The sequence below is a fragment of the Solanum lycopersicum genome, chromosome 11, assembly GCF_036512215.1.
Source record: "Solanum lycopersicum chromosome 11, SLM_r2.1".
Classification (NCBI taxonomy): domain Eukaryota; kingdom Viridiplantae; phylum Streptophyta; class Magnoliopsida; order Solanales; family Solanaceae; genus Solanum; species Solanum lycopersicum.
The window spans coordinates 37,766,322-37,910,500 of NC_090810.1; the positions used below are offsets into that span (position 1 = coordinate 37,766,322).

Genomic DNA, 144,179 nt, shown 5'->3' on the forward strand with positions numbered 1-144,179 from the left:
AGTGAATTGATTGAGGTTGTTTCTCTCTGTATTTTATATTCTCATATTTATAGTGGATTGTTCATCTCCTTTGTGGATGTAGGTCGATTGACCGAACCATGTTAAATTGTGTCTTTTGATATATTTCTCATTTGTCTTCTTACATGTGATTTTTCGAGGTTTGCTTTGCTAGCTTCCGCGTTTACACCTGCTTATTTTTGATACTAACAATTAGTACGCCATGTTATTTAATTATTAATAATATAGTACAATTATAAGTATAAATTTACATACTAAAACAACATAGAGGTACATTGTATATGTGCTTGCCTGTGTGTATGTATTGTACTGCATTTGGAAATTTAGCTGAGTCTTCGCTCTTCCAAAGTTAGTCTATTCTATTCTTCTATTTATGTGTGTTGTAAGCTCACTCTTTTAATTAGAGTTATTTTGGTTATCTTTCAATATTGAATTTCAAATATGACTTGGAGATGTTGAAATTGTTTAATATACTTTGAAAATAAAAGAACTATATGTGGAGCAATGATAAATTTAAAGAAACTATAAAAAATGAACAAATATATATTTTGATTTTTAAAGATGTTTTTTTCTTCTAAAAAAATAAAATAAATAAATCATTTGAACAATCAAAGGGATTAAGAAAGGATTTAGACATCTATTATCTGCTCTCATATTTAGGCAACAAGAAAATCAAAGGGATTAAGTAGATGAATTTTGAACATGCAGAAAATAGTAGAAAAACATTTATTTATACATATATTATTAATATCTAGCCATTAAGACCATAGTTCTTACTTTAGAAAGTGTCTTCAATTACTCCTTTTATTTAATAAAGAATGATCAACTATAATAAAAATATCTTTTAGCGGCATTAAATATTGACATTATTAATAAAGAACGCTAAAATTTTTATCGGCATTAGTTAAATGTTATTAGAACCAATATCGCTAAACGCTTTAGGGACATATACAAAGAGTGCTAACTGACGCTAAAAATATACATTTTGACGGAAATTAAGAATTAGTTGCCGCTAATGATATTTTTTTATATAGTGACGTAATTTGATTTGGAGTGGAGTTTAAGAAAAGAATACAGACTTTTTAATCTTGTGGTTGTAAATTAAAGTTATGTCAAATGTACAAAAATATCTTTTAATCTTGTCGACTGAAATATGTCACGTGGAAATTAAGTTAGAGTTACAATGTTGCAAAAAAAAGAAAGAGATCATTTTTTTGAAACAAACTAAAAAGAAAACTAAACCATTCTTTTTAAAACTATTTGGTTTAGGCGCCCTTTAGAGGAATATCTCATCCCAAGGCTATAATTTTTTCTATTGTTTGAAAACAAAATTACTCCCTCCGTTTAAAAAAAATGACTATATTTTCTTTTTGGTGTGTTTTAAAGAGAATAAGTCCTTTCTTTTTTGGCAACACTTTAACTTTAACTTTCCACGTGGCATGTTTAAGACCACAAGATTAAAGGGCATTTTGGTATATTTGACATAACTTTAAAGTAGAACCACGAGATTAAAAAATCTTATTTATTTTCTTAAATTCCGTTCCTAATCAAACTAGGCTATTTTTTTTTGAAACAGAGGGAGTATTATTTCTTCAGTTGTGTTCCTTGATGAATATAACTTGATGGCATGCAATTATTTTAAGAAACTGCCACTATAATAAAAATAACTTTCAGCGGTAATATATATTGATATTAATAAAGAGTGTTAAAGTTTTTATCGGCGTTAGTTGAGTGCCATTAGAATCAACGCTGCTAAAGATTTTAGGGATATATACAAAAAATATTAATTGTCGCTAAAAATACATATTCAACGGCAATTAAAAATTAATTATCACTGATAATTATTTTTAATGTAGTGCAAGGACTTATAGAGATGTAATGTTAGGCCATAACAAGAAGAGCTTTTGGATTACTACTTTTATTAGTGTTTGGTTATAGTATTGGTCCCACTTGAAAAATTAAAAAGTTTTGGTATGCTTAATATATTTTAAGCTAACTGTTTTACTAAGAAGAAGCATTGCAAATAGAGAAACTGTTATTATTAATATAGAAGAGTGTTGTGGTAGCATGATCAAGGTAAAAATGTAATTTCAGTCTAATAAAATCTATTAAGATAGTTAGCAAGGAAAACAAATAATATTAGAAGCATCTTTCTATATATGAAGTAAATGATAATCAAAGATAAAAATGTAATTTCATGCTTACAAAAAATTACCAAAGAATAATAACAACAAAACTAAATAGTTCTAAAAATATCTTCATTTATTGTTATTAATAGGTAAATTATCCGTGCTTCACACGTGATTGAACTACTTTATTAAGTTTATATATGATCACTTAATAATATTCGTATTTTCAATATATAATTGGCAAAAAATGTTTTATCTTTAGAAAAAATGCTTCTCCGAAATCTTTCAGTGCTATATCTTTTAGAATTTTATTTTTGTTATACAAAAATTATGAGTCATAGATAGATTTGAAGTATGAGATAGAAGTTTAAGAAAATCTCCCAGGAAATAGTTGGTAAGATGTAATGAAAAAATTTAAATTGTAATAAATTATAAAGAATAATATTAAACGTTAAAAAAGAGACCAAAAACCGTTGAACAACAACACTCCCAAGTAAAGTGGAAAATCAGGCCCATACAAGATCATTAGTAACTAAATTCAATGGAGGATTTTGGACTCCTTTCTTATGAACCTCAATCAATCTCTTTTTTACTATTGTATGTCATATCAAGTATATGCTTAAAATGACCCTAAAGTTGTTATTATCATCAATGTTTTTTGTCATTGTTCAAAATAGTCATTGCTATTTTTAAGGTTTTATATCACCGCCCCCAACTTATTTGGATTAAAGCATATTTATTGTTATGGTTATAGTATATAGTTACAAAAAATTGATGCAATTTTCAACCAAGTAGTTGGTGACATCTGAATGTTCACAAGGGATATAGCAAATCAAAATTTTGATATATAACATATTAAAATGTAACAACATAATTTTGTGAGCACTTGAACACACAAATATCGAAAATTATTATAAAAGAGCTTATTTTTCTAACAATCTAGAAGAAAAAGGCATGTTTCTAATATATCTTTCAAAAATATAATCTTTTGGGGTTGTATCAAAGATAACGGTTCACAAATTTAATTGAATTGAAAGAATAAAAAAGAAAGAGTTATTTTTTTTTATCAAAGTTTAAAAACATTATCAATAGAATGAGTTATCACTACAGCAAAAATGATCTGTCATGATAATTAATAGCTTAATTATCATTAAATATGTATTTTTAGAGGAAATTGATACTCTGTATAAATGTCCCTAGAGTCTATAGAAACATTGAATGAAATGATAATTAATTAATGTCGATAAATATTGTAGCACTCTTTGTGAATATGCATATTTATTTTCGATATTTTTTTTTGTTATAGTGTATTTTAGACATTTGTTAATTTCACCAAAACTTAATATCTTATTACGTTCAAAAATAAGAAGAGAAAAAATATTAAAATATTTTTAACTTGCAATAAAAAATGTGGCTATACAAATATTCTAGAAATAGTGCAATTACATACAAAATGTTTGTACCTTAAAAAATAATCAATTAATATACTAACTGTGGTAAGGAAGAAAGCAACAATTTTGGTTCTTTTTAACAAACTTCATCATTTATTCCATATTAGTTATCAAATATTTGTTGTGTGCTATCAAATATAACACAACCTACAAGCAATTTTATCAAGAAGTATATGAAGAGAACTTGTAAAAGCAACAAAAGAGAAGATAAATTTCGATCTTCCTCACTTTAATTTTGAACATAATTAAAAAAAAAGTCATCAAAATAGCAAAAAGAATTTGCAATAGATACATGCATAACTATGGTTTAAAGTAAAAAATTAAACTTCATGAAATAGGAGGAAGGAAACTTTGAGAAATAAAATAGACTTTAAAAGAAGCTTAATTAATGTATTTGAATTCGAAAAAAACATAGAAATAATTACAAAAGAAATAAAAGATTTGTTTACTAAAGAACCAAATATAATGAATTCAATCATCAACAATTTAGCAGTGTATGAGTTGTGCACTAAGAGGTCAAAGAGTAATAATGTAGCATTCCAATTGAAAATCAATTTCCTTTGTTTATATTAAGAACTATGTAGAAAGGGACAAAAGAGAAGATTAATTTTCAATTATCCTTGTTGAAATTTTAAAATAGTTAAAAAAAAGGTCACCGAACAAATATTTATTGTATCTTATTGGAAAGATCACAACTCTTTGAAAAAGTTACAACCCATTAGAATGGTCACAACCTTTTATAAAAGTAAGAGTTCTTTACAAAAATCACAACTCTTCATAAAAGTCATAAATTTTCAAAAAAGTCACTATTTTTCATAATTGTCACAACTTTTCAAAAAAGTCACAACTTTTCATAAAGTCACAATTTTTCATGAAAATGGAAGGGTAGTTTTGAAAATAAATAAATTTAAAAGCGAATTCTGATTTCTGGTGGCGCCACGTAGGCGGGCTTAGGGTTCACTTTTATATAAATATATGATTATCAACTCATTTATTATTACTTCACTTTCTTTTCTTTTATGAGTTTTTGTGATCTATTAGTTACTCTATTGTATTATTACTTTAATTTTATGTTTTAATAATCTTGTTGTTTATCATATTTACTAAAAATGCCCACTTTATTATAGAAGTTTATTAGTTTAATATAAGTAAGTGTGATCAAAGTAATAATATATTAAAATGAAACTAAAGTACAAATAAAATTAATTCAAATAGTTCGTTAGAAAATATACTTTAAAAGATGTAAAAAAGAATCTTTACTGTAACAACCAGTCAGATTATTTTGAGTACTAAACCTATTTCTTTCATAAAATGATTTCCTGCAAATTTTAAATGGGAATCTTAAACTATTTGTGTAACTATGGTTATTTAGTTGACGAATATTTATTAATAATTAATCTTTATTTGTTCATTCTTAGGGGTCAAGTTCATAATTTATTTAATATCTTATTTGATTTGGCCCATACGTGAAACTAAATTAAAGAAATGAAGTATTATTATTATTATTATTATTATTATTAGGGAAAATGCACAAGTACCCCTTCAACATATGCCCGAAATTCCAGAGACACACTTATACTATACTAAGGTCCTATTACCTCCCTAAACTTATTTTATATGTAATTTTCTACCCTTTTTCGGCTTACGTGGCACTAGCTTGAAAAAAAATCAAACAGCATTGGTACATGGTCCTGGTGAACATGATTGGTGCAATGGGTCGTGTCCAAACATCTTGCATCATCTTGAAGTTATAATTAGTAGTATTCAAAGTTATGTGAATGTTTGTTATGGCCTCCTATATATAGATAGATATAGCCAGAAGAAAACACAAAGGATACATTGTGTCATTATTATTATTATTTTTGATAGACTAAAAAGAAAAGTATGTCACATAAACTGGACATGGACCTCTCGACCTGATTCAAGGGGACAAAGTCAGGCTTCGAGTTGAGAGTTGAGGTCTGATCATCTCCCAAGTCAGGTCTCAGGATCGAATTCGAGTCAAAAATTGGGTCTCGGTTCGAGTGTTGGTGTTAGATCCCGATTCAAGAGTTAATGTTGGGTCTCAATTTGGAAGTTGGGTCCTGGGTCAGGTCTCGAGTCAGATGTTAGGGCCAGATCCCAATTCAAATGTCATGTCTCGAGTCGAGGTCAAAACCTAGATCAGGTCTCGGCGTTGGATCTTGAATCCGTTATCGAGCGTGTACAATGCCTATAAGACAAGATAATAAGACATTTTTTCATTCTTCTTTCGACAGACTAAAGAGAAAATTACTTCACATAAATTGAAACAACGTTTCTATTGCCAATGTTGAAATGTTGTTCTTGTCCTGATTAGTAGACTTTTAATTCATATATAATCAGGTCCCTTGAGAACTAGGAAGTGTAAATTAACATTAAGATCTAGTAATGCATATAAACATGTCTTTTTTCAAGAGGACCATATAAAGGAACTAGGAAAAAGGAAATTACATGTTTATCATTTTGGTCGTCCGAAGAAACTCACACTTATTAAGAATGAAATGATGTCATTGTACTTACGTATGGATGAACAAATTATGACCTATGTATATCATCTCAAAATAAAATATTTTAGATTATTTGGTATTTCGTATACAATTTACACATCAAGAGGAACAATAAAATATACTAATTGGGAGGAAATCTGTAACGTCCTGTTTAGTCGTTTTGAGCAGCAGAGTTTATTTCTGGAAAAACAGGCTGAGACGACGGAACCCACGACGGAACGTCATGGGCACGACGGACCGTCGAGGGTGTCTCGTCCCAAAACACTTAGAAATTCTGAAATTTGGGTGCTGAAATCGACTCTCTGAACTTTGTAACGAAATGGCAGGACGGACCGTCACAGGTGTGACGGACCGTCACAGGCCCTTGGTGGAAATTTGGGTCTCTGAACTTTGCGACGACCTGCAGGACGGACCGTCGTAGGCACGACGGCCCGTCACAGGTTGCGCAATCCCAGTCCGGGTCGGATTTCTTGATACGTTTTAAGGGACGTTTTTGACTATTCTTGCCTTAATTATAAAGTTAGTGGGTTAATGTTAATAAGTCTAATTACTTGGGGGTTAAAAGAGGTAACCTTAAGTTAATTAGTGGATTATTATTGCCATCTTTTATTCTTAATTATATACTAATTAGGGTAAAAGAAAGAGGGTTTGAATAAAGAAAATAGAAAGAACAAGAGAAAGAGAGAGAAAGTTGAACGAGAGAGAGGATCGAACGAGAGGAAAAACACAAAGCTTGGGAAATTGCTTGCTTGATCACGAATCTTCGGTGGAGGTAGGTTATGGTTTTCATGCTTTCATAGTAAACTCTTAATAGAGAATGATATGTATTGGTAGTATTATAAACCCTGCTATGTGCTTAATTGTATGCATGCATGAACGTGATTATATAATTGTGATTATATTAAGCATGATGAAGTTATTGAATCCCAAATTTGATAAAAACCTAATCTCTTTTTAATGATGATGCCTTGGTAAGGGAGAAGGCTTGATGAACTAAAGTAATGAGATTGATGATGCCTTGGTAAGGGAGAAGGCTTGATGAATTGATGGAAGGAGATTAGGGGATCGGGTGTCACGAACCGACACGTAGAATTAGGGGATCGGGTGTCACGAACCGACACGTAGAATTAGGAGATCGGGTGTCACGAACCGACACGTAGAATTAAGGGATCGGGTGTCACAAACCGACACGTAGAATTAGGGGATCGGGTGTCACGAACCGACATGTAGAATTAGGGGATCGGGTGTCACGAACCGACACGTAGAATTAGGGGATCGGGTGTCACGAACCGACACGTAGATTTAGGGGATCGGGTGTCACGAACCGACACGTAGATTTAGGGGATCGGAGTCTCACGTACCGACACAAGAGGATTAATGGATATGAGGGATCGGAGTGTCACGTACCGACACAAGAGGATTAATGAATATGAGAGAGCGGAGTGTCACGTACCGACACAAGAGAAATAAAGATAATGAATCTTGAAAGATGTTAATATACTCAATCTAATGAACATAATTCCCAAATGAGTATGGTATTGAGGCTTGAGTCCTCATGTGTGATCTCGACGGTAATTGTTAATGATATATTACTTGTTGTTGCTACATGTTGAGTATCATGGTTGATTTTATGATATTATTGGTATATATTGATTTCTATTTTGAGTTGGCCGATGATATCTACTCAGTATCCGTGTTTTGTACTGACCCCTACTTTTATGTTCTCTTCTTGTTTATTTGTGGAGTGCAGCAAACGTGCCATCGTCTTCAACTCAACAGTAATTCAAGCCAGTCTTACTACATCGGAAATTCAGGGTGAGCTAATGCTTCTAGCTTGGACTGGATCTTCTTCTTCAAGTCTTGATGCCTTGGACTTCCGGCATGGACTAGCTTCTTATGTATTTTTAGCTTTTAGAATACTCTTAGTCTAGTCGTTTGATCGTAGATGTTCTTGTGATGATGACTTCCAGATTTTGGGGAATAATAGATGTTGAATTTTAGAAGTTAATGAATTGGTCTTCATTTAATTAGTTTAAGTCTTCCACATTACTTTCTGTTGATATTATATTGAAATGTTAAGGTTAGATTGGTTGGTTCGCTCACATAGAAGGGTAAGTGTGGGTGCCAGTCGCAACCCGGTTTGGGTCGTGACAAACTTGGTATCAGAGCCTTATGTTCGTTGGTCTCATCACACAAGAACGAGTCTAGTAGAGTCTTAAGGAACGGTAGGGGGACGCCTTTACTTTTCTTTGAGAGGCTATAAGACTTTAGGAAAATTCCATTCTTTCTTTTTTTCTTTCGTGCTACTACTTGAATCCAATTGGTATCTAGGTGATACAAATTGGTATCTAACCATCTTCACTCTCTTTCGCAGATGGTTAGAACTAGAGCAACGACTACGCCAACACCAACACCAGCATCGGCGGGACAGGGTGCGTCTGAGCAAGCCACTGGGCTGTTGCTCGAGGAAGAGCAGCGGCAAGAGGCCGTGGTAGAGGTCGTGGGAGGACGTCTTCTAGGGGAAGAGGACGAGCACTTAGCCCATCTTATACTAGGGCAGTGACTCCTCCAACGACTGAGGAAGTAATAAGAGAAGGGGAGGATGGGGAAACTGAACAAGTGCAGAGTGAGTGATTGCCACCCCAACCTACCCCAGAGATGATCAATCAGGTTCTCGCCTATCTCAGTGGGTTGTATGATCAAGGTATGGCACCTCCAGTGTTTTCTGCGCCAACACCTCCGGTTTCAGAAGTGCAACATGCAGCCACTATGGCTCCTCGTATGGATGCCTCATTGGACATAGGCACGTTTCCACGTCTGACTACTGGGCCTATAATGACAAATGATCAGCATGAACTTTTCAGTAAGTTCTTGAAATTGAAACCTCCAGTCTTCAAGGGTGCGGAATCTGAGGATGCTTACGATTTTCTGGTTGACTGTCATGAGCTACTGCACAAGATGGGTATAGTAGAACGGTTTGGTGTTGAGTTCGTGAGTTATCAGTTTCAAGGGAACGCCAAAATGTGGTGGCGGTCACATATTGAGTGTCAACCAACAGAGGCACCACCTATGACTTGGGCCTCATTCTCTAGCTTGTTTATGGAGAAGTATATCCCCCGAACTTTGAGGGATAGGAAAAGGGATGAGTTCTTGAGCCTAGAGCAAGGTAGGATGTCGGTCAATGCATATGAGGCTAAGTTTCGTGCATTATCCCGGTATGCCACCCAACTATGTTTCAGTCCACAAGAGCGGATTCGCCGTTTTGTGAAGGGGTTGAGGTCAGAGTTGCGGATTTCAGCCTTACAGGTAGCGGCTACGGCAAAATCCTTCCAAGAGGTGGTAGACTTCGTGATAGAGGTGGAAGGAGTGAAGTCAGATGACTTCACCACGACATCAACATCAAAAAGGTTTCGAAAGGGAGGCGAGTTTAATGGTTCTTACTCTAGAGGACAAGGTTCCGGAGGTTACTCAGTTCGACCCATTCAGTCTTCACTACAGACTGTAGTTGGGGGTCCACCTCAGACCGGTCAACACTTCTCTGAGAGACCTATGCTTGACTCCAGAGAGTGTTATGGGTGTGGGGAGACTGGACATATTAGGAGAAATTGTCCAAAACGGAGTTATAGACCCCCAATGGCTAGAGGTAGAGGTGGTCATGGTAGAGGCCGTCATTCTGGAGGACGTGGTGGTCGAGGTAATGGTGGTCACCAAAATGGCCGAGGTGATGGGCAAACTGGAGCCACTACATCACAACATGGTAGGGGCAACGGACAGACGAATGATAGGGCCCATTGTTACGCTTTCCCTGGGCGGTCTGAAGCGGAGGCATCTGATGCTGTCATCACAGGTAATCTTTTGGTTTGTGATTGCATGGCTTCTGTATTATTTGATCCTGGATCCATATTTTCTTATGTATCTTCCTCATTTGCTAATGGTCTAAATTTACATTGTGAAATACTTGATATGCCTATTCGTGTTTCTACTCCGGTGGGTGAGTCTGTGGTAGTTGAAAAGGTGTATAGGTCTTGTTTGGTGAACTTTGTGGGGAGCAACACTTATGTAGATTTGGTTATCTTAGAAATGGACGATTTTGATGTAATTCTGGGTATGACTTGGCTTTCTCCGCAATTTGCGATTTTGGATTGTAATGCTAAAACGGTGACGTTAGCCAAGCCTGGGACAGATCCGTTAGTTTGGGAGGGTGACTACACTTCCAATCCGGTGCGTATCATCTCCTTTCTTCGTGCTAAGAAAATGGTTAGTAAAGGGTGTTTAGCTTTCCTGGCACATCTCAAGGATGACACTACCCAAGTACCCTCAATTGAGTCGGTTTTGGTGGTCCGTGAGTTTCTGGATGTGTTCCCTGCAGATCTTCCTGGTATGCCACCAGATAGGGATATTGATTTTGTATTGACCTTGAACCGGGTACTCGCCCCATTTCGATACCCCCTTATAGAATGGCTCCCGCGGAGTTAAGAGAGTTAAAAGCCCAACTTCAAGAGTTGTTAAACAAAGGCTTTATTAGACCAAGTGCATCTCCTTGGGGTGCTCCGGTTTTGTTTGTGAAGAAGAAGGATGGGAGTTTTCGAATGTGTATATACTTTAGACAACTAAACAAGGTAACCATAAAGAACAAGTATCCTCTTCCCCGCATTGATGACTTGTTCGATCAGTTACAAGGTGCTTGTGTCTTCTCTAAGATTGACTTGAGATCCGGTTATCATCAATTGAAAATACGGGCAGCGGATGTGCCAAAGACTGCTTTTCGGACGAGGTATGGGCATTACGAATTTGTAGTAATGTCCTTTGGTCTTACGAATGCCCCTGCTGCGTTCATGAGCTTGATGAACGGGATTTTTAAGCCATATTTGGACCTCTTCGTGATCGTATTTATTGATGATATATTGGTATACTCAAAGAGCAAGAAGGAACATGAAGAGCATTTGAGAATGGTATTGGAAATGTTGAGGGAGAAAAAGCTTTATGCCAAGTTCTCTAAGTGTGAGTTTTGGCTAGATGCAGTGTCCTTCTTGGGGCACGTGGTTTCTAAGGATGGAGTGATGGTGGATCCTTCTAAGATTGAGACAGTGAAGAATTGGGTAAGACCTACTAATGTGTCAGAAATAAGGAGCTTTGTTGGGTTAGCTAGATACTACCGCCGATTTGTCAAGGGATTCTCTTCTATTGCTTCCCAACTGACGAACTTGACTAAGCAAAATGTTCCATTTGTATGGTTGGATGAGTGTGAGGAAAGCTTTCAGAAGCTCAAGACTTTATTGACTACTGCACCCATTCTCACCTTGCCAGTGGAAGGTAAGAATTTCACTGTCTATTGTGATGCATCTTATTCGGGTTTGGGTGCAGTGCTAATTCAAGAGAAGAATGTGATTGCTTATGCTTCAAGACAATTAAAACTGCATGAACGTAACTATCCAACTCATGATTTGGAATTGGCCGCGGTAGTGTTTGCATTAAAGCAATGGAGACACTATTTATATGGGGTTAAGTGTGAGGTCTATACGGATCATCGTAGCCTACACTATGTCTTTACTCAGAAAGATTTGAACTTGAGACAGAGGAGATGGATGGAACTACTGAAGGACTACGACATCACTATTTTGTATCATCTGGGGAAGGCGAATGTTGTAGCGGATGCTTTAAGTAGAAAAGTGGGAAGCATGGAAAGTCTAGCTCACTTGCAAGCTTCTAGACGCCCATTGGCTAGAGAGGTTCAGACTCTAGCTAATGACTTGATGAGATTAGAAGTAAATGAGAAGGGAGGATTGTTGGCTAGCGTGGAGTCAAGATCTTCTTTTCTTGACAAAATTAAGGGAAAACAGTTTGATGATGAGAAACTAAGGCGAATCCAAGATAAAGTATTGCGAGGGGAGGCTAAGGAAGCACAAATCGATGAGGAAGGTGTTTTGAGAATCAAGGGAAGGGTATGTGTACCCCGCGTCGATGATTTGATCAACACTATTCTGACAGAAGCTCATAGTTCAAGGTATTCTATACATCCGGGTGCAACCAAGATGTATCGTGACCTAAAACAACACTTTTGGTGGAGTAGAATGAAGCGTGATATTGTTGACTTTATTGCCAAGTGTCCAAACTGTCAACAAGTAAAGTATGAACACCAAAGGCCCGGAGGAACACTTCAGAGAATGCCCATTCCGGAATGGAAGTGGGAAAGAATTGCAATGGACTTTGTGGTTGGTCTTCCAAGGACAATGGGTAAGTATGACTCCATTTGGGTGATTGTTGATAGGTTAACTAAATCTGCTCATTTCATTCCGGTAAAGGTGACTTACAATGCAGAGAAGTTAGCCAAGATCTATATCTCAGAAATCGTTCGATTGCATGGGGTTCCACTATCCATCATATCAGATAGAGGTACGCAGTTTACTTCTAAGTTTTGGAAAACATTGCATGCGGAATTGGGTACTAGGTTGGACCTTAGTACTGCATTCCATCCTCAGACCGATGGTCAGTCTGAAAGGACGATTCAAGTGTTGGAGGATATGCTTCGTGCATGTGTGATAGAGTTTGGTGGCCATTGGGATAGCTTCCTACCCTTAGCGGAGTTTTCATACAATAATAGCTATCACTCAAGTATTAATATGGCCCCATTTGAAGCATTGTATGGGAGGAGATGTAGGTCTCCCATTGGTTGGTTTGATGCATTCGAGGTTAGACCTTGGGGTACTGACCTTTTGAAGGATTCAATAGAGAAAGTGAAGTCTATTCAAGAAAAGCTTCTAGCGGCGCAAAGTAGACAAAAAGAATATGCAGATCGAAAGGTTAGAGACTTAGAGTTCAGGGAAGGTGAACAAGTCTTGTTGAAGGTTTCGCCAATGAAAGGGGTGATGCGATTTGGTAAGCGAGGTAAACTTAGCCCAAGGTATATTGGTCCATTTGAAGTACTTAAGCGAGTAGGGGAGGTGGCTTTTGAGTTAGCCTTGCCTCCAAGGCTGTCCGGAGTGCATCCGGTATTCCATGTGTCTATGTTGAAAAGATATCATGGGGATGGAAATTACATTATCCGTTGGGATTCAGTTTTGCTTGATGAGAATTTGTCTTATGAGGAAGAGCCTGTTGCTATTTTAGATAGAGAAATTCGCAAGTTGAGGTCAAAAGAGATTGCATCCATCAAGGTTCAATGGAAGAATCGACCGGTTGAAGAAGCCACTTGGGAGAAGGAGGCGGATATGCGAGAAAAATACCCATATCTGTTTACGGATTCAGGTACTCCTTTTCGCCCTTATTTTCCTTCTTGTGATCATTCGGGGACGAACGATGGGTAAATTGATATCTAATGTAACAACCTGTTTAGTCGTTTTGAGCAGCAGAGTTTATTTCTGGAAAAACAGGCTGAGACGACAGAACCCACGACACTTAGAAATTCTGAAATTTGGGTGCTGAAATCGACTCTCTGAACTTTGTAACGAAATGGCAGGACGGACCGTCACAGGTGTGACGGACCGTCACAGGCCCTTGGTGGAAATTTGGGTCTCTGAACTTTGCGACGACCTGCAGGACGGACCGTCGTAGGCACGACGGCCCGTCACAGGTTGCGCAATCCCAGTCCGGGTCGGATTTCTTGATACGTTTTAAGGGACGTTTTTGACTATTCTTGCCTTAATTATAAAGTTAGCGGGTTAATGTTAATAAGTCTAATTACTTGGGGGTTAAAAGAGGTAACCTTAAGTTAATTAGTGGGTTATTATTGCCATCTTTATTCTTAATTATATACTAATTAGGGTAAAAGAAAGAGGGTTTGAATAAAGAAAATAGAAAGAACAAGAGAAAGAGAGAGAAAGTTGAACGAGAGAGAGGATCGAACGAGAGGAAAAACACAAAGCTTGGGAAACTGCTTGCTTGATCACGAATCTTCGGTGGAGGTAGGTTATGGTTTTCATGCTTTCATAGTAAACTCTTAATAGAGAATGATATGTATTGGTAGTATTGTAAACCCTGCTATGTGCTTAATTGTATGCATGCATGAACGTGATTATATAATTGTGATTATATTAAGCATGATGAAGTTATTGAATCCCAAATTTGATAAAAACCTAATCTCTTTTTAATGATGATGCCTTGGTAAGGGAGAAGGCTTGATGAACTAAAGTAATGAGATTGATGATGCCTTGGTAAGGGAGAAGGCTTGATGAATTGATGGAAGGAGATTAGGGGATCGGGTGTCACGAACCGACACGTAGAATTAGGGGATCGGGTGTCACGAACCGACACGTAGAATTAGGGGATCGGGTGTCACGAACCGACACGTAGAATTAGGGGATCGGGTGTCACGAACCGACACGTAGAATTAGGGGATCGGGTGTCACGAACCAACATGTAGAATTAGGGGATCAGGTGTCACGAACCGACACGTAGAATTAGGGGATCGGGTGTCACGAACCGACACGTAGATTTAGGGGATCGGGTGTCACGAACCGACACGTAGATTTAGGGGATCGGAGTCTCACGTACCGACACAAGAGGATTAATGGATATGAGGGATCGGAGTGTCACGTACCGACACAAGAGGATTAATGAATATGAGAGAGCGGAGTGTCACGTACCGACACAAGAGAAATAAAGATAATGAATCTTGAAAGATGTTAATATACTCAATCTAATGAACATAATTCCCAAATGAGTTTGGTATTGAGGCTTGAGTCCTCATGTGTGATCTCGACGGTAATTGTTAATGATATATTACTTGTTGTTGCTACATGTTGAGTATCATGGTTGATTTTATGATATTATTGGTATATATTGATTTCTATTTTGAGTTGGCCGATGATATCTACTCAGTATCCGTGTTTTGTACTGACCCCTACTTTTATGTTCTCTTCTTGTTTATTTGTGGAGTGCAGCAAACGTGCCATCGTCTTCAACTCAACAGTAATTCAAGCCAGTCTTACTACATCGGAAATTCAGGGTGAGCTAATGCTTCTAGCTTGGACTGGATCTTCTTCTTCAAGTCTTGATGCCTTGGACTTCCGGCATGGACTAGCTTCTTATGTATTTTTAGCTTTTAGAATACTCTTAGTCTAGTCGTTTGATCGTAGATGTTCTTGTGATGATGACTTCCAGATTTTGGGGAATAATAGATGTTGAATTTTAGAAGTTAATGAATTGGTCTTCATTTAATGAGTTTAAGTCTTCCACATTACTTTCTGTTGATATTATATTGAAATGTTAAGGTTAGATTGGTTGGTTCGCTCACATAGGAGGGTAAGTGTGGGTGCCAGTCGCAACCCGGTTTGGGTCGTGACAAAATCGAACGAAAAAATAACCTTGAACAAATTAAAGTATATTTGTTTGTAAAACCAAGTCTTTCAACAAACTATTTTATTAAGTCAGCCCTTGCTTAAGTAATTGTCTTTGTTTAAATTAATATTATTAGAACCGTCAATATGAGTTAGGCCCATTAGGCCGGCCTGGCTTAACTCGAAATTAATATGTTGGGCTAAGATTTTTGCAGCCCATTTAAGAAAAGGACTTTTAAGTCCGTCCTGAATAAACCTATTGATTTGTAGGGCTTGAGAAGTACCAGTAGGGACGATCCATGGATCAATAAAAATTAATTAAAAAATATAATATAATATTAAAATTTAAAATTGAAGAGAATATAAATTTCAAAACAATTAAATTAATATTTCTATTTAGATATTTATACTTTTACTTGAAAAAAAACTTAATAAATACTATAAATATAATTTTATTTGTTGATTTGATTAACAAGTAGTAACATTAGCATCATGTAATATTATTTTGTCGATATTTATGATAATATTTTTGAATAATAATTTATAATTTGATTTAATAATTAAAAAATATATAATTTTTTAAAAGTGGGCTAGCCCGGCAAGCCAGTAACCCACATACTTGTAGGTTGGGCCGACCGTTTTCTGGACCACACCAAAAATGGGCTAACCCGTAAAAAGTCAAAGTTTGTATGGGTTATGGGTTAGCGCGGATGGGTTGGGCTAGCCCATATTGACAGCTCTAAATATAATAGTAAAAATTAGCAAATGACATAGTATATGAAAGAAATTCCTATCCCTACTCTTTCATTAATTACTAAAAATCCCCTTTTTAGTGTTTTTCGAATACATAAAATTGTAGATAGATACTTTAATTAATAACGGCTGGTACTTAAATAATTAAGTTGTTGTTATCAGTTTAAGCGTTAAATAAGAGATTAAAAATAGAAATTAATTGATTCCCACAAATCACACGTACGTTTCTTCCTTCAATCAATCAGTCATAAACCTCTAACTGAATTATAATTTTTAAATTTCAAATCGTTAAATCTTCTTCTAAATCTTCAAAAAAACATTAAAAGTTTGATTCAAACAAATTTGGAACGCAGTTTTGTGAAGATTCGAAATGAATATTTTTTTTAATCTTGCTAAAGCATTTTGGATCATGTAAAAGTGATGTTAGATACGAGCGATACATAATTGATGTGATAGTGGTTGGAGAAAATATTTCGTTCGTAAATCTTATTTCAACAATTGCAGCTGAATTAGATATTGAGAATTGAAAAAAAACACATCGAGATCAGATACATTGTTGAAGGTAATTTGTCTTCATTGTCTATTAAGAATGATATGGGGTGAAATTCTATATAGAAATAAAGAAACATGAGGTAGAATTCGGTATGTGTTCACTATGCATTGATACATCGGATAAAAGTGATGAACATATACAAAGTTTTGATACAATAACAGGTGAAACTGTGTGTGTTGAAGGAGAAATTGGGACGCAAACATATACTTTCTTCCCGAAAGATTCTTGATGCTTGCTTTTTAGAAGTACTTTTCTGCTTCATGTCTAATAATTCTCAAATTAGATACTTTATGAAGTACTTTTAGTGAAAACTAGTTACATTTTTTTATTCTTAATTTTTTATAAAGTTAGTTTGGTATACATTGTTGTGTGTCTGATACTTAATTTTCAATAGATTTTGTACGGAATAGAATAATAGTATCAATATTGTGATGTGTGCCAAAGTTAAAAGAGACGACATGCAAAAAAGGTATCATTTGAAGCAACGATATATCATATATACATAATATTTTTTTTCTAAATTTCGTATCTACTAATAATAAAGTATCGGATATTTTGCAATTGAAAAAAATGATGTTGATACTTAATATAAATAATAAGCTTTAATATAATACATAAAAATATAAAATTGTACTTGATACATAATTCTAACTACAAATTATAAATCAGTCAAATTGATACATAATAGAAACAAATAAGCTTTAATATGATGCATAATAATGAAAAATTGTACTTGATTGTAACGACCCATTTAGTCGTTTTGAGCAACAGGCTTTAATTCTGGAAAAACTGGCAGAAGCGACGGACCTCACGACGGACCGTCAAAGGCACGACGGACCGTCGCAGGGTCTCGTTTCAAAACACTTAGAAAATCTGAAATTGGGTACTAAAAATCGACTCTCTGAACTTTGTGGCGGAATGGCAGGACGGACCGTCACAGGTGTGACGGACCATCACAGACCCTTGGTGGAAATTTGGGTCTCTGAACTCTGCGACGACCTGCAGGACGGACCGTCGCAGGCACGACGGCCCGTCACAGGTTGCGCAAATCCCAGGCAGAATCGGATTTCCTTACACGTTTTAAGGGACGTTTTTGGACTATTCTTTCCTTGATTATAGATTTCGTGGGTTTATATTAATAACTTAAATTCTTGGGGGTTAAAAGAGGTAACCCTAAGTTAATTAGTGGGGTATTATTGCCATCTTTTATTCTTAATTATATGTTAATTTGGGGTAAAAGAAAGAGGGTTTTGAATAAGAAAAGAGAAAAAAAAAGCGAGAGATAGATTGATCGATTGAGAGAGAGAGAGAGTCGAACGAGGAAGAAGAATATCAAAGCTTGGGAGATTGCTTGTTGATTCCAATTCTTCGGTGGAGGTAGGTTATGGTTGTTTCATGCTTTCATAAGTAAACTCTTAATAGTGATTGATATGTATTGGTAGTATTGTAAACCCTACTATATGCTTAATGGTATGTTTGCATGAATATGATTATGTGATTGTGATAAGATAAGCATGATGAAAATATTGAATCCCAAATCTTGAAAAGAAACTTTAATATACATTATTAATGATGATGCCTTGGTATAGAAGAAGGCTTGATGAATTAAAGTAATGGGATTGATGATGCCTTGGTATAGAGAAGGCTTGATGATTTACAGAATGATATTAGGGGATCGGGTGTCACGAACCGACACGTAGAATTAGGGGATCGGGTGTCATGAACCGACACGTAGAATTAGGGGATCGGGTGTCACGAACCGACACGTAGAATTAGGAGATCGGGTGTCACGAACCGACACGTAGAATTAGGGGATCGGGTGTCACGAACCGACACGTAGAATTAGGGGATCGGGTGTCACGAACCGACACGTAGAATTAGGGGATCGGGTGTCACGAACCGACACGTAGAATTAGGGGATCGGGTGTCACGAACCGACACGTAGAATTAGGGGATCGGGTGTCACGAACCGACACGTAGAATTAGGGGATCGGGTGTCACAAACCGACACATAGATTTAGGTGATCGGAGTGTCACGTACCGACACAAGAGGATTAATGAATATTGAGGGAGCGGAGTGTCACGTACCGACACAAGAGAAATAAAGATAATGAATCTTGAAAGATGTTAATATACTCAATCTAATGAACATGATTCCCAAATGAGTATGGTATCGAGGCTTGAGTCCTCATGTGTGAACTTGACGGTAATTGTTAATGATATAGTATTTGTTGTTGCTACATGTTGAGTATTATAGTTGATTTTATGATATTACTCGGTATATATTGATTTCTATTTTGAGTTGGCCGATGATATCTACTCAGTACCCGTGTTTTGTACTGTCCCCTACTTTTATGTTTTCTTCTTGTTCATTTGTGGAGTGCAGCAAACGTGCCATCGTCCTCAACTCAACAGTAACTCAAGCCAGTCTTCGTCACATCGGATCTTCAGGGTGAGCTAACGCTTCTAGCTTGGACTGGACGTTCTCCTTCATGTCTTGATGCCTTGAACCTCCGGCACGGACTAGCTTCTTATGTATTTTTAGCTTCTTAGAAACTCTTAGAATTAGTAGATGTTCTTGTGATGATGACTTCCAGGTTTTGGGAATAATAGATGTTGAATATTGATAGTTATTGAATTGGTTTTATTAATGAGTTTAAGTCTTCCGCATTATTTTCTGTTGTTATTACATTGAAATGTTAAGGTTTAGATTGGTTGGTTCGCTCACATAGGAGGGTAAGTGTGGGTGCCAGTCGCAACCCGGTTTGGGTCGTGACATTGATATATAAATCTAACTACAGATTATCAATCAGTCAAATTGATATTTAATAGAAATAATAAGCTAACTGATGTTGTTTGCCTTGAAAGGTAAATAAGTAATTTTGAAAGATTCAATGGTTCGATTACCAGATAAGAAATTGTCTTGACATCTCGATACAAAAGAATGTTTGGACGGTCACCAAAAGAAAGAAAAAGAACTCAAGTGATAAGCCAACTACGAGCACAAACCGTTTTGGACGTTATAGACATGAAAGTGTCAATACACGATCTTGTACTCTCTTACCCAAAGAAAAGTGATACATTTCTTTTTAGAAAAATGCATCCAGCTTCCAATATAATGAAGTGTTACTGTTAAATCTTAGTAATAAATAGAAATTTGTTCAACTTTGTGTACATTTCTGCCGAAAAATAATTTAATCACACTGTTAAACTATTAAATTTTATAAATCTGATAAAATATTTATATAATATATATTTTTTTATTTTAATATTAATGTATATGATACATCATGATTGTGAACTATGGTATTTACTGTAAATTTATGTTAAATATTACAAATAAAATGAAAGATAAAATAATATATTTGATACATTAATTTATGTAATTGATACATGTTGAAATATACGTTGTCGTGGTTAGATATAAAGTGTATCTATAACTTAATAAACAACCTCTTGAATGATAAAATTGTGTGATACTTAAATTTATAAAACTTATTTGTATCAGATAATTTTTAAAATTATCCTATTTTGTATTGTATACCACAAGCACTATAATCATAACCAAAAAATAAAGAAAAATATACATATTGAGATCAAAATTAAAATACATTAAATTTACATTCAAAACAACAAAACTTTTGAAGAAACTTTCTAAAACCTTATTTAATGTATCTTTAAAATAGTAAAACATTCAAATGGGTGTGTCAACAAATACATAATGACTATTCTATATTGACGAAGTAGCCATTTATCCAGAAACCAACCTCCTAGGATTGTTAATCCTAGATCATTTTCTTCAAAGATAACACACCACATATCAGATGCAATAATTCTATCCTCTTTGGGGGTTCTTACACATTCGCTTTAAAAGATGAAATTTCATCCTCCTTCGACTTCGTCTTCTAAATATTATCATTTGTCATTGTTAATAGATCCTACAAGCTTTTGAATTTATTTCCAGCCCAATCATCATCGTCGAAATCATAATGAGTTGATTAGATCTATTTTGATGAATCATCAAAATAAAATACAAAAGGTACCTATTAAAAAGAGGGAGCAAAATTCATATGTATAAGAAATTTGTAAATTAAAAATATTATTTTTTTAATAAAAAATGAAATCCGAAGAGCTGAGAATAAAAAATGGATGAAGAAATAATTCTACCTCTTTAGTTACTTGAAATTGATGAACTTGAGAGAGAATAGATTTGCAATTAAAAAATTGAGTGATTGATGTAATTGTTGATATATTGAGTGATTTTAGGCATAAAAAGAGGAACAAAAATGTTGGATTAGAAGGGATGTAAATAATGTATCTCAAAAATGAGAGAAAAAGAGGAAAAGAGGAATTTTTGAAATATTATAAAATGGTAGGAAATTTTAAAAATTATGAAAAGAAAAATTGTGTAGTATAGTAATTTATCCAATAAAATACATGTAAGACGACAATTTGAGTGTAGGTAAAGCAATTAGTAAGTACAGTTTCCTGGAATATGTACTCTCATCAATGTGTTAAGTATCTTAATTTACCATAGTCAAGATGTCAGTTTAAACCTCCTTCATCAAAAATTATATTATGTTCATAGTACATAAATTATTGTGCAAAGTATACAAGCCAATTTTATATATATATATATATATATATAATGGTTGTCACTATTATTAACAGTTTCTTAGAAGTGCTTAAAGTAAAACACTGTCATGATTCATGAAGTAAAAATGTCTTGACTTACTTGATATTTTGGTCTTTCTAAACTATGACATGTGTCATGCATATTATTTCATATTTAATGTAACTTCCATGAAATATTAAAGTAATAAATGGGAAAGGACAAAAACAATTTATTTTATTTTCTTAAAAATATGAAAATATGAAAAGCGAAAAAATTTAAAAAGAAGATAAACTAACAAAAACATAGAAATAATAAAATTATTACTAAATGGTATTTGTAATAAAGGAAAAAATAAAAAAAATAATAAAAGAGAATAAGAATAATAAATAATTAACGAGAGAGAGAAAAATAGGATAAAAAGAAAGGGAAAATACTCAAGTACCCCCTCAACCTATGCCGAAATCCCAGAGACACACTTATACTATACTAAGGTCCTATTATCCCCCTGAACTTATTTTATATGTAATTTTCTACCCCTTTTTATCCTACGTGGCACTAGTTCGAAAAAAAAGTCAATCATCGTTGGATCCACAAGATAGTGCCACGTAAGCTAAAAAGGGGTAAAAAATTATTAATAAAATAAGTTCAGGGGGGTAATAGGACCTTAATATAGTATAAGTGTGTCTCTGAAATTTCGGGCATAGGTTGAGGAGGTAACATTATGAACTCTAGGCATCATCCTCATTTTTTAGAGAATGATATCTCTTGAAATATTTTGAATAAAGATATCAACATCTAATTATTTTTGGACTTATAACTCATTTATGTAGTTTCCTCTTACTATAAGAGTTGGTATAAACTGTATAAACTCAAGGCATCATCCTCTTATTTAACAAATCTCTTAAGAATCAGTTGAATTTATATGACATAATATGTCATTTTTATCCAAAGAACTCATACAGATTTATAGAAATGTCTAAAATATCCTCGAAGTATTAGAAATAGTACAAAATTATCCTCATCCACCCATTGGCTTTAAAATGTCCTTTTCATCCACTTATTGACTTTAAAATACCCTTGTCATTCACCTTTGGATTCAAAATTGATCACTTATTTAACGTTTTTAAAATTAAATTGTATAAATATTTTTTAATATACTTGGCGCTCAACTATTGATTATAATTTAATTTATCAATATAATTTTTAAACCGGCCCACTACCCACTCATTACTAACTAAACCACACCCAATTAATAAACTAATTATAATATCAAAATCACCATAGACACTACTAAAACACGACAAAATTGTACATTCCTAAAAATGACAACTAAAATTATTTGAGTCCGAATGAAGCCTCAATAGTCGCTTATTTAGGTGGACACTTTCAATAGGATTCTCTTTCAAGTTTGAATTCGAAATTTATGATTAAAAGTAAAGAAGTAGTACATCCCAAATTAATTCATGCATTTTTTTAAATATAATTTTATAAATATTTATGATTTGTTTTAAAACCTTTAATATATTATCTTTTAAAAAAAAGTTATCTATGAAGTAACATCACATAATTGAGATGAAAGAATAATTAAGATGAACATAGTCAGACTTTTAAGTTTATCAGTAATTTTTATTTAGACACTTGAATGTATGATAATTTACTTTTATAGATATTTTCACCTCAAATTTTTAAAAACATTCATTGCCAGTAGCTTTCTTGTTATTGCATTAGTAATGTGACGGATTTATTAATTTTGTGGGGTTTAATTAGTAATGAGTGGTAGTGGATTGATTTATAAATTATACTAATAAGTTAAATTATAACAAATAGTTGAGTGCCACAGATTTAAAAAATATATATACATAGTTTAAATTTAAAATCTTTAAATAAGTGGTCAATTTTGAACACAAAGGTGGATAACAAGAGTATTTTGAAACCAATAGGTGGATGGAGGTAATTTTATACCATTTTTAATACTTTAAAGATATTTTATGCCCTTTTCCGAATCATAAATTGTTCAAAACTCTTGAAAAAGATTGTATAATGGTGAGTGCATATCCAAAGACTCAATATTTATAATTGCATGAACTTCAAGAAAAGGACATTCTATTGAGGGGCACAACCGTAATTCCTTAATCATATAATTTAAACTCAAGTACTAATGCAACTTTAGTCTTTAAATAAAAAGAAAAGACAAAAAGTGATACCTGAAGTTGTTCCAAATTTTAAAAAAAACACTTAAAATATACAAGTGTCCTATTACCCCCTAAACAATCCTAAACTGATATTATTACATCATTTTTTGTGCACTTGGCATGGAGCGTGTATACACTCTCTTAAAGAGCCTGAACAAACTAAAGAACAAATATACTTTTATTTTACAAAAAAATTACTATAAAATATATATTTTTATTTTTCTTATTATTTTAACTTTTTCTCCTTATTATTTTTTTCTTTTTTTTTTCTTCCTTCTTCTTCAAAAATTCATTGTCATATTCATTAACTTTATCACTTTAAATGTCACTTTTTACCACAAATTCATCTCTCTTTTATTCTACTATTAGTTTAACTCTCTTCAATTTTATAATTATATCTAGATATTTTAATATATTTCGAACAATGTGATAAATCCATTAGATTTCAAGATGATTAGTAGACATTATTTAGTTTTTTATCCAAATTCTAATTAAACTTTTTCAATTTTCGGAGAATTCTTATGCTTTCAAATTTATCATTTCTAGTTTTGAATTTATATGGAAATGAGATAAATTAAATGATGATACCTTCAAAATTTTGATCTTTCTTAGAAAAATAATTAGTTTTGTTATCAATAACTCAACAAAGTCTTAAAAATAGTATAATTTTGGAAAGTAAGAAATTTGACCAAATAAGAAGAAGAAAAGAGAAAGAAAATGGAGGGGCTCAACTTGATATGGATGTGGTGTGGGGTTAGGTGAGGATAAGAGGTGTTGAAGAAAGAATAAAGAAAGAAAATGGAGGAAGCTTGTAAGTTGGGGTAGAAGATGAATTAAAAATTTAAATAAAAATAATAAAACTAAAATAAGTCAAAAAGTAAGAGAAAGAAATAGAGAAAACTTAAAATGAAAAAAATAATATTTCAAATTGTATTAACATGTGTCGCACAATGATTGGTGTGTGATTACACTTGCCATTTAAAATCTGAAATTGTTCCAAAAATGATATAATAATATATGTTAGTTTAAGGGGGTAAATGAACATCTGCATAGTTAAGGTGTCTTTTTAAAAATTCGAAACAACTTCACGTATCACTTTATGTCTTTTCTCTTAAATAAAAACAAAATCCTTTCCACTTTCACATAATATAAATTAGACTATTCATCAAATATTCGTTAAATTTGTAGTCTTTCTCCCTATTGTCCGCAGGATTCAACTGTTACATTGTTTGAGTTTACTAATTTATGTATGTGAAAAGATTAAAATATACTTTAAACTTTGCTAAAAGAATTATATATATCCCTAAATAATTTTAAAAGAAAATAAAAATTTAAAATTAATTTTTTCACTTTCATTAAATAAAGGGTATATGTAAACACATTTTATAACGATAGGGGTATATATGAACAGTTTGTATAATGATAAGCATATATATAAGCTACTTTCATAACAAGGACATATCAGCTCTAAATGACAAAATTGAGGAGTCTATCGTCTTAAGGTGTCATTTTTGAGCATATCATCATCCTCACAAGCCACAAATGATATATCGAGACTAAGGGTCAAAAGATAGGGGAAAAAAAAAAACAAAAAGAACATGAGTATCATTACATCATTCACCACTAAAACACAAACACTCACACTTTAATATGAAGAGAAAGAAAGTACCTGCAGTTAAAAAACTTGGGGATATTTGTGTCACTACTAACCACCTCTAACAAATATCAAACTGCATAACTAACTACATGACAACTGAGTTAATCAATTACAATTACAACTTATACATCATCTAGCAACTCTTACTACAGACAATTGATATAGACGGTTAAAAAAATTGCAAAAAAAAAAATAAAAAAATACAACGTTAACATGACATTTTGTATTACACATCTGTTCTATACACTACATTTAAAGGTCAAGGAGATCATATAGCAACTCCTGAGAACTTCAGATTTACTAATTTGCATCACTTCCTCTGTTGCTTTGTCTTTTTCTTTGATAGTCCTTGGTTAAGTACATTGTAAAAATGATATAGCATTTGAATAGGGTAGCCGGAAATTTACATACAGTTGAACTAATAAAAGAATATAATAGAATATGGCAAGTTGACGAGAATAAATGAACTCCTGCAGTGAAGAGAAGACAGTAAGAAATATATTTCATAATGTATGTGAAGAGAAGACAGTAAGAAACATTTTTCAGAATGTATGTGTGCACAGAGGTAAAAGTGAAGTGTGATTCATGAGGAGTAGAACCTTTTTTTGCACCATCATTCCATGCAATTGAAGTGCAAAGTCAAGTAAAAGCAAAAATCCTATCTACAATTTTTGTCCGACAAATTGGACACTCAATGCAAGCCAGGGAACAAGACTTGCACACTGCAATATTAAGACCACATCAGAACAGCCTATACATCATGAGAGCACAAATAATGGAAGCAAAGAATTAAAATAGCATCTTACAACAAAAATGTCGGCAAGGAAGGAGCATTGCAGCAGTAGGTGACTCAAAACATACTTTGCATATATGTGAATTTGCATCACCATTGCCCAAGTGTATATCTTTCTCCTTCATTTCTTGCATTCGAGCCTGGAGGTGCAAATGTAAAACATCATGGAAAACTCCCATATTCTTTTTGGAGTCATTATGACACAGAAATAACAATAGTGGGCACCACTTTCTAGTAAGCCGAAACAGTAAGATGTGATACCTGAGTCTAGGGATGGCAAATGGGGTGGGACAGGGTGGGGAGGGACAGGAAAAAACATATATTGTAAGAACTTCTAATGAGGCAGGGCAGGGGGCCAAGGTTGTTTTGGGCATTTGGCCCATTCTTTCATCTGACTATCTCACCTTTGTTGGTAGCTTACTAAATACTACCAATCATACAAGTTCACCAAAGAGATGATCAATTCTATGGGTACTAAGGGGGTGACGAACTTTGTCAATACTTATTTATTTTAGTCGAATCTATCTGTCAAATTAACCCCCCTTAAAATACAAAGAAAAAAATGCAGACAGGGAGAAGATGAACAAATTATTTTCCTTAAAATATAAAGAAAAATGCAGACAGGAAGAGATAACAAACTATTTTCCTTTATACCAAGGTAACCAGAATGGACACTTTTGTTCACTCAACATACAAATATAAATTAGAAAAAACAAAAAATAATTGTATGAAAACAAAGATATTAGTGATAAATACATAATATTTAATGTGCATGTATAGAATGACATATATATTAGATATAAATTTTAAAAGAGGACTGCAGATGCAATCAGGAAAACTGTTATATCGATTATATCACATAATGTTAAAAAGGATGTCAGAGTATTAGTTAGTTGTTCTTCATGTGATGTGTTCTAATTCAATATTAGAATGTTGTTATGTGATCAGTGTAATGTCAGTAGTTTCACTATACTATAATGGGAATCTTTTGGTTCTTGTCCAATACTCCCTCCTTTTCAAATTATGTGTCATGATGTATAAAAATAATTATCTCAAATTATTTGTCATTTTAGAAGTTCAAGACAAAATTATTTATTATTTTCCCTTTTATACTTGGTAATAATTATTCTTGAAGATTACGAACACCTAAATAGAGTAGATATTTTTGATGAAGAGTGATTATATTTTAAGATATAAATGAGGGTAAAATAGTCACACACAAAAGCTCCTAATTAATGTTTTCTTAAGGAGTGTGCAAAAGAGAAACACGACAAAGAATTTAATTTGGCAGATATTCCTAGACCAATTTCCACTGATTCAATAATAAAAGATATTATTGAAAAAATTAATAAAAGACTCAAACACAATAGTCATCCTTTATGCTTAATAATAAGAAAAGCGAACAGTATTTGTTAATACCCAATCCTTTATGATTTAAAAATTAAATAGTTCTTTGTTAGAAAGATTAAAGCACTGAAAAGAGTAGGACTAACATTTAATAGGGAAGGGGGGCAGGCGGTTTAAAATTTTAGCGGGTCAAAGCTTGACCTGCCCTCTCCCGGCCCTGCCCCATTTACATCCCTATCCCCGACTCTTCATCCTATTTACATAAAACATACTTTCATAATGTAAAATCCATTTGATATATTTACAGAAAGTAGCACTCTATATAACTTCATCTGTAAAAAAATAAATGTATTTGATTATTCAGATTTTGTCAACTCTCCAGCAATATTTTCCCCAAAATACTTTCAAATTACCACTTTGATCTTCTTCCACAACTACCATTAGAATAAACAAGTATAAATAAACTACAACCCCGGTTTAAAAAAGAAAGTTCCACACCAGAAAATGAAGAATACAGCTTACAGCTAAAATTGTCTCCAACTTTCAATTTTATGTAACATTTTACAAATGTTCACATAAAAGTTAAACAACAGCAGAAAGTTCAGATGAATGAGAAGGATATGTCAAACACTACATGCCAGACAAAGGTGCAGATAACCGATCAGAAAAGGACAAGCTTAATTACCTTCAAGTGGGCCACCAGAGGTTCTTCCTTCAGAATCTCAGCAGCTGCATTTGTATGAACCCCGTCTTGGCTAACATCAGGGATGAGATCCTTGTTGTCACCAACATTAATTTCTGGATTCACCATATTGCCTTCTCCACTTAATTGACAGTCAGCTGCCAGTTTCAAGTCTTGCCTAGCACTATTCTCTTTCTTTAGTTGAGCGACGAGCACCCACATATTTGCCAAATCATTTTCCAAAGAAGCCTCCCTTTTCTTTCCCTCCTCTACCTTTTTCCTGTACTCATCTTCCACAATCTCCTTGTCAGCCAACGCAGCCTCAAGAACTGCTTCACGTTGTTTTCTTGCTTGCAACTCCATCTTTAGATCTTCAGGATCTAGGTCCCACGTGTCGAAGTCATCATGAATCCCTCCTGAAATTTCACTTACTCGACCAGAAACCCGGCCTCTACGCCCTGGTCTTATGTTTTCACCATGCTTTCTGCTACTGACGTTACCAGTTTGTGCATTGGAACTCCTAGATCTCGACATCTCTCGGGCAGCCAACAATTCTTTCTCCAGTTTTGCATTCTGTAATGAGAGCTTTGTGACTTCAGCAGCTAAATTTTTCAGTTCAACAGCAGCAGCAGATGCTAATTCTTTTGCGTATGAAGCTTCCTCTGACAATTTCTGGTTTTGCACATGCAGCCCACTGTTCTCCTCCGCAAGCTGAATATGTTCCAGCTTTAGCTTGTCATTCTCAACATCCTGCTCAAATTGCAAAACATATTAGAACCATGATATGAATTCAAATAAAGCATGTACAACCATATTAATGTTCCTGTACAATCATGAAGGTCATTAAACAAAGGGTCTCGAGATTTAGTCTGATAATTGGGGATAATCGAAGCCATAGAAGATCAAAAGTTTACCACACAGATTCATGTCAACTTTTATTTTCATTAAATACTGAAAACATAAGGACTTAAATTACCAATTCATTCAAAAATAAACCTTAGATGCCAATTTCGTCAAGAAAACAAAAACTACAGAAATTCAATCACAACAAAAATAATGTGTTTAGGCGACATGCATTGGATTGTTCTAAAGCAAAAATTTTAGTCACAGAACAGCTAACAATGTCAAAGAGAGAAAGGTAAAGCTTGATACATTAACTTAGGATAAAGAGAAGGGAGAGAATAGACCCACTCATCAAATCCATTAATCAAATCATTTAAATTCCTTAGTTGGAGAAATTTTAAACTACTTGTTATTCTGAAACATATTACAACAGGTTCTTTTAAATAGAAAAATCCATCAACTTGGATAACACAGGTTTCTTCTTTCTTCTGGTTTAGTCGAACTTGTATGAAAGAAGATTTCTTAAACCTTCATATAGTCCTTGAATTCCTCTTATGTTTTATTGAAATCCAAAGCATGATGCACTCTGAACCATGTATTTAAACCTCAGGTAATCAGGCTATACTTGCTCCTGAGAAACCCCCACCCCAAGGAAACCCTTATCCATTTTTTCTCCAGAAGATAAAAGATCCTCTTTTTATCAGATCAATAACTACTATCAAAAGTTACTACCCACCTCAAGAACTCAAGATGCAGACCAATAAGTAGAGGACAGAAAGCTCTTAAAATAACCTGGGACTGAATTTTCCTTCTAAGCTCATCAACATATTCATCAGATACACATCTTTCTGATGAGGGATTCGCTTGTTCTGCCTTAAATGCAGCTAGCTGCTGTTCAACACGACAAATCTTTTCTTGTAGTTCCTTGTTCTCTAAGCACTGAAAACACCATAAACGTAACAGCCAAATTATGCCTAGGAAATACAATAAGCTACTCATTATAAAAATGAATAGGGAAAAGTCAATAATATTTGGCTACTAGGTTATTTTATTTGCAACAAGATATAATGCCTTGTTTGACCTTGTTCTGCAGCTGTTCCTGGAGAATCCGATTATCTGCAGATTTTATCTGCATCACAAGATCAAATTGTAACCAACTTAATCCAAAAAAAATAGATGGTTACAAGCTTGTAACAAGAATGAGACTTTTTAGATTTTTTTGTTTAAGTGTACTTGACTGAGCTTTTATAGGGTAACCAACCTCAAGCTCGAAACTCTGCTCACTACATTGTGTCATCAATTTCATCAAAGTCTGTCAAAAATAGTAATATGAGACAAAGTACAGACCCCGTAAGAGGTGGAGAAATGTCCATGACAGTAGAAAAGGTTAACATGACATCACCTGCTGCATTTCGACGAAGGATGCATTTGCAACAGATGCTTTACCACTTTCAACAATATGTTGTTCCAACATCCTCATTTGCTTTCTCTTCTCTTGAATTTCACACTCTAAATTTTGAATCTGTCATAAGAATTCAGAACTACAATAAGTCCAGATACAAAAAAATACATCTACTGAAAGGATTGAATGAAAATTGTCTCTATGTGCTTCAGACAGCTGCAATTGCTCAAGGAAGAAGCAAAATAGTCAGGATGAACAAACTGCTACATCTTGTGGTAGGTCGTCAAGCATTCAAGATCCTATGAACTCTTTTTTTACAACTGTGGTGTATGGGGCAGCTTGCGTGCATCAACTAGTTCCACGTGATACCTTTCACCTCGCACCAGTAACAGGTACGGTAACTCTGCCCACCAAGGCTTGGACAGATGGAAAGAAATCACCTAGTGTTTTTGTCTCTGTAGGGGATTTGAACTTGTAGGATCCTAGGAACTTTAAAGATCAAAGAGACCCCATTGTTACTAGTGACGCTTCTAGAATTGACTATGTTCCACAGCTGAAACACTATTATATACACATGACTTTCTGAAAAGCATCATTGACAAATTCACTGAAGTTTTTTGAAACATTAAAAATTGAAGACCTTACAAGAGATGCAGAATGCAGAACCTGGTGATATATCACAATCTAGAAGGCAAATTGTTACAAAACATTTGAGTCCAGAAAGACAAAAGAGTTACTTGTGTTTGCGAACTCTCGGGGTCATTAACAGATTGCTCAACAAGGCGTTTCAATGTACTGGTGCTGAAGGCAATCTCTCCAGCAAGCATCTTGACTTGCTCAACTAGAAGGTCCATCTGATCAGACATAGAAATTCCTTCCTATAATCAAATAAAAAGACAATCAAATGAAAAAAGAAAACAAAAATCAAAACCTGATAAATGAGTAAAGGGCAATAATGTTGCACCTTTTCCTAGAAGCTTTACTATCTAAACACACTACAGAATTGACTGAAAGCTTTACTATCTAAGCCCCATTCAAACATCAGAGGTACAGGAAACTCAAATCTACATGTGCAATGCTGGACTTGGAAGTAAATGTAGTATAGCTATTGGATTTAAATAACTTCTCATTCCTAATACAAAATGATGAGCTTGCTGAGTATTTCGGCATTCTAACTTCTTAATTCACAAGGAATATAAATGCAGACACATCAAATTCTGCAGAAAGACAAAACCTCAGAAAGCACTCGCAGTAAACTTCACAATATAAAGCTTAAATGACCAACTAACATCTATGTTTATGACAAATCTTTCAAATCCACCAGAGCATTAATGTTAGCAATATTAAGAATCACTATGGTAGTCTTGCCTATTGGAAGTTTTAAATATATTCACCCACCTGAGCTGATTCAGTGATTGCATTCCCCACCTGAGATATACCATCATTCCACTTGCTAGAAGATCTTCTGTGTTTCGGATCAGAAGTATCTGCTGAAGGGTCTTTCTGATTCTCGCCATCTATAAGCATAGAACTATCCATCTTCTGATGGAAGAGTAGGGGGAATAAGGATAGAAGATCAATACACAAAAAAAGATAGTTTATCCTAGATAACATATCATATCATCTGCAAGAAAAGAATAATGTGTAATATAGCTATTCCTTAAATACTTTGAATTTGAGATAAGAATAAAAAGAAGAAAAATGAGAAAGAGTACTTTTACTTCCCTGAAATAGAGGGACAGCATTAAACTGGTTAAACAATGAAAGAAGAAAATTAGTGCATGCTAACTGAAACTATACGTAGTACCAAACCAAGCTACCAGCCAAAAGTCTTTTGAAAATCAGAAAGTATGATGCATCTTCAAGATTTCATCGAGGATAGGATTCAGATACCAACTACCGATGTACTTGAGTGGCAAAGAACAGCATAAAGAAACAGAAGTCATGATGAAAGGAAGAGCAGCTTACATCATCTTCAGGAGGAGAATGGCTCCTCTGATGCCCAGCAACATCACCCAAATACCCAGGGATTGAATTCTTTGAAGAAACAAGGATCAGTTTAGTTAGCCTCTGTATCCGGCTCATTAAAGCTGCCTTGGCTTCCTCCTCCTCTTCCAATCTTGATTGCATTTTCACTTGCCCTTCTTCTAACTGCAGAGGACCATGAATAAGTTATAAGCCCCAGAACCCAATTACAGCCAAAATTCTAATCCCCAAATGCTTATAAAGTAGAGATGTCTTTAAGCATATAGTTAGTGCGCACACATTTCTGATCTTTAGCGGTAGACAGACTTCACTATGTAGCTTGAAAAATTACCTGCTGTTTCAAAGTCATAAGTTCTACAGGATTAACACCGACAAGCATCCCACTTCTTAGTTGATCAAGCTCTTCTTTGAGACATGATATTTCCCTTTGATATTTCTTAATCAGGGATTTCTCATCAATAATCTGAAAGACAGATATATCAAGATTCATTCTTCACAACTCCAATTCCACAACACTTAAATTACAAACAGAGCAAACCTTGTTGCGTGATGCATAAATCTCCACACGTTTAGCCCTGCTTGCAAACTTCAGTGTATTGTGTGTTTCCTCCATATTGCTTGATGCAGGAGTAACAGTACATATGAGCTACAGAAGACATGAAAGAAGAGGTAAATTAGACCTATCTGTAATCTCCTTAGGCCTTATCAAGCAACAGGAGTATCAGGTGAGAACAGATGATACAAATTTAGGAGTAAAAGATGCATATCAAATAAAGCATTACAGCTCAATAAAGAAAAGAAAGGTCAATGAAATGGAAATGTATTGTATATCTTCATCATACTTACAGACACATGTCCATGCCCACTCAGTGAAGTCTGGAGCAGCCGAGTAAGTTTAGAATCCCGGTAAGGAACATGAGATGACTTCCCTTCACTCAACTTTCCAATGACCTATGCATGATTGCAGAATCAAGGTGTCAAACTGAAACTGAATAAACATATAAAAATCTACTTTACTCATCAGCTAGCCCCAATGCAAAATAATGATAGATCATGAGCATAAATAATTTGTTGAAAGCCAAGAGAAATGACTTAGTTATTGTTAGAACATTAGATTCAGGTTAGTCGAATAGAAGATTCTTTCTAGTTCTGTCACAATTAGGAATCTAGATATTTATGTAATTTCCTCGTTTCATTTAGTCTCAATTTGCCTTATTTCTCACAGCCTCAACTCCTCCATGTGGAGCCCTCTTATTGTCTACAACCAATTCAATAGAGTCTTCTCTCTTTTTTTCTTTTTTCTTTTTGGTAATGAAAACCTAGAGGGTAAATAGTCTTCTTTTCTCTCTTTTTTCCCTCTATTTTTCACATAATTGAGATATTACAACAGAGGGTAATATGCAACAGTTATAGCAAAACTACATGGAGACCCTTAACCACTGATGGTTTAGTACTTACAGTTCCAAGAGTCAGAAGACTTTTGTTGATATATGATCCTTCCTTTCTCCGCAATCCCGTTGTTTCAGTTTTAGAACTCTCAGATCCAGCTAAATCAATCAAGTTCTAATGGGAAAAGCAAAAACATTAGATACTATGATGCACGGTTGTTTATTAGAGAACACACAAAGCCAGTAGCCATACAAGCTGTGAGAAGACCACTCCATCATATTCGTCTCCATGAGCACTACTTTCAATCATCTGCACAACGTGTAATAATGTATACAATGAGACGTCATTGCCAAAACCATGTAGCAAATATAACAATTGAAATGTCTACACTAGAAGGAAGATAAAACCAAAGTATTTAGCTATTTGGTTCAATTCAGTAGCAGTTACAGATTGAAGCTTTTTTAAAAACATTTACAGATTGAAGACTGAATATCAACAATCAAGATAAAAACCACGTCACTGCTTTCAAGAAAGAAATGTCACAAGGAATGGACCAAACATAATTGACAGTTTTCGATGAGGCATAACTGACAGTTTTTCCAACTTACTATTCACGTAACCAAAAAAAAAATTAGTTACTGCTCCAACAGTTTCCATCCAATATTCTAATAGCGCTAATTGGATAAATGAACCTGCAACACACAGTTAAGTACCATAATCCCATTTTAGCAGAAGTTTCTTCCCAACACCGTACCGGGATTTGATATTATAGGAAAGTTATTATCATTAGTTCTTTACAGATATTCAAGTTTATATAATGTTAAACAATGAATAAACAAGACAAATAAGAAAATTATATATATTTAGGGTGCTTTTGTAGGTCTTCATTCAACAAGAGTTCCTCATGCAACTTTCTAAGAACTGGCAGATTCTTTTATTATCATGAAACGTGGAAAACAAACACATTTTGAGATTATGCAGAGGAACAAAATTATGTGGGTTGACAGATTAGTCACCCTGCAAAATCAATCAAGTCACAATAAGATATTGTCTAGTTCAAACTTCCGTTGTTTTTTGATAAGAAAAATCTCAACCTTTCACAATTCCATCTCCAATTCTAAACAAAAGAAGGCATTTTCCCATCCCAATTGAATAAAATTTATCACACAAAGTTGACACATAAAAAACAAGAAGAAACATAAAATGGAGCATTCTATTGAAGCACTAAAAGTTTTTATAGTTCTATCATTCAAAGGCTGCGAAATGGAAATTACATATATATGTTTATATATATGTTTAGGCTCGGAAACAGTCTTTCTTCCTTCACAAGGTAGGGGTAAGGTCTGCATACACTCTACCACCCTAGACCCTCTTGTGGGACTACACTGAGTATGTTATTGTTGTATGGTTAACAATTTAGGTATCATATGCACTGGATATCAGCTATTATCCAGTCTATCTTCCCAACAAAAAATGAAAGAAACCCAAGTTTACTAGAAAGAGTGACCCAATAGACCAGCAGGTCAAATTCTCCCATCTTACCGAAAGTTATCCATAATTACACACAGCAGCTTGCATTCCTTCAAAAATTAAGTGCATGACATAGAAGTTTCTAGTTGCAATAAGCAATACATAACAATGAACCATCATACTATACTCACCAAGGTAAATATTGTGTGACTACGGCTGCTAAACAAGTTGAAATTGTTGGAACCAACGTGTCGATGCTCTGGAATAGGCAAATGATAATCAATATCAATATAGGTAACAAGAACCACAGCTGTCAACAAAGACAGACCTGAATAGCTTACACCAATTACCTTCCCCTGCAGCAATGAAAGAAAGTGCATGCCCAGGTGACAAAACAACTTCTTCCTTTATACCTTCAACATAAGTACCCTGCACATACGTTGCATGTACAAAGAATTAAGGACTACAGAGCAACATATAAAGTCAGGACTTTAGAAAGCAACATTAATATCTCTAATATAGATAGAAGAACTTCACCAGAAACATCAGGATTTGGTTCGAGACTATCAGATATAGGACTTGCAGAATTTGAAATAACATGTGAAGAAATCAGATCTCAACCTTTTAAGCACTTCAAACTTAATATGCTAGCTTCTACTTCTTATTTATTACTTTTGAGAAATAAAGAGGTAGTCATATTGAATTGATATTATAGATAAATCTCAAACATATATGGCATGCTGGGAGACTAGTTTCTTGATAATTTTCTATGATTTCTTGGAAACAATCATTTGTAGGAGTACTGTGCTAATTTCTCTTCCTGAATCATTCTCATCTTCAAAAACAAACATCAAAGGAAAGAGATCAAACTACCAAAACTAACTCCTGGAACAGGCCCTTTTTTTAATTAAACAAATAAAACTCTTGCTCAATAACCCTGCAATTTCCTTGAACAACAAAAACTAGTACTATTAGCAACCACTACCTGATTATCTTCCCTGACACGCAGATTCTGGCCAGTTGGATCCAGCAAGTCATTGATAACCTGGCATCATAACCATGACGAGCATGCACACTAACTCAAGTTAATATTTGGTACGAGAAATTAAACAAGTATGCCACATATAAAAGCATACAGAGAGATGATAAATCTACTTCAGAAATCATTTCACAGTATATATCAGCTGTCTTTTATTTTATCCAGAACTCTTAAGATGGATACAGCCTCTGTAACAAAGGATGCTCTTTCAGTACAATTAATCTTTAGTCTTTCTAGTTCATGCCACTTTCGTCATATTTATAAGTACATGGCTAATGTGCACGATACTAACCTCATTATAAATTTCAAGATATGATACGCGAAGTAAGAACTCGCATCCAGGAGTCTGCAAGACAATTTTTAAGATTAGTCACACTTTCTGTTTGGACTAGTAAGAGCAAGTCACACCTTCATAAAGGCATTCTAGAATTTTAAACAAGAATTGCTATCAAGCTTGAATAAAAGTGAAGAAAGGCATGTGCCTTAGAGCCATGCTTCAAGAGAAGCGTGGATCAAAATTTTAGTGAACATGTAATTTAAGCTGACTTACATCTTGAATTATGCTAAAAACATCCTTTATCGCCAACGGAATTATACCTGGAGAAATATGATCTCCCTGTAGGAATCAATATCTTAAATTAATATGGTGATAAAGAGAACTTTCGGTTGGGAAGGGTTGCGGGGTGGGGGGAGGATAAAGGATAAAAATGAATCAATAATTAATTAACCATTAATTTCATCAATGCTACATACATAAAAATAACACTCTATTCTTAAACTACGTTCTTTTATATTATATAAACACACTCAAGGGGGTTGTCTAGTGGCCAATGAAGTGGGTTGAGAACCATGAAGCTCAGGTTCAAACCCCAATAGAAACAAAAAAACTAGGTGATTTCTTTCCATCTATTCTAGCCTTGGGTAGGCAGAGTAACATGTTGTTGGTGGGAGGTGGGAGGTGGAAGGTGCCCCATAAAATATGTCGACATGCACGCAACAGCGCTTGGAAACCACGGTTATCAAAAATAAATTATATATAATTGTGGAATCGGGGCCAGCTCTAGCCGCCTCAACTAATTTTACAAGGTACCTACTACCGCTCATTAGCACAAGTATCGGGTAATTCTATCCACTAAGGATGGGGAAGAAAGCACCTAGTATTTTGCCTTCGCTAGGATTTGAACCTGAAACCTCATGGTTTTCAACCTACTCTATTGAACACTAGTCGGGCCTTTAGGCGCTTTTATATGGATATATCCTTAGTCTAATTTGGGGGGTGGGGGTTGGGGGGTGGGGGTTGGGGGGTGGGGGGTGTTCTTGGCAAATGAAGGATCAAAATGAAGTAAATACTAAGTTTGATCGTCCAATTCAAACAATGCTACTGATATTAAAGTAACACAATGTTCTTAAATTAACTTTTTCTTAATAAAGATTATTTTTTGAAGTGTGGTGACAGGACTAGCTCACGTGCACCTTGACTCATTCTATAGGGCATCTGCTACCTCCAACCAGCACAACTATTGAGTTTCTCTATCCATCAAGGCTTGGACAGATGGGGAAAAATCATTGCTTCCACTAAAATTTGAACCTACGACCTCATGAATCTCAACCCACTTTCATTGACCACTAGCCCAATGAAATTATAAAGCAATATTCTTAAACTAACTTTGTCAGCGTTAGCAGTTAAATAATCCTAAACTGTTTGTATGGGATGCAGCATAAGTCAGCAAAGCTTCTGTGAAATTCAAGAAAAAAGGAGATCTCCCAAAGGAATAACTTACATGCATAGTGTGCGTCTTGCCACTACTTGTAACACCATAGGCGAAAACTGTGCCTGCATAATCAGCAGATCTTGTGTCAATGAAACTGAACTGGAAAATGCAACTCACTACACACTCAAATAAAAAACTTCAGCCCAAGAATGTAGTCCCTTGGAATTGTGAGTCGTCTAGTACTATCAGCACATTTGGTGGATAGCTCGACTACTGCTAATCACTTGGCAGAGATTAGCTTTCTTCAAACAAGGCTTTTGAACAGAATTATGTAAAAAGAAATAACTCATAGACATGTTCTCTCTAGCTCAAAAGCTGACATGCTCACAGATATTACACATCAACAATCAATTATCATACCATTAATGCCTTCCATTGCAGCCTTCACAACGGGTCGGGCTGCTACTTCATAAACATCCTGGGTACTTGTATCAGGTCCAAATACTCTATCTAGAAATCAGAATATGAAAAAGAAAAAAAAAATTAAACTTGGAATAGCCATCATAAAAGGCAATGCCAGTTACTAAGAAATGATCTGGGAAAAATATCTAAACTTCATACTATTCCCAAAATAATACACTCAATCAAAATCATGAAAAGACTAAAAAAAATGGTTAGAATTATACCAAAGGCATAAGCTGTTGCAGGATTATACTCATTCCGCACAATTTTATCACCATCTGCATACCAAGCACTTTCATCGCCTTTCTGATATTCTCTTTCACTGCCACCACACGATAACAGCCGCATTATCAGGACACTCAATTTCAAACGTTAAAACACCTCAAATCCTTCCAATAAACCAATACATAGATCCAAAAATAAAAAAGAGCTAGATCTAGTATTTACCTCATTGGCCGAAACCTAACAGTCACAGAAATACTCTCTCCCGATCTGGACATATCCACCGGCTCATTAACCAACAATTCCTCAGCTAAAGGATAATTAACCGGCGAACGATTCCCGTGAGGTCGTGAATAAGCTAAATCAGTTCGGTTCCGGCTAGGAGTCATGGATCTGGAACCAGAGGCAGAGCCAATAAAAGATGTAGTTGAAGAAGAAACTGATCTCGGCATAAGACGACCACCATTCATAAATGAATTTGAAGATGAAAATGAATTTGATTGTTTACGATAATGAAATGGCGATGGCGAGCTACTTCGTCCTCTAGACGAAGAAGCAGCCATTTGACCGCAAAAAAAAAAGTAAAAAATAATATTCGACCAAATACTTGACTTGGTATCAAAGATAACAGTCAAAGCAACAATATATGCGTGTGCGTATAACCACCGATTCAAAGTTTCAGAAGGTGAAGAAGAATGTGTCAGATGCTCACATTGAATAGGAACAACATATTCGATTTCTTTAGCTTTTTCAGACCAAAATAAAATGACAGTGTGAATGTGAATGGATAATTCATTTTATACTTCATTTTTTCTTTGTTCTTTACAACCAACAACTGCATAGAAGAATCACTTTTTGACATGTGAGAGTGGAAGTAGAGCAGTAGGGGGGTTGAATTTTATTATACGAGTACTAAAAGCACTATTTATTATTAGCTATAATGGTTTTTAATTTTTAATTTAAGCATGAGAGAGATGAGAGTATTAAGCCAAATGTAGTCCATCCCTATATTTGGTCTAATGTGGCTTTGATTGATTGACATGTGTGTATTTATTTAATGGTTAAGATTTATTTTGTTAACTAAATAATATGAACGATAGACTCTAGTTAGCCGTTTTCTCTCTTTAATTTTTAATTGATCAAAAAATTTAAAAATTTAATAATTAAACGGTAGGATAAATACATGTAAATGAGGATAATAAGGTGCAAGACGATGCATCTTTCTATGTGCTTTATAAGGCGTGAGTTGACAATATCTTATAAAATATTCGTTAACTTTATCAAATTTTCGTTTTGTCGAAGAAATTAGAGGCTATTTTCTTTATTGAGGGCATTATAAAACTTAATGCACTAGTAAAACGTCTCTAGACTCGTGAGTGGATTTAAGTATGTGAAGTTTACATCTTAAGTGATTGATTGTATGCCTTAAACATTTACCATACAATTTTATCATCAACACTAATTAGTTATTTCAAGTTATATATATTAATTAACATGATTCTTCTGACCTTATAAATTCTTGACAGCCGCAAAGTTTTATTAATAATATAAATAGGAATAATCCACTAACATTGAAAAAAACTTTTCATTAATAAATTTAATTAACATAATACTAATAAACTCCATAAAATATAATGGAGTGACAAATTAATGGTTAAAACAATCATTCGTATATGTATGTATATATATATATATATATATATATAATCCACTAACATTAAAAAAAACTTTTCATTAATAAATTTAATTCACATAATACTAATAAACTCCATAAAATATAATGGAGTGAAAAATTAATGGTTAAAACAATCTCTCTCTCTCTCACACACACATATATATATATATAAACTCTCCCTTTCATGAAAAGTCATGATTTATATGAAAAGTTATGGTTTTTATTGAAAAGTTGTGACTTTTATCAAAAGTTTTAATTTTTATGAGAAATTGTGATTTTTATGAAAGGTTGTGACATTTTCAAAAAATTGTTACCTCTTCGGTTAGGCACAATAAACATTTGTTCACACTATTTTTTATTGTCTATAAATAGTAGGGTTTTCTCTCATTTTAAAAAATAGGGAAAAATGCACAAGTTCCCCCTCAATCTATGCCCAAAATTCCAGAGACACACTTATACTATACTAAGGTCCTATTACCCTCTGAACTAATTTTATAAGTAATTTTCTACCCCTTTTAGCCTACGTGGCACTAGTTTGAAAAAAAAATCAACCATCATTGGGTCCACAAGATAGTGCCACGTAGGTCGAAAAAGGGTAAAATATTATTAATAAAATAAGTTCAGGGGGGTAATAGGACCTTAGTATAGTATAAATGTGTCTCTGAGATTTCGGGCATATGTTGAGGGGGTACTTGGGCATTATTCCTAAAAAATATAATCTTCTTCTGCATATTAAATATTTGATTATGAACTCCTTCTTCTGCACAATTAAATATTTATTTATTTTTCTCTTGTTAAGTGACTCATTAACAAGGAGACATTGTGCATTCAGTTGGCACAAATTTTCCTTTCTGTTTCATTCTATTGTTGCAAATCTTGGTATGTTTTCTTACTGTTATTAATTTGTGTTTTATGATATTAAATGTTGTATTTGAGTGCATGTTTTTAACTTTGTTGTTTTATCTTTCTGGAAAATTATTGTTATAAGTATTTCTTAGTACAGACTATACGTAAATTCACCTACTGAAGATTCACAGTTTTAAAAATACATTTATTTACAATAGTCTCCAAAGAAATCTTTTCTTCTCCAATAGATCAAGCTTAAAAATTTAGATGATTTTTTATTGTTTTCATAATAATGTTAATATTAATAAAAGTTGAAAAAAAATAGAAATTCAAATGATAGAATTAAAACTAGCAATTAATTATAATTGTATGATACACAATGATGACTATTCTTTCACACCAAAGTACTTTTCTGAACTTCTTCCCATTATCCCTTACTTCTCTTTAATCCTTTCAAGGATTCCTTAATGTTTTGTTTGTGCACAATTTCAATTATAAAACACTATCATAATTAATTACATATGAAATTTGGATTTCGGAAAACACATCATGACTACATATTAGTTATAGGTATATTATATGATTATGGAACCTTTGCTTTTGATGAATACATTAGTTAAATATATATTTTTTAAAAATATTTAATATTTTGAATTTAATTTATAGTGTTATACTAGCGAAATTTGCTAAGAAAATTCAGAAAAATATTCATGTGACTCTCTAATTAAAAACACTATATAACTATGGTAAAATGAAATTATGTAAACTAGGACAAAATAGTGTTATGATTTGTAATTTTCCCTTTTCTTTTAATAAAATAAATTGTAAACTAGAATTGAATAGCCTTTATATTCTTAAAAAAATTATACAAAAATATTATAACATCAAAATACAAGAAAAGTTCTATTCTAATAAATTTTAAGAAGAAAGTTATAACCACGCAAAGCGCAGACCCATTTACTAGTTATTATAAACATAATACAAAACTTATAATAGATAAAAGTATATTATAATTGATTAATCGTAAATTTATTGTATTCTAACAATTCATAATATCTACTAATGAAACAACTAACTTGTCCATATATTTGACTTCTCTATCCCTTTGTGTCTTAACCAAAGAATCTTTCAAAAGATTTTCGTTAGTAACATTAGTGTTATCTCCAAGAACATGATATTACATCATGATGTTGTAGGATTTTCTAACACTCAAGTTTTTCTGCCTGTGAATGTAAGCAAGTAAGCATATATTCTAGATTCTTCGCCTTGTAACAAAAGGCATTCTACTTTCTTCGCCTTATAACAAAAGATATAACATGATTGTTTTCATTCAAATAAATTAAGTAGAATCTTATTTCCAGAAGGTACTTTCCATTATTATTCTTTCTAAAACATTTTGAATAGCATCTAAATACATAAGCAATTTGTTATGTAGATTTCATGTTCAAAAATGATGTGTTAGTAAAAAAGCAAGTAGTGGTAAAACCATTTTATATGAATACATTTGTGAATATATGATAAATCTGCAAGTGAAAGTAGTATACACAGAGAAATCAATAGGTTTTAAGGGCATCTCCAACCTTGTCCTCTATTTCACTTTCCAAATTTATAGTTCTATTTTTTCAGACAACCAACTTCAATCCAATATTCTATTTTACTCTCTAAAAATAAATCTTTTTCTTTCTCCTCAATATTATATTATTATTTCTATTTCATTCTTATTTTCTTATTTCATAATATAAATCCCTTCATTCTTTTCTTCCAAAATAATTACTTTTATAAAATACTCATGTAATATAAATTTTTTCAAATTCTTTTTTAATATAAAATTATATTTTATTCTAAATTTCTAAATAACATAAATTAAAAATAAATATTATATAATATACAAATTAATGGACCGTTCAGATAAAAGTGAAATCATTAATGAAATATAATTATACAAGCATTACATAAATACCAACTTTCTAGCCAACGTAGGTAGAAATGGTCATACTTTTTAGATCATTTCTTATCGCTTTTTAGTATAAACTAGTGGATCCACTTACTAGTAGGTTCTATACCCTAGAAACGGTTAGAGAATTTCCCATAGAGTTACTTTGTATTTTTATACACAAACAGAGTTATTATTTGTATTTTCATACAATTGAGTAATTGTGTTTTCGCATAGAACTGAGTTATTGTCTATTGTTTTAAAGCTTTCCAGATATTGCATCTTTTACTGTTGATGAGTATTTTAAGTTTGAGTTGAGTATCTTGAGTCAAAATTGAGTACCTTATTGTTGAGTTGAGCCCTATTTCTCTAAGTTTGAGTTGAACTATGTTTCACTGAGTTGAGTATCTTACTATTGTGTTGAGCCCTATTTTCTCCGAGTTGAACTATGTTTTATTAAGTTGAGATGAGGTAAGTTTGTTTCTTTTTCATTAGTTCAAGCTTATGTTTATGCTTTAGAATTATCCTTACATGCTCGTACATTCCATGTATCGAGTCATTTGTCCTGCATCGATTCATGATGCAGATACATGTATTCATGATCATCAACAGGCGTTTCTTTGAGGTCATGTGATATTCTAGTTAGCTTTGGTGAGCCATTTTATATTTCGAAGGACTTCACATTCATCTTGCAGTTAGTGGTTTTGAGATGTTGTGGATCTTGTCCTGATATTTTTCTGTAATAGTACATGTTTCATAGATGGACAAATTGAGAAGTTCCTCTATTTTCTTTTATTTTGAGTATTGCACTAACTCTTCAAAAGGTTGAGCATTTGAGTTTATTGAAATTAGTTCAGTTTTAAGCTTTTGTATTGTTATGCCTCGTATTTTTTTATACGTAATGCGCATCATGATCTAGTAGACGTAAGTCCGGGGAATGAGATTTTATTTTAAGTTCCAAGTGATTAAAGAAATATTAGGCAAGGATGTTAATTTCAAATGTGATATTAAGTATGAGTTGGCTAATGTAAGTGTCATTAACTTTAAGTGAGGGATTAATTAGTGACTGATTAGGATTAATTTAATCCAATGGGCCCCACCACTCATAATTGGTGGTTGATTAGGATTAATTTAATCAAGAGGGCCCCACCACTCAAGGCAAATTAAAAAGGGGATCAGATTGTGAGCTGGTCTTAGTGGATAGGTGTAGAGGGGGGCTGCCTCCACTTCATACTATTAAATGAGGTGGAGAAATCCACTCCATGCTAAATAAAGTGGTGAAATGCATTGCTGCATATCATCTTCTTCTTCACCACTTGTCTTAGGCAGCCATGGAAATGGAGAAACCAACCCTGCAACTCTTGGCCAGCAGCTGCAAATAATTTGGTTAGTAATCTCCTTGTTTGGTGTGTTAATTCTTTAGAATACCTTTGTTAATTATCCATTAATTTTAAGAAGGGGGCATGACCAGTAGCTTAGGAAGTTTGTTTTAGTTATTAAATGTACTAAGTATGAATGGAAACCATAATCGGATTATTAGTGGTGTCGTGTTGGTGCTTGGGCTGTTTTGATTAAAGCAAACTGCGGGAAAATTCTGTTTTGGCATTATGTATATGTTAAATGTGATTATAAGTATATACTCCAAAGGATGAATACGATAAGGTAGATGTGTTGCGAATTATAAGATGAGTTATCGCTCGGTGTGTCATTGCTTCGTTGCTATGATTGCCGAGATGGAACTGTTTTGGGGAGGGGGCTGTTTAATATGATTCGTTGGGTTATATGTGTTATTGGATAATTTGGGTTGTTGTCGGATTGGGACGAAGTAAGGAAAATAGGGGAAGTGCTGCCGAATTTTCGTTAGATTATTAGCTAGCTTACAAGAAAGTAAAGCGCGATGTTTATCTAATTGCGGCACGATTGTTGCTTGTTATAGATTAATAGCTTGAGCAGTAAATATTGGACGTGCGGCTCGATGTCCCTTCTTTCTTTGTTTGGCATGACTTATAAAAATAAGCGAATAACGGACAGGTTTGATACTTACCTCTAGAGCGTCTAGGTGACGTATATTCTTGCTTCCACAATTATTCCTCTATATATCGTCTATGTCTAAGGCTATGATGATCTCTCAAATCTATGGTAGTGCTTCTTAGAGTCATTGAGATTTTACGTTTCCATATCGTATTAAAGGTTCATAATCTTGATAAAACATTAATCTTTGGTAATACTCCTTGCTGGTTCACGTTGTTTGTTCTATTGAGTTATAAGAAATGATTTTAATTGCATATGGTTGCTCATAATATTCTGCTCGTGCATAGAGTCATTTATCATTTCACCGAGTCCCGGGTCGGGTAATGTTCGTGCGGAGTTTCTTGCATATGTCACCGAGTTCCTCACTAGAGGGCCGGGTATGTATATTATATATACGATTGGTGATGAGGATGATTATGATGATGATGATGATGATGACGGAGATGACGGAGATGACGTGATGATTATTTTGCCGACCCCTTACTAGGGAAGCTAGGCACCTTATATGTTAAAGATATGCATGATTTCACTTAAAAGGGTACATGTGTAGCGATAATTTGTTTCGACTTGCCATATTGGTATCCTGTCATCTTCACCTTATGCTTTACATACTCAGTACATTGTCCGTACTGACCCCCTTTCCTCGGGGGGCTGCGTTTCATGCCCGCAGGTGTAGACGCGCAGTTCGGTGATCCTCCCGCCTAGGATATCTACTCTACTGATTGGGAGAGCTCCACTGTTCCGGAGCCCAGTCGTTTTGGTACATAACTTTTGTGTTGTCTTTTGCTCGTCTATGGGTATGGCGGGGCCCTGTCCCGTCGAGTTTCACTAATGTACTCTTAGAGGTCTGTGGACATTATGTGAGTTGTAAATATATGTTTTGGGTAATGGTCTGTACATGGTTTGTTTGGGATGTCCGCTTGTACAGGGGCAGCCTTGTCGGCTGCGTACATCATTATGTATTGTGTAGTGGCAGCCTTGTTGGCTTATGTATGTTATTATGCTTTGAATAGTGGCGGCCTTGTCGGCTTGCGTATGTTGTTACGGTTGAATGGTTATGACTCCTTATGAGACAGGTCCTCTTTATATATATATGACGTTGGGGTTGGCTTGATTTGATTAAATTCCATATTGTCTTAGTTTCAGATGGTTATACTTAGCAGGTTTGTATGTGGGTGTCCAAAACGGGCACTAATCACGGCCCATCGGGTTGGGTCGTGACAAAGAGTGGTATCAGAGCGGTTCTTCCTCGGAAGTGTCTACAGACTGTGTCTAGTAGATTCTTGTTTACCGGTGTGTTGTGCACCACATCTATAAATAGGAAGCTACAGGACATTTAGGATATCATCGTTTCTTCTTATTCTAGATCGTGCGATAGAGCTATATTAACAGGATAATCCCTCTCTAACGAATCCGTGTGTTTTCAGCTATGCCTCCAAAGAAAGCGACAGCTGCCCAGAAGGGCAAATCAGTAGCAGAAGGTACTAGTCAGACCCGGAGAGTTACTAGGGCCTGTGCCCAGTCTATGCCTGGTATTATGCTGTAGTCGGAGAGCTCTGCTACACCGCCACCGCCAGAGGAGCTTAAAGCAGCAGCAGCTCCAGTTCGGGGGACACCACCAGTCCCCGAGGCCCCAACACGTGAACCTCCAACTCCTCAGTCAGGGGCGGAGGATAGGGCCATGAGAGATGCGGTTCAATTGCTGACTAGATTAGTGGGAGATCAGGCTCACAGGCATGGACTAGGAGTTGATCATGCGGACAGATCTGATAGCTTAAGGGCTCGTGACTTCTTAAGTTGTAATCCTCCAGAGTTCTTTGGGTCAAGGCCCCAGGATGATCCGCAAGAGTTTATTTGTCAGATGCAGTGTACATTGAGGATAATCAAGGCTTCGGAGACCGAGTCTGTTGAGTTGGCTACGTATCGTTTGCGGGATGTAGCTATTAATTGGTATGAGTCTTGGGAGTTATCTAGGGGTGAGGGTGCTCCTCTAGCGGTATGGGATGAATTTGTGGAGGCTTTCCAGGGCCACAACAGCCTCCAGAGATAAAGCGAGCTAGAGTCGATAGGTTCTTGCGTTTGAAGCAAAATGGCAGGAGCATTCGAGAGTATAGCCTTGAGTTCGATTCATTGGCTAGGCATGCGCCTACTATTGTGGCTGATATGGCAGACAGGGTACATCGTTATGTGATGGGATTGGATCGTTATCTGATTGACGGTTGTATGGTAGTGACTCTTCAGCCAGGTATGGACATTGCTCGGGTGCAGGCATATGCACAGGGGTAGAGGATCGGCACCGGGGACGTCAGCCAGATAGAGATTATAATAGAGGTCAGCATAAGAGGGCTAGATCAGCAGGTTATCCTGACGAGTTTCGAAGCGGGCAGTCTCAGCAGCATGTTAGATTTTCTTCCCAGCCAGCACAGAGTGCACCCCCACGTTTCATGGGTAGGGGGTTCGATCGTATGGGATATTCGGAAGCTGGTCAAAGCTCTAGGGCGTCAGGTCACAGATGGGCAGGGGTTTGAGCCAGTCGAGGCCACCTTTGCCTCGGTGTTCTCGCTGTGGTAAGTCCCATCCTGGGGAATGTCGTTGGGCTACAGGTGCGTGTTTTTCTTGCGGCCGTTAGGGCCATACTATGAGGGAGTGTCACCTTAGAGGTAGTGCAGGTGGTATGTCACAGCCTACAGGGTCCGTTGCTGGTTCATCTTCTTCTGTGGCTATGCGCCCTACGGGGCAGGGTATTCAAGCGCCAGCAGGCCGTGGTAGAGGACGTGGTGGAGCTTCCAGTTCTAGCGGTCCCTCGAACCGTATATATGCTTTGACTAATAGGAAGGATCAGGAGGCGTGACCTAATGTGATCACAGGTATATTATCACTATTCTCCCGAAGTGTGTATGCATTGATAGACCCAGGTTCCACCTTATCATTTATATCTCCCTTTGTTGCTAGTAGGATCGGAATAGAGTCTGAGTTGATAGAACCATTTGAGGTAGCTACACCTGTAGGAGATTTTGTCATAGCTACGCGAGTATATGAGAATTGTTCAGTAGTTATATATAGTCGTCGTACCGTAGCAGATCTAATAGAGTTAAATATGATTGAGTTTGATATTATCATGGGCATGGATTGGTTGGCTGCTTGTTATGCTAATGTTGATTGTAGAGGAAAGATAGTTCGATTTCAATTTCCAGGGGAACCGATTATAGAGTGGAAGGGGAGTACAGTATCGCCGAAAGGTAAGTTCATTTCATACCTCAAGGCCGGGAAGATGATTAGAAAAGGCTATATTTACCATCTGATTCGGGTGCATGACATAAAGGCAGATGCACCGACTCTTCAATCAGTCCCGGTAGTTAATGAATTTCCCGATGTATTCCCCGAGGAACTTCCAGGCCTTCCTCCAGAACGAGAGATAGAGTTTACTATAGATGTACTGCTAGATACCCAGCCTATATCTATAACTCCTTATAGAATGACACCTGCTAAGTTGAAAGAATTGAAAGAGCGATTGATTTGGTAGAAAAGGGCTTCATCAGGCCTAATACGTCACCTTGGGGAGCACCGGTACTGTTTGTGAGGAAGAAGGATGAGTCGCTGCGGATGTGCATTGATTATAGGCAGCTGAACAAAGTAACAATAAAGAACAGGTATCCCCTCCCAAGGATTGACGATCTATTTGACCAGTTGCAGGGTGCAAAGTGTTTTTCAAAGAGAGAAAAGACATAAAGAGACCATCGAAGTTGTCCCATATTTGCATAAAGACACCTAAACTTTTGAAGTGTCCCATCACCTCACTAAACAACTATATGGGCCCGTTTGGATGGGCTTAATAAAAGCAGCTTTAAAAAAAGTACTTTTAAAAGTGCTGAAACTTATTTTTAAAATAAGCAGTTATGCGTTTGGATAAAAGTGCTGAAGTTGTTATGTCAAACGTGAAAAGGGATAAATGGAAGAAAGAAATGTTAGGGTTATATGGGTAATTTGGAGATTGTATAAAAATATTAAGCACAAAAAGATAAAAATGTGGTCAACTTAAAACAACTTATAAGCTAAAAATAAAAAAGCACCCCTACCCCAGCTTTTAACTTTTGGCTTAAAATAAGTTTTTTTTAACTTAAAATAAGCTGTTTTGAGTATTGCCAAACAGCTAAATAAGTCAAAAACCAGCTTTTAAGTCAGTTTGACCAGCTTTTAAGCTGAGCCAAACAGGCTCTATATCATTGTAAATTAGCCATTTTTACCCATTAACTCATCTGGGTTGTTTACACGCACGTTAGGCGCGTCATGGGCCATTTTTTCTTTTTATTTACCAGTTTAAAATAGCCACATGTCATTTTGTTTCTTTAATATTAATTGTTTAATCAATTTTTGTATCTTGCCCAATTTAAACTCAAAAATAGCCTTTGGTAGCCCTAAAATTTTGATTTCCATGGCAAGAACAATATTGGTTCTCTCTTTTTGACGACTTCATCATCTTCCTCAAGAAAATAAGGTAGGAATTCGTCTTTTCTCTTTTAATTTCCAGTATAAACGTTAATTTGAAGTTTTTTATGGTTGAATTTCTTCTTAATTTTGGGGTTAGTTTTTGATTGAAAATGTCAAATGCAATGTTGAATCGTATTTGTAACAATGACAACTGTAGGAGGTTGATTCTAACACTTATACACTATAATAATTCATAAAATCAGAATAATCAAAAAAAGTGAAGATTTAGAACCCTAACATGTTAGACCTTCAATCTCCAAGAATCTTCACAAATACACATCAACAACGATCAACAACGAGATTGTCAACAACAACACTGTGTATTTCGTTTGATTTTTTAGGGAAAAGTTGAGAAATGAAATGAAAAGGAGTTCACGAATTTTCTTCAAAAAAAAAGGTCGGGTCGAGTTACCTAGAGAGTGAGCAACACGCGCATTACATAGACGACGGAATGAGTAAAAATGGTCAAATTACAACGATATATAGTTGTTTAGTGGTGTTATTGGACACTTTAAAAGTTTAGGTGTCTTTATGCAAATATGGGACAACTTCGATGGTGTCTTTATGTCTTTTCTCTTTTCAAAGATAGACTTGCAGTCAGGTTATCATCAGGTGCGGGTAAGGGAGGCAGATATTCCAAAGACGGCATTCCGGACCCAATATGGGCATTATGAGTTTAGAGTGCTGTCTTTTGGGCTGACTAATGCTTCAGCGGTGTTCATGGATTTAATGAATCGAGTATTTAAACCATTCCTTGATATGTTTGTTATTGTATTTATAGACGATATTCTGGTCTATTCATGTTCAGAAGAGGAGCATGCAGACCATTTAAAGACGGTACTTAGGGTGCTTCAGCACCAGAAGTTGTATGCTAAATTTTCTAAGTGCGAGTTCTGGTTGACTTCAGTGGCATTCTTGGGGCATATTATTGGAGCTGATGGTATTCGGGTAGACACACAGAAGATTGAGGCGGTAAAGACTTGGCCCAGACCTACGACACCTACTGAGGTACGCAGCTTTCTGGGGTTAGCAGGATATTACAGGAGATTCGTATAAAAGTTTGCCTCAATTTCAGCGCCTTTGACAAGGCTAACTCAAAAGGCAGCCAAGTTCCAGTGGACTGATGCTTGTGAGTGAAGCTTCCAGCTATTGAAAGACAAATTGACTACAGCTCCAGTCCTAACTCTTCCGGAGGGACCAGACGGCTATGTTATTTATTGTGATGCTTCAGGTGTTGGGCTAGGATGTGTATTGATGCAGCATGGCAAAGTTATAGCCTATGCCTCCTGACAACTTAGGAAGCATGAAAAGAACTATCCTACTCACGATCTGGAGTTAGCGGTCGTGGTTCATGCCTTGAAGATATGGAGACATTATTTATATGGTGTCCATGTGGACATCTATACAGATCATAAGAGTCTCCAATATATCTTTAAACAGAAGGAGCTGTACTTACGACAGAGACGGTGGTTAGAGTTGCTAAAGGATTATGATGTTGATATTTTATACAGGGAAAGCGAATGTTGTAGAAGATGCTCTTAGCCATAAGTCCATGGGTAGCTTGACAGATGTACAACCAGAAAAGAGGGATATAGTTTGGGAGATTCAGCGGCTATCCAGCCTTGGAGTCCGTCTGGCTAATTCAGAAGATAGTGGAGTTTCTATTCGAGAGGTTGTTGGGTCCTCAATCATATATGAGGTAAAGAGACACCAATACAAGGACCCTATTCTGGCACAGTATAGAGATGCAACTCTTCAAAAGGAAAAGACCCCATTTAAGGTTACACCTGACGGAGTGTTACGGTATGAAGGCAGGTTGTGTGTACCCGATACTGCGGGGCTACGACGGCAGGTTATGGGAAAGGCACACTCTGCCGGTTATTCTATTCACCCAGGGTCAACGAAAACGTATCATGAACTCAGATGCTTATATTGGTGGGATGGCATGGAAAAGGACATAGCGGAGTTTGTTGCTCAGTGCCCGAATTGTCAACAAGTCAAGATCGAACATCAAAAGCCCGGTGGATTATTACAGGAGATAGAGATCCCGACTTGGAAATGGGAGATGATTAATATGGACTTCATTACAGGCTTACCTCGCACTCAACGGAAGTAGGGCTCTATATGGGTTATTGTAGATAGGCTGACGAAATCGGCCCATTTTCTTCCAGTCAGGACTACTTATTCGGCTAAAGATTATGCGAGGTTATATGTTAGGGAGATAGTGAGACTTCATGGGGTTCCCACGTCCATTATATCAGACAGAGGAGCTCAATTTACAGCCAACTTTTGGAGATCGTTTCAGAAGGGATTGGGAACACAGGTGAACCTTAGCACAACATTTCACCCTCAGACTGATGGGTAGGCTGAGCGTACTATTCAGACATTAGAAGATATGTTGCGGTCCTGTATTATTAACTTCAAAGGTAGCTGGGATGACCACCTGCCGCTCATTGAGTTTGCCTATAATAATAGCTACCATTCTAGTATCCAGATGGCACCGTACGAGGCCTTATATGGGAGGAAGTGCAGATCACCTATTGGTTGGTTTGATGTTGGCGAGACTAAGTTAGTAGGCCCGGATGTGATTCAGCAAGCTGTTGACAAGGTGAAGCTTATTCAAGAAAGATTATTAGCAGCCCAGAGTCGACAAAAGTCATATGCAGATAATCGGCGTCGAGATTTGGAGTTTTGGATTGGTGACTGGGTATTCCTGAAGGTATCACCCATAAGGGGTGTGATGAGATTCAGCAGGAAGGGGAAGCTCAGTCGGAGATACATTGGGCCTTATCAGATTGTTCGTAGGATAGGCAAGGTTGTCTATGAGTTGGATCTACTATCTGATTTGGAGGCGGTACATCCAGTCTTCCATGTATCGATGCTACGTAAATGTATTGGTGATCCTTCTAGAGTATTCCCTGTAGATGATGTTCAGGCAACAGAGGAGTTGTCATATGAGGAGAAACCCGTCGCTATACTTGATCGTCAGGTTAGAAGGTTACGTACTAAGGATGTGGCTTCCGTCAAAGTGTTGTGGCAAAATAACAATAGGGAGGAGATTACTTCCGTCAAAGTGTTGTGGCAAAATAACAATAGGGAGGAGATTACTTGGGAAGCGGAAGACAAAATGAAGAATAAGTATCCTTACTTGTTCCCCGTACCTGCAGGTAATTCAATTCCTAGCTTGACTATATTGATTGATAAGCGAGATTATGTAGTAAGTTGTGACTCTGTGAGGCATCTGTAAGTTACAAAATGCAGGTTGATAGGTATAACCGTTAGAGAGACCTCGCTGGAATTTGTTTTTGTAAGACGCTAACTTAACATTCGAGGACGAATGTTCCTAAGGGGGGAAGGATGTTATGCCTCGTATTTTTTATACGTAGTGTGCATCATGATCTAGTAGACGTAAGTCCGGGGAATGAGATTTTATTTTAAGTTCCAAGTGATTAAAGAAATATTAGGCAAGGATGTTAATTCCAAATGTGATATTAAGTATGAGTTGGCTAATGTAAGTGTCATTAACTTTAAGTGAGGGATTAATTAGTGACTGATTAGGATTAATTTAATCCAATGGGCCCCACCATTCATAGTTGGTGGCTGATTAGGATTAATTTAATCAAGTGGGCCCCACCACTCAAGGCAAATTAAAAAGGGGATCATATTGTGAGTTGGCCTTAGTGGACAGGTGTAGAGGGGGGCTGCCTCTACTTCATACTATTAAATGAGGTGGAGAAATCCACTCCATGCTAAATAAAGTGGTGAAATGCATTGCTGCATATCATCTTCTTCTTCACCACTTGTCTTAGGCAGCCATGGAAATGGAGAAACCAACCCTGCAACTCTTGGCCAGCAGCTGCAAATTATTTGGTTAGTAATCTCCTTGTTTGGTGTGTTAATTCTTTAGAATACCTTTGTTAAGTATCCATTAATTTTAAGAAGGGGGCGTGACCAGTAGCTTAGGAAGTTTGTTTTAGTTATTGAATGTACTAAGTATGAACGGAAACCATAATCGGATTATTAGTGGTGTCGTGTTGGTGCTTGGGCTGTTTTGATTAAAGCAAACTGCGGGAAAATTCTGTTTTGGCATTATGTATATGTTAAATGTGATTATAAGTATATATTCCAAAGGATGAATATGATAAGGTAGATGTGTTGCGAATTATAAGACGAGTTATCGCTCGGTGTGTCATTGCTTCGTTGCTATGGTTGCCGAGACGAAACTGTTTTGGGGAGGGGGCTGTTTAATATGATTCGTTGGGTTATATGTGTTATTGGTATTGCTGTGGATAATTTGGGTTGTTTTCGGATTGGGACGAAGTAAGGAAAATAGGGGAAGTGCTGCCGAATTTTCGTTAGATTATTAGCTAGCTTACAAGAAAGTAAAGCGCGATGTTTATCTAATTGCGGCACGATTGTTGCTTGTTATAGATTAATAGCTTGAGCAGTAAATATTGGACGTGCGGCTCGATTATACGGTATGTAACGCTGTCCCTTCTTTCTTTGTTTGGCATGACTTATAAAAATAAGCGAATAACGGACAGGTTTGATCATAGCACAAATTTCAACTGACTTAGGATATCTATGAAGTCGTGTCAATAGGATCTTGTTTATGGTTATGTGGGTCCCACTTTTAATATAGATATTTAAGAGAAGTTTTCCTTCTTTCATACTCTAAATTGTGCAATAGATCTATGTTATAGAGACTTATTAAGACCCAGATACAAGAAAGACCAAAGTGCAGATTTTCAGAACTTATAGGTCCCACCGATGGTGGCCAAACCACATCTCGTGGCTTGGACCACAAACCGTTGGTAGGGTCCATGGTTTGGCCACCTAGAATTCCAGAATAATCAAGACCCAATCTGAACCTACGAAACGTAGATGGGTCTACGATCTGTGGTCTAAGTCTGTGGATCATGACCTCAAGACCTAGTCCCACACGTCAAATGACACCCTATCAGGATGGACCGTCGGTTAGTCCACGGTCGATCGATCTGGTCCTTCGATGGCTTCGCCAGCTTTTAAGTATGGGTAATTTTGATCTTATCCCTATGCTTTGAGCATTTAAATTATATCATTTTACACTTAAACTATATCATTTTGCTCAGTTTAAGCCTAATAACCTAGTCAAAACATAACCAAAATCGTTATTTACCAAAATTCATCAAAATTAGAGCCAAAAAGGAGAGAAAAGCTTATAGCCCTCTCAGGAAAATGCACCAGGTTTGCTTCAAGTTCCAGCCCAAAATCAAAGATTTTTACGTAGATTTCGTCACCAGGTATGTGGGATTTCTCTAGTGGGTTCCTTTTATCCACTAGGTCCTTGGGACACAGTCAAACCCTTGATTCTCTATATCCGTTTAGACCAAAGGTTTCTAAAACCTTGGAAAATTGTTGTGACTTAGCTGTTGTAGTATTCGTAATCAAATTATCATGTTTTCTTGAAAAGTTTGCTTAGTTTATTGCATGAAACTCAGAACCCTAGTTGTGTAGATTCTTTTAGTTTATGAATTAAACTTTCTAGGTCAGTTAAACAGAAAAACATGCTCCAATTTTCGAATGTTACATTATCAGTTCTTGAATGTTGCATTCTCATATTTGCATTTCATAATATTGAGCTATCCAGTATTTCAGTTATATTGTGTCGTATACATTTACAATTAGGAGTAGTCTTAGCATCGAGTTGAACTAGGTTTTAGCGTATCCTCATAGTCCCAAAACTACGTGCCCCAGTAGGAATATAAGTCCCCTTTGTTGGGCTTCATATTTAGTGATCATGTCGGCATGCCTTTTATACCCTCGCAAGGTATATTGTTTTTCTCGATGGAATATATACATCGAACTCCGCGTTTAGATCATGTGGTTTTATGTGGGTCAATAGTAGCTCCCACCAGGTTTTCAGTTTATACTTTAGTATTTTGTTTTAGCATATTATGATCATGATTAGTACTTGGTTATTGCATTTAGCGCAGTTTTCAGTTGTATTCAACATTTATCTTCTATTCAAATTATATTAATTCTCAGTTATATTTTGTTCATTTATTATCTATATTCTGCATGCTTTATACATTTCAAGTACTGACGCATACTCTGCGCTACATCCTCTCATGATGTAGGTTTAGGTAATCAGCATGCAAATCATGCTTAGATCGATTCTCGGTACGTATTTAGTAGGTTCAGTGGTGAGTCCTCATATTTCGAGGACAACAAATATACATTTAATTTTTAGTCTTTATATCAATTTTCGATCTTGCTAGAGTTAGCTAGAGGCATGTCCCATCAACTTTAGTCAGTTAGAGGCTTTTCAGACATAGTAATTGAATCAACTTGACTTGTTAAGTTTATCTTTCAGCATTGTTAAATTCTTAGTATGTTTTTGTACTTCAGACTAGTTGGATATTCCTTCTTGCAGTTATCAATTGATTTAGCTTCCACATTAGTTCATGTTTTCATCTAGATATCTCTTAGTATATATGTCAACCTCAGGGTTAGCTTAGGGTCACTCATGATCCTAGGTCCCGTGTTACATCTCGAGAGTATCCTCAGTTTAAATTATTCCCAAAATATGCTTCCTATTTTTAGAGGAGTTCTAGAAGAGAAAACAAGAAAAAAAGAGGGAAGGTTCAAGGCATTCGTCAAGATTCTTGCGATTCTTTGAGGGATTTCACCAAGGATTTTTATCCTAATTAGAGGTATGTAAGCTTCCATAATTTTGGGTTTGTTTACCCACACACCAATCGAGAGTTTATTTTACGAATTTCATCTATGAGATTGATTATATTGGTAATCTTGTTAAGTTCTTAAAGTTTTCAGGTTCTTTTTTTTTTAATAATGAAGTCCTTGTTGGATTCTTGAGGTGAGAGTTGTGAATGAGTGTTGTTTTTAGTAATTTTTTGGTGTAGAATTCGTTGTAATTAGTTTGGGTTAAAGGGTTCAAAAGAGTTTGGAGGAGATCATTAGATTTTAGACGAGGTATAGCTCAAAAAATTGAACAAACGTTCATCAGATTCGTCTGGAACATAGCTGGGGCGGCGCACCCCTGTTGCGCCTGAGGGGTTGGTGCCCTGCCCAGTGGTGTGTCCTAAACTAGACTGTAACATGAGGGTTGGCGGTACACCACTGCTGCACAATGGACGTCAAGTATTTTCCACATTTGTTCTTCCTTCTATATTCGAACTTTCAAAACATATCTTCGCTCTTAGTGATTGTTACTTACCAACCTACATCCAATCATCAAGAAATACTATATATCAAGTCACTATCCTTGAATTCATAATTCAAATTCAAGCAAGAGTTAAGAGTAGAATTCAAAGAAAGTTTTTGAGTTAAATTGTGAATCATTCGAGTTCAGCTATCGATAAGTTATTTTGTGAAAGTCCCTTTCAGTCTTCTACAATAAGTTTTAAATTATTTCAAGACTCGAGTAAGTGAGTAGGAGAAGTAGGAGAATGTATTTACGAGTCTACATTATCATTGAGATCCTTGAAGTCAAGTCGTTCATGCCCATAATTCCGCATGAACTCCATAACTTAATTTTCTTTGAGAAGAGTAGTATGTTTAAGTTCTAAGTCTTGAGTTCCTAATTAATTTGGTATTATATTCCTAATAATGTGACTACTACAGTTTATCCATGAAGGTCCTTGAGTCGAGTAGTTCATGCCCATAATTTCACATGAACCCTTCGAGTCGAGCATTCTTCAAATGAGTAGTATCATTGACTCCTTGTGAGTAGTATCATTGTCTCCTTGAGTTCTAGATTTGTTGAGTTCCAACTATTGACTTGTATGCATGGTTATTGAAAACCTTGAATTGAGTCATTCACGTCCATAACTTGGCATGAACCCTAGTTTAAGAAATCTTTTATTTACAAATTATTTTGAAACTTGTTTTAAAGACTTGAGCATTAAGTTGAGGAAACGTAGACTTGAGTTTATTTTCTATAAAATGATATATGGAAACTAAGTATTTTTTAGAGTAAGTATTTTCACATTTAAGATAAGAGAACACTAAGATTTTTAAAAGAGGTTTGAGCAGTTTGAGTATCATCTCTTATAAGAGAAAGATTTTTGAATAATCAATCTCAAAATAGAGAAAGAGATATGTTTTTAAACATATGAGCTAGTTATATTTTGGGAGTAGTATTGAGCATCGATATTGGAAAAAGTTCAAACAACTTACAACCTGCATAAACCATGTAGCCAATGTGGGTAGAAAGGGTCATACTTCTTAGATGATTCCTTATTGCTTTTTACCATAGACTAGTGGATCCACTTAGTAGTAGGTTTTATATTTTAACAAAGTATAGGATAAACTTGCAGCGCGGATCAGACGTTGTATCATCACATAGCTCATAGTGATGGATGTTGGTTAGAGAATATCTCACGGAATTACTTTGTATTTTTATGCATATAGAGTTATTGTTGTATTTTCATACAATTTATTTATTATTGTATTTTTCCATAGAACTGATTTATTGTCTATTATTTTAAAAGCTTTCCAGATATTGCATCTTTTATTGTTGATGAGTGTCTTGAGTTTTAGTTGAGTATCTTGAGTCAGAATTGAGTACCTTATTGTTGAGTTGAGCCCTATCTTCTGAGTTGAGTTGAATTATGTTTCACAAAGTTGAGTATCTTGTTATTGAGTTAAGCTCTATTTTCTTTGAGTTATGAGTTTAACTATGTTTTATTAAGTTGAATTGAGTTGAGTTGAGTGATTTGAGATGAGGTAAGTATATTTTTTTCATCAGTTCAAGCTTATGTTAATGTTCGTAACTCTCATGTACTGAGATTTTTGGTCTACTTCGTTTCATGATGCAGATACAAGTATTCATTATCATCAACAGGCGTTTCATTGAGGTCATGTGACATTCAAGTCAGCTTTGGTGAGTCATATTATATAGCAGAGGTCTTCACCTTTATCATACAATTAGCAGTTTTTAGATGTCGTGAGTCTTATCCCGATATCCTTCTGTAATAGTAGAGACTTCATCAATAGACAGAATTGATGAGTTTTTGTACTGTTATTTTGAATATTGTACAGACTTTTAAAAAGATTGAGTATTTGAGTTTATTGAAATTAATTTAGTTTTTAGCTTTTGTATGCTTGAGTTAGTCCTTCACTTGTAGCCATCCAGGATGGAGTTTCGCTTGGGGACCAACAATGATTCTCGAGTGTCGTCCACGTTCATGATATAGGCTCGGATGACTAGCTCGATACCACAAAGACCACAAAATTTAATTAAATGTGATCAGGGTATACCATTTTTTACCTATTTACCACATGAATATTTTTTGGCATCTGCAAAAAATTTTGTGAAGATTTCCCCCCTCGCCGTTGTTTGCAAATGTGATGATCTGAAATACAGCTGAAGTTGTACTATAATTCATATTTCTAGTATGTGCTTGATATTTTATTCAATTTTTACTGAATCATTTTTCCACACTGAGAGGCCAAAACACATTTTGTTCAAGTAAAACATTAGTAAGGGTGTCTCGTTCAACAAAAGGATCGACTCTAAATGTCATGCGGATCATAGCAATGATTGGAAGCCCCTTAGATTTTTTCAGCACCCATTATACGACTCAAATACATTGGTTGTCAAAGAACCCCATATATGATCGTTATCAAGGTACGTAGTCCATTTTTTCAAAGAAAGATTATTTAACCACTTATAAGCTTCATCTTCAGTGCTTTAATTTGTTGCATCCTTTGAACAAAGTTTTTTTCTTGATTCTCCGTCGCAACATACCACATTAGATTTTCAAGTTCACTATTTAAACTTTTTCATTAAAATTTGCTTTCAAATGACAAACACAAAATCAGTGGTGGCATTGAAAGTTGCAACCAATCGAATGATTGAATACATTTTAAGATACCCTGATGACGGTCAGAAATAAGGTTAATTCCTCTTCGCGCGACAACAACATGCTTCCACTATAAGGAAATGAACCATAACCAATATTCAAAGCTCTCCCAAGTGACTAAGGCATATGCAAGTGGGAAAACATTTTCATTCACATCAATAGTGATAACAATCAATAATTTGACATCAAACATGCCGTAAAGATGAGTTTCATCTATAGAAATGACAGACCTAGAACTTTTGAAACCATTGATGCATGTTTTAAAACTCCAAAATAAGTCCATGAAAATTTGCTCTCACCTTGTATCGTTGTTGAATGGTGCTCCAACTGAACAATGGTAACTGGATTATAAATTTTTAAAGTCGTCATATATCCAAGTAAAGTCTTTAAGGAATTTTCAAAGTTGAATACACATTAACAAACACATTCCTTTAAACTTTTTGGACTTTTCAATAACTGGGAGTGTAGTGGTGCAATCCTTTGATGATTTGTTAAATCATCTTATTGCAATATTAAGATTTTAGATAATATAAGGAATCAACAAATTAACAATCATTCTGTTATTCAAATTGTAACGATCCTCCTTATATGTATATGAAATATAGTTATGGTCAATCATTTTACCTGTCTTCTACATATCACGGTCAATCTTGTGAAAATGAATCATCCACTCACATCTCGACATATACTTTTTGCAGATGACTTTCCAACTTTTTCTTTTAAATTGATCACACAGAAACTCTGTCTCTTTAGAAATATTGAACATTTTCAATGTCGATTTCATTTGTTTTTTTATTTTATTTTAAAAAAATATATCTATATATAGTGATATAAAAGAATTGATTAATTAAATGAATAAAATATCTATCATTTATTTAAATAATTTTATGTAACATGAATCAAACCTGATGTTTTTAAGATTCTTTTCATTCCATAATGAAGCGTTATCGAAAACGTCAAAAATGGAAGTCGTTTGATAATTCTTTCATATGATCCAAACATGGAATGACTTCGAAAGATGAACTGCCATTAGAGACAACTGTGGGAGAAATATCTACATCGACATTTTCATCACCATCTTCACTTTCATTATCATCCGTCGAATCATCTTGTACATGTTCACGAACATCAACATCGTCTAGTTAATCATTGATATGAACAACTTCTGAGAGTTAAGTGGTAAAATCTCGACATTCACGAGGCCTTCAAAATTCAAATTGTATGAATATATGAAGAAAAAAAGATTTAACAATCATATATATATATATATATATATAAATGAAAACCTTAGGCCCGCCTACGTGACGCCACCACAAATCAGTATTCCCTTTTAAATTTATTTATTTTCAAAACTAGCCTTCCTCTTTCATGAAAAGTTGTGACTTTAATGAAGAGTTGTGACTTTTATATGAGTTGCGACTTTAACGAAGAGTTGCTACTTTTATGAAAAGTTATGACTTTTATAAATAGTTGTAACCTTTCCAAAGGATTGCAACTTTTCCAAATAGTTGTGACATTTCCGATAAGACATAATAAACATTTGTTCACACTACCGTTTGTTGTCTATAAATGGAGGAATTTTCTCTCATTTTAAAAACAACAAAAATTCTAAACCTCTTCTCCTTCTTCTTCTTTTTTTTTCTTCTTCTTCTTAATTAAATATTTGTGTACTTTATTCCTCACTGACAACATTGCTTATGTTACTAATCTTGGTATGTAATTTTACGGTTATTAATTTATGCTTATGTTATTGAGGATAAATGATAAGAAGTAATAAATCATTTTCTTTTACATTATTAATGTGTGTTACTGCGTAATATAATATAATGTTTTAGTTTTAATTATTCTAGGTTTTAAGTATTATTTTATAAATTGTGTGATATTAAAACAACAAAAATTCTAAACCTCTTCTTCTTCACAATTAAATATTTGTGTACTTTATTTCTGTTGAGTGACTTACTGACACCATTGCTAATGTTACATAACAATAATTAATTTATACTTATGTTATTAAGGATAAATGATATGAAGTAATAAATTTCATCATTCGCGAAGCATGAGTAGTTTTACTAATATATATATATATATATATATATATATATATATATATATAAAGAGAATCATAGGTCTGCCTACGTGGCGCCACCACAATCCAAAATTCCTTTTTAAATTTATTTATTTTCAAAACTCGTCTTTTCCTTTCATGAAAGGTTGTGATTTTTATGAAAAGTTGCGACTTTTATGAAGGGTTGCGACTTTAACGAAGAGTCATGACTTTTATGAGAAGTTGTGACTTTTATGAAGAGTTGCGTCTTTTATGAAAAGTTGTGAATTTTATGATAGGGTGTGACTTTTCCGAAGGATTGTAACTTTTCCAAAGAGTCGTGACCTTTTCAATAAAGAACAGTGGGTTCAATTTTTTTCATTTTGTTTCATTCTATTGTTAAGATGATGGTATATTTTTCTAGTCATTATTTTATGTTTATATTATTAATATAACTCTTTAAGATTTCAAAGGAATGCTTTGCTTTAATAAAATGTTATTGACAACGTAGAGTATGTATCGAAAAAACAGATACTACTGAATAATAATATGTAAGCTTATATACAAGTAAATTACTTATTCATGGACACCAATAGTGTAGAAATAGGTTGACTACACAAATGGCTAGAACTGTCAACATAAAAAATATTCACTGCAAAGGTTGAATTTTAATGTGTTTGATTTACAACCTCAATTGCTACAATCACTTCTTGTTCGACTAGACCACTGAAAAAATCACTATTTAAATTTGAACTAAATGAAGTATCATGTAACACCTCGATATTTGAAAGAGTTAAATTTAAAAAAAACTAATTTGGAAAGGAAATAATTTAAAATTTTGCATAACGATGAGTTGGGTGACCCATAAGACATCAAATGAAATGTCTTGGACCTTTTTCCAACGCCATCGAGTTTGATGAATTTTGAGCTCGTATGAGGGAGAATATCCCTTTGAAATTTGTCTGCCCAGTTAAGAAATGTTACCGAAATTATGAGGAGTATTTTGATTTTTTCTTTACCCATCATATTTCAGCGTTTTTAGTATTATTTTTGGGATAATATCTGATGTGGATCAATTTTACGAATCCATAAGTACGCCTAGGGTTTTAGAATTTGAGGAGCTTAGGGTCAGCTGGTCAATTGACTGATTTGCCATTGCACTCCTTATATTCCTTCTATTTCATGTTTAGTATTTCTTTGTTTATTTTCTTTTTTAGTATATTATGTATTTAAATTTACTTATAAAAAGTTTGGCTGACTCTCAAAATTTTATTCATGCCACATAAATTGAGACCGAGAAAATAAAATATCTTATTAAAAATTATGTTAAAAATAATATAAAGTCACAATGATTAGCAGCTTAAATTATTTTAAAAACATGTCAAAATTTTGATCAACTTTCAAAATGTGAATTTGAGGAGCTTATTTAGTATTTCTTCGTTTATAAAAAAAACTCGATTAACACACAAATTCTCACATATGCCACATAAATTGAAACTGAATGAATATCATATGTTATCTAAATATTGTATTAAAAGTACTATAAATAACATTAATTAACAACTTAAAATATTTAAAAAGATGTGAAAATTTTGAGTAACTTTCAAAATTCCACCTAGATTGAGACGGATGAGCTAACTTATATTATTTGAAAACTAAATTAAGGGTACCATAAATAACAATAATTCATAACTTTAAATACTTTTAAAAATGAATTAAGAATTGATTAACTCTCCAATTTCATAACTTAAAATACTTTTAAAAATGAATTAAGAATTGATTAACTCTCCAATCTTTTCATGTGCCACATCAATAACAATTTAACAACTTAAAATATTTAAACAAATATATTAAAAAACAATTAACTATTAAAATATCACATGTGCCACAAATGTTATTTGAAAAGTATGCTAAAATGGCATTGATATGATAAGTTTACAATTATACCCTTGTTTCACATTCTTTTGAAGTCAATCTTTCAATAAATGATAAATAAATCTATTTTTTATTTTTAATTTGTTTCTTGAGATTTCTTTTTCAAAATCAAATTTTGTCGAGTAATGCAATGATGAAATTAATTAATCAATATATGAAGTATCAAGTATCTATTTTCAAGACCAATTAACTATCAAAGGTATAATAGAAAAAACATTATAATTCATGCATTAATTTTATGAAATGACAAGTATTATGAACCAATAATCTATAGTGTAGATGACATATAAAAAAGAACGGGAGAGTAAAAGATGAATAGAACATGTATTAAAATCTTTTCCCATGGTTTAATTGATTTGGTTCAGTTTTCAATTTGGATGAGTTTTAACAAACGATGAACACCCCTAATGAGAGTCATAGTAAAATAAGATACGGATGATATTTGTGTTATAATCCAAATCAAAACCACAAAACCGTTCCAACAGTATTCATACTCTCTTTCAATTGAGACTCTACGAATTCGCTTATCTGCAAGCGATTTTCACAAGAGAGCTTAACAAACATAAACAGCATTGATCGTATTCCTTTTTCGGACCCAAAGTGTTGGGGAGCACTGTGACCTTTGATTTTTGGGTCTTGGTGGTTGTTGAAAGGTAGATTAGATAAATGATCTACCGATGACCTTAGGGGACGGGGAATGAGATTTCACAAAATCTAAGCTTGGACACCAGGGCCTCACAAGTTATAGTTATCTAGTCCTAGATCCCTAAGAGCATCAGTTGCAGCATTCTTACAGCTCTTGTAATTCATCTTAGCCTTTCTTATTAGCTTCTCAATGCCATTACCAAGCAAAATAGTTCTGCAAAAAACATTCACCATGTCAAACTTAGTTCCTAAGAGAATGCTGGCCGAGAAAATGCTTCCTGACAACCGGCATTTGCACCAAACCACATTACTTATCCATGATTTTGTGATACATATTAAGGTGAGAATATATGCTAGCTAACCATCCATGATTATGTGATAAGAGTTTGAGTAGATGTATTGATTATTTGGTTTGGTACAGATGCCAGCAGCAGATAAGTTTTTTGCAATTTACCCTTAAAAACTGGCACATCAAATCTTTAACATATCAGCAGAAAGCAAATAGCAAGTCTAGAGGGCACTTGCCTGTTTTCTGGATTCCTAACCACAAGATTTCGGATCATGAAACAACAGCTTCTTTGCAGTAGCTCTGATTCTGGAAACCTCTGCATAGCTTGGATAACAATATCACCAGCTCCGGCTTCAATAGCACACGCAGCATTATGTGGAGACCTCAAGGACAGTACAGTTATCATAGACATGACCTGAAACATGGAAAGAGTAGCTAAGAGGTCTTTTGGTGCCTAAATTGTATACATGCAGATGGTTTTGTACCTTTTGAGGTGTTCACAAAGATAGATGGAATTAATAGGACTTTCCTATGCAATGACACAAATGAGAATTGGGATACTGTTTGTAAAAGCAAAAGAAAAGGAAGTTTGGGTATAAAAAAATGTAAAGAAACCACAATCTTGTAATGCTTGCAAAATATGATTCCAAAGTAGCTTTCGAGTTTAGTGATCTTTGGACTATGTGATTCGCAGCAAGTATAATCAAAACTAAACTTAGTCGAATTGGCTACCTAAGCAAAATGCTTCCCATTTTTGGAGAAGTCTTATGAAAGCTAAGCCTGTTTTTTGCTTTTTGATAGTGAAAAGCCAAGCATGTTTTGATATTGACTCGGGTAGACATTTCATTACCGCATCTGATGTGATGATGCATGAGAACTGGATCTTTCTTCTACAATTTATTATCTCGACTCATCTGACATAATTATTGGTTTATCCCATTTTATTGCAAATAATGTTGTATTTGCAGATAAAATCAGTTGAAATGGAATAGGTAATGGGACGTTCAGCATACAAGATAGCTAGTGACGATGAAACACCCCCCAAATGACAGAAGATGGACTGATACATGAAAAATTCGGATTCCTGAAAAAATGAAATATTTTATATGGGTTGCAAGACATAATGAACTTATATCAACGGTATTACCTCATGTAGAACAGCCGGATCATTGGAAAATCTCGTTGCAAGTTTCATAAGCTTGTTCATGCCATCCTTATCTACAATAGCACTCTTGTTTATGTCACTTCCTGCCAACTGCTCACTATAATATATTAAAATTTAATTTTAAGAAAGGAAGAGTAGCAGATAATCAATTCATGGGGACCAAAAGAAAGCTGAAGTTATTATTCCACATGCACAACCAGAAAACTTGATAAGTATTACAAACAAAATTAAACATGATTCAGAATATTCAATCTACTTATCATAAAAAAAAACAATATATACATCAAAAACCAAATTTAATGTGTACAAATATGCTATGAACAAAATTTTAGGAATTGCACCTAATAGCCAGTTTTGACCCTTTTATTTAAACTATGTCCATCTCAAATCAGTTAACTTGTAGCTAGTATTGACAAACTTCAGATAAAGTATGTATACTCCTCTGCTTCTCCTTCTTCATAGTTGTTGCTTGAGTAAAGGTGTGGCCCAAGTTGCTTATTGCTACGTTGGCATCAAATTTAATGAAAATTATGTAGCTAGCTTATATAGTAAATACATAAATGAGCCCAAGCATTATTCATTGAAGTACAGTACCAAAGAATACAACATTGAGTTACGAACTCTGCGTTTATGAGGAAGAAACTTGCACTGATATCCTAGAGGTCTTCTCTATTATATAATTTACCTCTTCTAGAGCCCTATGCTATGATGGAGAAGGATGAGTGGTCAACTTTGTTCCAATATCCTAATCACCACTAGAATGACCAGAAAGAAGGTATTGATCGGGGTCTGAAGTTAGGTCCGCCAAACTTCAAACATACAGGTCTGAAGTTTTGGACTGACAGGACAAAGCTTCTAACAAAATGTCTGAAGTTTGTTTACTCCAAAAATGATTAACATTTGGTTGTGTCAAGCCTACTTCAGAGCAATGTGTCTGAAGTTTGTAACTTCAGAGCTCAGACCCAAACTACAAACAAAACGTCTGAAGTTTGCATGCTCCAAATTGATTGACGTTTGGTTGTCAAGCCTAGTTTTAGACCCATATATGTCTGTAGTCTGTAACATCAGAGTTCACACCCAGATTTTGAAAACTTTTTTGGCGAATGAAAGATGATTCAAAAGTGGATAAACTTACAAAACTTTAAAGCTTCGGCTATGCCTTAAATAGGGGTCCAAAAATTGGGCCATCTGTACACCCCTCCCCCTCCCCCCCAAAAAAATAAAAATAAAATAAAATATGAGACAATTGGACCTTCTAAAGTACATCCATACATATGATAAAGGATCAAACACGACGAAAGAAGAAACAGGAAAAGTTTAGTTCAAGTTGTAAATAAATAAACTTTTCACCTTAGATAATAAGGAGCAGCAAGTTATGGCTACAACTTTTTCACCCTGTTCACTGCTGTCATCTATACATCGAAGAATTGCGTCTATACCACCATTTTCAGCAACAGCTCTGCATATCTCATCCTGAATCCAAAAGTGACAGCTAACAATTAGGAATTATGGAGCAACTGAGTCAAAGTTGCAAGTCACTAACTACAGGAAAATTGTTATAAGCATTAGTCTGTTATTAGTGAAACCGAAAGGCAACTACAAAACTTACACTTAAATGTAAATAAAGGTTGTTGTCTGCTTCTATCACTTGCGAAGTTCTAAGGACCAACTTTGAAACACTTCAAATGTGATGGAAGATATCCAACTTCTCACTGCACCTTACAGAAGATATTCTTACCATAAGGGGGAGTTTGGTTTGAAGACAAGTTATACGAGGATTATAATGTAGGGATTAGTAATCCAAAAATTATTTCTTGTTGGATGATTGATTAATTGCACAAAATTGGAGATGCAAGATTTGATTTAAAGTGTATTTATTTTTAAACCAAAAAGTATCGAGTTTACAATTATAAACTCGAATGCATGACGTTCATTGATTTCTAGAAAAAAAGATAATAGTAATTTTGTCCTTTTGCTAGTTTATCCATATATAATTATACATTTGATTTGATCCATGTTATTGGTGGTATAGAATAATACACCAATTGATGTATTAAGTTATACAAGAGTTAAATTATATATGATTCAAATTACAACCAAGCATTGGATAAAGTTATAACAAATTATACACTATGATTATTTTCTAAGTTAATTTCTCGAACGGTCGCTCAACTAACAACTTCCATCTCAAAAAGTCACTCAACTTTGTTTTGTAATGGAAAAGTTACTCAACTTTGCTTTGTAACACATTCACTCAACTAACCTACCCCCAAGAATTGATTAACATCATTTAACCTACCCCCAAGTTTTTCTAATGGATCCGCAATTAAATTAAAGTTCTCCCTAGTAGCCACGGGAAGTTTATGCAGGTCGATAAGATGACCAGTGACAAAAACCATCTCCTGTTTATAAGATTTATAAACCCATCTAATGGGATTACTCAATTGATGACAATGCTGCAGAAAAAACTTGATCAACTACAGCCAGCACATATCTATATTAGTTTCAACAATTAATCACTTTCAGGGTGGGCAAGTGCACAGATATAAAAGAGATTATATTGACTCCAGAAACAAGTGTTGAAAGATAATTACAAGAGCACCACATTCCGAATTTCGTAATGAGCTCAAAAGTCAACTATGATTGGGATGATGAATTTTAAATAGATGCAAGAAGATTTCAGCTTAACTTAAGGGGTTTAAGAATGCTTATATGCAAAGTATATAATTAACATATTCCTTGTGTCTTCGAGTTATTTCATATATTATTCATTACTTACATTAACAGCAATAGCCTTTAAAGCAACACTTGCAGACACCAGACTAGACGCCTTGATCCCATCATGAAGTGAATCAACAAGTGCTTCAACAATTCCTATTTTTGCAAACCTTCTGGCATACCCATAAACCTACAGTAAGAACAATAACATTTACAGAACATCTCACTGTTTAGAGCATGCGTTAGAGCAATGTAAGAGATTCAATCATTGTTGATATAGCCATATACTTTCTTAATTATCCAGGCTTCCTACCTTAACAATTCAACCAACTCCCAGCGCAGTTGATATCTTGATAAACCAGAACATTCACAAATCAATAATAACTGGGTCTAGGATAAGCAGTTAAAGATCAATTATTAATACAGCCTCCTCCATTAGAACGTATAAATGGTCTATCTGGAGTCAAGAATCATGGATCTGTAGTTCAATCATTTGATCAGCAATACTGGATCCTCTAAAAAGTATTTTTCTCCACAATATGAAAGTATAGTTGCTTGAGAATTAATTCGAACAAGCTTGAGAGTAAAACAAAAAGATTCGTTCAAAAAAAAATTTGACATTAGAAATAAGAAGAGAAGTTGCATATCTTCACTTTTAAAGAAAAACCAAATAATGAAGGAAAACTGGTCAAAGCATTAAATCATGAAAGCAATCTGTGCCATTTAGTTTGCCACAAGAGAAGTTAAATCTAACAATTCATTTTGTACTTTAAAGTACCCTCTTGGTTCTATATCTAATAAATTTACATGACCTATCAAAAAAGAACCATAAAAATATTGTCTCAATATGATGGACGACTAGGATAATGCAACTCTTATTTAGGTAATAAAATCAGGGTTGTCCAGAAATATAAAATAGTGAAAACTCTTCAGGTTTTCTATAGTTCTTGTGGTGAATGTTTGAATTGCTTTGGTCATACGTGATTGATCGATACAACCATACAACTTGATCAACTGCTCACCCAGTAAATAAAGTGGTGCTTTTGGGAAATTATTATAGACTAGTCCAGGTCACAGGTCCTATGTTTTCTGTTCAGTAAAAAAATTAGCATGATCTGAAACTTATTATGGAACAAAATACGTTGCGTTACTCTGTCCATGTGAGTTATTCCACCTGTATCAGAATTCTGATTTTGATGAGCAATTAACATCAAATAACAATAACTACTATAAATGTTCACTTACTTCAGAGGCCACAACACGATTATCATCAGAGGTTAGCAGGACATGTACAGCATCATATAAACAAGGAATGCTCCCCCTACTAAATTCTCTTAGACATTGAAGAATCAGCTCATCAATTTTCAAGTTCATAAATGCCTCCTTGAGGACCTCATTCCCAGTTGCAGCGGCAGAAACAACAGCGAATCCACTGTTCAAGATACTTATGTTTTCTTTCCTATTGTTTAGGATATTCATAACCATCTTTGGACCTTTAATCTCCCTAAATATTTCAGTGCTCTGTAGATCTGCACACAATACAATTATGTATATTAGACATTTTCCTTTGATGATATCAACTCTTCCATCTACTGAGAATGCAGAACTATCAGAAATTTCAAAAAAAATAATACGAAAATCAAATGGCATTCTAGGAATATGAGAGCCCATTCGACTTAGCTGATTTGAAGTAGTTGATAAGTATTAAGTGCCAAAAAATACTTAATTGTTGAAACTAATTGAATAAATAAGCAATTACATATTTGGTTAAAAGCGCTAAAATTGATAATACACCATTGAAATGCTTAGTATAAAAGTGTCCATATGCACTTATTTCTATTTAAATGACTTAAACAGCCTTAAAATCATTTACACTAATAAAACATTACAAGATCCAACATTTCAGATTGAAAGAAATATAAAATTATTTATCTAAAAAATCATTTAATGAAAAGCTAAAATATGATATTAATAATTTGAGTAAAATTTGCTGGTAAAAAAACCTACTTAAATAACCCAAAAAATAAGTGCGTAAAAGAAAAAGCACTTGACATCAATGTTGATAGACTCATATTCTTAACTTTCTACTGTCATTTCTTCTTACTTTTTCTTTTTGTTCTCAGCAAGTGTATAACATATATGTTTATCACTTCTTCAATTCAAATATTTTTTTTAAAAAATCCTTTAGCACAAAATCAATCAGATCAGTTTCAACATACAGAGCTTCTAAAGAACCTTGATTGCTATTGATGGTACCCGGGCTATGACAGAAATCGTGGAAAAGGTGAGGGAGTGAAATTATGCACAGGCAGTAAGGATATTTCAGGGATTATGAAATAAAACTATGCATAAAATAGTAAAAAGATCTGATCAAACCAAAAGTGCTTACAACCTTAAAAATCATGAGTTGAGAGTAATGAACTTCTGGATTTGGTTGGTTTAACTTCTAAGCTACTCATAAGTATTAGTGTTACTATCCTCAAAAAAAAAAAAAAAAAAAAACCTACTCATAAGTATTTCTAATTCTATTAAACGCGTAGATAAGCCGATAAGTGCCAACACCCTCTGAGTGATGTATGTCATTTCATAAGGAACTACAAAGTAGGATCTTGACAGATTTCTTTTTTTTAATCATTATGATCTTGACAGATTTCTACATCACAAGTTCCAGAATAGAAAAATCAGCGCACTATGCATAATCTTTTCATTCTATAAACCTGCTAGTGATGCATGAGAAGTGTACATAAATGCTGGAAGATTTGCAACAAAAGAGTCCTAGTGACCCAAATAATGTACTAACATATAATACTTGATATGAGAAGCATGAACCAGGATTTGCTTTCTCTAAAGCAGGATTAGCTTAAAAACCTTCATTTTCTTTTGGTGCTAGATGCATGCCTATAGTAAATTACAACAACTGAACGGGAAGAAATGATACAAAATTGACAAATCTAACCTAATTAACAGCATTCGTAGTATATCATCAAAACTACAGTGTTCCATTAAAAACAAGAACTAGGCATAAATTTCAGCCAATATAAAATACTAAGAAAATAAGTATTTTGTGCTGAAAACCTGACAGCAAGTGACTTGGAGAAAAAAAGGATGTATTTCATCACGCATCACACTATATATTATTTCTTCTTCTTCAAAGTAAACAACAAGTAACATAATCAATTCCCAAACCCACAAAACTCATCAAATTCCAATAGCACTCATTCTCTCAGGAAACATTATTGTATATACGTAATATATGTATCATACCATGAAGTAAAGAAACCAATGTCTTCAGAGCTGAAACAAGGCCCTCGCTCCCAAGTTTACCGCATATCGAACACACCAATTCTATAGCACCGTTCTTAGTTGCTATAGCAGCATTTCCTGATCCATCAACATGACAAGCATCATTCAATTTATCTAACCATTCAATAATTTCCTTCACATCAGTCTCATCCCCGTCTCCCTGCTTACAATCACGATCCAATTCCTTCAGCTTCTCAAGTGATTGAATTACTGGATTTTCTTCCCCAGAACCCAAAATGCTAGTCACAATCCCTGAATGTGGAACAGATTGAAGTCAGAATTAGTGTTTCACAATATTTACAAACTGGAGCATTTATAAAGCCCAATGTCATCTAATCTGGTTACAGTTTTGCATCTCCGTTTCGCAATAGACATGAAATTTAGAGAATCAAACAATATTTCTTTTCTGTAAAATATGAAATTCAGTAATAAAAAGGAATAGAACAGAGGTAGTTGATAGTAATTACTATAAATGCGACGAATTTAAACAGAGAATACCAGAGAGATCAACGCCTTGGAGTGTTAGGGTTTGAATAGCGTCTTCAAGAGCTTCAGTGGAATCCATTCCAAGATCTTCAATATTTTCCTTCACCAATTCATCGAAGGCTTGCTGAGATATTGAACGAACTGATTTTGGTGGAGCCATATTTGCTGCCGACGGAAATCCGTTGTGCGAGAGGTGAGAGGGAGATCGCCGGCGAGAGGTGAGAGTGATATCTGGAAGCTGGGCTGAAAAGATTATAGTAGTACTTAAGTAGATTAGAGTGTGATTAACTAAGCTTCTTTGGTTTATCTGTCTTTCTATACTGTTGATTTACGAATTAGGATTTGTGAGTTTAAGAACTTTATGAGTTATGAATTTGCATTTTACAGATAAAACGTTACTATCATTTGTCTTGAGAAAATTAATGAAAGCTGTTGATTTTGGCGAGAGATGGTTAAATATCTTTAAAATGAAATTAAGTAAATTTGGGATCAAGTTAATATTTTTAAAATTTTTAATCTTTTATAAAATATATAAAAATACTTTATTTTTGAACTTTTATAATTCTATCCAAATTATTTTTTTTTTAAAAGTCTTTTCATCTTCTCTTTTCTCCCAATGTTATTTTTTTCTTCTTTTTCCTTTTTTTCAATTCGAAAATTCGATTAGACTATCTCCATTATTTTTTCTGTTACGATCATTTTGTGGGTTGTCTTTCTATTCAAGTAAGTTGTTGATTTACGAATTATGATTTTTGTGTTAAGCATCTTTACGAATTTCTGAGCTATGAATTTACATTTTACAGATCAGATGTTATGATCTTTTAGCTTTGTTGTTGTTTTTACAATTTAGAATTTCTCGGTTAAGCTTTTATACAAATTTATGAGTTAAATTTATGAGTTATGGGTGTGGGTTTGTTACGATCCGGTTTTTCGAGTCATGAAGACACCTACTATAATTCACAAGTAGGTAAGTCAACGTCGTACCTAGAACGACAAGTAGTGAGTATAAGGTAGAACTACATAAAAATAACACTAGCAATAAAAACAAGATAGAAATAGAAGCAAATCAAAATCTATATACAATAGAATCTCTCCTGAATCTGGAAGTCACGAGTACAAAGATGTCTAATATGAAAAAAGACAAGTCCTAAAAGTGGACCACAACAAGTCGTCTCTAAGTCAGAAGACTAACTAAACATATATACGGAAGAAGACAGGTTGATCTAGGACGCCAAGTGCTCAAACTATAAAAGATGACATGAATGATCACTGTTGGCAGCTGGTACTAAGAGTCTAGGACCTGCATCACGAAAAAGATGCAGAGTGTAGTATGAGTACCAAAAACAAAGGTGCTTAATAGGCATTTAGGCCGACTGAGCAAGAAAAGTAAAAACAATATGAAAATGTAGAATCTAAAAACAAATAAAGGGTAAAGTGGATATGAAACAAAGCACACGAGCATACATAAAACAAATCTAAGTTTAAATCAACTAATCATAGTTGAACCCCATAAGTCCATAAGGTACGCTCATGCGCAGGTTTAAATAAAACCCGAACGGACTCCATAAGCTCAATATGTACACAAAATAGTTAAGTCTAATAAGAGAAGAGAACCACAAACTGAAAGTCAGGCTCCCAACCCAAGTAACCATCATATCCTGTCAAATCCTATCCCAACTAGTAAAGGTGACAATCAATCCAGGCCACCCCGCCAATCAGCCCACTACTAGGGGCGTAATTCGCCCTGCTAGCAAGAGTGACCTGAGGGCATGTCGACTTTGAAGAGGATCTCAGATATTAAGGCCACCCAACCAACCAACCCACTCCCAAGAGTGATCAGGGAGAGTGTCGACTCTGAAGAGAATCTCAAGTAGACTCCAAGACATCGTAGATCGGCATAAACTCACAAAGGATCACAAAAGGCTCCAAGTCGGAAACCCCCCAATCCAAAGAAGGCACACATCCTTCAGTAACACATTAGAGCAACAAAGATAGGAGATAAGGTAGAAAGTCCACAAAGATGCAAAAACGCTTAGACTAAGGCTCATACTATGATATTCAAGTCTAATATTCCCGTCTACAAGGACATAGTTCTTTTAAAATGACGTCGGAGACGAAAACAAAGCTACAAGGTGCTTGTGTCTAAGACCACACTATTCTACCCTATACTAAGGTTAACCTGTTTCAAATAACAAGTAACAACACATGTAATTCACAATAGCTTGCAACAACTTACAAGAAACCCCAACTAGCATGGTACAACACCCGAAATAGTGATGATTAATCCTAAAACATGGTATCTGTGAAGAGAAGTAATAATATATAGGTACCCACCCTTCAATCTACTCAACATAAATTTATGCAATTCAACTCAGTCTATATGGAAAGGAAGTTGTACCTACCCGTAGATTGACTCAGTGCGCTACAAATCATAGGTTAGGCTTTTCCTTTCCAAACAACCTCTGAAGCTTCCACATTATCAAGAATAGGATCACAATGTTAGTACAGACATTTAGACACCAAAAACACTTAAAACAGAAATGGTCAATTCCAGAGTCAAACCGAAATTATGGAGTGATTGTGTGTTCTGAATATTGATGAGTTGAGGCAGTAGATATTACTAGAAGATCACAATTCTCGAAATTCTATTCACCTAGGGGCCACTAAGGTGTACCGTGATATAATGGAATTCTATTAGTGGAATAGGATGACTTAGGATATTGTGAAATTTGAGGCTAAGTGAAACTTGAGCATCAGAAATCTGGTGGTATGACTCAGGATATTAGCATCCTTACATAAGAAGATTCGAATATGAACTTTGTTATAGATTTACCTTGCACTCATTGATAACATGACTCTATTTGGGTGGTTGTGAATTGAATGGCTAATTAATGCATCTTCTTCCTTTTAAGACCTCTTATTCAATCGAGGATTATGCTAGTACTTAAGTAGATTGGAGTATGATTAACTAAGCTGCTTTGATTATTTGTCTTTCTATACAAGTTATCTGTTTGATGTACGAATTAGGATTTGTCAGTTAAGCTTTTAATACAACTTTCTGAGTTATGAATTTGCATTTTACAGATAAAATGTTACTATTATTTGTCTTTTCTATTCGAGTTAGTTGCTGATTTATGAGTTATGATTTTTGTGTTAAGCATCTTTATGCATTTCTAAACTATGAATGTGCATTTTACAGATCAAATGTTATGATTTTTTTTTTAACAATTTAGAATTTCCCCATTAAGCTTTTATACAAATTTATGAGTTATGGGTGTGCATTTTGTCACGATTCGATTTTTTGAGTCATGAAAACACCTATTATAACCCACAAGTAGGTAAGTCAACATCGTACCGAGAACGAAAAGTAGTGAGTATAAAGGTAGAAATAAACAGAAATAACACTGGCAATAAAACAAGACAAAAATTGAAATAAACCAAAATCTATATACAATAGAATCTTTCCGAAACCTGGAAGTTACAAATACAAAGCTGTCTAATATGAGAAAATACAAGTGTCAAAAGTGGACCACGACAAGTCTTCTCAAAGTCAAAAGACTAGTTAAACATATATAAGGGAAAAGACAGGCTGATCTAGGACGCTAAGTGCTCACCCTCGTCCTTAATATCCAAAATGCTAAAAAAAGATGGCATGAATGATCATTGTTGGTAGCTTGTACTAGGACCTGCATCATTAAAAAGATGTAGAGTGTAGCATGACTACCAAAACAAAGGTGTTTAATAAGCATTATTGGCCAATTGGGCAAAAAAAGTAAAAACAATATGAAAATATAGAATCTAAATACAAATAGAGGTCAAAGTGGATATAAAACAAAGCACATGAGTATACAGAAAGTAAATCTAAGTTTAGATAAACTTAACATAGTTCGACCCCATAAGCCCAGATGGTAAACATATGCGCCTAAATGAAACTCGAACGGACCCCATAAGCTTGACATGTACAGGAAGTCAGGCTCCAAGCCCAAGTAACCATCATATCCAATCAACTGCTAGCCCAACTAGGAAATGTGACAACCAATCTAGGCCACCCAACCAACTAGTCCAATCTCAGAGGCGTAAGCCGCCCAACTAGCAAGAGTTACTTGGGGGCATGTCAACTTTGAAGAGGATCTCAGATATTAAGGCCGCTCAGCCAGCCAATCAACTCTCAAGGGCATAATACGCACAAATTACAAGAGCCATCCGGGGGCGTACTGACTTTGAAAGGAATCTCAAGTAGGCTACAACTATCGTGGATCAACATGAACTCACAATGGATCACAAAATGATGGTTCCATTTTCACACACAAGGGTATAATCAATTTAAATTTCTGGGATCACATAGAACACTCACTCTAAAAAAGAGGAACACAATGCATGCTTTCACTCATAGGTTTACCCTTATTTTCCAGTCGATATTTGTTTCAGCTTTCTCAAGATCAAAAAGGTCTTTCTAAGGCTTATATTGGGGCTGAGTACAAAGGTATGGTCATTTAGGCTTAATGACTAATGATCCTCATTAATTGTGGTGGTCACAACACTTCCTTTCTTCTTCCTCCCTCATCTTCGTTAGTGATAATAAATCATCCTATTATTCACTTCCATGGATTGTTTGGGAACCCGATTTCTATTGTACTTTATTCCACATACTTCTTTTATTTTTATTTTCTTTTCTTTTCTTTTCTTTCACTTTTTCTTCTTTTCACTTTCTTTTTATATGAAGGGTTTCCATCTTTTCGCAACAACATTGGTTAAGGGAGACTTTCCTTGCACTTCTTTGACTTTTCTCTTTTATTATCACGATACCCCCAACTTAGGCTTTCAGTCTAAGTTGGCTATTTCTATCAAACTAATCATTCATGAGGACTAAGGGAGATGGATCAAGAAGAGTCTAGTCTTCATCAAATTTTTTCCAAAGAAAGTTAAGGCTCAAAGGGTGTTCAAGAGAGGTTCACACTCTCACAGGGGAGGTCACAAGAGAGGTATATGTCAAATTGGCTTACACTCTAAAAAACTGCCTAAGATCATATCAAGAGAAAACATTACTTGGTTAGCTGGACTAACGGGGCAAATTCTAGGTGTTGTCATGCATGGTTCAAGGTAAGCTTATCACACAAGGTATCGACACTAAAGTCAAACAAGACTTCACACTTCTTCTAGTGTGCAATGGTCATTACAAGAGAATCAGTTTGACAATTGGCTAGTCACATAGAGATGTAAAGAATTCACATATTGTCTATGCAACTTTATTTGGTCTCATCGTAGTCGTACCTTTATGTTTGTTTTATTGCAAGCACTATTCAAGTCATCGATATTGATTGAAGCCAAAAATCATATTTGCTAGTAAACAATTACATTTAAGCACATGCAAGGGGTGGCAAAAATTTGCGAAAAAATTGAAATTTTTCGGAAGGGTCAAAACCATTTTGGAATTATATACAGATAATAGCCATAAGCTCAAACATTAGCAGATAAACACAATTTAAACAAAACAACCCAAATAAATATAAAAACATGAATATCAATATTTACACAAAAAGGGTAGGCCTCACCCCACCAAAAAAAATATTTGTCCTCAAATGCGAATAAAAGTATCAAAACTAAGATATAATAAGACAAAAAGGGAGGTAAATAAAGATCATGTCTATGTAGTCTCTCCATCTGTCGGGGTCTCTGTGTTTGGTGCAGCGGCCTGTGCTTAAGGCATCAGTGCCTCAAATCTTCTCAAACGATATTGCAGTGCCAAATCCACCGGGGGCTATTGTGGATGTCTCATCCGTCGGTGTCTGGGCCGCCTGCTGCATAATAGTCTCCACCATGTTTGGAAAATCTCCAAATATGATCTCCCATCTTTCTTCTCCTACTCTTCTGTCAAGTCCTCGTCGGTTTCTACACCTGACTCCTCTGCTGCGCCATCCCTTTGAACATGTCCAGTGGTAGGCGGAGGAATCCTCGAGGTCTTAGAAGCATCCAAGTCATCTACCCTTCTTATTAGTAAACTAATATCGGTAGACATTAGGTAATTTACGTTCTTCCTCAGGTTTGCGACTTCTGCTTTTAAAGCTCTCACCTCGGAGGATGTCCCCTATATGGTCTCTCAAGATGACACTCTCATAATCAAGGTATCCACATAAGCCTGGGACATATCTCTCGAGTAGCATGTATGACACTCTCGATCATCCCTGGGACATATATCTCGAGTTAGGTTGCTCGTGCATCAGCTGATTGCTCTAATAACCCTATCTTTAGGATCATGACCTGATTAAACTTTCCCGACTGGGAGGGATAAGAGGCACCTGGGACCGTGAAGAATATGAAGAGGCAGATATACCTGAAGGCTTAGAGGTCGGAGTATGCAAAAGTGTCTCTGCTGACAATGAGTCTAGATCAATATCTGGGGTAGTATTTGTCGGAGCTTCTCTCTTCTTGCCAGCCTCATCTCGATGGAGAAATACGGTATAACCTCGATGTCCCTTTTAGTGTTCCAAGGTACTCTATCACGTCGACATAACTCGATCACTAAGACTGGGAAGGGTAGAGAGATTTGCTTCTTCTTAGCCCTCATAGCCATCTCTTGTGAAGTAAGCATCCCCGGGTCGATTCGGTGTCTGAACATAGTTCAACCCAAACAAGCTTCCTTAAGGAGGCGCAAAATAGAGTTAGAATTATGGTGCTGCTGATGAAGCCAAACCAAAACCAGCAGGAATGTTTAGGTCCTTATTTTCAATAGGAGCTCCCACCCCAATCCACCTTTCGGTGGTGTCAAAAAATTATGGGGCCAGCTCAACTCTTTAGGTCATCTAGAGATTAAACAATAGGCAACCCTTTTAGTGTAAGGGCATACCCAATATAGTGTTAATGCGCTCGGGTAGCACTCTACCTCTTTACCTCTTTCCCTGACTGAGCTTACTGGTCTAAACTCGCTCGCCTTTTTCTAGTTCTTGGGCACCAACTCTTCATAATGTGTAAAATTTCCTAACCTAAGAAGTAATACACGAACTTCGGGGCTTCGTAAACTACTCGAACACATGGTATCAGATGGTTTTCAGGATCTCACGATGTTTTCCTTCTAGGCTTTCTATCGATAAGAGTTTCACCTCTAGGATGGTTCGTACCCCATCACCCTTTAATATGTTAAATATTCTAGGTTGAGGAATGATAGGGGCTATATGAGTTACTGGAGGTGCCTGAGTTAGAACTAATTCTGATTCAAGAGGGGTTGTAGGTGATGTAACCCTGGTGGGAGGAGTTTCAACAAATGAGAACTTGGTGGATGTAGATGTAGTTCTCAAAGCCTGTTCTATTATTGAATCAATGGTTGATCATCTTCAGATCAAATTACTCAACATCGACCTCAACATATATGCCTTTCCTTGCTATATATTTCTTCTTCTTGCCTTTGTCTCCCCGTGAGAGTTTGTCTCTTCCTCTCTATAGAGGATTTGGCCCCCTTTCTTTAATTTTGATTCCCTATGCTGCTTTATTGGGTATCATGTTGGAGTCTGTATGTACTTTATATGTAAAAGATTGGAAATGGTTAAAATAAAATCAAACAAACACACAAACAATATATTCTATACAGTTTTGCCAACTGAATTGGCGAATCACAAACCTCTTTGGCGAGCTAGGTCAGGCTCACCAAAGGGATTGACTTCAATTTATAGCCACTTGGCGATGGGAAAGTTCTTTCGGCGAATGGTCTATTACTTCAACAAGTTTCACAAGACCTCCAATGTATACGGATGTCCAAATAGCGGACAATAGCGGGATTGCCAACCATTTCCGCGATCCACCTATTGGATTCTCTGTTCTCTAGCCAGCACATTTCAACACATTTTTCGTTCTATCCTACAAAATTAACACACCATTATTCCAACATACTACTTTAGAGCGCTACAAACTTTGGTTGCCTCCCAAGAAATACCTTATTTAATAATTTTGCTCGATGTGAGACACCAATCAAGCTTCATTATTGGGGTTAGACCTAATAACTAGGCAACCCTCCTTTACTTCTATGACAAAGATAAAGCAATGCGTGGTTCAAGAAGTATTAAATCAACTTTATTGATCTAGAGTGAGAACCAATCATTAGATCCATCACCTCCACACTTTCCCTCATGCCTCTAGCATTCTGTCTTGCTCGTGAAGCTTTTTGAGAATGATCAATAGCTTATCCTTTACAAGTTTATTCTCATAACTCCTAGAACTTTCTCGCCCCAAGTATTTGCACTGGTTTTCCACCTCATATATTTTTATGGCTAAGTCGTTCAGTTGAGATACCAGCGCAGTTAACTTATAGTCACCCTCGACTTCTTGATTTACCTCAACTGACTTGCCACCCCTTCCCTTAACCATGCCTAGGGTGTTGCATACACAAACCACTCAAAATAAAACAAAACTAAAAATTAAATTAGTAAAACTAAAACTAATTAATAACGAAAATTCTACTTAATTACATCTTCTCACGTGATACCACTTCCCGACAGAGACACCATTTTTATGTTTCCATAATCATCGATAACTTCCAGTACAAGTGTTTATGATCGTGCAATAGTATAGTAGCCCAACCAAGGGTTCGGGTCGTGTCCCAAAGGAGTGTCCTTGAGAATTTATTGAAAATTAGAATTACATTCTGATTAGTTGTAGCTAAAGAAATTAACGATTAAAAACATAGTAAGTTCAAAAGGGTGACACAGAAGTGTCAAATATCAAAGAAGGTTTTTTTTACAAGTAGTAAAATAGCAAAAAAAAAAACAATAAAATCTAAGTAATGAGAGGAGGAATTCTTGGGATGTGACCGCAATACAGATTAAGCTAGATTATCAGGTATATGTTTTCGATAGATGTTTAATAGAATAATAATGACTAGGCTAAGCTTTACTTGGAAATAAGTTATCTCTCGAGCAACTTACTCCATTTCAAATGGGTTCCTCTCGGATGCCCACTTGCCGCATGAAAAACACCTACGCCTTACTCCACTCACTCTCTCGAGCTAAGTGTTAGGATATGGGACTAGGGTTTACTCTATCGAGCTGAACTTCATGTCAACTCACTCCTTAGGCCATCAATCTATTAGTCTTGTTTTCATGACTTCTCTCTCTCTAGCAAGTCGAAAACACATAAATAAACTTGTATTTGTAACTACAAATTTGTTAAATTCATCCATAACTACAAGATGAAATCACCATTAAACTACAATTAATCTAGCAGCAAGCAAGACCTAACAACAATCTTAACCCATATTTGCTAAATCACACCCCAAGAATGGGGTTTTTCTAGCCACTTATCAAGAAATAGATATTATACCTTCAATGATGTTGAAATCAAACAGGTTTGAAGAATTAAGTCTTGATTTAGGAAAAGCAAGAAGAATCAAAGAGACCCACTTCCATATTGAAAGAGATGAAACCCCCTTCTTCTTTTTCAAGTATTCAGAACCTCCTAAACTTAGAGTAAAAATATCAAAAACTAATATTCTAGACAGAAAATTATAATAATGTCCTACTCCCCTAAAAACTACAACTCTACTAGTATTTATAATATTTTAGATCTTTGCCGCAATGGATTATTTGGCGTCGTTAGTTGGAATCGCCGACAGACTCGGTGATTCGCCCATTGATGTAGTTCACCACCTTCTTTACAACCTTCAACATTGCGTGCTTTGGTCCATTGGGCAATATGGTACTACTTGGCGTAGCTACTCGGCGATGAACCAACTACTTCTTCAGCCTGTTTCATACTTTCCTTCAGGGCTCAATACACTGGAAGAAAAGGCAAAGTAGGCCTCTTTGGAGATCCACCAAGTGGACTCGACGATCCTCAGGTTTCCATTTCTTCGTTCTTTTCAGCCTTTTTGTCCCTTTTTGCGACAGAATGTCCATGTTTTTCTTCAAATTTCAAATACCTTAAACTTAAGGGTTTTCATTAGGTATTAAGATAAAATAAGCATTTGAGGACTCTATTTCTACTAAAATATAGCCCAAAATGAGTTCATTATGTGGACTCATCAAGTGGTAGTGACTTACTTCCAAATGGTGGTATTAGAGACAATGTAGTAGATACATCAATTGTTGATGAGCTGAGCTTGGACCGTGCACTAACTACAAATGTAAATGATGATTAACAGACTTTAGAGGTAGTTCCTGAATTACCAGTTGCCACTCCTGCTCCTAGAATATCAACAAGGGTTACTGCACCATCTACATGGCATCAAGATCATCACACAAGTCCTAAGGTTGCCAAACAAGTCTCTCACCCTATGGGAAGATATGTTACCTATCGGCATATTACTCCACCACATCAAGCATATATAGTCATTATTTCCACTCATATGGAACCATCCACATATGAAGAATCTATAACAAACTTTATATGGGTTCATGTTATGAATCAAGAGTTACATGCTTTGAAGGATAACGGGACTTGGAATTTGATTCCTTTGCCTCATAGTAAATCAGTTATTGGGTGCAAATGAGTTCATAAAATCAAGTACAAGTCTAATGGTACTGTGAAGAGGTATAAAACAAGACTGGTAACTAAGGGCTACAATCAGACAATTGGAATTGATTATCAAGAAACTTTTTCACTAATTGTGAAAATGGTGATAATTAGAAAAGGTTATTGCATCATTTAAAATGGATATCTATAATGCCTTCTTGCAGGGAGAGTTATTGAAGAATGTATATATAGCGATGCCTAAAGGTTTGAAAGTTTAGGGGAAGACAACTATGGTGTGTAAGCTTGTCAAGTCCTTGGATGAACTAAAACACACCGTAAACAATGTAATTTCAAAGTGACTGAAGCATTAGTGAGATCAATATACCAACAAAATCATCTGGACTATTCCTTATTCATAAATAAACAAGAAAACAAGATGGTAATACTACTACTATATATGGATGATGTGCTAATAATTGGGTTCGACACACAATTGATCAAGGAAACTAAACATGTTCTCCATCAATCCTTCAAAATTAAGGATTAAGAGAAAACTGAAGTTCTTCTTGGAAATTTAATTCAGTAGATCAAAAAATGAAATCCTAATGAATTAAAGAAAGTATGCTATAGAACTATTAGCTAAAGTAGGCTTGACATGAGGAAAAGTAGATTTAACTCATTTGGAATGCAACATGAAATTAATTGTAGTTATACATGTCGATGGTAAAACAACTAAACCGATTGATCTGGTTGAAAATGTACAACAATATCATAAGATGATTGGGAAATTGCTTTACTTGACAATCACTAGGCATGATATTGCCTACACAGTGCATACATTGAAACAATTTATGCAAAAGCCCACAATGAAGCATGTAATACATCATTAAGAGTCTTGAGATACATTAAGACTCAACCAGGATTGGACTACTAATATCAACGGAGAAAGACGTGAGGCTAATAGGGTATTGTGATGCAAATTGGGTTGCATGACCAAATACCAAAATGTCATACATTCTGAGGCTAGGAAACTCTCTCAATTCTTGGAAATCCAAGAAACATGCAATAATCTCAAGGATCTCAAATGAGGTTGACTACAAAATCCTAACAGGGTTGACGATCGAAGTATTTTAGGTGAGTGATTTCACTAAATAGTTTGAAATTAAGATTGAAGGTCTAATATAATATTTTGTGATAGCATGGTTGCTATACAATTAACTCCAAACCCAATATTTCATGAGAGGACTAATCATATCGAGATAGATTTATTGAGCAGTTAGTAAAGTGTACAATTTTCAGTAGTAATAATGAAGTTAGATAAAGTAACAACTGTGGCAGTGATAATTAGAGAGGTTGTTAGTCAACTAGCTGGATATTTTTGCTTCTAAGAGTCACAGTCATGATGTGAAATATAGTTTAATATTGATTTTATGAAAGCTTCCATATTTCAATATGAAGCAGTTTCTTCTTATCTTCTCCTCTTCATTGTTCAATTACTCAGTTACTCGACTCTCTAAACTTAACATGGTATCAGAGTATGGAGGACGATTCTGGGAGATTATAGTATCAATTTTCTACTTAGATTCAATTGGTCATAGCTATTGAGGAGAAATCTGGAGGATCGCGTAACAGATCTCAAGAGGAAACCATTAATAGCAACACTATGAAAGTTTATCACAATCATCCCCTGTATTTGAGTTCATCTGATGTGCCAGGAGCATTGTTTATTGGGATTCAGTTGAAAGGAATTGAGAACTATACACTTTGGAGTCGAGCTATGAAAATTGCATTGCTTGGAAGGAATAAATTGGGATTTGTTGATGGATTTATTTTGCACATCAATTTCGAAGGAGATTTGAAAATAACTTTGGATAGCTGCAATGCATTTGTTATCTCTTGGCTCATATGTAATGTGAGCAAGGAATCACTCAGTGTAATACTATAATTAACAAGTTCATATCATGTGTGAATTGATCTGAAAGAGCATTTTGATAAAATAAATAGATCTCGGCTTTATTAGTTACATAGGAACATTTTCAGTCTTACAGAAGGAGTTTTAACAATATATGCCTATTTTATGAAATTGAAAATTTTGTGGGATGAATATGATTTCATTTACCCCCACCTTGTTGTGATTGCTATACAGCCAAGGATTATGTGGAGAAGAGGCAGTACCAACGATTACTTCAATTCTTAATGGGGTGGAATGATAGCTATTCACAAGTTCGGGGTCATATTCTCATGATGAATATTTTGCCTAATGTAAATCAAGCCTAAGCACTAATGATACATGATGAGAGTCAGAAAGGACTTGTCGGCACTGTTAGTGAATGAACGGAGTCTTTAGCAGTGTACACAACTAGAAATACTAGGAATTAATTGTATTTTGATTTTTGTAACATGAGGGGCATATTATGACTGATTGCATTAAATTGAACAAATGTGATCATTGTCATGCAACTGGACATGTAAAGGAAGATTGTTGTCAGTTGATTGGTTATCCTGATAATGTTAAAGGGAAGAAAAAGGTGAATGCAGTATTTGCAAGAGGATGTCTATGTCCATATCAGTCAACTACTGGAGGTGGTACTCCTACATCATCTTCTATGCAGGAGCAGACAGTCAGGACATGACATATAACTATGCATGAACATATGGATAATGACCAGGGCACATAAAAACAAGTGTTATTGCAGCTGCTGCATAAGTTTTTACCAAAAAATTCACAATATAATTGATGTTTTAAAGTGGACCTCTAGCATAATATACTCTCACACCAGTGTCAACATGACAAGTTATAGTAATAGTGATCCTAGTTATTATTTGAAATGAAATATAGATACAGGTGTAACAGATCACATAATAAGTAATTACAACCATTTAGATGCTAGGAAGGTAGTGAAAAATGCAGGGAAAGTACAGTTGCCCACAGGAGAGTCGGCCAAAATTACATATTGAAAGTCTCCAGCTCAATGAGAATGAAATGATCAATGGTGTTCTGTGTATACCAACTTTTAAGTTTAACCTTTTGTCTGTGCACAAGCTGACAAAGGAATTAAACTACCCTGTTTCTTTTTTTCCCCACATTTTGTGTATTTGAAGGTCAAGGGGATTAGTGAAGTTAAGGATGGGTTGTATGTGATGAACTAAAAGATTAACTAGAATTATGATCAGAACATTGTCTGCAATTAGGAGAGTAGACGAAGATCCAACACTTTGGCAGCAAAGACTAGGACATGTTTCTATGGGTGTTATTAGAAGAATAAAAGAGTTTAGTGCTCTAGTTGGTTTTGCTATTGATCAGTGTATTGTGTCGTCAAGCTAGACAAACTAGGGTTTCCTTTTCTGTTAGTAGCATTAAGGTTGATCATGTATTTGGTTTAATGCATATGGATGTATGGGGCCCATAAAAGATAGCCACTCACAATGGGATGAGATATTTTCTTACTCTAGTTGATGACAAGTCTAGATGGACATGGACTTTTCTTATACATTTGAAATCTGATGTAATTGTTGTTTTGAAACATTTTTCATAATGATAAGAAATCAGTTTGGGAAGTGTGTTAAAAGTGTTCCGGACTGATAATGGAGTTGAGTTTGTGAATTCTAATTATCATGATCTATTTACACAAAATACCGTCATCCACCAAAGATCCTGTCCAAATACTCCATAATAAAAAGGTATTTTTTGTAAGGAAGCATAAGCACTTAATGGAGACAACAACAACTATTAAATTCCAATGTAAGTTGCCAGATAGATTTTGGGGTGAATGCATAGAGAGTGCAACATATATCATAAATAGGATACCACTATCAGTCATGGAAAATAAATCACCAGATGATTGTATAATAAACAACCTTCTTTAGTACATCTAAGGGTGATAGGCTGTTTAACATTTGCTACTAGTTTGAGAAAGGATGATAAATTTGCAGCAAAGGCAAGGAAGGTCGTGCTACTGGGTTATGCTGTCCATCAAAATGTGTCATGTTGTTTGACATTGAATCAAGGACTATCTTTGTCGATGTAACCTTTTGTGAGAAGGAGTTTCCTTTTCAAACCATAAGTATTAATGCTACCACGAATCAAAGTCAACTATTCCATGTCCCATACTCACATGTAGATGATTCTGAGCTCACACCATGTGTTGTCATCAGAAATGCTTTTTTTTATCTGATAATGCAGGTCATCAAAGTTTTGCTCATGATAGTTCACAATTTGATTCCAGCAATACATACATTCCTTCAGAAGATGTAGTTCCTATATTTGATGCTACTCCTCAAAACCAGATACCACCAGTCCCACCAACTGTTGTTCTTAGATGATCAAATAGACCAGCCAAGACTCTTTGGTGGCAAACATATTATGTTTTGTTCAAAAAGCCAGTCGGACACTGTTATACTCTATTACAGATGTAATTGACTATGAAAGTGTTACACCAACTTATAGAATTTTTATTACAAAGTTCTATTTGATGAAAGAACCTACCTCTTATAAGGAGGTAATCTAAGATCGCAGATGGATTCAAGCTATGCAGGTTGAAATTCGTGCTTTGGAGGATAATACCACATGGGAGCTTACTCAGTTACCTAAATATAATAAGGCTATAGGGTGTAAATGAGTTTACAAAGTTAAATATACAGTTGAGGAAGTGGTTGACAGGTTCAAGGCTAAGTTGGTAACTAAAGGAGGGTTTGGACTATTAGGAAACATTCTCTCCTGTTGTGAATGCCTTAGCTGCTGCACATCATTGAGATATACACCAAATGGATGTTTTGAATGCTTTCCTTCAAGGTGATTTAAATGAGAAAGTGTATATGGAGTTGCCTATGGGTTTTGTACATACCGGTGAGGAGGGTACTGTATAAAAGCTCACTAAGTCATTGTATGGTCTCAAACAAGCTAGCAGGCAATGGAAAATCAAATTAACCATAATCTTAGTCAATTTTGGTTTTTAATAGAGTCACTATGATTACTCACTGTTCATAAAGCATCAAGGAAAAAATTTGGTAGCGGTACTGATCTATGTTGATGACCTACTGATCACAGAGAATGATCACAACTTGATATTGTAGACCAAGAAGAGTCTCAAGGATAATTTGAAAATCAAGGATCTAGGGAGCTTGAGATACTTCTTTGGAATTGAGTTTGCCAGGAATGAAATAGGAATTCTCATGCATCAAAAGAAGTATTCTCTTGAACTAATTTTAGAGATAGGGTTATCTAGTTCTAAACATATTGGAGCACTTGTTGAGCTAAATCAAAAGTTGACTAGTACGAAATTTGATATGCATTTTCCTCTTGCAGATGAGAATGACAGATTTTAAATGATTATAGTGTATATCAAAAGTTAGTGGGAAAACTACATTATTTGACAATAACAAGACCTAACATTCAGTTTATGCATAATCCAAAAACATCTCACATGAATGCAACAATGAGAGTGGTCAAATATGTTAAACATGCACCAGGATTGGGAATATTCATAGCTGCAAATTCAGGCAACTAGTTGACTGCATATTGTGATGCAGACTGGGCATTATGTCCAAACAATTAGGAAATTTATAACTGGTTATATGATAACATATGGAAATTCTTTGATCGCATGGAAGTCCAAGAAGCAAAACAACATATCAAGAAGTTTAGCTGAGGCTAAGTAGAACTGGGCATAAACACCGGAAAACCGAAACACCGTACCTAACCAATTTTTTTTTGTATTTTCAGTTTTTCAGTTTTCAATTCGGTATTTGGTATATGTTTTTGTATTTTTTGATATTTTAGTTCGGTTTTCGGTATATAATTTTGTGTTATTCGGTATTTCGGTTTACCGAAATATATTATATTATAATATATATTTATATTATATTAATTATTAATATTAAATAATAAATATTATAATTTAAAATAAAAAATTAAAAAGTAAAAGACTTTTTGATGTAACTATTTTTAGTCCATTAAGCTGAAAAATCAAGCAAAAAAATTTGTAAATTTTTAAAAGCCCAACTAAGCAGGCCCATTAAAAAACCAAAATAACATAACCAAACCGAAATAATAAAAACCGAATCGAACCAAAGTATTGTGATTTGGTTTTCGGTACACAATTTACAAAAATAAAAAACTTAAAAAACCGTAAAAAACCCAAAACCAAACCGAAATACCGAATGTCCACCCCTAAGGCTGAGTAAAGAAGTCTAGCTTCAATAGTTGTAGAAATTATATGGTTGACAGGGTTGGTTAAAGAGTTGGGGGTACAAGTGAAGTTACTAAGCCTATATATAGTGACAATCAGCAATACAAATTGCTGCCAATCCAGTTTTTCATGAGCAAACTGAACAAATTGATATTGATTTTCATTTCATCAGGGAGAAGGGGCAACAAGGACTTGTTCGACATATATACTTAAATACAACAGAGCAGCCTGTAGATTTACTCACTAAGGGTCTAACTTGTGTACAACATACATATCTACTTACCAAGTTGCGAATGAAGAATATTTTTCATACGCCCAGCTTGAGGTAGGGTGTTGAGTAATTAATAATGTATACAACTGTCAGTTAGTGTTATTAAATTTAGTTAAATTAACAGTGTGTGGCAGTGATAGTTAGTTAGAGGTTGTTAGTCAACTAGCTGGATATTTTATCTTCTATAAAAATAAGAGTCACAGTCATGATGTAAAGTGTAGTTAAATAATGATTTTCTGGAAGCTTCCATAGTTCGATGTGAAGCAATTTCTTCTTCTTTTTTCCTCTTCATTATTAATCTGTTGTTCATTGTTCAATTACTCAATTACTTGATTCTTTGAAGTTAACAAGATTATCACTTCATAAGGGAGAAAAATCAGCAAGGTTTGATCAAGACTGTTTATGTTCCATCACATTATCAACTGGCAGACTTATTAACTAAGGCAATAAGAAGGACATAACATGAATACTTATTGTCCAAAATCGGTGTCCTCAATATCTTCATGGGACCTAGTTTGAGGGGGAGTATTGAAACTTCAGGAGTTACATAGACATGAAGTAAGACATATTAGCTTAAATGTTAATGAATGAGTTAGTTAGTTAATTGTCATGACCCACCACTTTGTAATTTAAATTCGGCATAAAAATATGTGGGAGGAATCTAGAATACTTTTGGAGAGGCCGATGGAAGACTCTAGAACTCCCTAGAGAATTTCTTAGAAGGCTTTAGAAATCCCTAGGTCTTTCCTTGGAAGACACTAGAGTACGTTAGATATTTTCTTGGAAAGCTTTGCTAAATCTTAGAAGGTGACCAAAGTGTAAATACTTTAGGGACTTGTGTAGTAATTTTTATTTACACTTTAGCCCCTAGAAAGTAGTATGAATAGATGGGCTTTCATTTTGTAAATCATCCAACAAGTTGTAAAGAAATCCACAAGCAATACAAAGACTTCTTCCCAATAGTCTAAGTCTTGATAGAATAGTGAGTAAGTTGTCAAGTACGGCATGGAATCTTAGTGAAAACTCTAAGTTCGTGACAACATGGTATCAGAGCAAAGGTTTGCACTAAAGGAATGACTAATGAAGGAGACATAAACGCCGCAAGCACCACCAACGTCACGCTGGAGGGTGGACGCAAGAAACGCAAGGGAAAGAAGCACCAAAAAGACGATGAGGAAATGCTGCTCGAAACTACACTAAATGAGACACTAAAATCTCATCCACATTCGACCACCGAAGCAAGAGGAGCCTATTCACATCATGCCTGGAGAGGGGTAGATCACAAGGGTTGAAACGGTGAGGCAGGCCGGGGAGATATTAGGACGACTTTTGAAGGTAGACGATGACAAGTTTAAGACTCTCAAGGAGTTCACCCTTGAGAAGACCAATAACATCCGCAAGGTGTTGAAGGGATGTAGTGTGCCGAGTTCGAGATGAAGGAGGCTATCACTTCTTTGGTGTGCCAGCTCATGGAGGCATTGAGCACGATTGAGACCATGAAGGACAAGATGAAAGCACTCAAGGAGGGCGTGGAAGTTGGAGGATCATCGTCGCTTGACTGAGATAGGGAGGAAAAGGACAAGGTCAAGGCTCCCAAGCTGCCTATGTTCAAAGGCATCCTTGACGCGCAAAATCTAGAGAATTTCCTGTGGCACTTGGAGAATTACTTCAAGTGTAACCGAGTAAAGAGCGATTAAAATAAGATCAATATCGCTATGATATGTCTTTCGGAGATGGTCATACTGTGGTTGAGGCGTAAAGAATCGGAAATAGGGAAGGGAATTTGCACCATCACAACTTTGGAGCACTTCTAAATGAAGTTCAAGGAGGCTTTCTTCCCTAACAACGTCATCTATGAGGTTAAGCGAAAGCTTAGGGAGTTGAAGCAGACATGTAGCATTTGGGCGTACGTGAAGAAGTTCACCACCCTCACGCTTTTGATTCCTAACCTCACAGATGAAAATATGTTTTTCCACTTCATGGATGGGTTGCAAAATTGGGCCAAGACAAAGTCAGAACGCCGACATGTCAGGACAATCGATGAAGCCATCACACAGGTTGATGCTTTGATAGACTTCAGGCAAAAAAATCCCGATAGATCCAGAGGAGAGGAAGTGAGAGGTAGTCATGGCCATTGTGGGGGAGATCGTGACAAAGTCGAGGAGCAACGACCACATCCCAAGAAGTTGATACCTTTATGTCCGATAGCAAGAAGTTTGGACATCATGACGACCTGGAGAGAAAGGTAGAGACTACCAAAAAGAGGGGGTTCTATTTATGTACTGGTACGCATAGCTATACAAGGTGCGGGAAACTGAAGAGCATTGGTGTTATCCTGCGAGAGTAGAAAGATAAGGATGTACAAGAGTGAGGACAAGGCATAGAGATGACGCAATTGGGCTTGATAGGACTATGCGGAGACATTACAAAACAGCCATGGAAGCCGAAAGAATATGGCACGCAGTATGGCGCGTAATATGTCGACATCACGATTAATAGAAAACCTGCTCGTGCTATAGTCGACACGGGTGCAGAGGCCAATATCATGACCAAGACGGCAGCGATGAGGTTGGGGCTGTGTTATGGTCCAAGTAACGCCCAACTCAGGACGGTCAATGCACAATCGACTCTGATGTCTGGATTTGCGCATGGAGTAAGCATCACGCTAGGATAGTGGCAAGGTAAGACAAAATTCATTGTCGCTCCTTTAGATCTCTTTGACATTATTCTTGGGCAAGAGTTCTTCCAGCGGTGCCACGCGGTGATCGACCCTTACATCCAATGACTCTTAGTCATGGAGCAAGGAGGATCCTGCGTGGTGCCCTTGGTTAAGTTACTGAAGACGGAGGAAAAAGTACGTCTAACAACCATGAAGCTCATAAGAAGCCCTAAGAAGAAGGAGTCAATGTTAAGAACCACCATTGCAAGTTCGAAAGAAGATAACGGTGCAAAGAGGTACTTTCCACCATGCATGATGAAGGTTCTAAAAGAGAACAATGTTGTGTTGCCAAAGAAACTGCTGAGGCGCTTGCCTCCTAGGAAGGAGGTACATCATAAGATTGACCTCAAAAGATAGGAAAGCAACTGAAGAAGTTGTGCAAGGCCGTTGATCAACTCAATGGACTATTGGTCGCGCATACGAGAAGACAAGACTTGGTTGACTACGCAACAACATCATGACACATTCGTCGCATCAATAGGTGAGGAGAGTGTCATGACCCCCACTCTGTAATTTAAATTCATAAAATTGAGTGGGAAGAATCTAGAGTCATGGAGAGGCCAGTGGAAGACTATAGAACTCCCTAGAGAATCTCTAAGAAGGCTTTAGAAATCCCTAGGTCTTTCCTCGGAAGACTTTAGAATACCTTAGATATTTTCTTGGAAAGCTTTGGAAAATCCTAGAAGGTATAGAGAATTCTAGAGAGAGACCAAAGTATAAATACTTTAGGGACTTGTGCATTTATTTTTATTTAACTTTAACCCCTAGGAAGTAGTATAAATAGAGGGACTCTCACTTTGTAAATCATCCAACAAATCATAAAGAAATCCACAAGCAATACAAAGTCTTCTTCCAAATCTCTCAAAGTCTTACTTTACATTCTCTTAGTCTTAAAGATTTTGTTGAGCTTAAGAGATCTTGAAAGAATAGTGAGTAAGTTGTCAAGTGCCGCACGAAACCTTAGAGAAAACTCTAAGTCCGTGACATAGTGCTATGTAAAGTTAGTTAGTGAAGTAGCCAGTTGTCAATTGAGTTAGTACAATTTACATGTATATATAGACTCATAAGTAGCTTGTACTGATAAATTCAATACAGATGAAAATTCCCAAATAGATTCTCTCTGTTCTTCTTCCTTCTTCCTTGAGTTCCACATTCTCTTATCTCCAGATTTAGATTTGTCCAGTAGTGAAGTAAAAAAGTAACCTAAAGTTGTTGGATTATCAGTAGTTCTTATTTAAACAGATTCGTATTAGGAGTGCTTAAAGTTGGTCACTTGTACCTTTCAAATTTACTAACCACTAAAATTGCCGTTAGTGATAAGCTTTTACTTGTCATTTATATATGATGCTTAAATAATCTCTTCAGTGCTAAATGTAGAAAGGAAAAAGAGGAAAACCAAAATTGGAATTTATTACATGCTGTACTCTGATATGAATCTTCTCTAACACGTAGTGATATATTTAAACAAAAATTGTAGCTAAATTCCCTAATTCTTGGAACGAAGACGTTCTAATTAATTTAGGGAACCTCTAGCTAGAAGGTTTGTGTGTAACCTCCTGTGTTGTATGCATAAGGGTTTGATTGTGTCGTCCTTGCTAATCCTACTTGTCCTTGCATTCCATCCTTTTGATATTGTTGCCACATTACTTGCTCATCTACTAATAGTCTCTGCTTCTTTTCCATTTCTGACATTTGAACATATGATGGTGGAGCTATTGCTAGTGATGCTGCAAACGGATCAGTGGTTGTACAGGTTGTACTTTGAGCTCCGCCGTCTGCTGATGGAGGTGCAGGCAAGGCTAGCATTGCTGGCCGACCAGCTGATCCAAGCGCGACACTGCTAGCACTTCCAGTAGCTACAACACCTGAGCTGGCTACAACTTGAGCTACTGCTCCTTGTTGATACATTCCATCTAGCATTATTGTGTTGAAACCTCCAGGAAGGGAAGCCTTCTGGTTTGACAAATGGCTCGTGTGCTGAACAAGTGCTGTTTCCCAATCCCCTGAATTGTTGAACGCTTCCCACGGTGAAGTAGTTGTTGAAGGACCATCAGTTGGTGGACCACCACCATCAAAGAGTGCTAGAGCCAATTGATCTCCATGTTGTTCCATAGTTAATGCATCTTCACCCAAGTTCAAAAAGTCAACTACGTCTTGGGTTTTTGCCACCTCTTCACTTTCTTCTTCGTGTTTCTCTTCCTTTATTTCTTCAGGAATGCCCTCTGGTGGTGGTAATGCCTTGATTTCATTCATCGCCTGTTCTGGTTCTGGTTCTGGTTCTGGCTCTGGCTCTTGAGTTTCTTCAACTATCTCACTTTTAGGTTCATAACGCTTTGCATTCCCATTCTGTTCCAATATGGACTTCTCCCTTATAAATTCATCGATAAGGTCAAGTTTCTTTTTTGGAATGTTCTCAATATCTGGATATTCAGAAGATCGTCCAATTCCAACTGTTTTACACCAATTATAGAACTGTTCAAGATCAACATATTGTTTGTTTATACGACAGAAGGTCTCGTGAACCTTGACAGACTCGGGAATGGATAGTTCATGGAACTTATCAATCAAGGCACTTATTATTTCTTTTATTTGATAATATATCTGGAAACTTTCATTCACAAGTGGATATAGTGCCACAAATACAGTTCTGTTGTTCCTTGCCAAACCTGCTCTTACAGAATGACAAACAAAAATTACAATCTATTTAACATATTTCACTAAATAGTTTAAAAATTATTAAAGTAGAATGCAAACCTGCAGGTCTACAAGCTAAAAATCGGTCAAGAAGTTGGACGAGATATTGCATCCTTGAGAAAATGTGCTCATTTTTCATTTCGCTCAATGGAGTGGGTTGTTTCACCGCGACAGTTTCAGGATCAACATTGTCTAAATCTTCATCATAGGCATAGGCACTGCGCTTTCCACGCCGACTCTGCATCCTATACTCAAGTTGTTCATCAAGGTACAAAGAATAGGTACGAACAAGTGCAGAGTAGTCCCATGAATTAGATCTGGTATCTCGAAACTCAGACATGTTAAGAAGCCTTGTTCCTCGTCTCGTGGCAAAAAAAATCTCCTGCTCATAGGATGGATCGCCATCGGATAGCAATCTATGGATCAACATTATTGACTTAAGGGCCACAACCCAATTCTTTGTCTTTCCAAGACGTCTCGAAATGTTATCAACACAAGCACCAATATTGGCTTGAGAATAAGCAGTCAAGCTTAGTATCTCGCGAATATGCCTCTCCTCAGGCGGATACTCTTGGTGTCTAGTGGCCTTAACAATCGCAACTTCTAAATCGGACAAACAATTGCTTCCTCCTACCTTTGCTAGACTTATGGTTGTTTGGTCCTTCACAGCCCCAATTGCTTTTCTAAGTTTGCTTGGTGCCATCAAGTTATAACCTGAATGATGAAAAAAAACAAAAAAAACAACATGAATTTTAAGGTATGATGAGTATATACATCATTTTGCATTGCTAAAACACACACCTTTAGATGATCTTCCACAAAACTGATATTATTGTTAGAAATAACAAAAATGATTTATCTTTTTCAAATCGATAAGAAACAAGAATCGAGAAGAAGGTAGAGAGGGTGTGTGACGTATGTACAACTCTTTCTTCTTCTCGATCTTGATCTTATCGATTAAACTTGCAATTTTTCTCCCTTATGTCATCTTCCTCTTCACTGATTTGAACAACCATACAAGTATCCTCCATTTTAGCACCATAATACGGATAGCTAATGGAATGTTTACACAAACTTTTTATAATCATTCAATTTTCGTTGGAATAAAACATGCCATTTTCCTTTTATTCTATTTGACAAAATTTAAGACATTAACTTCTATCCACTCATAGTGTACAAGAAAATTACATGGCCGGTTCATTTTTTAGAAATATTTATTTATCTCAATTATTTCTAAATAGAAGTTAATCTCAAAATTTAGTCACACCAATGTAGTTAAATGTTTCTTACAAAACAAACTAAAATTTATTAAGTGTCTTATATTAAATAAAGAAAATAATAATTTTTTTTAGATATTTATTAAGGCAACATTTCCTTACCTTAATTTAGGTATTTATCTTGATTCTGACCTTGGCATGGTTGATGACATCGCGAAGTTATGGAAGGTGATTTAGGTGACAAGGTTTTGGACCAACGTAGAAAGACTTGAAATTTGTCATATAAAGTTTATAATCCTTTCATAGTATGCAATAATGTAACTCTATAAAGCAAACTGTAATTTTGTAAAGTTTTCATCTTTTAATCTTTAGAATTGTCATTTAAGAGTACACAAAAGGTGAGTTTTTTTTTTTTTTTAGAGATAAAGGGTTAATAATACACCTAATTTATCTCTTTTTATGAGTTTCATACCTAAACTATTGAGAGCGTGAAACTCATATCTAAACTATCACTTATTAGCACACCCCTCCGTTTTATTACATTCTCTCTTTGTTTTTAAAAATGGCTTAAGTCATCGATAACCACTTATAGTTGTCCACATATTTCACTTGAACACCTCATCTTAGACTTGTTCTGATTGAACACCTAGACTAATTAAAAATTTTACGGCCTATCGAACACGTTTTAGACAATTAGAAAAAATGACAATATGGTATAGACGTGACATAATGACTAATCAAAAGAAGACATGTGAAATTGAGCTAGAATAACAATTTAAAAAAAATAAATTAAAAGAAATTTTTTACCCCTCCTCTTTTTCTTCTTTTGCGAGAACCCTTCCCCCACCAAAACACCACTCACTTGTTGCCAAAGAAAAGGCATCCCACTTCATCTTCTTCCCAATTTTTTTTTGCATTTCTTTTCTCTTTTTAGAATATTTAATTTATGTTTAGGTTCACTTTGACAAAAGAGATGAAGAAGGGATGCATATATATGTATGGTGGTGATGTGCCGTGAGATCTTGACCCATTTGATGCTCAAAACTATGCTAATTTAGACCAAGTAAAGATCACGAAAGGCCTCATAGCTCGTGGTCCTTATAACGGTTTGTAATGGTGATTGCGATGGAGTTCCAACAAGAAGGCCTTGAAAAGATAAACTTTTGCAGTGCTAAGTAAGGACCACGGAGGCACGGACGTACCGTGATCTTCATGACGATCCGTGATGGTGCTCGTAGAGAGGAACCAGTGGGAAAACCTCGAGAAGCTGAAATGTGGTTTGGCCAAGTAAAGATCCCAGACGGATTGTGGTCATTGTAACGGTCCGTGGTGTCGCCCGTGGTGAGTTCCCAGTATGTAGGGCTTGAAGAGGTGTGTTTTGAATTCCAAGTAATGACCACAGAGGGCTTCACAGTTCATGAAGCCCTTGACGGGTCGTCATGTTGCCCGTCATAAGCCCCGACATTTCAGTCCTACTTCGAGTACGGAATATTTGAATTAATTAGGTTTTAATTTTGAATTATCTCGTCATATATGAAATAATAGACTACTCTCTAAAGATTCTCACTTTGGTTTTTCATCGATTAACATTGAATCGATCTTGGAAATTTGATAGATATCAAGTGTTCGTTGAATTTGCCGATTTTCGTTAATGATTCTTCTTAATGTATCTATTACGTATCGTTGTTTATTTAATTGAAGTCATGAATAGCTAAACACCACAACTAGGGTTGTGGGAACTATGACTAAAATCTGAGTTTAGATTAGTAAAACGAGTAGAATGTGATTCATACTTGCAGAACATAATACAGCTTTCATTATTCATTCTTTCTAATGAGTGCACACTTTAGAAATTGCCTGTATCTATTAATTATTTGAGAGAAAATTGATAGTTTTAGGAAAAAGTTGAGTTAAACTGTTGAAGTAGAGTGAAAGTTCGAGTTCGAGAGAACTTTGACATTAAGCTAAGTGAGGTTAAAAGTGTTCATACTCTAATATCCCCCATTTATCGCGTGTATTAACCGATGTATCATGCGCCTGCACCGGAATTTTTTTCTCAAAAAAATTTATGAGGATTGATTTGGGGAAACATCACGTATGCTCACAAAACTTTTAACGCCTATATCCGTATTTAGAAACCCTTTTTTTAATAATCGCCCAAAATCTCTCATTTTTGTGTGTATTAGCCATGGATTTGACGCCTGGAGCATCCAAACATTTTTTGTCAAAAACTTTTTGAGGACCTCTGTAATGAGTTAGGGAATATTTACGTATACTCACACCATTTTTTAATACCCATTTCTCCATTAGCAAACACTTTTTTAAGAATCGCCCCAATTTACTGCTTTTATAAGTATTAGCTAATGGATCTAGCCCGAAGAACCCAAAAAAACTTTCTCAAATTTTTTTACGAGGATCTCCGTAATGAGTTGAGAGCCTTCACATATAGTCACACCATTTTTAAAGTCATTTCAGCATTTACAAGCTTTTTTTTAAGAATCTCCCAATTTTTTTCGATTTTTCATGTGTTTAGCCCATGGATTTTACGGCACAAACACCCATAACTTTTTTCTCAAAAGAATTTATGAGAATCTGCGTAATTAGTTGGGGAACCTTCACATATACTCACATAATTTTTTAAACGCCAAATTCTGCATTTATAAACCATTTTTTAAAAACCACCCAAATTTCTCGACTTTTAGTGCGTATTATTCCATGGATCTGGCACCCGTAGCACCCAAAAATTTTCAAGATTCTTTTTAAGAATTTCAAAAACTCCCACATTTTTCATGTGTGTTAGCCGATCGATCTGGCGCCCGGAGAACCCATTGTTGCTTTCTAAAGAAACTTTATGAGGACCTACATAATGATTTGAGTAACCTTCAAATACTCACTCTCGTCATTTTCACATTTACAAATCCTTTTTAAAGAATCACCCAAATTCTCCTATGTTTCGTGTGTTTAGTTATGGATCTATCGCCTGAAGCATCCAAAATATTTCTCAAAAATTTTTATGAGGACCTCTATAATTAGTTGGGGAATCTTCACGTATAATGACACAATTTTTAATCCTTATTTCCACATTTACAGACCATTTTTTAAAAATTGCCAAAATTCCTTGATTTTTCATGTGTATAAACAATGGATATGGTGTCTGTAGCACCCAAACTTATTCAAGCCCCTTTTTAAGAATCCTCCAAATTTTTCTAATTTTTCGCATGTATTAGCCCATGGATCCGGTGCCCGTGGTATCCAAAAGTTTTCAAGCCATTTTTTACGAATTACAAAAGTTCTCTATTTTCGTGTGTAAAAGCCCATGGATCTACGCTTGGGGCACCCAATTTTTTTGTCAAAAATCTTTTTGAGGATCTCCGTAATGAATAAGGAAACGTTCATGTACACTCACACCCTTTTTTCAACGCTCATTTCCAAATTAATAAGCCCTTTTCGAGGAATCGCCCAAATTCACTAATTTTCGTGTGTATTAGCCCATTGATCGGGCGCTAAAAAAATTCAATAAAAAATTTCATAAAAAACTTTATGAGGAGCTCCGTAATTATTTGTGGAACCTTAAATTATACTCACAAAAAAATTTCAATGATATTTTCGCATTTACAAGTCCTTTTTTAAGAATTTCCCGAGTTCCCCAATTTTTCATGTGTTTAGCTCATATATTTGATGCCTAGAGCAATCAAATTTTTTTCTCAAATAAAACTTGATGAAGTTATCCGTAATTAGTGGGGGAACCATCATGTATGCTAACAATATTTTCAAAGCTCATTTCTATATTCACAAGCCAATTTTAAAAATTTCTCAAATCCTAGATTTTTTTGGTCCGTGGATCTGGTGCTTGGAGTATCCAAAAGAATTTCTCCAAAAATTTATGACATGCTTTGTAATTAGTTAGGAAACATTCATGTATACTCACATTATTTTTTAATACCCATTTATGCATTACAAGCTCTTTTATCAAGAAACTCCTAAATTTTCATAATTTTTGTGTGTAACTTTTTCAAGGATCACCCAAATTTCCTAATTTTTGTGTGTATTAACTGATGGATCTAGCGCCTGGAGAACTCAAAATTGTTTTCTCAAAAAACTTTTTGAGGGCCTCCATAATGAGTTGGGGAACCTTCATGCATACTCAAACTATTTTTAACGCTCATTTTCGAATTTACAAGTATTTTTTTACAAATCATCCAAATTCTCCACTTTTCGTGTATATTATCCCATGAATCTAGCACCCGAAACACCCACAACTGTTTTTCAAGAAAACTTTATAAGGACCTCCGTTATGAGTTGGGGAAACCTTTGATGAAAGAAATAATTGTGTATATCAGTGAAAGAAAGCAACAAAAGGGAACTGAAATATTCTCACTATTTATTGATCAACATGAAGGCTCTCTTATAGAGCTGTACACAAACTGAAATAGCTAAAAAATAGGCTAACAAATATCATGTTAACAGATCACTAAAAGCTATAACTTCAAGCTAAAAATCAGGATACATGTTGACTCCATTTAAACTACTTTTATTTGACTAAATCAAACAAATACTGGAAAACAAATTTCTAACAATCACTCCCTTAAACTGAATGCTTTCAGTTTAATTGAAATAGTTACAAACACCAAGCAACTTCCTTAGTTTCTGGAATGTGCATAATTTCAAAGTCTTTGTCATTATATCAGCAATTTGATTCTCACTCTTACAGTAGAGAACTTCAATGACTTCATCTTTTGTGAGATCCCTTAAGAAATGAAACCTAACATCTATGTGTTTGCTCCTGCCATGAAACACGGGATTTTTTGGAGAGTTTGATAGTTAATGTGTTGTCACAATAAATTGCAATTGGTCCTCTTTGCTTGAATTGTAGCTCCTCAAGTATCCTTATGAACCATATAGCTTGACAGGCACAAGTTGTAGCAGCTACAAATTTTGCCTCAGTGGTTGATAAAGTGACAATAGATTGATTTTTAAAAGACCAAGCAACAGCTCCAGAACCCAACATGAACACATATCCCGAAGTACTTTTTCTGTCATCTTTGTCTCGGGCATAATCACTATCAGTAAAACCCAAAAAATCTGATTTGTTTCCTCTCTTGTAAAACACTCCGCAATCAATTGTTCCTTGCACGTAAAGGAGAATTCGTTTGGCAGTTGCAAGATGAATCTCCTGGGGCATTCCATATACCTACTAACAAGGCTGACAGAATACATTATGTCAGGTCTAGTAGTAGTCAAATACATCAGACTTCCCACGATTTGTTTGAACACTCTGCTGTCCACTTTCCTCCCTTCTTCTAGATATTTCACAAGTTGAAGACCAGCTTCAGTTGGAGTTTCAGCAAGATTACAGTTCTTCATTCCAAACCTTTCAAGGATTTCTCGAGCATACCTTCTTTGAGTAATAAAAATACCACCAACAGATTGCACCACTTCAATGCCAAGAAAATAGTGCATCATTCCAAGATCAGACATATCAAATTCAAGCATCATGGATTGCTTCAATTTTTCAAACATAGCAGCATCATTTACAGTATATATCAAGTCGTCTACATATAAGGACACAACAAGCATCTTTCCTCCTTCAACTTTAACAAACAGAGTATGCTCATATGGGCATTTAGAAAAACCTTCCTTCAAAAAATAGGCTTCAATGCGACTATACCAAGATCGTGGGGCTTGTTTAAATCCGTATAAAGCCTTTTTTAGATGATACACTTTGAATTCATCTCCAACTTTAACATAACCAGGAGGTTGTTCGAAAAATACCTGTTCTTTCAAGTCTCCGTGCAAGAAAGCCGACTTGACATCCAACTGGAAAATGGGCCACGAATTTTGTGCTGCCAATGCAATCAATAATCTGATTGTATCATGTCTTGCTACTAGAGCGAACACTTCTTCATAATCTACACCAAATTCTTGCTCGTAACCTTTTGCCACCATGTGAGCTTTATACTTGTCCACCTCACCATTTTCTTTCAACTTGGTCTTAAAAATCCACTTCACATCGATTGTTTTTTGACCTTTCGGAAGCTCAGTCATCTTCCATGTGTTATTTCTTTCAATAGCTGCAAGCTCTTCATCCATAACTTTTCTCCATTTTGATTGCTTTACTGCTTCTTCAAAGGTTACATGATCACAATCTCCAAAAAGAGCAAAATGAACAGCTGGGTCCTCAGATTGACCAATTCCCGTTACTTCATAATCATCTATCCATATTGGTCTTTTCTGCTTCTTGGTTCTCTTGCAACTGCTGTTGAGACTTGCGTCACTACTTGTTCATCTTGAGCAGTGATTGGTTGTTGCACTACCACAGTATTATGTTGATTTTCAGCTTCATCTTGCCCATCAAAGTCTGCTGGAATTTGTCGTTGAGAACCAGATTCACTCCATGTCCAGAAGTTTTCTTCGTCGAATATTACGTCTCGATTAATGACAATTTTCTTGGTGATAGGATTATATAGTTTGTAAGCTTTATAACAATCACTAACACCAAGGAAAATGCATTTCTCACCTTTGTCATCAAGCTTCGTTCTTGTTTGATCTGGAATACGGGCATAACAAATGCACCCGAAAATTTTGAAATGATCAACATTAGGCTTTCGACCGTTCCAAGCTTCATCCGGTGTCATATTTTGAACAGATAATGTAGGACTTCTATTCAAAATATGAATGCTCCAATTAACAGCTTCAGGCCAGAAAGCTTTTGGAACACTTCTTCTTGTCAAGAGACTGTGCACCATATTTATTATAGTACGATTTTTGCGCTCACAGACACCATTTTGTTGGGGCGTATAGGCTGCTGTCAGTTGCCTTTTAATGCCATTGCTTTCACAAAAAATTACAAATTCTTGTGAATTGTATTCCCCGCCTCGATCTGTGCGAAGTACTTTGATTTGGCTTCCTGCTTCTTTCTCCACCATAATTATATTGAAAGCTTCAAAAGCATCAGATTTGGCCTGCAAAAAATAGACCCATGTCTTTCGACTAAAATCATCAATGAAGGTAATTATGTATCTTTTACCTCCATTTGAAGATGGATTAATTGGACCGCAAAGATCAGAATGCACCAGCTCCAACACATTTTTGGCTCTCCATGATTTTCCCTTAGGAAATTGATTACGTTGCTGCTTGCCAACTGCACATTCCTCACATACTTGAGAAGGAGCTGCAATTTGAGGGAGGCCACTGACCATATTCTTTCGTTGCAAAGTGCTTAAGCCACCAAAGCTCAATTGGCCATAACGAAAAATGCCATAACCACGATGTATCTGTTACGTTAGCCGAGAAGCAAGAAGATCTCGAACTCTGCAACTGAAGTGGAAACATACGATTTCTTGTCATGCTAACTTGAGCAATCAAACCCAGCCTTGAATCTTCAATTCGACATAATCCATTTTTAATGGATATCTCATAACCCTTTTCTTGTAGTGGACCAATACTAAGTAAATTGGTCTTTAAATCTGGAACATAAAACACATTAGAAATTGTGTGAAAAGAGTTATCTTTGTCATGTAAAGTGACATTGCCTTTTCCCATGACAGATACAACAGAGTTATCACCGAACTTGACGGTATTTCGGAAGCTTTCATCCAATTCAGAAAATGCCTTCTTGTCTACGCACATGTGGTTGCTACACCTGGTGTCCAAATACCACAGATTTTGTCGAGTTTCTTCACTTGCATAACACACCATCAAGAGAGAAACTTCTTCTTCCTTCTCTGCAAATTTAGATACTTCCGTACTCTGTCTATTTAAATTTGTTCGACATTCTGATTGGTAATGACCATACCTATGGCAGCGATAGCACTCAACATTTGTTTTGTCTACTGACTTTGGTTTCTAAGTTGTTGAGTCATGTCCTCCATGTCTCCTTCCTCTGTGTTGAAACTGATCATCATTCTGCTGATGGTACTGTTGATTACCTCGACTGTAGCTTCCTCTCCCTCTACTCCGACCTCGGCCTCTGCCTCGAGCTCCACTTGTTTTAGAAGGATTATCTGTGGTTGCTTTCAGTGCGTGCTCTTCTTTGTCCTGCTGGATCATTTTCTGCTCATGAACTAACAAAGAACTTTGCAATTCATCAATGGAGAGTTCATCAATATCCTTCGATTCTTCGATATAGCAGACAACAAAATTAAATTTCGGTGTCATTGATCGAAGGATTTTCTCAACAATGGTGACATCCTGCATTTGCTCTACATGGATTCTCATCTTGCTTGCAATTGCCATAGTTCTTGAAAAGAAATCTGCAACTGCCTCTCCTGACTTCATACGCAAAGTCTCAAATTCAGTTTGGAGTCCTTGGAGTTGTACCCTTTTTGCCTTCACATTGCCTTGATACTTCTTCTTCATGGAGTCCCAAATTTTCTTGGAGGTTTCTTTGCAAATAATCGTCTCCAAAATGGAACGATCGATAGCTTGAAACAGATAATTTTTAGCCTTAAGATCTTTCAATTTTAAGACTTCAAATTCTATTTTCTGAGCTTCCGTAGCTCCTATTGCTGGTTCTGCTACTCCAGATTCAACAACATTCCAATGCTCCTTGGACCTCAAGAAGTTTTCCATGAGCATGCTCCAATGATCATAGTGACCATCGAAGCGCGGAATAGCTGGTTGTACGAAGTTGTCTGAGGAAGTCATTGAACGCTAGCTGCTGCTATTTATGTAATTCTAGCTCTGGTACCACTGATGAAAGAAATAACTGTGTATATCAGTGAAAGAAAGCAACAAAGGGAACTGAAATTTTCTCACTATTTATTGATCAACATGAAGGCTCTCTTATAGAGCTGTACACAAACTGAAATAGCTAAAAAATAGGCTAACAAATATCATGTTAACAGATCACTAAAAGCTGTAACTTCAAGCTAAAAATCAGGATACATATTGACTCCATTTAAACTACTTTTATTTGACTAAATCAAACAAATACTGGAAAACAAATTTCTAACAACCTTCACGTATAGTCACACCATTTTTAATGCCTATTTTTGCATCTACAAACCATTTTTAAAAATCACCCGAATTCATCCATTTTTCATATGTATTCGCCCATTGATCTAGCACCCACTACACCTAAAACAAATTTTACAAAAACTTTATGAGAACCTCCGTAATGAGTTGGAAAATCTTCACTTATACTAACAATATTTTTAATGCACATTTTTGCATTTATAAGCCGTTTTTAGAATTACCGTAATTCCTTATTTTTGTCTATAATAGCCCAAAAATTTTGTCACTCGAAGAACCCAAATTTTTTTTATCAAAAGACTTTAAGAAGACCTCCGTAATGAAGGGAAGTCCCATATTTTAACTCTCATTTCTGCATTTACTATTCCTTTTTGAATCATCGCCCAAATTCTTCCATTTTTCGTATGTATTAGTCCATTGATCTGGCACCCAGAGCCACAAACATTTTTCTTGAAAAAACTTTATGAAGACGTTTGTTATGAGTTAGGAAACCTTCACGTATACTCGCACTATTTCTTTTTACCGTCAGTTTCCACATCTACAAGCACTTTTTAAGAATCTCCCTAATTTTCCACATTTACAATTTCCACACTATTTCGTGTGCATTAGTCCATGAATGAATCGCCCAGAGCCCTCAAAAAAACTTTAGTAGGACCTAATTAATGAGTTGAGGAACCTTAACGTCTACTCATAATTTTTTTTATGAATCGCCCAGAAACTTCCTTTTTTCTTGTGTATATGCTCATGTATCTGATGTCTGGAACACCCAAATATTTTTCTCAAAAACTTTATGAAGACCTTTGTAATGACTTGAAAAACCCTCACATATATTCACACCATTATTTAACGCCTAATTTTCCATTTAAAAGATTTTTTAAAGAACCGTTTGTTACCACTGATTTCATATGTACTAGTCTATGGACTTGGCCCCGAAGCACACAAAAATAAAGTTCTCAAAAAAATTTATGAAAACATCCGTAATGAGTTGGGAAATCTTTGTGTATATCACACTAGTTTTTCGACGCTCATTTTCACGTTTAAAAGCCCTTTTTTTAAGAACTACCTAAGTTCTTCCATTTTTCGTGTGTATTTAGCCATACATTTGACGTCGGTGCACACAAATGCTTTTCAAAAAACTTTATGAGGACCTCCATAATGAGTTAAGGAACCTTCACGTATATTTACGTATTTTTTAACGCCAATTTCCACATTTACAAGCCATTTTTTAAGAAAAGCTAAATTTCTTAATTTTTCGTGTATTAGCTCATGGATTTGGCGCTCGGAGCATCCAAAAAATAATTCTTTAAAAACTTTATAAGGACATTCTTCATGAGTTAGTGAACCTTCACGTTTACTCACACCTTTTTTAACGCTTGTTTTCGCATTTACAAGACCTTATTTTAGAATCGCCTAAATTCTCTATTTTTCCTATGTGCTAGATCAATGATATGACGCCCAAAGCAGTCAAAAAATTTCTCAATAAACTTTTTGAAGACTTCTGTAATGAGTTCATGAACCTTCATGTATACTCACACCATTGTTAATGATCATTTGCACATTTACAAACCTTTATTTTAAGAATAGCCCAAATTTCTTCATTTTGGGTTTGTAACCTATTAATTATAGGCAAACGTAGTATAAAATATATATTTTCAAAATCTTTATGAGGACCTCCATAATGATTTGGGGAACCTCCATGTATAGTTACACCATTTTTAACGTCCACTTTCGCATTAACAAGTCTTTTTTCAAATTGCTCAAATTTCCTGATTTTTTGTAAGTATTAACCCATGGATCTGGCGGTCAGAACACCTTAATTATTTTTCTCAAAACACGATGAGGACCTCAGTATTGAGTTGAAAAACCTTCACGCATACTTACATCATATTTTTAACTCTCATTTCCGCATATTAAGTTCTTTTTTCAAGAACCGCCCAAATTCTCCAATTTTTTGTATGATAAGCTCATGAATAAATCGCCCGTTAAATTAATAATTTCTTTATCAAAACACTTTACCTTGACCTCCGTAATGAGTTAGAAAACATTCACGAATACTTACACCATTTTCATACTTATTTCTACATTTACAAGCCAGTTTTTAAGAATAACTCGAATTTTCCTATTTTTAGTGTGTTAACCCATGAATCTAGCGCCGAGGGCTCCCAAAATTGTTTTATCAAAATATATTACGAGGACCGCCATAATGAGTTGGGAATCTTCACGTATGCTCACACCATCTTTAATGCACATCTCACATTTACAAGCCCTTTTTAAGAATCGCCTAAATTTCCGATTTTTCATTTGTGTTAGATATTGGATATGACACTCGAAGCACCCAAATTTGTTTTCTAAAAAAATTATGAGGACCTCTATAATGAGTTAGATAACCTTCGTGTTAACTCACTACATGTTTATAAACGTTCATTTGCGTATTTACAAGCTATTTTGTTCAAGAATTGCCTAAATTTCCTCATTTTTCTTGTTTAGATCAGACGCCCGAATCAACCAAAACAATTTCTCAAAAAACTTTACAAGGACCTCCGTAATGAGTTGGGGAACCTCACGAATAGTGAAAACATTTGTAAAGCTCATTTCGCATTTATAAGCCAATCACCCAAATTCCCTAATTTTTCATGAGTATTATTATCCATAGATCTAACGCCGGAGCAGCCAAAATATCTTTCTCAAAAAACTTTACGAGGACCTCCGTATTGAGTTGGGGAACCTTCACTAAAATCACACCATTTTTATAACGGTCGGTTCTGCATTCACGAGCTCTTTTTTAATAACCATCCAAAATTTTAAATTTTCGTATGTATTAGCGCATGAATCTTACGCCTAGAGCATCCAAAAATGTTCTCTAAAAAAACTTCATAATACCTTGGTAATGATTAAGGAAGTTTCATGTTTACTAACACCATTTTTAATGCCCATTTCCGCATTAAAAACCCTTATTTAAGAATCACAAAATTTCTGATTTTCGTGTGTATTAGTCCAAAAACTTTTTATCAGAAAACCTTATGATGAACTTTTTAATGAATTGGGGAAACTTCATGTATAGTCACAACATTTTTTTAACTTCTATTTGCGCATTACAATCCCTTTCAAAAGAAAATTCCCTCAATTTTAGTGTGTATTAGCCCATGGACTGGCGCCAGGAGCATTCAAAAAAACTTCATGAGGACTTCCTTAATTAGTAGGGAAACCATCACACATAGTCACGCCATTTTTAATACCCATTTCCGCATTTACATGCCCCTTTTAAGAATCGGCTAATTTCCCTAACTTTTTTGTGAGTATTGGCCCATGGATCTAGTGCCCTGAGCACCCAAATATTTTTCTCAAAAAACTTTACGAGGACCTGAGAAATGAGTTGGGAAACCTTCATGTGTACTCGCACAATTTTTTTTAACGCTCATTTCCTCATATTAAGCCATTTTTAAGAATCACCCAAATTTCTCAATTTTTCGCGTATATTACCCCATTGATGTAGCACCAGGAGCATCCAAAATTTTTTTCTCAAATAACTTTATAAGGACCTCCGTAATGAGTTAAGGTATCTTCACATATACTCACACTATTATTTTAGCTATTTTCGCATTTACAAGATGATTAGTACGACTGGAAATGAGTTGGAAAATGTTATTTAAAATCTCTTGGCATCCACTAAATTCTTGTCTTAGACTTTCAGTCAAACAAATAGTGAAGGATGATTTGTATGTCTCAACCTTCTCTCCTTTGTTTGATTGAAAGTTTCTATAAGTTATATAAACTCTCACTGTAAAAGATGATTGGTTTAGTCATGCACCTTTTTGAAATAAAAATTTAAAAAATTATTTACTTATTTATTTTAAATAACATATTTTTATTTTTGGTAAATTAGATACTTCTTCCATTTCACAAAGAATGACCTAGTTTGATTTGACAAGGAGTTAAAGATCTAGTATAAAGAAGATTTTTGTATCTTGTGGTTTTAACTTAAAGTTAGGTTAAATGTACAAAATTGTGATTTGATCTTGTTGCCTAAACATGTCACGTGGAAAACTGAAATTAAAATGTTACCAAAAAAAGAAACATATCATTCTTTTTGAAACAGACTAAAAAGGAAAAGAAGGTCATTCTTTTTTAAACAGAGGAAGTATATAATAAGCAGTAATTTATGTATTGTAATTTCTACACAATTTAAATCTTACAAAAAGCATACCAACTAACTAATAATTGCATAATTAATTAATACATACATAACTAATACATGCATAAGTAGGTTGGCTAATAATTTAGTGTCTTGTATGAAACAGAAAAAAGTGCTTATATATTAAGATTTTGTTCATTTTCGAAAGTTTTATAAGGAGAGAAAGGATTTACTATTGCAACGGAGGTAGTAGTTACTTTTCATCTTGTTTTTAGCTTCAGTTTATGTGATAGTTATCGATTACCTTCAATCTCTATGATAGTATAAACAATATGTAGATTGTCATCTCCAATCCCTCTCTGTTTTACCCTGCACACTCTATATTTGGCGAGTAATATAGACGCTATCTCCAATCACTCTTTATTTCACCCTCTACTTTACTTTTCAATTATAGATAGTTGAACAGTAGTTCTTCATACTATGTATTTCACTTTTTAAATGTTATATTATTATTTTTCTTATATATTTATTTATACATAATAAATTACAAATCATATAAGCCCATTAATTAAATTTCTAAAATTCATTTCTAAAAGTACACTATTTAATATATACTATTTTCATTCTAAAATAATAATACTTAAAATATTTTTATTTTATTTTCGTCACTTTAAGTGATACAATTTGAAACTATCATTAATTTTCATTATTAGAGTTAATATAGGACCCTCACGTCTCATTATATATTATTTTGTACAATATGATAATCAAGGATGAACATAATCTAAATGCACCAATTCAAGATGTCGTAGAGACTTCAACTGCAACAAAAGAAATGATAATAGATGAAAATCATCAATTTGAACAATTTTTAGCTAGACAAAAAAAAATAAGGACAAAACTGTACATTTTGAACTATGTAATGCATTAATAGAGCATTTATGGAAGAAATTTAAAATCCTGAAAGTTGAGTATTTATATAATTATATTTCATTGATAATTTTGCTTTTAATTAAATATTTATTAATATGTATGTTGTATAATAGGCTTAAGTCATTCAGGCGCTTAAAGTTGTCCGCATATTTCCCTTAGACACATCAATCTAGTCTTGTACCTATTGAACACCTCTACTAATCTTAATTTGAACTACTTAGTCACCAGAGTCATCTTAATCACTAGGCCACTAAAGTCATGGCTTCGGGACACATATTTTTTGGGACCCCCACTTTTTAAAAAAATACTTGTATCGATTACTTAAAAGTATATCTAATTTTAAATTATAAAAATATGTAAGAAGGATTAAAAAACAAATTTACCATTAGTTTTTCGCACCATTAGTTGTGTGTGTGTGAACTACTTAGTCACCAGAGTCATCTTAATCACTAGGCCACTAAAGTCATCGCTTTGGGACACATATTTTTTGGGACCCCCACTTTTTTAAAAAATACTTGTATCGATTACTTAAAAGTATATCTAATTTTAAATTATAAAAATATGTAAGAAGGATTAAAAAACAAATTTACCATTAGTGTGTGCGTGCGTGCGTGCGTGCGTGCGTGCGTGCGTGCGTGCGTGCGTGCGTGTGTGTGTGTGTGTGTGTGTGTGTGTGTGTGTGTGTGGTGTGTGTGTGTGTGTGTGTGTGTGTGTGTGTGTGTGTGTGTGAATCAATATTTTAAGCCCCTGATCTTGTTGATTCGGCCCTGTTAATCACTTTATGCAGACTCCAAAAATGTTATTCACGACTTCCTAGCGCGTGAATCAATATTTTAACATTTTCCCTTTCCTTTTCAATTCTTTTCTCTTTTTTTTTTCCTATTGTTTTTAAAAAAATGAGTAACAATCTTTTTCTCTTTCCTCTCTATCAAGACAACACGACTCTTCCACCACCCTTCTTCACAACAAGTCACCACCATTTTTTTTTATAAATTTTCTTTTTCTTTATTTTTTTAATCTTCTTATTATTGCACTATGTTTATTTTTTTAGAAGTATACCTTTGTCTTCTTCTTTTTGCCAGAAAAAATGGAGACCACCATCTACTGTTCTTTGCCAGAAGAAATGTAGACAACTATGTGTTCTTTGTTAGAAAAAAAGGAGACCATTATCCAAGTCTTTTTTGCCGGTAAAAATATAAATTATTATTCAAAAAATTTCTATATCTTATTACCTCGCACACACACCGCCCCAACCCACACCCTTTCTTCCCCACAAAACGAAGCAAAAAAAAAATAAAATCAAAAGAGAAAATGATCTAAACCCCCCAATCTATATCTGAAATTCCAACTACACACTCCAACTTCACCGGTCTCCTATTGCACCTGAACTTCATCTTTCTATATTTTCTGCACATTTAAACATTGACCACAACACAAAAACCAAACAAATATTCCAACGTGATTGCACGTGCCGGGTTCCCTTCTTTTCAACTCTCAAATCCTGTTTTCCCCCCATTTCCCTCCTAAAACATAAAAGACCCATAAAAATATCCTTTCTCTTTTTCATCTCCTGCTCCATTTGCATATGCATTTCTATTGATGATTAAAGGAATTTATTATATATTTTCAACCTGATTTCGTAGTTTATTAACTGATTTAATAAAAGGTTAGTTCTTTATCCCTTATTTTGAGTTTTTGTTATATCCCTTAACATTTTTGTTGGTTCGTGAAATTAAGAGCAACATTTGGTCTGATTCATCCATACAAAACTTATTAAAGTTTTCATTAGTCATTTTTGATGAATTTTAAGAAAATTTAAAATTCAAATAAGAAATTAGAGCAGATTACAAACCTTAAATTCAAGATTTGAAGTAGAAATGAACACAAACAACTAAATCTTACTTATTTTTTTTAAAGAGAAAATCGTGATTTTTTTTATAAAAGGAAAAAGGGTTAACGGTGGGGAAGAAAAAACAATGGTTTATTTGATGATGGGGAAGGATGACCGTTGAAAAAGTGAAAATTTTCGTCAAAATTTAAGATGTTCTCACCTTCTAACTCGCCTAGAGGTTTTCTCACCTCCTATGACTAGTCAGTGTTTAATTGTATAGAAAATAGAGAAATATGAAGTTCAGGGGTAATAGGACACTCATGAAGTTGGAGTGTGTAGTTGAGATTTCGGATATAGATTAGGGGGTTTTAGACAATTTTCTAAAATCAAAATAAACAAAGGAAGAACAACTTTTTTAAGAAAACACTACCAATTCAAAATGGGAATAAAAAAGAAGGCATAAAGAGAAATAAATATTGTATAGTCATATTTAATACAGAGTCAATTTTAAAACCTTTATTTTTTCTAAAGAGAAAAGACATAAAGTTACATTTGAAGTTGTATCGAATTTTTGAAAAGACACCTTAATTTTGTGTGTGTCCTATTACCCCATGAAATTATCTAAATTCACAATAAATATACCCTTTTGACTAATTTTAATTCCACTCGTGTTGTCACGAAATTTGGGCGCGTGAAACACTGTTCATACAGCTTCAGATCAACGTAAAATTACCATGTGGCTCCCCAATTTGACTTATTTTTTTAAAAAAATATAAAACCCATGTGGATTGATTCGCTGACAGTACAGTTTTTGATATCTACACTCTACTGATTAAGATCATTTTACCCTGGGAGGTTATATTCCAAATCAAACCTCGGATACTAGAGGGAAATAATTTCCTTAAGGGGACACTGTGAATTCAGTGGACTTGATTTTCTTCCAAACTAAAGATTTTTTCAGGTTATGGTAAGTTCTTACAGATTTAACTATTTTTTAGAAATAAATTTATGTTCATCTTGTTTACTGATTTTATAAATTTCAGTTACTTCATGTTTCTGAACATTTATTACGATCAGTAATTTCTGGTTTTGATAAAATAGATTGGTAAACAATCTTAAGGAAATTATTAAATCTGTGTTTTTGGTGGAGACAAAATCTTCGTGATTTTATACACCTTTAAGTCTGCAATTATAGTTTATTGCTTACTTATATTGTATCAATTTTTGTTTATCAGAAATGGAAAACACTGGTGTTACAGTAGCTGTTGCTACACCAACCCAAACTCTTGTACCACAAGCAGAGAAACCGTGTAAACTCACAGGTGTGAATTTCAAAGGATGGCAGCAACGATTATTTTTCTGGCTTACCACTCTTGGACTGCAGAAATTTACAAGTGAAGATACTCCAGTTCCTGCTGATGATATGCCAAACAGAAAAAAATCATGATTGTTGAAGCATAGAAACAGTCATACTTTCTATGTAAAGGTTACATTTTGAGTGCTTAAGAGGATGACTTGTATAATATCTATAATGCAATAACAACTTCAAAAGAGTTATGGAATGCACTTGAGAAGAGATATAAGAAAGAAGATGCATGCTTGAAAAAGTTTGTGGTCGCAAAGTTTTTAGACTATAAAATGGTAGATGGTAAAATTGTTGGATCACAAGTGCAGGAACTTCAACTTATTCTCCATGATCTGATTGCTGAAGATATGGTAGTAAATGAAGCTTTTTAAGTGATTACAATAATCGAGAAATTGCCTCATTCGGGAATGATTTCAATAATTATCTAAAGCACAAGCGTAAAGAAATGAAGCTTGAAGATCTTGTGATTCGGCTCAAGATTAAAGAAGATAACAAAAACGCCGAAAAGAAGTCGTGTAAGAGTTCAACAATCATTGGAGTTAATATTGTTGAAGATTCTCCTACCAAAGACAAAAAGAGAAAGAAGTCCAACGGGCAGAATTCAGAACATGCCAAGAAGAAATTCAAAGGCAACTGTTACAATTGTCGCAAGGCTGGTCATAGGTCTTCTGATTGTCATGCTCCAAGAAAGGACAAAAACAAAGGCAAAGGCAAAAGTCAAGCAAACAGCGTGGAAAAGATGGAAGATGCAGATGACTTGTGTGCAATGATATCGAAGTGTAACTTAGTTGGAAATTCCAAGGAGTGATTTCTCGACTCAGGTGCCACTAGACATATTTGCTACGAAAGAAGCCTTTGCAACGTACACTCCTACTGAGTACAATGAAGATTTATTCATGGGAAACACAGCAACAACAAGGATTGCAGAAAATGGGAAAGTAATGTTGAAAATGACATTCGTCAAGGTGTTGACTTTGAACAATGTTCTGCATATCCCTACTATTAGGAAGAATTTAGTTTCTGCTGCACTATTTGTTAAGAACGGATTTAAGTGTGTCCTAGTTAGTGATAAAGTTGTAATAAGTAAGAATGAAATGTTCATAGGAAAGGGCTACCTCAATGAGGGTATTTTCAAACTAAATGTAATGGTTGTTGACAGTATTAATAAAAATTCTGCTTCTCTTTACTTATTGGAGTTAAGTGATTTATGGCATGCCCATTTGAGACATGTAAATTACAAAGCCTTGCGAAAATTAGTTAATCTACAAGTATTGCCTAATTTAAATGCGATAAGTCAAAATGCAAAATTTGTTTGGAAAGTAAGTTTGTTAAACATCCTTACAAGTCTGTTGAAAGAAATTCTAAAACTTTAGACTTAATTCACACAGATATATATGCGATATGAAGTCAACACCATCTCGTGGTGGGAAAAAGTATTTTATAACTTTTATTGATGACTGCACTCGATTTTGTTATGTATATTTGCATAGTAAGGATGAAGCAATTGATGCATTTAAGCAATACAAAAATGAAGTGGAAAACAATTGAATCCAAATATAAAAATGATTCGGAGTGATAAGAGTGGAGAATATGAATCTCCTTTTGCAGAGATATGTTTGGAATATGGTATTATTCATCAAACTACTGCACCTTATACACCACAGTCAAATGGTTTGGCAAAGGAAATGATTAATGACTTAATGATCAATTCTGGTTCAGCAAAACCTTTGGGGGGAAACCATCCTTACAGCTAATAAAATACTCAATAGAGTACCCCATCGAAAAACACAATCAATTCCATATGAGTTGTGACAAGGAAGAAAATCCAACTTGAAATATTTCAAAGTGTGGGGGTGTTTAACCAAGGTAGAGGTTCATTTACCGAAGAGGGTTAAAATTGGATCCAAAACAATAGATTGTGTCTTTATTGGGTATGCTGTGAATAGTAAAGCTTGTCAATTTTTGGTTCACAAATCTGATAATCCTGAGATTCATGTTAATATGATAATTGAATCAGATAATGCAGAGTTTTTTGAAAATATTTATCCGTATAAAACTGAAAGTGAGTCAACAAGTGAAAGACCTAAACAATCACGAGAAGAATCAATGGAAAATATTTTAACTAGTGAGGAACCTAGACATAGTACTCGGCAACGAAAATTTGTTTCTTCGGACCAAATTTTGTAGCACTATTGCTTCAAAATGATCCTCAAACATTTGAAGTAGCTATGTCTTCGTCAGAGTCAACTTATTGGAAAGAAGTAGTCAATAGTGAGATTGAATAAATTTTAAGCAATCACACTTGGAAATTGGCTGATCTTCCTCCAGGAATTAAACCTTTAAGATCAAAGTGGATCTTTAAAAGGAAAATGAAACGTGATGGGACTATTGACAAATATAAGGCTAGACTGGTAGTCAAAGGGTACAGACAAAAGGAAGGCCTGGACTACTTTGACACATACTCTCCAGTAACAAGGATAACATCAATTAGGATGTTAATAGCACTAGTAGCAGTGCATGATTTTAAAATCCACCAAATGGATGTAAAGACAGCCTTCATAAATGGAGAGTTAGAGGAAGAAATTTACATGGAACAACCTGAAGGATTTATAGTTCTTGGTAAAGCAAAGAAAGTGTGCAGACTTGTGAAGTCACTTTATGGACTCAAGCAAGCACCCAAAAAATGGCATGCTAAATTTGACCAAATAATGTTGGCAAATGGATTCAAGATTAACAAATGTGATAAATGTGTTTACATTAAAAACATTATGAATCATGAAGTCATTGTTTGTTTGTATGTTGATCATGTTAATAATGAGTATAGAAATTGACGATATAAATGCTACTAAGCGCATCTTGTCCAGCAAGTTCGATATGAAAGACATAGGAGTTGCTGATTTGATCTTAGGGGTCAGGATTATCAAAAATCCCCAGGGACTAGCATTATATCAATCTCATTATATTGAAAAACTATTGGATAAGTCCAAATACTTGAATTTCAATGTTGTCAAAACTCCAATTAATTTAAGTTGTACATTTAAAAGGAACGAATGTCAAAGTGACTCTCAATTGGAATATGTCCGAGTGTTGGGAAGTTTGATGTATATTATGAATTGCACGCGACCAGATATAGCATGTGCTATTAGTAAACTGAGTTGGTACACTAGTAATCTGAATCAAACTCACTAGATGGCTATGAAACGTGTGTTGGGTTATCTAAAATATACACAACACTATGCTTTGCATTATAATACATATCTTGTTGTGATTGAAGGATATAGTGATGCAAATTGGATCACTGGGTCAAATGATATAAAATCCACGAGTATTCATACTTGGTGGAGGAGCAGTCTCTTGGAAATCGTCCAAACAGACATGCATTGCACGCTCCAAAATGGAATTTGAATTCATTGCTTTGGATAAGGCTGGTGAAGAAGCGGAATGACTTCAGAATTTCCTAGAGGATATTCCATTTTGGCCCAAACCTATTGGACCAATTTGCATACATTGCGATAGTCAAGCAGCAATAGGTAGGCAGGGAACGTTATGTACAACAGGAAGTCTCGTCATATACGACGGAGACATAACACCGTAAGACAACTGCTCTCTAGTGGAATTATTACAATAGGCATATGTTCATTACGGAAAGTCTAAGGAGAAACCTACTTATCCAGAGGCAATTAATTCTTTCTTGTAAAGTGCACAATTGTCCGTGCATTCCTATGTTATAACCATTCCCCATCAATGTGGGGGATTGTTGGGTATGTAGCAAGAATTGATGGGAAATAGAGGAAAGGAGAGGAATTTGAAAAGTTGAGAACTTGAAAAGTTGGGAACTTGAAAGGTCCTCTAATGCTTTAATGAAAAAGGCAATTGTCACTCATCGGTAATGAAAAGGAAAATAGGAGAGTGTAAATATATAAACACTCCTATTAATTGTTAAAAGGGTTGGAAAGAGGGACCCCCCTCGCGTCGTCGTCGTCGTCGCTTACTCGCTTCGACTTCGGCTTTGGCAAATGATTGATCGAGAGATTATTTTTTGGACAAAATTTATTTTATTTATTTATTTAATTAATTAAATGGACAATTTTTTTATTAATTAGTTGATAACAGAAGTTAACCGAAATGTTTGACTTTTTAGTTAACCTGACCCGACTCAGATCCGCGCGCTTGACCCATTTTATTTTTCGTTATATTTAAAATTCTTGCCATGACTGTTCTGAAAGTTTGAAACCTTTCGTTAATAGTCGTGTCAATTCTGAAAGGGTTGCAAACTTTTAGAATATATTTTTCTTGCCTATAAATACCAGTCAGTCTTCAGAATATTTTCCAATGAATTTTTCTGATCTTCCTTATTCTTCTAAACATATTTCTTCATGTACTTTCTTGTTGTGGATTGATTCGATGACAGTAAAGTTTTTGGTATCTACACTCTACTGATTAAGATCATTTTACCCTGTGAGGTTATATTCCAAATCAAACCTCGGATACTAGAGGGGAATATTTTCCTTAAGGGGACACTGTGAATTCAGTGGACTTGATTTTCTTCCAAAATAAAGATTATTTCAGATTCTGGTAAGTTCTTACAGATTTAACTATCATCTTGTTTACTGATTTTATAAATTTCTGTTACTTCGTGTTTCTGAACATTTATTACAATTAGTAATTTCTAGTTTTGATAACACAAATTGATAAACATAAATATCAACCCGTTTGAACTTACTTAAGCAACTGATCGCCAAATAGGAATACTAGGTCAAACTTAAGTTTGAATCAAACTATGTGAGTTAGCTGGCTCAGATAAATATATAACACTTGTACCTTGAGAATTTTCTTTCTATTTTTGGAACGGATGTTTCTCCTTTAATATGTATACTTGTATTGCTGCATGCATTGGTCTACTGTTTCTCGATAATCTTATTTTACCTTTGGTGATATGAGTTAACCATTTTTTGTCTAGGGGTGGTAAAATATAGATTTTGAAGGTCAATGTCATCTTTTAGAGCTTTGAATGAAATATGATGAGTTGTGACTTTTATGAAAAGTTTTGACTTTTATGAAAAGATGTGGCTTTCGAAGAGTTGAGACTTTTATGAAAAATTGTGAATTTTATAAGGCACAATAATCATTTGTTCGCACTACCCTTTGTTGTCTATAAATATAGGGATTTCCTCTCTTTTATTAAAAAAAATCAAACTTATTCTTCTTCTGCACAATTCAATATTCATGTACTTTTCTCCTATTGAGTGACTCAGTGACGTTGTTGTTTTTGTATCAATACACTGGTGAATAGAATCGTTCTATCTTGAGAGGATTTATTTCCTTTACAACTCGGGTACCAGAAGAGAATAATTAAAGAGACAAAATTGTGCATTCAGTGGGCTCGAATTTTTCCTTTCTGTTTCATACTATTGTTACAGATCCTGGTAGGTCTTTTTCCGTCATTAACTTTTGCTTATGTTATTAATTGTTATTTTTAGCACATGCTTTAAACATTGTTGTTTATGTTATGACGAAGTTATTGTTATTATAGATTAAATAACACACGTTAATTGGATATTCACACAATTTTTCTCTACTGCAATTGTTGAAGGTACAATAAAAAATTGCTTAAAGATCTTTACTACCATTTTTGAAGACAATTCAAACTTGTTATGTCATTGTAAGAACATGAAGATCTTAAAGACCTTATTTTACCTTGATTTGCGAAGTGAACCAGGAAAAGAAGACAAAAATTTATTCACTTTTGACATGACTTTAAGAATGTTGTGTTGGATGATCTATAGAGAAAATATGACTAGACTGAAGGCATATTTTAATCTCAAAGACATAGATAACTACACAATAAATTATTGTTCATATTCAGTATGAAGTATGGCTAGATTCTTAAGTTTACTACAAGTTGTAAATAATTTTCTTGAAATAATAGATGTGTTTCTCGACACTGCGATTGGAATAGAATTGTAGTTTCAAATTTGAACTTCATCACTCTGGTATGTTGATTTTTAAAAAGCACGCAAACAAACTGAATAGTTTTGTGTAATATTTCTCTTTCAAGTATATATGATAAAGTTGAATTATTGTCCAATATAATACATTCTTCCTTTAATTTTAAATTTTAAATTTTAATAATTTCTTATGATACATTTAAATGGGGAACTTTAAAATGACATATGTACAGGTAAAGGTAGGGCTGAACTTTCTACACCTTAAAATTAGAATAGGCATAATATATAAATATGACTCTTAACTTGGTGTCAGTTGACAACTATGGCCCTTAACTTTAGATATAAATAAGTAGGAACTTAAACTTGTATAAAATTGAACAAGTAAACACACGTATCCTACATGACATGATACACATAGGACGTCATGTAGGACACAAAATTTTCATGCAGGGTGCCATGTAGGATGAATGCGTCTATTTGTTCAATTTTCTACAAATTTAAGTATCTACTTGTGCACATCTAAAGTTAAGGTCATATACAGTTGCCAACTAACGTCAAGTTAAGGGTTATGTATTATGCCATTAGAATATCTTTCACTTTTTTCTACATTTTAAAATTTATTTATCCCTTCACCAACGATTATTTATTTACTAGAAAATTTAATATCGCAGGTTGTTGTTCATTTTAAGCCCCTAAAATATCCAATAGTAACACTTTATGGAAGCAAAAGGATAAATCATAAAATTAATTATGTTTTTTACTACGTAATCTTGTATGTAAGATAATATAATGTTTTAGTTCTTATGATTGATAGGTTTTAAGCATTATTTATAAATTTTGTGATATTAAATTTCCAAGCGAAACATAGATTATTTTACTAGTAATAATATAATATTGAGAAGAAAAAAAATCTTTTTTAGAGAGTAAAGTCCTCTTTCTGTCCCTAATTACTTGTCTACATGTCATTTTTTTGTTATCCCTAATTAGTTGTTCATTAGCATACTTCGCCAACTTAAAAGTATTTTGAAATAATAAATTTCATTACTTGACAAATATTCTAATAATAAATAATGCAATAAAAGAAAGAAAGTTAAGTTACGATTCTAATCTATTCAAAGAATTTGCAAAAACCAACTATGCTACAAATTGGTGGGAAAAAAAGATGAAACGTAAAAGTTGATATGAAAAACTTCAGGTAATTAAAGTTCATCATAGTTTCATACTGATTAAAGTCAATGATTAATAGCAATCTTGTATGTTCAATCACAATCTACTCCATCATAAATTATTCCTCATGTCTCGTATTGTTGATCATTATACTAAAAATAGTTGGCACATATTAGTTGATCACCTTAATAAATCAAAAAAGCATTAATTGATTTTTTCTCGCCAAATTACCTTGCAAATTAATTCCTTTTAAAGTGTTTTGTAAAGTTTCAAAAAAATTCTTAAAGGGTGAATCGGTAAAACTATCCACTTATTGATGGTTTCTAAATATATGTGCATAAAAAGAAATGTCATCAACTAATATGGGATCGAGGGAATCATGATTTTCTATTTGTATAAATGACTATATAATAAAAATAAATAAATAAAGATATAAGATTTCTTAATATTTGCATATAAAAGAAAAGTAATCAATATGACACAGACGGAGTACATGATTTTTTTTTATAAATGACTATATAATAAAAATAAATAAATAAAGACTTGTGATTTCTAAATAATGCCCGTAACAAGAAAAAATCAACTAATATATAACACAGGGAGTGCATGATTTTCTATTTGTATTAATGACAATATAATAAAAATAAATACGTGATACACTCAAACTTACTTCTCAAATAAGAAGTAAAGCGGTGGTGTCAAGTAAATAACCCAACTAATGAGGTTGGGATCGTTCCCACGAGGAAAAAATAGTTTAGACTTAACTTCAATCTATTATTACTATTGTTCAGTCAATTACTTCCTGGAAAACAAAAATGATAAAAGAAGGGTTTTCTATTTCTAATAAATGAAAATAACTAGCGAAATTAAAGGAGACAACTAACAGCTTCGAATGTTGGAGTTTTATCAATTAATCAAAGTAACTAGGGTTTACGTGTTCCCCACAGGTTCATAACTTGATAATTCTAACTATAACAATTCTTTCCTAGTATCTTGCATGCAAAGTGATAAGTTACGTATTTCTAAATCCTTGGTCCGGCATCTAGAAAATTTCACTCCGCACCTTGGTCCGGCTATGTGTGTTGCTATACTAACCCTTATCTTTACCTCATATTAAGCATCGTATTCGATATTTGACTAAGTTATTACCTCGTACCAATCAATACTAGCCTATTAGATAGTATACACTAAATCTACGTTGATAATTCTTTTCCTATTATCTACCTCCTTGGTCCGGCAAGTAGCATTAAGGCGAGTTCTAACGTTGGTCATCCGTTAAAGACTTCTAAGCGAAAGAATTAACAATACATGCAACACACTATTCTAGAATTGTTATTTTAGTTAGGTTTTACCTCATTATTAGCCTATGGTTCCCACAACCCTAGTTATGGAGTTTAGTTACTCATAGTCATAATCACAATATTCAAATATATGGTATAAGAATTCATGTACTTACTTCAATGAGAAAGAGTAAAATCCGAAAGTTCGCTTAATTAATCAACAAAAATCACCAACAATCAATTAAAAGAATCTCAAATAATCAAGGATCTCCCAAAAGGTCTAAAATAATCAAGAGTCTAACAAATAGTCTAAAAATAATCTAGGGTCTAACAAATAGTCTAAAAATAATCCAGGGTCTAAGCTCAAAAACAGGTTTTTCGAACACTCTATAAAAAATAAAAACCTAACTAAATAAGGACTCTATTTACTGGAAATCTGTCAAAACGCGGCTGGATCGACGGACCTCGAGACGGATCGTCGTGGTCACGACGGGCTGTCATGGACACCGTCGTCCCATACTAGTGCCATTTCTTCTGCTGCTTTCTTCATTACCCTCGACGGCAGATATGACGGATCGTCAAAGGAACAACGGTCCGTCAATGGTCTCCGTTCCAAAACACTTGAACTCTTGGAATTTTGGTACTGGGACTACTTCTCTGAACTTCACGACGAACCAGAAGGATGGACCGTCATGGCTACGACGGTCCGTCATGCACTTCATAACCCCACACTTGGTCAGACTTCCCCATCTTCCTTCAGCAGCTGCACTATGATGCCACCTACAAACCATCACGAGCATGACGGACCGTCACAAGCTCCGTGAAACCAAACTTAAGGAAAAAGTATTAATAATACCGTGAAACCACGGTATATCAACACCCTCAACTTAAATTCGTTGTTTGTCGTCAAGTAACGCACTATGACTCAATACAAAAATTTTATACAATAGTATCCATGTTTTATCCTTCGCAATCATTTGACTATCAATCCCGATCAATCTCATCATATTTATGCATGATATCACTATTAGGCTTGAATTATGTGAAATCAGACCATGACACAGACTCACCATGCACTAACACCTATCCTTTTCAATTTCTCACCTAGGTGCTAATATTTTCGGTATTGCAACTAGTGTCCTCACTTCAAAACAAAATCCTCATTTTTCACACAATGATTTCAGTTTGAGTATAAGGATTACTTTTCAGCACTCACTCTCAGAACCAATTCATTCTCATTTATACATATTGTCATAAGCTTTCCCTTATTTTCACTGCTTTAAAATCGCTATACAACTCTTAGGATCACGATAGAACTTTCTTAGCTTGTAACATAGGCTCAGGGTCAGGTTGGGTATATTTAGGTATACTTTAGTTACTTTTTTTTTCCTCCTTGACATATCGGCTAAATGTACCTTTTTTATCATTTTATTTTGCCCAGTTTCTCATATTCTTTCACCTTGGTATTTTCCCTTCCTTTTTCATTTGTATAAGTGACTCTCTTCTTTTATTTCTTGTATGTATATATATATATATATATATATATATATATATATATATATATATATATTTCTTTACTTTTCTTTCAACTAATTCTTGAGTCACTTTACTTTTGTTCTTTCTCTCTCTTTGTTCTTTCAATTCCACTTTCCAGAGCATTCCTCATAATAGTCACCCTCAACTCATGGTTTTGCCATGAATCAAAGTACACAATACCCAAAGTTGGGTCAGGTCCATAAAAAGGGTTGTTTACTGCATTAGCCACCCTCAACTTATGCTTTTGACATAAGCTGAGGTGTACATGTCCAAGGAGGGACCAGGGCCAACACATTATTCTCAGAAAAGATTAGTTAGGGTGAAAAAGAAAGGTCTAGTTTAAGCTTAGATCATTTGGATCAAAGAAGGATAAATTTCATTTAGTTTTCTTTTATTTAGGCTAAAAATGGGCTATATTGAATGAGGGCCTATGATCCTTTCCTAATTGTCTATTACAACTTACTTTTAGCAGGACTAACAAAAGGCAAGTTCTAGCTCAGTAAAAATAGTGGACTATTCAAATCTTCCTCACACTCACTTGACATCTCATTACTCTACTAGATTATCAGACACCTAGTTCGAATTTTAGACTTAGGGTCATGCAGTGGTGTACCTCTATGTCATGCTTAGAGCCACCCATTTATCAATTACGATCCCTAGTCATGCATCATTTTCCATTTTCTCAGGATATCATTTTAGCCATCATGCTTCAGAATTAAACTATGTACACAAGATATAGACATGCCGATTCAGCAGAAAAAAGTAATCAGTCTCTTGGGGCAAAAGAACACAGGCAAGAAAACCCCAAAAGAGGATAGTGAATTGGGCTACTCAGACTTCACCCTAGCACTCACTTTCAATTTACCCCACCCCTAACAAAAAGACATGAAATTGTCCCCAATACATAAAATTTTTGAAATACAAGAGTGGTAGGTGAAGCAAACCTAGGGCACAAAGCGCCGACGATCAGCAAGCTGGTGAGTCCCGTTCCCCAAAACCTACTACCTCTGTAATCTGGACACCCTCAGTGGTGTCCTCAGCATCAACAGCACTATCAGCAGCGCCTCCCGCTATCTCCACAGTTCTGGAGCTAGACGCCCCAGCAGCTAACTCTCCTGCTCTCATCTGACGCGCCTCCTCCTAAGCAAGCGAGGCTCTCCTCACAGCCTCCATCTCACGGCACTCCTTCTTCCTTGCTCGAGCTTCATCCTCCTCTCGACCCCTACGCCTCTTGGCATGCTCTCGAAGGGGAGGTGGTGGAATCTCTAAAGTGGCGAATAGGTCCGCCATCACTGTGTCTTCAGATGGATCTGCAGAAAAGGCCTCAGACTCAGCCACCCTAGCCTCTAAGATCATATCAATATCTGCGCGAAGACTTCGACCACAGCCTGAAGGGTCGACACATCCACCGAATGGACTGGACGAGCTAGCACCCGTAACTCAAAAGCGTCCAAGCGCTGATGAACCTCAACTATCTTCCGCTCTGTGTGCTGGACCATTTTCTGCTCCAAGCGCTCTTCTATCTCACCAATAGACCTCTGAATCCAATGCTGGATATGATGCAGAAGTGTAGCCATTTGCGCCTCTAATTTATGGACCATAGCAAGTGGGACCAGAGCGGGTAAAGGGGCTGAGCGAGAGGAGTTCGGGGCAGTGCTACTACCCGGGATAGACTCGACCGAGGTAGTGTTAGTGGAAGCCGCCTGCGTAGCCGTGCGGGCCTGTGCTACCGTATCAGCCAGATTGTCACCAAGTGGAGGCAACTCTGGACGGGTCCCTCTGCATGGAGCCAACTCATTGGCCTCATCCCTGATGAGGCTGATATCAACAGTGCCCAGAGGGGTCTTGAGCTGATCAATGTGCCATGCAGGTACACCTGCGGACATGCATAGAGAAAATATCATGCACGGAAAGGTTAAGTAGTTGTGACCTTAAAAGCCCTCTCGTGCATGAAGGCCTGTAGAAGCCACGCAAAATCTACCTCAAACCCGACTATCATCGCCGCCATCAGTACTGCTCAATCCCATGTGACGATATTATCAGCGACTGTGGGAGAAAGGCATTGGGAGAAAATCAATCACAAAAACTTCGCCGTGAAAGTCAGGTTGGCTTCTTGATGGCCCCCTTCGGATCGGTCACCCAGTCGGCACCCTCTCCATCAACGGACAAGTGCAGGGCCATCCACCTCTTGGTGGTTTCTCTCACCGATGGCTCACGCAGGAATTGGCCATCTTTAACAATCTGCCATTGGTAGTCAAACTCGGCAGTGAGAGGGGTCCAATTAGCATCAACATTCTCGCCGTATAGAAATCGGCGGATGGCAAGCAGGGAGATATCAACCTGAACGCCACGTACTCGGACCTGCTCCAGTGGGGCCTGTTTGGCGGGGGAAGCCCGCCTATCAATCTGTGATCGGAGAGTCGCTACGTAGGAGACGTAAAACTCTCGGACCAGCTCTTCACTATAACATCCCAACGGACACGCTGTCTACTCCAGTTGATGTCTGGTGAAGAGATTGTGGATCTCTGGCATCGTCGATAGACTTCCCGTAAGGACCCGCCGCTCCAATGTAAGTGTCCGAGTCATGACTCCTTTGTCATTCAAGAACTTTGCATCGGACTAGACTTGATACTGCCCGTCGACACACCACCGTTTGGGCTGGTCGGTCACCAGGGTGAGAGCACGAGTCGGTGTGGCAGGTGCAGGAATCTCAGCAGATTCAAAGGCTTCCTCTGACCATGAAACTCCTAAAGAGCCAGACGCTCCTTCTTCCTTAGTAGCACCCAGAAGGTGTGCCGGTCAGTGTGTGCTCCTCATCAGACTGAGCGGCAGTGACTACGCTGAACGCCACCTTTTTGGGTGTGGCTATAGCAGCATGTGCAACTCGTGATGGGGTAGAAGTGCCTAGGGGCACGTACTCGGGGTCACGCTCGTCATCAAAGCCAATGACCAGGCGGGAAGACGGGGCGACAGACTTCGATCGTCCGCGTGCGTAGACTCGATCTTGTTTTGGTGCCATAATAGATAGTACCTGTAAAGAATCAATATTAGTACTAGAAGGAGCAAACAAGACAAGCAAAACCACACAAAATAAAGAAAAGAGTTAAGATGTAATGACATTTCTATAGTACAGTGAAATACAACGGGCCAGGTGACGTCTCGTCGTGAGTATGACGGACCGTCATGGGGTCCGTCGTGTCTTACTTAGACTTTGTTTATAAGGATAACCTTGAAGGAGAGTCTCTGACAAGTATGAAGGTATGTGCAGGATGGACTGTCACATGTTTAACGGTCCGTCGTAGGTGTCCGTCAGAGGACACTTGATAAAAAATATGGAGACCCTTAGGAGAGGGGTCTCTAACCATCATAACGGTCATGCAGGATAGATCGTCGTGGATATAACGGTCCGTCATAGTTGTCCGTTTGAAGACACTTAGAAAAATAGAAAGATACCCTTAGGAACAGGGTCTCTGACAACCAGAACGGTTGTGCAGGACGGACTGTCGTGGGTACGACGGTCCGTTGTAGTTGTCTGTTTGAGGACACTTAGAAAAATAAAAAGAGACCCTTAGGAATAGGGTCTCTGACAAACAGAACGGTTGTGCAGAACGGACCATCGTGGGAACGACGGTCCGTCGCATGTGGCTGTTGGTGGACACTTGGAGAAAATTGGACAGTGGGGTGTTAGGGCTGTTGAAACGGACCCAATGACAGTCCGTCGTGGGTACGATGGTCCGTCATCGGGGTATCGTTCTGTAACTCAGTACAGAACTGGGGATGCACCATTCATCCCCTATGACCCAAATCGAATTGGTAGTATTTTAACCTATATTTGTCTAACCCAAATACCTAGTAAACTAGCAATGCTAAAGCACCTATTTCTAGGGTTTTAACACGGCAATTTCGAGGATTTTCAACCTAGGTCAGACAGAATTTTATTAAAGAATGAACATATCAAGAAGAACTAGGCTAATACTAATTGATAAACAGAAATTCAATATAAATGAGTAGAAACTAGAGACACATACCTGAGAATTTGAGAAAAACAAGAGAGAAAGGTGCTTGGTGATCAGGTAGAGACCCACACCAGCAGCTCCGACTAGTAGATGATGAATTTTAGGAATTTGGGGAAAATGATCGGTTGTAAGAGGGAGAGGTTATGATCTTTGGTTTGGAAGTTGAAAAGAAAGGGAAATAGGAGAAAGGGTGAAGGAATGAGGTGAAATGAAGGGGTGGGGGTTTTAAATGTTGAATTTTTAAAAAACCCCAGTCGGGCTGGGTCAGGTACGCTTCATTAATGATGCAACGATTCTGCGACGACGATCCGTCTCGGTTGTGACGGTACATCGTTGGTTCCGTCGCGTGTGCCCTAGTTTGAAAATAACAGAAAGACGTACCTGGCACGACGGATTCATGTGACGGTCTGTCACAGGCGCAACGCTCTGTCACTATATCCGTCAATGACTGGTGCAGAGTAATTTTCTGCAAAATTTCCTAGTGATGTGCCTACAAATTTAAAACCCATTGGTAGAAAATGCTACCATTACTAAAAAGGAAAAAAACAAGCTATAAGTATTGGGCTGCCTCCCAACAAGCGCCTGATTTAACGTCGCGACACGACTGAGGACACTTGCTTACTCAGCCTTCATCAAGATGGTATGCTTGTATCAGTTCATTCACCGATGCAGTATGCCCAAAATAGAGTTTTATTCATTCTCTATTCACCTTAAGTTGCACTCCCTCCTTGGTTTTTAACTCAACTTATCCACGGGGGAATACTTGGGTAATCAAGTAAGGGCCAGTACGTTTGGACTTGAGCTTCCCCGGAAGCCAAGGCAACCTAGAACTGTCTAAAAGCACCAAATCCCCAACCATAAACTCTCATTTTTTACCTTTTTGTTCATTCTCCTTCTTCATCTGTTCTTTGTGGGATATGGCAGATACCGATTGGAGCTCACCACTCTGCCTCATGGACCTACAAATGTTGAAGGTCGTTTCTTCATTGTTCAACCAAAATTTCATCTGCCCCTTTTCCGTATCAACTAAGGCTCTACCTGTAGCAAGGAATGGTCTTCCAAGAATAATAGGCACTTCAAAATCGAATTCACAATCAAGAATAATAAAATCTGCCAGAAATATGAACGACTCCACTTTTACTAGCACATCGTGGAGTATCCCTATAGGCCTTTTCACTATTCGATCAGCCATAAGTAGCCGCATTGCAGTGGGTTTTGGGTCACCCAAACCCAACTTCTTTTAAATCGAGAGGGGCATGAGATTTATGCTTGCTCCCAGATCACATAATGCTTTCGCAAAATGTAATGACCCGACTGTACAAGGAATAGTGAACGCACCCGGATCTTCTTTCTTTTGTATGAGAGATATTGTAGCAATAGCACTACAATGCTGCATTCTATCATCATCCTCGAAAGTGACCGATCTTTTCTTTGTAACCATATCTTTTATAAACTTGGCATAACCGGGCATTTGTTCTAGGGCTTCTACTAAAGGGACATTGATAGAAAGTTGCTTCAGCATTGTTATAAAAACGCCGATATTTACCATCCTCAGTATTTTTCACTAATCTCTGAGGGAAGGGTGGTGGTGGTCTAGGCATGGGAAATACCTTCATAGGGACTTCTGTATCTTTTCCAGTGCTATCTTCTGCTTCACCACTTACCTTATCATCATCCTTTCTCACCTTTTCCTCATTAGACGGCATAGGTGGGTCAATGGTTTGCTTACCACCCCGAGTAGTGATTACCATACAGTGTGCATTATTTTTTGGATTTTGGATAGTGTTGCTAGGAAGAGTGCCTGATTGTCGTGTGTTCACAGTAGCAGATAATTGGGCCATTTGCAACTCGATCTGCTTAATCGATATTGCATGTGTATCGACTTTTTGCCCAATACCTGCTAGATCACTCCTTAATTCTTTAATGTGCTCGTCACTAGCATCGAACCTCCTCATTATTTTGTGCAACATATCCTCCACTCGCGCCATACTATCTCCACCATCCCTGGGAGTAACTTCACGATTTTGAGGAGGGACATAGGGCTCATTCCTATCATTTCTGTTACGTAGTTACCTCTGTTGAAGTTGTTGTCGCGGTTATAGTTTCCATCTCGGACATAATGACCCTCACGGTTGTAGTTACCATAGTTTCGACCTTGGTTCCCTTGACCTTGGCACCAATTCTCCTGATTAGAGCCTTGGGCACTTGGTCGGAAACCCCCCGCCTGCTCATTTACCGCATAGGAGTCCTCCTCATAATAGCACTCGTCATTTTGTGGCGGTGGTTTCGATAAGTAGTTGACTGCATTTATCTTTTCTGCACCCCCGGTGACATGTTTTAGTACCAACCTAAGATCAGTTCTCATTTCTTCACGAATCTCATCTGTGGCTGGATTGTGAGTGGACTGCACTATGAAGGTATTTCTCCCGGTATCAGACTTCCTAGTACTCCAAGCTTTATTATTCCGGGAGATTTTCTCTAATTTTTCAGCAATCTCAGCATAAGGACACTCCCCATATGATCCACCTGCTATAGTGTCCAACACCGCTTTATTATTATCATCCTGTCCACGATAGAAGTATTTCTTCAGTGACTCATCATCTATACGGTGATTTGCGACCCTTCTCAAGAACTATGTGAATCTATCCCCAAGAACTACTAATTGTCTCTCCTGGTAGTTCCACAAAGTTGTTCACTCTGTCTTTGTGGTTTATTTTCTTGGAGACCGGATAGTAGCGTGCTAAGAAAACATGCCTTAGTTGGTTCCAAGTGAAAATTGAGTTGTACGGGAGCTCAGTGAACCATATAGCAGCCTCTCTTGTCAGTGAGAGAGGAAACACTCTGAGCCCTATTACATCCAAGTCCAAGTCAGACCTCCCTACACAACTTTTACACACTGCCCTAACCTTAGCTATATGGGCATATGGATCCTCAAAAGGTATCCCTGCAAAACAAATCTCTGGCCATGAGCATTTGCATCAGGCTACTAGTTACCACAAAGGTGTGGCCTGGTGGTAGAGGGGGCAAGACAAGTGGCTCATCGGAGTCTGCTATATTGTCATAGCCTCTATAGTATTCTTGGGGCTGTGGAGCGGGATTTTGTCCCCTCTGTTGGTGTTAACTGGAGCATCGGGTAACAAATGACCATAAACATCAACCGGAGCTGGGATGTTCTGGTTTGGATCATCATCATTGATTTCCAAGTTTTGATTCATGTTGCGTAGTGTAAGCTCTAATTCGTGATCGTAGGGAAACAAGGGTTCTCTTCCTCTCCGTGTATTTGGCAAACAAGGAAGATGGTTCTGCAAGAATAAAAAATAATAAAATAAAGTAAAATCAAGAAAATATCAACTAAACTATAGTAATAAGTTTAAATTAATCGAAAAGCTACTTTCCCCGACAACGGCGGCAAAATTTAATACGCTCAAAATTACTTCTCATATAAGAAGTCGGTCGTGTCAAGTAAATAACCCAACTAATGAGGTTGGGATCGTTCCCACGAGGAAAATAGTTTAGACTTAACTTCAATCTATTATTACTATTGTTCAGTCAATTACTTCCTTGGAAAGAAAAAATGATAAAAGGGGGGTTTTCTATTTCTAAATAAATGAAAATAACTAGCGAAATTAAAGGAGACAACTAACAGCTTCGAATGTTGGAGTTTAATCAATTAATCAAAGTAACTAAAGTTTACGTGTTCCCTACATGTTCATAACTTGATAATTCTAACTATAACAATTCTTTCCTAGTATCTTACATGCAAAGTGATAAGTTATGTATTTCTAAATCCTTGGTCCGGCATCTAGAAAATTTCACTCCGCACCTTGGTCCGGCTACGTGTGTTGCTATACTAACCCTTATCTTTACCTCATATTAAGCATCATATTCGATATTTGACTAAGTTATTACCTCGTACCAATAAATACTAGCCTATTAGATAGTATACACTAAATCTATGTTGATAATTCTTTTCCTATTATTTACCTCCTTGGTCCGGCAAGTAGCATTTAGGCGAGTTCTAACGTTGGTCATCCGTTAAAAAGACTTCTAAGCGAAAGAATTATCAATACATGCAAAACACTATTCTAGAATTGTTATTTTAGTTAGATTTTACCTCATTATTCGCCTATGGTTCCCACAACCCTAATTATGGAGTTTAGTTACCCATAGTCAGAATCACAATATTCAATATATATGGTATAAGAATTCATGTACTTACTTCAGTGAGAAAGAGTAAAATCCGAAAATTTGCTTGATTAATCAACAAAAATCACCAACAATCAATTACAAGAATCTCAAAATAATCAAGGATCTCCCAAAAGGTCTAAAATAATCAAGAGTCTAACAAATAGTCTAAAAATAATCCAGGGTCTAAGCTCAAAAATGAGGTTTTTCGAACTCTCTATAAAAAATAAAAACCTAACTAAATAAGGACTATATTTACTGGAAATCTGTCAAAATGCGGCTGGGTCGACGGACCTCACGACGGATCGCCGTGATCACGACGGGCCGTCATGGACACTGTCGTCCCATACTTGTGCAATTTCTTTTGTTGCTCTCTTCATTACCCTCGACGGCAGATATGACGGATCGTCACAGGCACAACGGTCTGTCGAAGGTCTCTGTTCCAAAACACTTGAACTCTTGGAATTTGAGTACTGGGACTACTTCTCTGAACTTCATGACGAACCAGCAGGACGGACCGTCATGGCTATGACGGTCCATCATGCACTCCATAACCCAACACTTGGTCAGACTTTCCCATCTTCCTTCAGCAGCTGCACTACGATGCCATCTACGAACCGTCACGAGCATGACGGACCGTCACAAGCTCCATAGGTTGTCTCGTCTGCATTTCTTCGCTCAAAAACCTCCACATTCATCTTTGGACTGAATTCCTGCAAATAAGGAGAAACTCATATAAAAATTAGCACAAAAAGGCTTTTGGACACATTAAACTTAAGGAAAAAGTAATAATAATACCGTGAAACCACGGTATATCAATACGTAAATAGAGATAGATTTGTGGCAAATCATGAAAGGGAATACATGAATTATATTGAACACGATGCGACTCTTCTTCATTATATTTTTTTCTCCGTCTCATTAATGAAATACATTTAAGATGAAAGACATAGTCTATTTAATATTTATAGGTCAAGATTGTATTACATTCCTAATCATAATTAAGCAAATAAAATTCAAAAAATACTTTTAAAAATTGATAAGATTCCACAAGTTTTGAAGATCCATTAGTACCATAAATTTGATATATATAATTAGCCTAATAAATAGTAATGTTTTGAAAAATGTCTTATGATTCACATGCATACATAAAAGAAAGATTAAGAAAAATCTATTTTTTAAAAAGAAAAATTGATCTTTTTTTTCCATTGACATACAACCTCCGCATATTTAAAGATCAATAATATAAGATTTATTTATTTTATTTTCAAACAGTGGAGCCTCCTATATTCAAGTATTTATAATATAAAATATAAGATGATATTAATGCGTATCTAAATTTGTGGGAAATATTTTCTTGCCAAATTTAAAAAAAAACTTTTCCAAACTTATTTACTTAACTAATTATGATTATGATTTTATTTATTTAATATAATATTTTAACTAATTATTATGATTATGATTTTATTTATTTAATATAATCTTTACTTTTAAAACTTAAATAGGACATATACTTCTTATTCTAAATGTATAATTGACGAAATAGAGAGAAAAAAAATATTGGAGATATCATGCCCCGAGCCTACATCCTGGGCGAGACTGACACTCAGTGATCATTGCTGGCCTCGAGCGAACCCTTGGCCTTGCTTACTTAACTCCGCGGCAGATAACAATCACACTTGTAATGATAAAAAGACTTATCTCAATTGCATAACAAAATATCTGGGAATGTCTTAAAGATTTAAATGTAAAGACTTCTTAACTACTATCTGTCTATGAAGCCTCTAAACTGACTGAGATGAATGTTGGGACAGACCCCACAACATCCTCCGGAGTTCAAGGAGGCTCACCAACTGACTCTGGAGTGTTTAACTGGATCAATGGTGCATTGGATGTTGATCAACTGACATCAGTACATTGAATGTACAAATATGCGAGTTGGAGTGCTAAACGACATAGGCTTGGAGGGAATTTTGAAAGATCTTGGCTCTTTTCAACTCATGAATACTTAACGAAACTCATTTCAATATTAAGCAATTTAAACATGTGCAGTATAAAGGAAAGTTGCTTACAAACATGTTATAAACTCTGTGTGTATGTAAAGATACAAGAAACTCTGAGATGTATGTAAAAATACGATGAACTGATGTATATAAAAGTACAATAACTGTTATGAGAGTTTCTCTAACCAACAATCATCACGTAAGAGCTATAGTGATGATACAACGATCTACGTCACACTTTTAGCGCATCGTATATTCGGCCAAAGGTATAAGACCTGAACTGCCTAATGAATCCACTAGTCTACTGTTAAAAGGGTTCATCTAAAAAGTATAAACTATTTCTACCTATGGTGGCTACATGATTTATGGGGGCTGTGAGTTGTCTAAATTCTTCCTCGTATCGGTGCTCAATACTACTCCCAAAATATGTTGGCTCTTATGTTTAAAAAAAATACTAATTCTGTAGTTTTGAGATTAGTGCTCAAAATACTTAGCTCAAAGCTATCTTGGAAATCATAGTTTCTCTTCTTGCTTCTTTTAGAAAGCAATAGTTTTTCTAGATACATGCCCTAAGGCTCCTTGGAAATTAAAGTTTCCTTACTAGTTAAATGTTAAAACATCCTAATCTTTTTGGGAATACTTAGTCCCCTTATATTACTTTGAAGGAAGGAACTTCAACTTCGCTCTTTATTTAACTCAAAACTTAAGTCTTAAAACAAAGTTAAAATGTTTGTAAAAGACTTGTGAAAACTTGAAATGACTCCTCTTATATGACTCTTGATTTCTCTTAACTTTAGTTCTTAACTGCTCGTGACTTGACTCTTAACTGATTTTTAAATTATATTATGGATTCAAGGAATTAGATTCGTCTTTGGAAAGATCTCATGATGTTTAGGAATGATTCTAGATAGCTAAACATGAGAAAAAAATTAAAAATCAGAATTTGGGGTGGATCCGCGATACAGAAACATGATCTAATCTTGGTTTTAAAAACGCCTTTTGAGGCAGAACACCTTGTGTAAGCTCCGCGACACAAAGTAAAATATTCAACTCTGGGAACAGGTCACGCGACGAGTTCCAATGTCCAGATTTCGCCCATCAAAATTTCTTCTTAGTTTTTCTTCCCAATTCGCCCAAACTCAATTATTTTTTTTTCTTAAATCTCTTTTAGATACAGATACCCAACAAATGTACCTAAGAACCTAACTCGAGAAACAACCCTATAATGCGGCATAACAAATTCAAAAACTTCACAACTCAGGAAATTCAAGAACAACACATGAATTCAAGAAAAGTTATCAAGATATCAATATCCTAATGATTATAGGACGAATTCGAACTGAAATAATATGTTTGGCATATGGGAGAACGATCCCAGCATTATCAGTCTCACATACCTTATTAGGGATCACTCCCGAAGCTGAACTTTGACGATCTTGAACGTTCTTACTTCCTCTTCTCCTTTCTCCTCTGTTCTCCTCTTCTTTTCTCTTTTATCAAATCCCTATCTTATTTTCTAAAAGCGTGAACTGAATAGGGTCAGTTTAGACCCCAATTTATTACCCAAAAATAAAATAAAATAATTGGATAAGAATAAGTCAACTTTGCTCTTTCCAAATCTGGATTGGACTATTCTTAATCCAACAGCTCAGCTTTCGAAAGGCATAATTCACTCATACATATCGACCTTGCACAAACTAGGCGGCGTTGGAAAGATTATTCTAAGAAATTTCCAACCATATCTAGAACTATACCTAACTCATCCTGAGATACGAGTTATGGCCGTTTGAAGTTGATCGAAAATTCACTTTTTCCTAACTTAAGAAAATTTCCAGATTTTAAAACTTTCAAAAACTGACTATTTCAACTATTAAGTTTCTTCCTAACTAATTCAATTTTGCGAGTTGTTATAGGAGAAGGGAACTGAATCCTATTCAAATGTATTTACTCGTTAGTCAATAACTTTAGAAAAGATAGGTCAACGGTTCATATTAGACATAAATAAAATCAAAAAAATACAGAAGAAAAAGGGAAGAGATAAAACACATTAAGGAGATCATTGTTGATATTTTTGTTAATGACTACTCAAGGCTGCAAAAGTAATGGAGGTGCGTAAATACTGTTTAAAAATGATTGACATTACAATATAAACAATTTAGTAATCAACTACCTTCGCAATATGAAAATATTATGTATTTTGTAAAAGGGAAAAGTACTCTATGCATGAATTAACATATGTTTCACAATAAAATTGAAAAGTTATATTTATTCAGAGGCAAGAACTTATAAGCAAACAGAAAAAGATGAGGTGTACTGATAGAGACGGTTACTCTCTTAATCGATTGTCTAGTCAAATCTTGAATATGAAAAAACTCCTTAGTAGGAAGTGCTCGTTTCAGATGGAGTCTTGTCAGGGTTATCTTAACTACTAGGCCACTAAAGTCATCACTTGGGACCATATTTTTTGGGGGGCCCAATTTTTTAAAAAACACTTGTATCTATTACTTAAATGTATATGTATTTTTAACTTAAAAAAATATGTAAAAAGGAAAAAAAAAGAGCAAATTAACCATTAGTTTTTCCCACTTCTTTAAGGGAATGAAACATTTTTTGAAAATAATTTCCTAAAGTGGAAAATTGGGTTTCCTTATTTATCTCCTAAAAGTTTGACCTTATATTTATTTTGTACTCATATTTTTTATTCTCTATTTTATTATTTTATTTTTGTTCTCAATATTGAACTCTCTCCTTAATTTTTTTTTATTGTTGCTTACAAGTTAATAATAACAAAAATTGCTTTTGAGTGTCTTCTTCAAAAATCTTAAGAAGTGCAACAAACAATTATTTTATTGAACAAACACAACACTATTTCAATAATGTTATATCAACTTATCAAATTCGTGAGCCAAGTTTTATTATTTTATCTTTATTATATAATTTTCAGCTTGAACTTTTGTTATTGTTTATTAGAGCCGTCAATATGAGCTAGACCCGATGGGTCGGCCTGGCATAACCCGGAATTTAATAGGACTAGGCTAAGATTTTTGGAGCTCTTTTTAAAAAAAAGCTTTTAGCCCGGTCTGAATAAACCTACTGATTTGTAGAGCTTGATAAATATCGATAGGGGCGGCCCGTAGGCCAATAAAAATTAACTAAAAATATTACATAATATTAAAATTTAAAATTAAAGAGAGTTCAAACTCAAAATAATTAGGTTAATATTTCTATTTAGATATTTATACTTTTACATGGGGAAAATGCACAACTACCCCCTCCACCTATATCCGGAATCCCAGAGACACACTTATACTATACTAAGGTCCTATTACTCCCATGAACTTATTTTATAAGTAATGTTCTACCCCTTTTCGGCTTACGTGGCACTAGCTTGAAAAAAAAAGTCAATCAATGTTGGGTCCACAAGATAGTGTCACGTAGGCCAAAAAGGGATAGAAAATTATTAATAAAATAAGTTTAGGGCGGTAATAGGACATTAGTATAGTATCGGTGTGTCTCTGAGATTTCGAGCATAGGTTGAGGGGGTACTTGTGCATTATCCCTTTGACTTGAAAAAAAAACTTAATAAATATTATAAAGATAATTTTATTTGTGGATTTGATTAACAAGTAGTAGCATCAGCATCATCTAATATTGTTTGTCAATATTTATGATAATATTTTTAAATTATAATTTATAATTTAATATAATAGTCATAAAAAATAGATAATTTTTAAAAAGAATGGATTGGCCCGACAAGCCTACAGCCCACGTACTTGTGGATTTGGCCGAACTTTTTCTGACCCACATTGAAAATGGGCTAGCCCAGCTTAGCCTGGATGGGGTGGGCTAGCCCATATTGACAGCTCTATTGTTGATATCTTTGTTAGCAAGTATATATATATATTCTTATATTAGTTATTATTGAGAAATAATACAATTTAATAAAAATACTCAATCAAATAAAAAATTTGATTCTTTTCTTAATGCATATATTGCTATAGAATAATGTTAACAATTTCCTTAACTACTGTCTCAACCGAAAAGAAAATTCGAATCCAAAAATTGATACAATCTTATCTAAGATCAACAATGTGAGATTGAATGTATTAGCTATATTATAATTGAAAAGAATTACTAAAACAAATCAATTAGAAAATAATAATTAATGACTTCACATCTAAAAAGGCTAGAAAAATAGATTTTAAATAAATATATATATGGTTATTTTTATTTTTGAAAAAGTAAAAAATTATAAAATATTAGGGCCCCTCTTTAAGGTTTGACTTTAGGTCCCCAAGCTTGTTGAGTCGTCCTTGAGTCTTGCACATTGTGAATCCACATATAATGAGGCTACAATGTGAATACCAAATACAATATAGAAAATAAATATTTTTTTTATAAATTATAAGAACATTATGTAACTTTGCATGATAACAAAGTTCATACATTATTCTCACCTTCACAATATTCCATAAAAATTAATATAATTTCCATTGAAAGATCTTTTCAAAATATTTTGAACTTCCTATCAAATTAGACAATATAAAGTTAGACATCTTTTCTATTAACTATTAGAATAGTATTAGCAAAGTGTCAAATCCAAAGAAATTTATAAAGAGAAAGAAAAGATTAATAGAAATTGGAAATTAAATGATGGTATTCACACCTTCACAATATTCCATGGGAAGAACTTTTCAAAACATTTTGAACTTCCTAGACATTTTTTTATATTAAATATTAGAATATTAGTAGCAAATTATCAAATCTAATCAAAAGAAACTTATAAAGAAAAAGAAAAGATTATTGAAAATTAAATAATGAAGTATGACTTTATAGGACTTTCATATTTTGGCTGTTGAAAAGCATTAATTCTGAATTTAGAATGATAAACCATTTAACCAAAAATTAAAGCCGTAATTTGAGGAAATGGTTAAGGGTTAATTACAATTAACAATTGGATTGTAAATGATAGCTTTTCTCTTTTTTAAACTTTAATAACTCATTAGTGTTTTGAACTTCCTAGACATTTTTTTATATTAAATATTAGAATATTAGTAGCAAATTATCAAATCTAATCAAAAGAAACTTATAAAGAAAAAGAAAAGATTATTGAAAATTAAATAATGAAGTATGACTTTATAGGACTTTCATATTTTGGCTGTTGAAAAGTATTAATTCTGAATTTAGAATGGTAAACCATTTCACCAAAAATTAAAACCTTAATTTGAGGAAATGGTTAAGGGTTAATTACAATTAACAATTGGATTGTAAATGATAGCTTTTCTCTTTTTTAAACTTTAATAACTCATTAGACAATAATCATTATAGCCTTTAAGTGAGGGAATTAAATTGTAAAATAAAAATCAATTTTGATATGAAAATAGAAAAAAATCTGAAAAGATAAATTAATAGTTTTTCTGATCATTGAGACATGCTAGAATAAGAAAGATCCAGCTTTATATTTATACATATTTCAATAAACACACATTCCAATATTCAAGAATGTGTCGGAGCTCACTTTAATGATATCAAATGTTTTCAAATTCAATATTCCTATGCACATTTCTCCATCTCATTCTTGACATTTCTTGTCGTACAATATTTGATTTGGTTTTAATTATTTGTTTATTTTTTTAAAATTATTTTTAGTTGCTTGTTGATAAATTAAGAAAAAATAAAAAATTTTATTTATAATATTCTTAATTAATTATTTTAAAAAAAGTAAAACTTTTAAAAAAATTAATTTTTAATTGATCCATTTTATAATTAATCAAAATAAATTGATAAACTCATCTTTTCAATAATTTATTTTTTAACTTTTTCAAAACTAAAGTGTATATATACAATCTACTTGATGTGTGGTCAATTCATGTGCCCTACTTGACTATTAAAACATTATTTAGAATACAATGTCTCTTAACGAATAATTGAACAATAGTATGTTCTCTTATAACGAATAATTGAACAATACTTCTAAAGGTGGCTTTGATAGAAGAATTTGTTGTCAATACTTTTCCATGTATTTTCACAAGACAAATTACTAACGTCACAAAGATAATTGACTAATCGCCTTCTCTTGAAATGCAAATTTTCATATAATAATGAAATACAATGAAAATCAATTGTAGTTGTAATAAGATCATGTGTTGGCTAGGATTTAAATTTTAGGGTGATGTTTTTTCTTAAAAAATATATTTTTGAAACTGAGTTGATGTCTTATTTATCTTTTTGTCTGTTTCATAAATAAGCTAAAAAATTACTTCTAAATTTATATGGAAAAATGTATAAGTGTCCTTTTAGATTATGATTGAAATTTTAGAGAAACGATTTAACTAAACTAAGGTTTTATTTACCGTCCTAAACCTTTTTTTAAAAAAAATTGGGCACCTTTTTGGCGTAAGTGACATCTGAATATCTTTCACACGTCTCTATTACGTGAAGTCATGGAGTGTATCGCGTAAGACAAAAGATGTATAAAATTATATAAAAAAAAGTAAGATCAAGAGATAATAGGACATTAGTTTAGTTAAGATATGTTTCTAAGATTTCGATCATAATTTGAGAATTACTTGTGTCTTATCTCAATTTATATTTATGAGTAATAAAAAAAGAAATTATTGAAATAGAATATGGAGTATTGTGTTTGGGGGTTAGAGGGCGGCTTTGACAGAAGAGTTTGTGTCAATACCTTTTCATGTTTTTCCACAATAAAGACTAACAAACATGACAAAGGAAATTGACTAATCACCTTCTCTTATCTCTCAGAAATGAAAGTATTAGTACTATATTTTACCATACTAGTTATCCCAATAATATATTTTATATTTTAGAAGTTATTTAAGTTGTAACTAAAATTTACAATTAATTATAAAATATAATAATTGTTATAAATACATTGAATTAAGTGGATAGTCCATAAGGTTGGTACATGAACAACCATTCATATTCACTAGGTTACATGAACCTTTTTGGATAAGAATGTATCTATTTATTATGATACTTAATATGGTGACCTTTGGAGTGATTTCTCACTCTATAAATAGGGTTGTTCATTCACTATTGTAATATATACAGATGAGACTTACATACACTTGAATAAGAAGAAAATTCCTCTTCTACTATCTACTTCTCTTGTCTTCTTCTCTTTATGATTATATTCTTATAAGCTTGATTTTATAAAACGTTATCAACACAAGTCTCTAGCCAATTGAGATTGAGTTTTAGTTTTTCTTTAACTCATGTTTTGGTTGATCTCGTTATGAGAATCAAGATATTATATGCATAAAATCAGGTATGTATTTTCTAAAATATTTTTATGATTTAGAATACAATAGTATTCAATCACTAACAGTTATCAGGAACCAAAGGCATATACAATTATTGGTTGAATATGACATGCTATACAAAATTTCTTAAATAGAAGAAGTTATAAAATTTTAATAGCATGAGTTTGAATATTATTGTTTTGAAAGACTCAAAGAATCAATCATGTTGTACTTCGATTTATTATACCGTTGGTTAAGGGTAAGACGATGGATTCAAGTTTCATCGCACCAAAAGGGTAAGACATCTGATTAAAGTCCGGATGCACCATAATGAAAAATATTTGAGGATAAGACGATAGATTCAAGTTCTATTGCACCAAAAGGGTAAGACATCAATCTGAGTTTTGATGCACCGTGATTGGGTTCAAGTCCCATAGAATTATGGTGTAAAACGCCTTATATGGATAAGACATTGAGTTTGAGTCAATGCACCATAATGATGATATAATAATGACTAAGGCTTTGATGAAAAGTCTTGAAATTCGTCCTATTGAATTTGCTCTATTCCTTGAAAAGAATGTGGTAGCAACATGTGATAACTCTGAAATCCGCCTGTTGACTTGCTCCATTCAATCATATGAATGTGGTAGCAGTGAATGATTAGTCTGAAAGATGACAAATAATTAATGATATGAATAAGGGCGTGGAGGGACAGAATTATAATAGTCATCATTGTGGTAATGATAAAAGGAAGAACACTATGAGTTCTTCAAATAGTCCTTCAAAATGTGAAGGCAATTTTTTTTTATCAAAATGGTATAAAAGGTCATTAGACTTGTGAATATTGTCAACACAATAATTTGACAAGTTTATAAATCCTCTATCATGATACAAGAAGATAAAGTGATGGTACACTTGATTTTTCAAAGTGATGTTGAGGTGTGTCATGGAAATATGATGAATTTTAAAGTCATGACAATGTCCTTAATAATGCAAATTTATGAAGTACATATAAATGATTAGTCCATTCCTTGAAGAGAATGTGACTTGTAATGAGTATCGTGAATGCTCGATCATTCTATAAGAGAATGGGTCAAGATGTGAAAAAATCATTATGGGTTGAATATATGCCACAACTCACCTCTATGGGAGGTTTGAGAAAAAATGATATATACACCAAAATTCACCTCTATGGGAGGTTTGAGAGGAAATAAATTTTATTTGCCAGAAATAGTTAATGGTATTGTATGTTTATACGTCACTATGGTATGTTTATTGTGAACTACCGAAAGGGCAAAAGAAAGAAATAGTTCTTACCTATAAGGGTTGTAGTCATTATTGTGTGGCAATACAAATTTGTCATTGGTTGTGTACCTATGGTACAACAAAAGTAAAGCAAGAAACATGTCTTGCTCGTAATGATTTTGACCATGACAATGATAATATAATTTCCTCCTTGAAGGAGATGCTCACCATAGGAATGGTGTCATGGAATATGTGATAGTACACAAAATTGAATTGCAAGCTCTAACGAGTTGTGCTATTATCAAAGGAATAATATTGGGGTTGTAGTAAGTCTCAAAAGAAACTTTTTAAGTTTCGGATGAATGAAAATAAATATTGAGACTATAAATCACTACAACCGAAGAGGGTTATAATGTTTATGTAAAAGATTACCCCACTTTTCCTCTTGTTTGTTCCATACAAACATGTACATGCTGATGAAATCACATGTAAAAGTAAATTATAAGTGTACTGAAATAAAGATCAGTTGGCATGACTGGTTGATCATTCCGATTAAATGTAATGCAAACGTGATTGAGAATTCAGGTGATTTATATGATGAAGAAATAAATATTATTCAAGAATTCTCTTGTGTTGCTTGTTCTCTTGATAAAATGATCATTGTACCAGCTAAGGTCGGGACTGTAATCCCCTAAAATTTTTGGAACATATAAAAGGGTGAATATGGGCCAGTTCACCTGTCATGTGGATCATTTGCAACTATGTGATTAATGCATCTATGCGATGGTCACATGTATTTTGTTGTCAACTTACAAATTGGTTTTTGTAAGGTTGTTTGCTCGAATTGTTAAAATTAATAGCATAGTTCCAAATTATGAAATTATATTGATAATGCTGGTTGATTTAGCAGAAATTGTATGCCTCAAATTATAGCTAAATCATAGTTATGAGAACAAAACTCCCAAATAAGATTTGGTATGAGATAATTTTGTTTAACATGTAGCAACACATGTATGCATCAAACCAACAAGGTTTCCCCATTAAAATTGGTTCAGGGTCAGGAACCATATAATTTTCATCTAAAATGTTGAATGTGCGCTTATGATTTTAATTGCTCCACCACGCACAAAGATGAACTTCCAAATAAGGTTGGAATGAATGTTAAATTTTCTAACATTAGAGGAAGAGATGATTGACAGCTGAAAATTATATGTGAGGTTAATTATGAATTATCTAGATCCTCGTTAAAATAAATATGTGAACTTAAAGTTCAAGGGATAATTCAGTTGCATAATATTGCAAATCAGTTGCCAGATGAATGCACTGACCCTATGATATAATTCAGCTACAAATGCTCCAATGTGTAGTCCTTGAAGGACAGAGTCTATAATACGCCGGAAGCATAATAGACCAATCGATTCCAAATATAAAAATTCCTTGAAGAAGGAAGGAGCAAATGATCAATATGCCCATGATAATGAGGCAAGTGCTATAAAAGAGCACATTGACATAACACTTCATAAAATCTTGAAAAAGGTTCAGGTACCTGAAATAATGAAAAATGAAGAGATCTCGATAAGTTATGTCTTGTTGGAATCGATATCAAATATCCGTCGACGGTATGTTTGATATGAGGTAGCGCTCAATGATATAAATTGTGATGAGGATCTTGAATTCAAATCTGTCATATAGTGTGGACAGATAAATGGTTGGCCAAGTAAAATACATAATTCAAGTATATTTTGTTTCACTTAGAAAAGTGACATTTTGGACTGGTAGTTCATAAATCAAGGTATAATGTCAGTGGGGTACAAATAAATTATTATGCGATAGTATAACCGTAAGATATCAAATACGATTTGTGCCTTGGGGCATAAAGGTTTATCGCAAAAATCCTGACATTATTGGAGATGTTTTCTCTTTTGGTGGATGCAATGAGGTTTGTTTTGATCTGGCAACATATGAAAAACTTGAATGCATGTAATGAATAATTGTAATGTCTAGCTAGACAATGAAGGTTATATGAAAATCCTTGAAACAATCGAGGTATCTGAAGCATATAAGAGTTTGAAAGAAACTTTTCCAATAAAGCTTCAAGAATCCTTATATGGATTGAAAATAGTCAAGGAAGAAAAAGGGTACAAAAGAATGACCCTAATTGTTCATGTATTTTTATGAAAAGGTCTTGGTAAGACAAAATTTTGTCTTGACCTACAGATAGATAATTTGACAAATAAAATATTTGTCTAACAGTGCACATACACTGAAATTTTTTTATGCAATTTTATGTGGATATATCGCATTCATTGAGTACCCCAATGATTATGAGATCACTTGACATAAATGATGATTAAGTTTGATCTCAAAAGAAGGATGAAGAGTTTCTTGGTGATGAAACTCTATCTTGGTGCAATCAGGGCACTAGTGCATCTTACTAACAATATTTGACCAGATATTTGTTTTGCAGTAAATTTACTGGCAAGATTCAATTTCTCCCCGATAAAAGGACATTGAAATGGTGTTTAGCACATGATTGAATATCCTCGAAGGATCATAGTTATGGGTTTATTCTATCCCGAGGAATCCAAGACAAAATTGATTGGTTACGCAGATGCAGAATATTTATCTGATCCGCATAAAGATCTATCTCAAGAACGATATGTGTTTGCATGTGGAGGCACAATAATATCTTAGCGATCAATGAAGCAAATGTTGCTATGCAGAAATAAAAGTCCTCCATGAAGCAAGTCGAAAGTGCGTCTGGTTGAGATAAGTGACACACCATATTCAAGAAATGTGTGATTTTTCTTTAAAAAAAATATACCAAC

General features: G+C 35.0%; 3 protein-coding genes and 2 long non-coding RNA genes across 5 annotated transcripts; all 5 read right to left on the bottom strand.

Moving 5' to 3' along the window:
- Positions 1 to 20,279: 20,279 nt before the first annotated feature.
- Positions 20,280 to 20,992, bottom strand: LOC109118954 (uncharacterized). The gene is made up of 2 exons (XR_002026130.3): positions 20,875 to 20,992; positions 20,280 to 20,750 (listed from the first exon to the last, which is right to left on the bottom strand). It is a non-coding gene; the product is annotated as an uncharacterized lncRNA (long non-coding RNA).
- Positions 20,993 to 25,130: 4,138 nt separating this feature from the next.
- Positions 25,131 to 39,503, bottom strand: LOC101253748 (kinesin-like protein KIN-7D, mitochondrial). Its single transcript, XM_004250707.5, has 25 exons — positions 38,744 to 39,503; positions 38,521 to 38,618; positions 38,255 to 38,344; positions 37,904 to 37,956; positions 36,673 to 36,738; positions 36,415 to 36,468; positions 36,069 to 36,128; positions 35,434 to 35,512; positions 35,275 to 35,342; positions 33,866 to 33,922; positions 33,683 to 33,787; positions 33,071 to 33,175; positions 32,763 to 32,870; positions 32,556 to 32,687; positions 32,207 to 32,389; positions 31,637 to 31,780; positions 30,976 to 31,116; positions 30,239 to 30,358; positions 30,098 to 30,148; positions 29,918 to 29,965; positions 29,629 to 29,775; positions 27,997 to 28,743; positions 25,978 to 26,104; positions 25,771 to 25,893; positions 25,131 to 25,641 (listed from the first exon to the last, which is right to left on the bottom strand). The coding sequence occupies exons 1-24, from the start codon at positions 39,079 to 39,081 to the stop codon at positions 25,811 to 25,813; spliced, it is 3,204 nt and encodes a 1,067-aa protein (XP_004250755.2). The 5' UTR covers positions 39,082 to 39,503; the 3' UTR covers positions 25,131 to 25,641; positions 25,771 to 25,810.
- A 24,141-nt stretch (positions 39,504 to 63,644) lies between these two features.
- LOC101253450 (uncharacterized) lies at positions 63,645 to 72,406 on the bottom strand. Its single transcript, XM_010314785.4, has 8 exons — positions 71,958 to 72,406; positions 71,421 to 71,711; positions 69,402 to 69,685; positions 68,218 to 68,346; positions 66,789 to 66,911; positions 65,421 to 65,528; positions 64,510 to 64,688; positions 63,645 to 64,198 (listed from the first exon to the last, which is right to left on the bottom strand). The coding sequence occupies exons 1-8, from the start codon at positions 72,103 to 72,105 to the stop codon at positions 64,075 to 64,077; spliced, it is 1,386 nt and encodes a 461-aa protein (XP_010313087.1). The 5' UTR covers positions 72,106 to 72,406; the 3' UTR covers positions 63,645 to 64,074.
- Positions 72,407 to 92,951: 20,545 nt separating this feature from the next.
- LOC101253153 (putative clathrin assembly protein At1g03050) lies at positions 92,952 to 95,348 on the bottom strand. The gene is made up of 3 exons (XM_010314784.4): positions 95,056 to 95,348; positions 94,315 to 94,968; positions 92,952 to 94,226 (listed from the first exon to the last, which is right to left on the bottom strand). The coding sequence occupies exons 2-3, from the start codon at positions 94,955 to 94,957 to the stop codon at positions 93,094 to 93,096; spliced, it is 1,776 nt and encodes a 591-aa protein (XP_010313086.2). The 5' UTR covers positions 94,958 to 94,968; positions 95,056 to 95,348; the 3' UTR covers positions 92,952 to 93,093.
- Positions 95,349 to 130,887: 35,539 nt separating this feature from the next.
- On the bottom strand, positions 130,888 to 134,801 carry LOC138339540 (uncharacterized). The gene is made up of 2 exons (XR_011212368.1): positions 134,239 to 134,801; positions 130,888 to 131,551 (listed from the first exon to the last, which is right to left on the bottom strand). It is a non-coding gene; the product is annotated as an uncharacterized lncRNA (long non-coding RNA).
- Positions 134,802 to 144,179: the final 9,378 nt, after the last annotated feature.

Bases quoted from the DNA above. Each gene is read 5' to 3' on its own strand.
- LOC101253450 (XM_010314785.4), bottom strand. From the start codon at position 72,105: ATGGCTCCACCAAAATCAGTTCGTTCAATATCTCAGCAAGCCTTCGAT. The intron at 69,686-71,420 runs GTATGATACATA...TATTGTGTGCAG, and splicing joins ATTGGTTTCTTTACTTCATG to ATCTACAGAGCACTGAAATA. The intron at 66,912-68,217 runs GTAAGTAATGAA...TTTTGGATTCAG, and splicing joins TAAAGGCTATTGCTGTTAAT to GATGAGATATGCAGAGCTGT.
- LOC101253748 (XM_004250707.5), bottom strand. From the start codon at position 39,081: ATGGCTGCTTCTTCGTCTAGAGGACGAAGTAGCTCGCCATCGCCATTT. The intron at 33,923-35,274 runs GTGAGTATAGTA...CACGTTGTGCAG, and splicing joins GTCACACAATATTTACCTTG to ATGATTGAAAGTAGTGCTCA. The intron at 32,871-33,070 runs GTAAGTATGATG...TGTCTTCTGTAG, and splicing joins GTGGGCATGGACATGTGTCT to CTCATATGTACTGTTACTCC.
- LOC101253153 (XM_010314784.4), bottom strand. From the start codon at position 94,957: ATGGCACCAAGCAAACTTAGAAAAGCAATTGGGGCTGTGAAGGACCAA. The intron at 94,227-94,314 runs GTTTGCATTCTA...CTGTAAGAGCAG, and splicing joins TTTAGCTTGTAGACCTGCAG to GTTTGGCAAGGAACAACAGA.